Here is a 144179-nt window from a genome sequence, read left to right as displayed (position 1 = left end):
GGAATCCAATTCAAGCCATAGGATCTAGCTGTATGTTGACATGGAGGGATATCTCTCTGTCCCTCTGAGACCTACTTTTCAAGGACAGGAGAGATATATTTGTAGGCCAGAAATACATGCATGCCACACTCTAACAGCTCTCCACATTGCCAATACAGTAGTGGGTTGCACTGTGGCTCACTTGCTTGTTCTCTGCATAATTTGGGCAAATTGCCAACCATTAGGACCAGAGATGTTCCCAAGCAGTGATAAACTACTTAAGCTCTATTTGCATCTCAAAGTGAGAAAGTAAATAAAGGTAATTAAAGTAGGAAAAATAACTGTATCTGGCATATCACCAGATTCCATACTTAGAAATTTCTGTGCTAACCACTTAACCACTTCGTCTGATTTCCTAAATAAACAAATATGCCACAAGAACTTTATAAAGCAAGCCACTTATTTTAAAGACTAACAATGATGGTTTAAATGTTATAGCCCTATAAGTGGATAATTTCATGCTCTTAAAAAATGAGGGATGGGGGTGGTGTTAATAGATTTCTATTCTAATTAATCAAACATTTATGAACCATATTAGCTGTCTTTCCTTCAAAACTCCTTCCTCATTCAGAAGCTTGATGGCTATAATCATATATATAGCTGTGTAACCAAAGCAAACTAAGAGTTTTAATATAAGCTATATTTTGTATGCTATAAATTGCTCTTGTACTGCCTTTTGAAACACTTTCATTTCTTATTAGTCTTCTCAAGTTATGTCTACCTGAAAGACATTAGTCTTTCCAATGATACTACGTTGTATGTAATTCTACCTCACTTTTCACTGGGTAACTCCTTCAACACACTTATTATCCAGTGTTTTTATTCTCACATAACATAGCCAGGTGTGATTCTGTAACATACCTATAAGAATTAATGTTTATTTGGCTATCTTTCAGTCTCCCTTTAGCTTCCCAGTTTTCCATCAGTCAAGCCCTCATATTCGTTCTTGTAAATGTGATCTACACACTTTATCGCAAAACATACAGCCTACATTCACCAGTCTTACAAGACACAACTGTTTACTATTTAAACACATGAGATAAAATTTATTTCCATTTTCTCATCTTTCTTCCACTAATCCAATAGTTTACCTAAGACAAGTACCATCAAAACCAGAAGGAATGGCTTAAGACTGAAAGAAATAAACAGAAAATCTTTGTTTATTAGTATAGATCCCATACTTACTTTTTTGGAATATTTGACAGTCCCTTTTACTGATCTTATAAAAATAGTTGTTATGATTATTCTAAGTTAAAAAATGCTAGGTCACTAAAGGCAGTTTTAGATTAACTGAACTGTTGATTCCTTTGTTAAATATGTATTCATAAATTGAAATGTTTCATAAAAGTTTTGTATTGATATACTTCTCCCTGGATACCACAATAATTATTTTTTCTTACTCCAGCATGAAGCACACAGTTACCTTCAAATGACAGAGTTGCACAGGTAGCCTGTGAACTGCAGAATGATTCAGGATATGAAACATGGAGCAACTCCTGCCAACTCTTGCTCATGTTGATACCCTTATACAGGAGCCTTGCTGACGACAATGTGATTCATGATACACTTCAGCATTAGCGATGTCAGAAGGACTGATCTGAAGACATTTCTGAGGCAGCAGCTGGTGCTTTTGTTTGTCCTAGTGACAGCTTTTCTAAGTCCTTTTCAGCTCTAGTTGTGCTCTTGTGGTCTTTCTTGATGTTGAGATAGCAGTGACAGTGAGGTGAGAGTCCCTGTGTGTTGACCTCTACAGCAGTGATCTCAGTACTGGTATCTGTGGTGGTGGCAGGAGCCTCAGAGCTGATGACTTCCCTACCAATTTCACACCTGGGACAACAGAAGCTTCCTTACGTTGCTTGTCATGAGGATTGGAGGCCAGTTACCTAGAGGCTGAAGGAGTTCAGAGCCTGAATCTGCTCCTGGGCAGGGGATCTACCTACCCCATGCCTAAACTGCAAGTCCATGGCTGTGCACAGCAGGAGCTGTCTGATGGTTACCTGTTCCTTCAAATCCCAGCAGCTCTTATCCTGCCTGGTGTTTAGGCATTGTTCCAGAAAGGCAGAGGTACCCCGCCAATCCCAAATGGTGCCCCAGCAGTTCCAGTTATGTGTTTTGGAGCATATTAACTACAGATTTGTTCTGTTTATTGCAGTGCATGATGTGCCTAAGAGCATGAGGATAGAGGTAATAGTCTGTCCTATGCTTCAGAGGAGTCTTTGGCTCGCTGGGTTCCAGCATTGAGCTAGAGGGTGTGATGCCCTCATGAGCCAGGATGCAGAGAGCTTTGGCAGTGGCACTGCCTAGCAGAGAGAGTGCTTTAGAAAGTATGTCCATCAAACAGCTGTAAGGTTTAGCTTCCACTCTGGGGTCCCAGCTGCCATAACCCCAGGTCCTACCATCCATCAACTGATCTCCAGAGAGGACACTCTCCAGGGGGAAGGAAGGGCCATACTGCCTAACATCTGGAGATTTAGCATCTGTAGCATCTAAAGATACCTGACATCTAGTTGTTGTTTGCATCCTTCTAGACCTGAGAGAGATACAAACAACTGTACTGTGTTTTCCTGGTTCGAGTACCAGGCCCACCAGAGGGCTATACATCAGTCGACATGCTGCTGAGAAAACTCTTTCCTCTGGGAACAACTAGGTGCACAAAGGAGTAGAGATGACTCAGGATGGTGCCTGGAGTGCCAGGGTTCTCCACTTTCAGAGGTTTAGACTGGACAGAAACATATAAACCTGCTTTCTTGGGCCAAGAAAGAGAAAGAAGGTTAGTTTTAATTTTGCTAGCATGCTTGAAGGTAGACTCCCCAGTGTGCTTTCCCCATGCTGTGTGCTCATGTAGGGTAGTGTGAGGTGTGAGGTGTGCAGGCAAGAAAAGAGCAAAGAGGGCTGCTGAGCTTCCCATCAAGGAAATGAGGAATTTGTGCTGCATGCCTTGACAGTCTGTGTTTGTGTGTGTGTATGTGTGCATGTTAATGCAGAGCTACCAGGACAAGTCTTGGCTGTAGGTATATTTTTTCATTAACGTATCTTTTAAAAAGGAGAAAGGCAGGAGAGACAGGGCTGCCTGGTGTCTGTCCCAGGGAAAGAGACAACCCTTTCAGTGAAGAATGTTTCCTAATATCCAATGTAAACCTCCTCTGGTGCAACTTGAGGGCATTTTATTTTGTTCTATCGCTTGTTACTTGGAAAAAGAGACCGACATCCACCTCACTACAGCCTTCTTTCAGGTAGCTGTAGAGAGCAATAAGGTCTCCTCTGAGCCTCATCTCCTTTAGATTAAACAACCCCAGTTCCCTCAGCCACTGCTGATAAGACTCAGACCTTCATCATCTTAATTGTCCTTCTTTGATGCACTCCAGCACCTTGATGCCTTTCTTGTAGTGAGGAACCCAAACTGGAGGTGAAAGTCCGGCCCTGACCTGTGCCTGTAAATGCTACAAATCTAAGGAAAGGTGACTGCCCCGTGTGGACACATGTTGTGCAACTTCCATCAGGCAGTTCAGTGTCTGTGCTGTTTGCCAGCTCCTCATCTCCCCTGCTTTTCTCTTTCCGCGTTGCACTGTATACACTGTGCTTTGTCTGCACAGCTCTTCCACCTTTGCTGTGCTAAAAGTGCAGTCCCACAGAGCTGGTGGTGTGTGATGTGCCTGATGCGAAGCGTTCCACTGAGCCAGTCCTCTCGGTGAAGTGGTGTGCTGCAGAGCACAATGTGCTGCAGCAAATTCCTTGCTGGGGACAGAGATACTTCTCCGTCTTCTCTCTTATAGAAAGTGTTTGAGAAGGCAAACTCACTGAGACAGTGGCAGTACTGTTCAAAGTGTCTGATATTCCATGGGAACTAATGAGCACAGATCAGTTTTCCAAAGTCTTTTTGGAGAAGGGCATAGTTTCAGTTGTGAGGAAGGGAGCGTGCTGCAAGGATGCATGTCAGGATATGGTACCAAAGGTTTTGGTGCAAGAATGTGTCCTATATAAGAGATCCTATGGCAGATGCCTTTAAGCTAAATTGTTGGGCATTTATTTGGTGACTGTGAAGTGGGGAGAATAGATGTCTTTAAAGGTGAACTGCCTATAAATACAGACAGTCAGAAAAATGCTAAGGACTTTTATTTGAAACCTAATCAAGCATTAAAAGGTGGCTTATCAGTAGCCAGTAAGTTATTTACATTTTGCAGAATACATTCTTATGTCAAGTGATTCATTCAATGACCAGCTGGTTCAGGCAACAGAAAATAACTTCAGTTTCAATGCATTTATAGTTCAAGAATTTAACCAAAAGTAGTGTAAGAGAACAGAAAGAATATATTTCTTACTAAGCTGCTTTACTTTCCTTCTGGAGTGATCACGTAACAAAGACACATTGGTCATTTTCTTATAAAAATCAGTTGTCAAGGGACCTAATGTTTGTAAGTGAAGGAATTTTAGTCAAGTAGGGCTAAAGATTATAAGAAACTCTTATGAGTCTCTGAAAACCAAGATTGCTTTAAAACTCTTTTATACGTTGGGGGTCTTTGGCCCTCTTTCAACCAAAATTACAACCTGTAAGCTTTCAACACATCTTCTAGACACTGATGAAATATTAAAAAGGAAATAATTAGTCTTTTATATGAGTTGCAATTTATTCTTAGTGTGTCCTCACGTGGTTAAAGATTTCTAATAATCTACTAAAGTCAACAAATTGGAAGAGCACTTGCAGTTTCTAGAAGCTCAGTTCATAAGTCTTTAAGCACTATTACTGAAAAGATTTTGGTCTATTTCAGCTGTATATCATAATTATGTCATAAATATACCACTACGTAAAGCATAAAATTAAATCATTTATATAATGTCACCATTTAAGTATATCAGTATGTTTAAAATTCTAGCATACATGGAACTGCTCCTACTTTATCAATGATACTTCTAATTTTTGTTTGTCTTTTTTCTGACAAAAGTTTATATAAGCACTATAAATAAATAAAACCTAAAAATAATATATAAATTAAGGAAGCTGAACTTTAAGTGCTATTATTCAGTAAAGGGCTTTTCAGTGACATTTTGTCAATGTAAATGTGTTAGATATTATTGCTTCCATTGATCTGCCTGGGAGCTTTTTAGAACCAAACTGAAAATATTATAATACCTTTACAGCCACAGTTTAGTGAAAAATCCAGCTGTTCATTAACATTAAATTAATCTGTCTTCAGATATCTAAATATCGTGAGTACTGAGATGTTTCTGAACTATTCTGTACTTCTTTCTTTCATCAAGAATTATTTTAATTATTTAATATATGAATAGATATTTGTAATATTATTGAATAGGGAAGTGTACAACTATGTAAGGATAAAATATACAACTAGTTTACTCTGCCATTAAATATTTAAAGTAACCATCATAATATGCATAGTATATATTTCTTCCATGCTTGATACAAATTTGCCTTTATTTCCATTAGTGGTAAGCTAGCAGTCAAAGGCAATTTTTCTTATACTTTGCTTAACCATAAGTTGACAGATAATTTTTAGTTCTCTGAAAGATCTGGTCAGAAGCTCTCATGCAATTCTAAATTGTCTTGGCTGGCTAAAGCTGTTGCTCTGTTTAATGCATCTTTACTTCATTTTAGTGTTTTACTACAAAGTGATCATCATGGACAGCACACAGTTAGGAAGACTGTAACTAGTAAATATATAGGAGTTAAAGAAAATAACAAAAGCACAATGATTTTAAACACTACTCTTTTTTTGATTATTTGTTTTTACCTGGCAGTGACATCGGTTTCTGACTGAAATTAATACTGTTTTTCCATTCCCTGTACAACAGAAGAGAACTTTGATAACTATATAGTGTTTGTTCAATTAAAGTAACAAAGACTGGTACTTTTAATAATGCTTTTATTTAATAATGGATCAGTATTTGTCGACTCATTTTTTTTTTCTACTCCCAGCCATAGTGAAGCATTGCCAGTGATCATAGTGATCATAGTGTTAGTGGAACTGAAAAAAAACATAAAAGTTCCTGTCATTCACCATTATTAACTTTAAATCTTCTCCTTTTTCTCCTTTCACTCTTCCTTCACTCTGCCATTCTTTTCTGTATGTAAAGATGTTTGGGAGAGTCAAAATTTGTTAGATGCCATATTAATTCATTGGATACATGTAGCCTTTCATTACTGTTACTCAGTCTGTTCTTTAGCCCTTTTTACAGTATGAATATGGTCTTATAATACATCTCATTTGCTATTTAATAAATGATAATTGCAACTGTATAGTAGTTGTAGATTTCTACTTGACACAGTTCTATTTTGAAACAGTTTCAAATTTGGGGAAAGCATTACGTACATGAAGGGAGTGAGAAGAAAAAAACTCTTATTGTACCAACTTGTTTCTACATGGCTTCATTGGCCATGTAGACCTTTTCCCAGCACAGCTTCTCATGGTGTGAGTCAATTATTTGAATAGCTGTTCACCTAGCTCTAATAATTGAATTTGAGCCAAAAAATATTTGAAATTTGTATTAAGCTTATGAAAAGGTTGTCCTTTGGAAGTGTTTAGGGGTTGAGATTGTGGATTTGGGTTTGCAGGGTTTTATGCTTTCCAACACCCCCAACACTCACATCCTGCTTCCCAGGAAATAACCTTATTGCCACTTCTGACATTTACCCAAATTAGCACTGGAATAACTTTGTCAGTCTGCAGGAAGCAATCACTTCTCCTGCACCAATAACTGAGAAAGTGCATTTTATTCCAGAAACCTAGCTGCATTCTTCTGAATGATAGATATACCAGCCTGTTTATATTTCTGCTGAAGCTAAGAAAAAAAGTGGCTTGATTTGGACACATACATGAAAACTTTCTTTACTATTTGAACACAGTATGCAGTAACAATAATTAGAAATTCATCTTTCCAAATGAGTACTACAGGTGACTGAAAAGACCAAATAGCATTTGACAGACACTGACCATTTAGGAAGAAAGTTGCCTTTCTGTAATATAAAAACAGACAAAGGCTCTGTAAAACTTTAGAGTACCAAAGAGTAACATACAACAGGAAAAAAAAAAGAGGCAATGCAGACAGGTATTAAAAAAGGTCTTTGGGTAAAAATGAAAGATACAGCTAAGGTTATTAAAAACTCCAAGTTTAGCTTATAATGTCTTACTAAATTCTAGTGGTAAGTCTTTCACATGTTTGCATTAGCACGCATGTATTGATTCACAGACAAGAAAAGTATATTACTTAAAATTATGTTATGGGACATTTTTGAAGTACAGAAAAATTAGAGTTTATGTTAAATTAGTTCTTTAAAGCATTCAGGTAAGGCTTTAAATGCTACAGCCCATATCGCAGACATGAAAACACCTCTATTGCTGTGAAAAATAATCAAAGCTTAAAACAGCTGCCAAATTTAAAGAAATGTATCTTTCTAATATATGTATTATATAATGCATATTTTTTAATTTTTTATTTCTTTATTTTCCTGGACTTAGATTCATATATTTCAGTAGGCAAATTAAATTTAACACCTGTAGGAATTATAAATGTCTATAACCTGTAGGCTAATAAATTTCTATAACAATTATCCTTGTTCTCTCTGGAAAATTTCCCCCTGTTTTTGGCTAGAAACTGCCTTTGCTAAAAGAGATTAGTATATGTACAAATAGCCCCTTCCATCTCTGCAGGCCCTCCTTAAATCCTTAGGAAACCCTGGAGGTTCACACCGGGCAACAAGAACAGTGACTGCATAGTACAAAGATGGGCTGCTTGGCACAGTGTCCCTCACATCTAGCAGAGCTTTGCTCTAGAGATGGTATAGGTTAACGAATGGGCTTCAGAGCAGCTGCCAGCATTTATTTCTAGCAGACGACTAAAGGAGATGTGTGCCACGTGAAAGGCTTTTGCTAGGTTTCAAGGTATTAAAGGATAAGCACTGGAAGAATGTGGCACAGGAACAGGCTTGCCTGTCATCCATGATAACTACTAGAAAAAGAAAAATCTCCTCGATTATTGTTATAAGGATTATAAAGAACATTGATGTGAACTCCCTTCCAGTACAGTTCTAGAATAACATCAGAATCTGTCCATCATAAAACACTGCCCTTAGTACAAAGAAATCTTGAGACTATTTTATGGATAGGCAGCATATGAAAATGTAAGCCATTTGAAAAAATAATTTAAGAATGATTTCCAGGTACAATTCTGACTCACTTTTTTCAGTAGTTTATACACATCAAAGAAGCAATCAGCAATTACTTTGATCTGTAGCTAGTGAGAAATTAAGAAACTGCATTCATTATCTTCTTTTGCTTTGTTTATTAATATGGAAAAGGAAACTGGGAAAAATAGAAAAAAGAAAAAAAAAAAGCAGACTTAAACTGAAGAACAATTCCTGAGATGACAGAAAAAGGTGATTTCAGTGGACCTGTGGCAGTTTACACAAACGAAAGATCTTTCTCTCAGCCTTCTCAAAAATAAAGTGAGACAGTATAATTGTGGGGAATTCACTCTTTGGTCAGCTTGAGTTGTGTTCTTCTTCTTTTATCACAAGAAGAAATTAATCAGTAAGAAGTCACTTACTTCTTAGACATGTGCCAGGAGCTATAATTGTTATCCTGGGTGGGTATTATTCTCATATTTTGGAAGCCATGTAATATGTAAGTGTTAGACATCAGTCCTAAGTTATTTTAATTATTTTTCTGTGACTGGATTTAGGCTGCTGCACCTTTATTTTTTTTTTCCTAGCTTCTTTTTCTTCTTTTTTTTTTTTTTCTTTTTTTCTCATATGCACATGCATAGTCTCATGATAAACTGCTGGGGATGAGGCTATTACTAGTTGACACTGTAAGAATCTGTTCCTCTCTCAAATTCTTAGCTCTGGGATGATTCTCATAGCTTTGATTGCCAAAAGCCTGATGATGCATCTAATTTAGGCAAGAGTTCTGCATTTCCAAATTATGCTGATTTTTTCTCTCCTGCTGGCAGTTTGACATGTTCTCTTTTGTATTATTACCATTATTATGATGATGATAATTATTATCATCATTATCAATATTATTATCATTATCATCATCATATATATCTTAAAAGCTCTCTTTTTATAATCATGTTAAAGTTCCCATGGTCTAAACAAATATGCTATTGACCATAGTTTATGTCTACAATAGTAAAATAATTTATCATTTCAGCAATTTTCTTTGATATTTGTAAGGTTTCCTATCCTGTCTACTCATTATTCATTTTGTTCTGAAGACCAAAGGGTACTTCAGTATGCGAATGAATCACAGAAGCAATCTATCTGTCTACTCAAATTTTGTATTTAGCAGGTAATATCATTAAGGATTTTATGGCAAAGGACAGGCTGGATCATTTCTGTGAGTACTGCATCCCTATGCTGAGTTCATGCCAACACAGGAAAGTTATAAAGCTGTAATTTTTGGTGATACTATCATTTCCCATTTCAGCATAGGAAAAAAAAAAGTTATTTCATTTTACCAGCATAATTATAGTGGTATTAATGAGTAGGAAACAATAACAGGTACAATTTTCCCAGATTAAGAGGTTAACAGTTTGTCAAAGATTCTGGGCCCTTTCCACAGCTATAGAAAGACCCGTTGGCTCCTGAACCAAATCCTAATGTCCTTCCCTTCCCTTCCCTTCCCTTCCCTTCCCTTCCCTTCCCTTCCCTTCCCTTCCCTTCCCTTCCCTTCCCTTCCCTTCCCTTCCCTTCCCTTCCCTTCCCTTCCCTTCCCTTCCCTTCCCTTCCCTTCCCTTCCCTGCCCTGCCCTGCCCTGCCCTGCCCTTCCTTCCCCTCCCCTGTGTTATTTTCCACTTTGCAGTTATTACAGCATTTATCTCTAAAGTTGGTAGAACAGCTTCTAGAACACAAAGAAATATGCTCTCATATTCTTAATGTGCCACTTATTGTAGCACTCTCCTCTTTCTATAGCTGTTAAATAATGCTTTGAGATTTAGGGTCATCTGACTTACTTTTGATGAAAACATTACTGATTTGTTGGAGGTTCACAGTCAGATTTTCAGCTGGCCTTATTCATTTAAATAAGGCATCTAATTTAAAAGACTACTTTTCCTAAGATTTTACTGTAGTCATTGGAAAGAGATAGCACATGTCAGACTGTGATTTACCTTCCTTCTGCCTTCTCCTTCCTACTGCTTGTTTCTTCCTGATGTGACTTTTGAACTACTTTTGAGGATGTGATATGAGGATGTAGTTTTACTTGAACATTGGTAATACTGAGTATTATTAGATTATAAAATATAGATGACCATGTTATTTGTGTTTCAATTGTATTATAGCTAATAATGTATCTTTCTCACTGGACTAAACTGTTAGTAATTACCACAATCACTCTTAATAAAGTTGATGAGATTTGAAAAGCATATTTTTATTTCTTGTCTTTCAGTTTCTGTCTTGGACCTGCGAATGGTAAGGCATTTGGCTAGGAGAGTTTTCATGTGTCTTATGAACTGTTGTGAGATGACTTTGCAATGAAGCTTTCAGTTCCTGCATCTGGTGGCACAAATGAAATGTTGTAAGTGCTTTTATTGATTTTCTTAATTTTCATATTTAATTTTTGTATTTAATGTTAGGTAACATAATCATAGTTTTAGCTCTCTGCTAATGTCAGAGACTACAGCCTGAGACTTTCAGATTAAACACTTGGGAAAGAAAAATCCGCTAGAAGGGCAGTGCAGCACTGGAACAGGCTACCCAGAAAGGTTGTGGAATGCCCTGGGTGATTTTCAAACCTTGGCTAAACAAAGCCACAGCTGGGCATAGCATGGACCTACATGAACACCACAGACATCCCTCCTAACCAGCGCTTCTATCACACCATGATAATGCTGTGGCTCAGTGAAACAGAACAGGTGAAAACAGTCACTGCCTTCACAAGGGCTGCTTATCAGGATAAGCATCCTGGACAATTACAACCTTTAGACTTCTTGATTTCCAGGAACTGCTCCATATCACACTAACATACTGTGCTAAAAATAGATGATGAGAAAGCTGATCAGTCCTTATACATAGGTGATAGAGAGAGGTATAACACAAACCTCAGTCTCTATTTTCATGTGTTAGTTTGGTCTGATATGGAGTTGCACCATTGCTTGCTCTGGGCTGTCTGCAAATCACATAGCTGAGTCCCTGTGACCTGAGTCAAACACACAGCTTAGGCGGGACAAATGAGGAACTTAGTCTAAGGATTGTCCACGCAGCCTCTGAATCTCATATATCACTATATTGCCATCAAAGTGTGATTCATGGTCAGCCTTATATAACTGGCATGTGCTAATGGACTTATTATGAATATACCTGTATTTTTTTCTATGTAAATTCATTGTTTCCTCTTTGCCATGGGCAAATGTGTTATTCCTGCTATACCTCAGCATTACTGACAGAGTAACTACAGAGCACAGCACAATACTTCTGTTCTTATATTTTCACATATTGCTAATGCAAGCAGACTTACCAACAAAACTATTCAAAATGTATGGTCTCCTCAAGTGTATTTACCCTAGTAAATGCTCCTTGATGCATTATTAAGATTCATCAGTGAACATAGGAAAAGAATAATTTCCTTTTTATATTCTTTCTAATGCTGATAAATCAAAAATGGTGATAGGTTAAACCTGAAATAATAGTCACATCCTACAGGAAACTGCAGCAAAGGAAATGTATGTTACTTTATGGAATTACTGTATAAAATGAAGTCCTTAGGTAGAGATTAAAAAAACTCCTACAAATAGCATTCATCAGATTTTTCTCTTAATGGGAATGCTGTCATACCTGTATGCTAATGCTATTTCTGCTGTTTAGATAAAACACTGTGTGCAGGGATCAGAGGTTTAGGTAACAGTGAGCAAACTCAGTACTTTGCTGTGACATCTCTATTGTAGTTTGCATTTTACCTCCTTTTTGATACAGATAAATTCTATTACTGTGCCCTACCTGCTTAAATGAAAAATACATTTTTCTTCAAGTTTGGGAAGATCAGTGAGGGCCATAAAATATTAAAAATGAAAGCCTGGGAAAATACATGTGTCTGTGACTATAGGTATATCTCGCTGCAGAGCTTTCTCAGTCTAACCCATTTCTTTTGTGTGATCTCCATCACAAATTATATACTGTAAAATAATTAGGTCTGTTCAGATTGAAATACATGTGTTTTTTCAGACCAGATAAAGGGCCAGAATTTTTTACTTAATGATCCAAGTTTACTTAATACCTTTATAAATTTTGCAGCACAGTTTTGTTTTTCAAAAGCAGAGCAGTTTGCCAATATTGCCTTTTCTTCTTCCTGCTATCACACTACTCTGCAGAATGCTGTTCCTTACATGGAGCTAGAAAAATGGAGAAACAAAACTATAGTTTCATTTGTAATCTTGTGCCACGACAGGGAAAAGAGACTTAACCAGCTAGTTGCCATGGTGGTTACAATGTGTGCGACAGGAGAAAATGTTAAAAGACTTCTAGTTGTTGACTAGTCCCTGTTATTTGGGGATTGAGGGGGAATGGGAAGTGATCATGCCCTCTTCCTTTCCAATTTTGTAGGTTTTTTTAATCCCATGGGTTTGGCACTCCTTATATTAAACTAAATTGTATCAAAACTTCTGTCCCAAAGGCTGGAGGACTGAGTGAACCTTTTCTTCGGTTGAGTGATATTTCTTTTAACTTCCTTGTTGCACTACCTCATACTTCTTGATTTATGTCTTCATTATTTAGCTGCTGTTAACATGGGTTAGTTAAATAGAAGCAACTCTTAGGCTAAAGAGGCAGACTTTGTTTTCAAATGAATGTTAACCTCTGCAGGGTAAATTTTAATGAATTATCCAGCTAGCAACATGCATGAGAATAGGTATCATGACTCTGCAATTAAGAATAAAAGGAATTGCGTAAGAACAGGTGATGCTAAAAGTCCATGAAGGACAATAAGCTGTCTCTATTAGTAGTCTGTGACAATGTGGATTTTTGCATCCTTGATAAATTAATTGTATAGCCCTAGGAATATTGTGCATTTTTCCCTACTATTTGAATCATGCTGCTTGCCATGCATTTGTTATTTCCATGATATTTGTTTATACTGTGATGGGATTTTCAACCTGCTTAAAATAAAAATCAGAGAAAATGGCTTTGCTTGTCCAGACCCCTTAAAAATTACACTAAGTCTCTAAAGACAGGAGTCATCTCACTTAACTTTAATCTTGCAAAAATGGATAAGTGTACACAGTTTGCCTATTCAGAGTACCTTTCTTAAACAGTTATCTTAGCATGGATTTAATTATTTTATGAGTACCTATGTAAGTAGCTTAGATTACATGACTAATGCTTAGGTAACTAAACCATAGTATGAACTCTTTCCTAACAGTTGAAACCATTGCTGTTTCTGTTAACATTACTGTCAGCCAGCTTCAGGGTACTGCCTTCATGGCTCAAAGCGTGGGAGGTAGTGACGCAAGAGTTAATTCTTGTTTTTATACCTTGTCCAGACCTGATACTACATTGGTATTAACTCCAGTCCATCTTCCTAATTATCCTATAAAAATATTTCCTGTCAAAACTCCATGTTAAGTTTATACTTCCACCAGAAATGGAGACTTGAATCTCATGATATTCCAGTCCCAGGCTCCCTCAAATTAATTATCCAATATTGTCTCACTTCTGTCCATTTCTATAGCTCCTTGGAAATGAGCAATTTGACAATCCTTCAGTCCCTGAGGGATGCCTAGGAAGTTTCACAGTTGATGCAGTTTCTGGGCTCTGCACACATTTTTCTTTCTGTCAGCAGCTTCCCACGTGTGCTGATGCTGGTTCACTGGGAGCATTTCTGAGTCAGAGGGCACGAGGAGTTTCTGGTGGGACATAAGCAGGACAGTCCAGTGCTTTACTGAAAATCCCATTCTTGTGGAACATTTTTAACATTTTACTTCCCATTCTGATGAGAACACTTTTCTCAAAATGTTGGAAAAGAAACCTAAGTTTCCAAGAGGCTTGATACTTTGTAAAAGACACCATAAGATTCCTCTTGAGGTGACCAAAAATCCTATTGCACAGCACAGTTCTGTCCTGTGCCCAGTGTGCTTCACAGATCAGAACTAAGGTGGCAGTGGCGGATGAGAACACTAGCCCATGGTGTCTAATTGGTCTCATCCCTACCAATCTCTCTTTTTTTTACCTCATTTTTAATCTATTAAAAAATAGGAGCTTTTTTTTTACTCCAGAGTAAAATGAAATACCAAGTTATATGTTTCACAAACGTAAGAAAAATCAAGCAGTTTACTATGCCATGTTGGCTTTTTGCATAGTATTAAATGAAATCACACATTGCTCAGACTTCCTAATTACCATATGCTGCGTGGAGGAAGTCTTTCAGTAATTAACTTTTCAATTAATCAAAGTATATTTTCTGCTTCTCTCCATCTTCAACCTATTTTACACTTTTCCTTCATTTTTTATCTTCTGCTTTGTGCTCTAGATCTTGCCTTTGAAATAATAAGACCAAGTCCTTGATTCACAGCTATCAAAATTTTGAGCTACACTGTAAGATGACATACAGAGCAGGGTAAATCTTATTTTAATTCTAATAATTCTGAATTAAAATATCACTTTTAGTATAATAGAAGAATAACTCTCATGACCCATTTTTCTTGGCTAAAATCATAAAGATGATCTACTTTTCATTCAATCTCAAAGGCTATTCATTTTAGAAATGTAGAAATCTTTTTGTAAAGAGGGACATAATTATTCCTTATATATACAATAGAACTTCATCAAACTGAAACTGAGCTCACCTATCACCTGCAGATTTTCTCTTCATTTGCCACAGTGTTCCCAATTCTTGATCTGCATTTTGTAGATCGTGGGGTTTTGTTATTGTATTCTATCAAAATACGGAGCTATTTATAAACAAAGTACAGTACAAGTGGGAGGCTTACAAGCCAATATGTGCAAATATGAAAGAATTGATGACTTTATTAAGTTTTCTAAGCATGCTGAATAGATAGGTCAGGTGAAAAACCTCAGAAATAATTGCCTATTTCATAATGTAATAAAAAAGTGGAAACTGTTCGATAGATGTAGTTTTCTGGAGCAAAAAACAGTCTAGATTTTTTTTTGTCTTGCATCCACTTAAGCAGACATGATAATGTATTTCAACTCGACTACATGGCAGAGACTAAATGTTAAACAGTCAGCCTAAATGGTCTGCTAGTTGACCTGATGTTTTATTAATATTTCTGCTGAATTAATTAATCGCTACCTTGTGTATATATCTTTGCATATTTTTTCTTACACTCATACATACACTTAGAAAAGCCTACAAATGAGCTTCTAAAGAGAGCATGCCATTGGGAAACAACATTGACCTACTTCTGAGGGTCACAGTATTTTGGGAACAAAGTTACCCATTTGGTTACACTTTTAGAATTACAAAAGAAATAATGAATTTACTTGCAGCAATGATAGGTTGAAAATGTAATGCTGAAAAAGCACAGAGCAGGAAGATTCTAACAAGAAAAAAAGCCTCATCTTGCAATATTTACAAAAAAATTTCTCAAACCTATTTTTTCCAATCCTATTTCCAAATTCTATTTTCTAACTTTAACATTGTCTTCAGGACTGATAGGAATTATATGAAGATTACTGTAAGTGTTCATACAAATCCACTTTTTATATATATTTACTTCAGTTAGACTTATACTTTCCCACATTGTTTCATATGAATATTCTTTTGACTAAATTTAACAGAACCAGCACTATGCAAAATATGAATTTTAGAATTCAAAGTTCAGCAAGAAATGTTTAGATACCTATCAACTAAACAAAGAAACTTTTTATGACATCTGAGAATTTATAACAAACATAATAAAAATGGTAAGTATTCCCAGGGAACAATTTTAATTGAGTCAAAGGCTGGAAATAAAAATCTTTACAAATATTTTAGAATACCTGGATTCATAATTTATTTTGTCTCTTCTACAAAAAAAATAAAATATCTAAAACCAGGTTAAATGTATTAGATAAGGTATTCATTGCAAACTATTTTCATAGCAATAGTTAGGAAGAAATTAATTTTTTGGTTCTACACCTGCTTAAAATTTGAACTGTTTTGACATGAATCAACCTCTTTCTTCCAATTAGTTTACACCTTTCCTTTGGATATTTATATTCAGCAGTATAAAATGTTAAAATATAAGCTGATAATAAGCAAAACCATAGGTGTCCCATATTTTAATTTCACAGACTGCTGTTGTGGGTTTACTTAGCAGAGAATTGTGAATTCAACTGGTGTTATATCCAAGTATAGCTGAATAGCTTGTTGCTGCCCCAATTAAAACACGTTGTCAGCAAACTTCATGAACGTGAATTTTAACCATACTGGTTTTGGTGGAATATTGCAGGATAATTGGCTTTTTTTCATATTTTTTTGAAAAAAATAGCAACAGTAGCTAACATAGTTTTAGTATAGTAGGCTATCTGGAAAAGTATTATCATAGACTTACAGAATCATAGAATGGTTTGGGTTGGAAAGGACCTTAAAGATCATCTAGTTCCACCCCCCCTGCCATATAGCATATAGCTATTGTCTGACTGCTTTTCTGCATTAGGAAAAGATCTTTCACAAATCAACATTATGATTGTATTCAAATTAATGAGAATATCACTGCTAACAGACAGCAAAAGGGCTGTAGTGCTGCCTGTTTGAAAGAAGCTTGTAATAACATCCCTGATAATGTATTTACATCAGTAATGCACTGATCTCCAAACAATAGCTATGAAATCATGAGAATCAAAGGAACAGATGCAAAGAGATTAATTTTTTATGTCAACAGAGGCAATGATTTCATCTATTAATTTCATTATGCCACACAATAAACAAGTAAAGAATAATGCAATAAAGATGATGGAAAATTTATGTGCAACAATGATATATAATGCATTCAAGTATGACTTTGCTGGTACAGAATAAATATTAAAAAAAAAGAAAGAACAGAAAAATTTGAAAGTAAAGAATATTTTAAAACCACTAAAGAGGAATTAGTATCATAAAGAAACTTACTTAAGTGAACTACTAAAGCTTTAAACAGATCTTTAACATCTGCAGAAGGGAACATCTGCCAGAGCAGACATACAGGGCCAGAGGAATGTAATCACTGTGATAAAATCTATTATCCTAATAATACAAAATATATTACTCTACACAATTTAATAAGACAATATTGTATGGTTTGATCTTAATTCACAAAGCCTAAAAAATACATTTACAGGTGAATGTAATCTTGGCAATCAAGTTGTTTCTTTATAAGATTCGCTTGTGGAAAACTATAGTCCTCTCTATTTTGCACCTTTGGTATGACCTGATAATCTCCCTTCTTAGCTTAACTAATGTTAAGTTGACACAGGTTGCCTCTAACTGTCATTCATTACTAAGCTACTACTCAACTTTTTATTTTATTCTATTCTGTTTCTAATAGTTGATACATCCTGTTTCATAACTCCCTAATTGAAATTAGTGGTAGGTTTGCATTCAAGCAGAATGTTTCTTCGTAGTTTGCATGTTAATGAAGACTTTTCAAATGCTGTGTCTGAACAAGTTTGAGAGAGGTTTTCTGGTTATCCTTCCTAGCTGCCCACATACAGCAGACATTGTTTTGGAAGGAAGGTAACTTTGATCTTTTTCTGCGAGCAGTTGAGCATATCTTATGTGTAAGAAGGGCCTACATGAAAGTTGAGGTGGTGGAGGGAGAGGCAGACACAGATAGCAGGGACCCCACAGCACTAATGAAGAGCAAATGTGTTCACTGGTCTTGGAGGTGATTAGGGAGATTTTTTTCCTGGAGAACCAAAGTGATTGTATAGTCTGTTGCAAGCAGGAAACTACTAAATGTTGCTAAGAAATTTCACAGACACAGAAGGTCTGGGAGTTTGTTATCTGAGTCTTTTATTTCTATTCTGTCTTGTTTTGACCTGCTTCTTGTCTAAAAATGTAACTGGTTTCAATTTCTGTTCTGATAAACCTAGCTGTAGGTGTTCAGAAACACCTTGGATGCTCTGGTATGAGCAGGTCTTGCAGTTACATCCAAGCAGGTTATGAAGAAGGTGGGTGCTATCCTAGATAGCTGTACTACTGTCATTGTAAACACTTGCTGAAGATAGCAGTGAGGGGTGCTTTTTTAATTTAGCATAAGGAATATCACTACACTAATTCTTTCAAAACACCTTCAAACATGAGCTTGGAAACTTAAATTTGTCATTTTATTAGTCACCAAAAGTCATGGTCATAATGGTGATAGTGAAATTATGATACATTACCTACCTTTTGCTAATTAATGTACTCTACATGTGGTAATTACTTATCTATTAACCCTAGAGAACATAAGTAAAACATTAGTCTTACTACAGTTACTGGCTCTCAAACTAGTTGATTAGCATGAGTTAAATACAGATTCCGAACCATATATAGTTAAAGTTTACTATTTGTTTCAGTCGCTTAGACTCACTTTCATGTTCAGTAGCATGGCTTTTTGATTGTGAGCAGATTCAGCAAAAGACATTTTTATGGTTTCCTTACTTTTCCTTAGACCTTCATATTTGCAACAACATTTAGAGTACTTCCTTCTCCTTCATTGTACTCCAGTTCTTAAAATCTCATTTTGCAGGTTAAAGTTTATGTTAGTCAACCATTAGTATCCAGGAAAGGTGCTATTAGATGGAAAGTAATTTTTCTAAGAAATGTTGAATATGTGTTATATTTAATGAATATGGAAGATATTCTTCCATATAGATTTTGTGGATAGAAAAAAATGAAATACATTTCTCATATCTAGTCCTTTTAAGTACTATATGATCCCTCTAATATCTTATACAGCTCTATATGTTTGTCCTAGTTTCAGCTGGAATAGACTTAATTTTCTTCCTAGTAGCTAGTACAGTGCTGTGGTTTTGATATAGTATGAGAAAAATGTTGATAACACACTGATGTAGTTGTTGCTAAGTAGCGCTTACTCTAAATCAAGGCATTTCCAAGTTCCCCATGCTCTGCCAGTGAGCAGGTGCACAGGAAGCCAGCTGGGAGCAGACCCAGAACAGCTGACCCAAACTAACCCAAGGGATATTCCATACCATAGAATATCATGCTCAATATATAAACTGGGGGGAGTTGGCTAGGAAAGGCCAATCACTGCTTGGGGACTGGCTGAGCATTAGTCAGCAGGTGATGAGCAATTGTATTGTCCATCATTTGGTTTTTTCCTTGGGGTTTATTTGTCTCTCTCTGCCTCCTCTTCATTACAATTATTAATGTTGTTGTTATATTATTATGATTTCATTTCTATTATTAAACTGTTCTTAACCCACATGTTTTACAGTTCTCCCCATCCCACTGGGGCAGGGCCAGGGAGAGGAAGGGAGCGAACAGCTCTGTGGTACTTAGTTGCTGTCTGGGATTAAACCACGACAATGGTCCATGATACCTCCACAGTTATATACAACTCTATAGTTTTAGATATGATCATCCTGAGTAGAATATGTAAAATTTATTAGACATAATTGTATGTGTATACAAGTATGCATTACGTTTATCCTATGAGCATTGTCTTTGAATCATTTTTCCTTTGGTTTGCATAGCTCCTTTGCTGAAAGTTCCTTTAAACAGTCACAACTAGACAATCTGGGTTTATATGGTTTGGTTTTTTTCTGTTTGAAAATCACAGATTCTAAGAAGCAATATTTTCCTTCCTGACATACTAGCTAAAACATGCTGAGATATATTTATATCCATAACCAATTACACATTCATTCTACTGCTTAACTAGGCAATAGAAATGCACAACAGCATTTAAAGAATAACTTATCATGCTGAATTCAATCATATATTAGCAAGGAGTCTCGCTATTGTGCTTGTTGATACATGTTCTGTACTTGGACTCTCTCCCACTAGGAAATAAAAATTGAGAGTGTGGAAACAGGCATTGGATCAAAACAAAATGGAAGGATCTAACTGTTTAAAAAATTTACATATTTGTACTTCTTTATAAGTCATTGCACACTGTAACCCAATATAGAAACACAAACTACATTTTCATGTAGTTTAACAGAAACAAGAAGCAATAAAAAAGCACTATGTACTACTGAGCTACAGAACCTGAAATATTCATGGGGAAAAAAAAAAACCAAACCACAAATACTAAAATGCAGATAATGTATAGCCTTCGGTTTATTTCTAATCATCTTTGTTTCTGTAGATATGCTAATGAAAAGTAACTAGGCTGTTTACTGCACACAAACTTGCTAGATTGTACTGCCTTTAGATAACAAACTGACTATTCAAGTAGCACTTTGGAATAATGTATTAACATAGTCAAAAGGAATCCCAGGAAGATGTCATTTCACCTATTGATGTTACAAGGTTATATCATATTGGTGTTACAGGGTTTGCACAATCAGAGGTCAAAAGGACATTGAAAGCCTAGGCTGATATCTAACTGCAGTCTAGAAAGTGACACAGGAAACAGTGTGGGAATCTCAATGGTCTTTGGAGTTCAAACATTCAACAGTGTAAAAATAGTGGAAAAATCTAAAGTAACCTAAACCCAAATCTAAAAAAAGCTACACAAATGCTGAGCAACAATTAGGTACTATGTCATACTGAGAGCTGATGGTACATAAAACTATAGCTGTGTTCTGGCTTTTGTTTTCATGCTCTAGAAGTCACCAGGAAGAGCAGGAAGCAATTGCAGCATTTTCCTTGTCATCTCACAGCTCTTCTTGAAATGTCTCTCTACAAAATTTCATGGTAAAAATTTTTTTTTAAAAAAAAACAACCACAAACATACAGAAATTTTGTCAGCAAAGATTTCTGAGAAAGTTCTAGTACATAATACAAGCCCCTCTCACTATCATATCTACTTCAATCAAATAGTGACAACTAACAAAGCCAGAATTTTGTGGCTTTTCCCCACTTGCTTGTTCTCTACATTAAAGATTAATATAAAATTAACAGCTGTAAACATTGAATGGAAGAAGCCCAATTATCTGCCGGATTTTCCAGTTGCAGGCAATTCAGCCATTTCCCTCTAATTTACTGCAGTTATACGTGTGAATCACATATTTCTAATACACAAATCTGTGAGTCACAGTGTGCTTGCTTGGCTGCATTTGCAGATATGGTTAGTCCCACTTCCCTCATCCACACACACAAGAGCTACACATAAAATTTGATTGTTAATTATTTACAGTTCAAAAATATCAACCATCAACAATACTGTGAGTATTTTCTTTTCCAAGGAGATTGTGTCTGTGTTTGATGGTGTGTCCATGGCCTCTAGAGATCCAATTAAAAAGTGTATTCTCACACAGCTTGCTTCTAAGTAAGCTTTCAGCCATGCATTAGTAGTGCTTCCTCTGAAATTCTACAGACATCATGGCTTAGACCACCACCTCTTACCACGCTGAGTCGCGACCAACCCAAGCACAGCTTTTGGAAGCCTGATCCTATTGTGTGCCAACATGTGCATTACCTCCTGCAATTATTGAGTGACTAGTTTGTGCACTGGAATACTGACACATTTCTGCTTAGCTGGGTTTTGCTCACATATGGATTTTAACATTTATTTGTTGTTGTTTGTAGCTTTTTTGTGGTTGTTGGTTTTGAGGGGTTTTTGTCGTTTGGGTTTTTTTCCCACACTGCTTTTTGCCACAGTTAGATTTTCAGGTAGGTTTTTGATACTAGAAATTTTTGAGAACATTTTAGGGAATACAATCGACTATACTGTCTTCTAATAGAATTTTGGGTGCAGTAGCAGACTGGTGTTTATTCCAGCTGCCTTTAACTAACTAAAAGTTAGGGACAAGGCTTAACTAGTTACGTAGGTTATTTCTATATTCAGTAAATAAAGGGGAAGATGCTTCAAAGGAGCATTCATTTCCCTTTTAAAACTGTTATCAAGGCGATTTAAATGAGTCACCTTTGGGAACTGTTAGTCAGTATGCATAGAGAGCCTAAATCAGCTAGTTTAGCTAAAACAACTAAAGTCAAGTGACATAAACCTAAAAATTTGTTATTCTATACAGAGAGAAGATAATATGTCCTGGAAGAGAAAATGACAAGTTTAAACTAACATAACACGTCAAAGGACGAGGATTCATCTCATTCTAAATGCAGGGTGTGCTCTGAACTGTGCTTTCTGGTAAAGAAGCAAGTTATGTTGGCCAGTAGTAATGGAAGGTTTAAAACCCTCTTAATACCACATTTTTACCTGCCTGAACACCACTACACCTCTACAAGGAAAAGAAATTAAACAGCTGCACTGGTTTAATTATTCCTTTTCCGAGTGGCAAATACACAGAGGATGATACAGAATTACTGTCACAGAATCATTTTGCAGTTTTCAAAAGAATTAGAGTTCATCAGAACATGGCTCATGTTTCTATTGCAGAAAGAGTGCTGATGTCCCTGGCACATTCACTGAATCTTTCCTGATTTAGGAGCTAAAGACACTTATCAGGAGAATTTGTCAGCAGTTTGAAATCCTAGCAGCAAACAATTCAAGCTCTTGTGTTTTAGTGATGAGAATGGTAAGTTCAGCATCCAGAATTACATTAGAAGAACCTTTGGAAAAACCCTTCTAAAATTGTACTAATTTTTGTATGTATCTTTTCTCCCAGAATAACATAAGAAAAAGAGCACAGATTTCCCATATTTTTCTAGGCTGTTACTCTTAGCACCATAAGGAATTGTTGGTGAATTGGTAACTGTAATGTAGACATAGCTTATAGGTTTTTAGCTTAATACCTAAATTATTTTTTTAAAAAACCCAAATAAAAAAAACAACCCATAATTCTTTCTGAAATACTTTATGACCTTAATATTATTATTCTCTGCCGCTTGCAATTAATATACAGTAGTTCCCATAAAATGCCTTACTGATGTAGCAAAAAAATTTGGTTTACATTCTACACATGAAATGGATGTTAACTGTTATGAAACTGTGATCCTAAATGAGATATATGGAAGTCAGCTGAAGTCTCAGTGGCTGTCAAGTAAATCCCAGAACCCACAGCTGGAAAAATAATAGAATACAAACCATGGAATATTTCAAGTAAAATGACAACTTGTCATTGCTGCTGGAAACCTTTTGGTTCACATCCTCAACAGTTTTCTTATTGCTGACTACCAGATTTTGTATGATACTTAAGATGTATGATTAAAATTTAAATCAGAAACTGAAACCTACTGCACAGGTGTGGGGTGTTTTCATTATATCACACTTCAAAAAAATAGTTGTAATGTTCTGTGCCACTTGTTTTGACAATCTGGAGGTCTGAAAATGACATCTGTCTACTCTGACATATATCCACAGCAAGGTAACTAGTACAGTACCTAAAATTTATCAGTTTCTTAGTGTAATAATATTAATTTTTTGCAAATGCTCTATTCACTGACATCATAACTTTTCATTAGAAAAAGATTACCATAAAAGCATTGTTCAACTCTCTCCCCAGTCTGGCTGCATTAGACAAAGCATTGCCAGCAGGTCAAGGGTGGTGATCCTTCCCTACTCAGCATGGGTGAGGCCACACATAGAGTGCTGTATTCGGTTCTGTCCTCCCCGGTACAAGAGACGTGGGCATGTTGGAGAGAGTCCCGTGAAGGGCCACAAGGATCATGAAGGGCCTGAAGCATCTCTCATATGAGGAAAGGCTGTTCAGCCTGGAGAAGAGAAGGCTCAAGGGGAATCTTATCAGTATATATAAGATTATACCTGAAGGGAGGGTGCAAACAAGACAGAGCCAAGCTCTTTTCAGCAGTGCTCAGTGACAGGAGCAGACAGAGGCAATGGGCACAAACTGAAACACGGGAAGTTCCATCTGAACATCAGGCAACACTTTTCCTGTGAGGGTGACAGAGCACTGGCACAGGCTGCCCAGAGCGGTTGTGGATCTCCTTCCTTGGATATACTCAAAAGCCATTTGGAACAAACTGTTAGGTTTACATGGCAGGGGGCGAGGGGGCTGTGCTGCAGGGGCAGCTTCTGTAAGAAGACACCAGGAGCTGCCCCAGTGTCAGATGGAGACAGTTCCAGCCAGCTCCAAGACAGACCCACCACAGGCCAAGCTAAACCAGTCAGCAATGTTGGTAGTGCCTCTGTGATAACATATTTAAGAACTGGTAAAAAATGCCCTGCAACAGCAGCTGAAAGGGGTGAGAATATGTGAGAGAAACAACTCTGCAGACACCAATGTTAGTGAAGAAGGAGGGGGAGGAGGTGGTCCAGGCACCTCTTGGAGATTCTCCTGCAGCCCATAGTGAAGACCATGGTGACACTGTTGTCCCTCTGCAGCTCATGGAGGCCCACGGTGAAGCAGATATCCACCCTACAGCCCATGAAGGACCGCATGCTGGAGCAGGTGGATGTGCCTTGAAGGAGGCTGTGACCTCATGGACAGCTCATGCTGGAGTACACTCCTGGCAGGAACTGGGTGACCTGTGAAGAAAAGCCCATGCTGGAGCAGGTTGTCTGACAGGAAAAATAAGCATTTCACCTTACTCCTTGTTATTATAATATTTTATTTAATAAGATTGATAGGGGTTTTCTTTTTATTATTTTGGATTGGAATTTTTTGGTGTAAATAAAGATTCGTTTGACCTCTTTAGAATTTCATGGATTGCATATAACATGTTCAAATCCAAAGAATATTTGGTCATATTTTCACTCACTACTGTGTATACTGTCCGGAAAAAAATGAAATAGGCTGATTAAATACCTTCAATGATATTCCATGAAGGTAAATACTCATCTGAACCTCAATAGTCCAGGAAAACCATAAAGCTACCCCATAATTTTTGGACATGGTGGATAGCACAATTCATTTGTTCTTTCCTGGGATTTCATGCATCTTGGGAGTACTACGGATGCCAAGTTCCTCCTTTGTTGTACAAGGAACTCAGATCTACTGAAAATGAGTTCACAAGGGCCTCAATTTTCTTTGCAGTTTGTTATGGTTTTGTTTGGGGTTTTTTTTTTTCCTTTATTGGGTAGACTCCAACCCATTAAATAAAAAAAAAAAAAAAAAAAAAAAAAAGTCTTTTTTTCTGCAAAGGCTCAAACTTACCAGTGGCCTTAACTGGTGCTTCTGTAAGATAATGCTTCACTTCGTCTCCTTGCTGTCATAGAGATTCACTCAAGAAATCAATAAATAAAACAATTTTCCTGCAGTTATATTCTACATTTTGGGTTTGCTTTTTGCACATTTACTCCTTTGACATAAATGCAACTTTGCAAAGATGCAGCAGTACTAACAAAGAGGTGCATTTGCTTAGATCCAAATTGCTAAGCAAGTGTGCAAGTAAAGAAAATAAGCATTTCTGAATTAATTTTATTTCTATTCAGTAGCAATTTTTCTTTAGTTTGGCTTAGAATTTTGTAGCTCCAGAAATCCAAGAAATAATGTTAATTCCTCCTTTTTCTACATGTTTTTTTGCATGTATTTACCATACTGGTTGTTAAGTTTTGAATTCTCCAGAAACTGGAAGTCTATGGCACATTCTTTTTTCATCTGTCTGGTGAAGTCATTATAGGTCCTATAGATATGGTTGCCAAGTATTGAAGTAGATCATTTTCATGTCACCTCAGTTTAGCTATGTAAAAGCTGAAGTTCTTGCTCTTGCACGCTCCCATTAGTGGGAATAGCTGAATTCATCTTTCTGGTTTTAAATGCTTAGGTATGTTGCCTTTTGGAAGTTTTTATACCTACCTGTTGACCTCAGAAAATTATTAGAATCTAGTCTAAATAGGAATCTGACACTGAGAAGGGTGGAATGAAGTCAGACAGTTCTCACTTTTGAAGGCCAGTAAGATCTTAACAAACTTTATAAAACTATTTTGACCAGCTAACATACACATACACCTTGAGTGTTTGTACCGTGTTTGCGACAGAGTTTAATTATTTAGATTTAGGTCAGGAAGACGACACCAGATATCTATATCTGTACCTCTAATAAAAATAAAACCAGTCCTTAAAATGCCATGTACCTTTGATGGTATCTAAGAAAATCAGTGCTCACACTAATGCACTGTTTAAGCATTTTTTCTTTTGAGTTAGCCGGCATCCAGCATTAACAATAGTATGAACTATCCAAAGTTTATTCTAGAAGGTAGCAAGAATGAACCCAAAAATTCCTTAACTCCAAGTAAAGACATGTAAACTGGCATTTAAACCTCCGTGGGAATGAACCACCTCCACTACAAAAAAACCCACAAAACTTTAAGTCAAACATCACCATACGGTGGAAAATAGAGGCACACATAGGGCTGGAGTACCCAATGACTTACCCCAGCGTAACACCTTGAAGCTTCTTCTGGAAAAATAAGATGAGATTCAAGATTGTGGTAAAAAATGTCAACTTTCCAAGATGGTGAATACCAAGGGCTACACAAAACGTACCATATTACTTTGAGGAGTTAAAAGAATTAGGGTGAATGATGTATACAATAGCTGTTTTACCTTTAGGCTGAAGCGTCTCTCTGTATCTTTGACTCACCCACAGTACCTGGCAAGATCAGAATCTTAGTTCAGTTGCTGTATTGCTATGAAACAGCTCTCTGCCTTCCTGTCCTGCCATACAGAAAATTTATTCCACCTAAAATCAGATGCTTCTTTTGAATGCATTGAATGAACTGAATTTCTTATCTTGCCAGGTACTGTGGGTGAGTCAAAGATACAGAGAGACCATAGATTACTTCCCCCATTAAAACAACTTGAGGGCATGAGTCCACTGTGGCTGTTAAGTCCTTTAATGGGCATCTCTTTGAAGTTTCAAATATCCTGCAGTAAAGCGATTAGAATCCTACTGCGGGGGCATGCAGGTGATAGTCTGTCCTCTGTGTGTTGTACTGTGATGAATCTATTGAGCGGAAACTCTAGCAGCAGCAAAACAGTCTTCTGAATAGAACCAGGGCGAAGCAGTGGAGGCCAATACCTGGAGTCAGAGAACTGGCTTGTGAGATGCATAAAGGGAACTTCTTGGTACAGACTATCAAACTGAAGTTTTTTTCATGGAGGATAGCTTGCCGCAGCCTACTGCAGGCAAGATCTGCCAGCCATGGGGTCCTGGGTGGGGATGATCTAGGATCTGGCTTTGTGTTATTGTCAGAATTAGGACATTTTTGTGCCCAGGAAAGGTGTAGGTCCATGCTGTAGGTCCACATTTTGGAGCTAGAGATAGTGGATTATAGTTTATGTAGTTTCCCTAAAAAGGCAGAAAAAGAGACAAAGGAATTACTAAGGGAAAATGTGAATGGAATTCTTCCCTTTTGGTAGATGTATCTGAGGCAGCCATCTCAGGCTGGTTTTGTAGCCAATGAAGAGAAATGGGCATTTTTAGGGCATGATTCATCTGATATATTTTAGACACTGACTTTTTAGTGAGATGAATCACGGTGTACAAATACTTACTTTTCTGCATTGGCTTTAAGTGGAGCTTAAGCGTAACTAGCTCAGACATTCACATCGTAGGTCTCTCTGTTTGGTCAAGTGAATGTCATTCTAAGAAGACAATGAAAAATAACTCCAATGAGCTCTCAAACAATGGGGCATACATACAATAAACATATGTCCCAAAACTCAGTATCGGAGGAGTGGACTGAAAGTGACACCTCAGGAACTAGGACTTCATGTATCAGTCAATGAAGTTGTTATGTGCTCCTCTGTTGTTGTCATTCCTGGGAGCCTTGTATGAAAAGTTTCCACCTCTCTTGTCAGTAAGGGTCACTAAATCTATAATTTTTCAGAAAGTCATAGGATACTGGAGATTTTAGGAGCAATTATAGTAGTGTTTTGTATCATTGCCAACTTAGACTTCTAGTTTTCCGGAGTGGTCTATAATGTAACTGGTGGCAAGAATCCTCTACAAAAGGTGATTCAGAATAACATTGCAAGGTAGGTGCTCTAAAGGGATCAGTTGGAGCAAAGTGCTATGCATGGCATCACATACAACTCACCATAGAGCTCATTTCTGGATTTCAGAAACTATTTGAAAATAGGAGAGTTAGTGTACCTACAAAGGGGCAAAGCTAAGAATGGATATAAAATGGAAAACAAAATCAAATTATTTTCTAACCTGCCATAGAGATTTTATATCTATTACTTGCATTTTTACTTTATTTAAGATATTGTGGATATTTTGGTTGATTCTTTTCTCAGTAAAAATTGTTCACTTTATTCCTAGTATACAGGACCAACTAAAAGTGTAAACTAGCAATTGGTCTTGTTTGAACTTTACTTGCAAAGAAATGTAAAATTTTAGTGAGGAGCTCTTTTACTGTACTTCTTTTTCCCAAAACTCTTAAATTCTCTTTCCTCCCCAAACTGTACTATAGTTAATAGCACTGTAAAACTGAGAAAAACAGATGATGAAAGTCTACATTCAGATTTATCAAACTTATTCTTTACCATATTGAGGAAATTTCCTTCCTGCCCGTGTATTGTATTCAACTGAAATAAGTTTTACTATATCTTTATGACATTGATGTGATTTAAGACACAAAAAAATGAAAGTAGTCTGTCATTAATCTGAAGCAATATTTTACAGTTTCCTAGAGGAAAAGTGGGTTGGAAGTTTACCTTAAAACACTCAAAGTAAATCATCAAAGATATTTTTTAATTCATTCCCTGATACCAAGCTTTGTTTATTTAACTATTTCTTTGGAAAAAAACAGAAAATTCAAAAAGATTTTTTTTTGCCATTAGAAACTTTGATATCTAATGGTATTTTATTGCCATGGCTTAAGTTTATTTATAATAACTGACATACAGAATAATGGAAAAGGTCATTTAAGCCTTTATCGATTATCATGTTTGTCATATGCTAAGGATAAGAAGGTCTATTTACCACACCTGACAGGATGGCCATATCATCCAGACATTTTGTTGATGTTTTTTCTTTAGGATTTATTGGGGGGGGGGGGGGGAAGGTAGGGGGGGAAGTGTTTTGCTTAGGTTACAAAACTGTCTCTGGCAAAACCTGAGTGATGCCATCAAACATAATGGTAGTAAACAGATAAACTGAAGCTTTAAGAAGAATTGGACAGGCATCTCCTAAAAAAAATTGGAAACTAATCTGCTACAAGACAGAGGTAGCAATCCCTACTCCTTTCCTACTATTCCTTTGAATAATGGTGCACCAGTTTAATGAAATGACGCTCCAGCCGCTCACTGGGTAGCAGCAATTTCCACAGGTAGATGCATGCAGAAGTATGCAGGCTTTGGAGAGGTGTTCCCTATCCAAATTGAACTAGTTTTACTTGACAGGTCACAGAGATATATAGGGTAGCATGGCCCTGCTCCCTGAAAGCAGCTTTAGATAAGTCCGGGTGCTCACAGAGATCCCATGCTACTCACCTTCACAGATCTGAAATGCCTTTAACTCAACATGCAGCTATTCACCCGAGGTCTCTTTCCACTCTGCCTAGAGCCACTTTTATGAAGTCTAAAGGAAATCTGATGATTAAGGTTGAAATCATCATCATGGCAATTGAAAGCTACTGGTGTACCTGGGCTGCTTCCTTTCTGTGAAGCATTTATTTAAAGATCTCCAGTCTAGCATTAACTTAGAACGCAGAAGCAGTAATGATACTTGCGACAGCAGCTATTAAAGCCTCCCACTACAGATCCTGCTTGGGTTGCGTGACCTAACTGCATTGCAGTGCAAGATAACGTGTAGCAGATTTTATGGTAACTCTAAAGCTACCTCCATTAGTTATATAATCGACATCAATTAATGTCATAGATCAAGGCTAGACTAGCCCATAAATAGTAAAATCCACTGAACTGCAAAAAGAACTTTCATTCTCTCTAGGGGTGGATGCAGAACAAGATGAGAGCTTATGGGTAAAGATCAAGGGGCAGGCCAACATGGCTGACAGTGTTGTGGGTGTTTATTACAGGCCTGATCAGAAAGAGGAAGACAACGAGGCCTCCTACAGACAGTTGGAGGTAGCCTTATGATCACAGGCCCTGGTTCTCACAGGGGGACTTCAACCACCCTGATACCTGCTGGAAAGATGACACAGCTAGACACACACAGTCCAGGAGGTTCCTGCAGAGCATTGATGATAACTTTTTGACACAGGTGGTGGAGAAGCAAATGAGGCAAGGTGTGCTCCTGGACCTTGTGCTCACAAAGGACTAGTTGGGGATGTGAAGCCTGAAGATTAACAAAAGCAAATGTAAGGTCCTGCATCTAGGGAAGAATAATCCTGTGAACCTGTACCGTGAATGGCTAGGGGTTGACCAGCTGGAAGGCAACTCTGGGGAGAAGGACCTGTGTGTTTTGGTGGACACCAAGCTGACCATGAGCCAGCAGTGTGCCCTGGTGGCCAAGGAGGCCAATGGGGTCCTGAGGTGCATTAGGAGGAGTGTGGCCAGCAGGTCGAGGGAGGTTGTACTCCCCCTCTGCTCTGCCCTTGTGAGGCCTCATCTGGAGTCTTGTGTCCAGTGCTGGGCTCCCCAGTTCAAGGGTGATGGGGAACTAATGCAGAGGGTCCAGCAGAGGGCTACAATGATGATGAAGGGACTGGAGGATCTCCCTTATGAGGAAAGGCTGAGAGACCTGGGCCTGTTTAGCCTGGAGAAGACTGAGAGGGGATCTTATCAATGACTACAAATATCTTAAGGGCGAGTGTCAAGGAGATGGGGCCAGGGGATGGGGCCAGGCTCTTTTCAGTGGTGCCCAGCAACAGGACAAAGGGCAATGGGCACAAACTGCACCACAAGAAGCTCCTTCTGAATATGAGGAAGAACTTCTTTACTTGGAGGGTGACAGAGCACTGGGACAGGCTGCCCAGAGAGGTTGTGGAGTTTCCTTCTCTGGAGACGTTCCACACACACCTGGATGCAATCCTGTGCAACGTGCTGCAGGTGAACCTGCTCTAGCAGGGGCTGGACTAGATGATCTCCAGAGGTCCCTTCCAACCCTGAGTGTTCTGTGATTCTGTGATTCTTTCTTGTCAAAAAACAAATAAATGCAATCAAGGCTACCAGTATGTGAATCCATTAATATGAGATTCAGAAATATTAGTTGAGTTTCTGCCAGCAAATCTGGCTTCAGAATCAGAGCTGAATATAACAAATTTTGGATGTATCTTGTCCACACTGTATTGCTTCTACTGAAAAGAAATTATCATAGCACTGTGTTTTGTGTCTGACAATATATAAAGTTCACCACAAAAAAAAAAACAAAAAAAACAAAAAAAAAAAAAACCAAAAAACACCAAACAGCATCAAATGTAGCATCTTATAAAGAATTGGTTTGGGTTTTTTTAATAGATGCTTATTCATCAAAACTTACTAAAGTTTGTTGTGTTTTGGGTTTGTTTTTTTTTGAGAATAAGCCAATTGTTGGTCCCACACCCCCATACATAGTTTTCTAAGCCTATAGAATGAGTTATTTTATTGATCAGGAAACTGCTGAACTGCTGAGTGCTCAGTGGCAAGTCTTAATGAAACACTTATCTTAGAAAAAGATTAGTAATTTGGCCAGTGAAAACCAATTTTCTCACATTTAATCTCCTAATCTATTTTACATTATTTCCCAGGGGTACCATGAACTTCACAGATGTACATGGCTTTGTGCGAATAATCAATCATATGACAGAATCTCATGAGTTTGAGTTGCTCTATAACAGTTAGCCACCTTTCTAAATGGACTTTTTCCTTTTCTGAGATAGTTTAACCTAGTCTAACTAGAAGGTAAAGGACCCAGCAATGCCTTTTGTAAAAAAAAAAACAAACAAACAAAAAAAAAAAACCCAACCGAAAACCAGAAAAAAGTTATTTGGAAGTAATCCAATAGAAATCCACTGCTTTTTGATCTTGGCAGATACTCCAAATGCACATTATTATGTAAACTTTGTGAAACCATATGTAAGGATGCCATGTTATAACACCTTTCAATACCTGACATAGGTCCATTACATACTACACAGAGTATCCCTCCAGAAGTGCGTATTTATCACAAAAAATGTTACTCATTCCTCATGATATGAAACCTGTCAGGGTTGTGGACCTCTGGTAATGCCACCAGACAAGCCACGAACACTGTGAAGTGAGAAGAGGATGGAGAAGGATTATCACAGTTCAGTGACCACCATCACCTTTTGGGTTAAGATTACATCGAACAACCGGCCTACATTGGTCACACACATATGCAAGTGCAGGGAGGCTCTCTTTTTTTTTTTTTTTTTTTTCCCCCTCCACATCAGGATTACAAATGACTGAATGATTGCAGATGACACAAAACTGGAAGGAGTGGCTGATATGCCACAGCATTGTGCTGTAATCCAAAGGGACTTCAACAGGCTGGAGAAAACATCTGACAGAAACCTCATGAATGTCAACAAGGGGAAGTCAAAGTCATGCAACAATAACAACCCCATGAAACAATATTTACTGGGGGCCACCCAACCTGAAAGCAGTTTAGCAGAAAAGGACCTTGTGATCATGGTGGACATGAAGTTGAAGAAAAGTCAGCAATGTGCCCTTGCAACAAAGAAGGCTGTGTGAAAACGGGAGAAGTTTGGCAAGGAAGATTGTAAACACGCTCAAGTGACTTGCAGCTAGGGTGTTGAAAAACACATATATCATACTAATTGTTGTTTAGCCTTGTGTATTTGACAAGCAGAACATCTGTGTTTAGATAACATAGGCCTGTGACAGAGACATCTTATCAGACGTGCTTGAGATTCATGCACTGATGTGGGAAAGATCAAAGCACAATGGTAAACTACAGCTGTGTAAATCCCTGATAGACAGGTGAAAAGAGCTGGTTTGGTGATCCTCTAACAGACTGAGCTCCATGGTGCCTGTGTCCCTTCTTGTGTGCCTCTGCCCAGGTGGTACTTTAGGATCCTCCAGCTGGCAAGGTAACCAAGATAAATCTACTCTTTGCATTTCATCCATGGCTTTGTGGTTGTTCTTGCATCATGCCTATTCCAGGTCACACAAATGCAAATGAGATGCTGGGCTCCATTAGACAAAGCCCAGGTCAAGGGTGGTGATCCTTCCCTACTCAGCATGGGTGAGGCCACACATAGAGTGCTGTATTCAGTTCTGTCCTCCCCGGTACAAGAGACGTGGGCATGTTGGAGAGAGTCCCGTGAAGGGCCACAAGAATCATGAAGGGCCTGAAGCATCTCTCATATGAGGAAAGGCTGAGAGAGATGGGGCTGTTCAGCCTGGAGAAGAGAAGGCTCAAGGGGAATCGTATCAGTATATATAAGATTATACCTGAAGGGAGGGTGCAAACAAGACAGAGCCAAGCTCTTTTCAGCAGTGCTCAGTGACAGGAGCAGACAGAGGCAATGGGCACAAACTGAAACACGGGAAGTTCCATCTGAACATCAGGCAACACTTTTCCTGTGAGGGTGACAGAGCACTGGCACAGGCTGCCCAGAGCGGTTGTGGATCTCCTTCCTTGGATATACTCAAAAGCCATCGGGAAACAGTCCTGGGCAGCTGGGTCCAGTTGACTCTGCTTGAACAGCAGGGTTGGACCCGATGACTTCCAGAGGTCCCTTTCAACCTCAACCATTCTGTGATTCTGCAGTTCTGTGAAAAGATTACTCACCTTTCTGTTAGATGAGGCTACAGGACATGCTGTAGAGAAAACCATGACCAGATTTAGCCAGTGTCAGATGAACTTTGTCCATTAAGCCTAATTGGCTGCAGTCAAACATTTACTACAGTTTGTTTTTTCACCACAAAAATAAGTTTGTCTACATCTCCGTGCAATTCCATTACAACAGTGATGTTCAGGGTACTTGATGATGGCAAAGGACAAGCTCTTAGCTATAAACTTCTGGTAAGAGACTGTGGGACCTTGAGGCAAAAGTTAGCTCACTGAATAAGTTTTGCTGAAAGTTTAGCTCATATAGTTTGTGCTTTGTCTGAAGGGACTGAGATCTGTAGGGGTGTCTTCAGATCAGAATGTCCCTCTATTTTATTCAGTTTGGTGCCTAATAGACTCAAGGAATTTGGTTTGCCTGACAGCATGTAGTATGTGGTAGTCCCTGTACTCACATCCTATAGACATGTACTGTATGATAATTGACCATAAAAGTTTTAGCTTCCTGTTAAATCTATCAGTGCTTGTATCCATGTCTTCCTTTCATTTATTGATGAGTCAATGGATAAAATCTACTAAATATCTATTTAACTCAGTCTTTATCCTCATCTTCCTAGAAATTCTTTCCTCTGAACAGTGCCCAGTGCTGTTTTCAATGCTCAAAGATTTCTGCCTGTAGTTCTGATGCAGCCTAAACCCCCCACTCCTGTATCTCTAAAAGCTTCTAATCTCACATTCTCTGAATGTTACAGTGAGCTGTCTCTTCCCTCTTTGCATCCATGCTGTTTTATTTTCCCCTCTTCTTTCTATCTGTGGAGCAGAACTTCAGGACTATTTCAAATTTCTTTGTCATTTTTTTCTTGCCTTCCAGGCTTTTTCCACATGCCATTAACTCATTGTCTATATCATTTTTCTAAACCCCATCTTTTACACTACAACTTACTTGATAAAATATATCCAGTGGTATACACAGCCATCCATCCAGTGATGGATTAGATAGTGCTTCACTGTCTAAGTCAATACATCTTCACACTTCTTAGTCATCTCTTCCCCTTGATTAGACTTGACTCCTCCATGCCAGAAGAAAGCCATTACATTTTGCTCAGAGCACTACGGCCAAAGTAAGTTTTGTGGCCCCATTTTTATGTCACTCTGAAGCTGTCAGACAGGAAAGACACTTCATCCTCCAATACCCCCATCAGATTTAAGCTCTTTACTTTTCTGTATTGTTTGGTAACTTGCCTCAGCTAAAGCATCTGTTTCCTCCTAAATTCTCATGCCTGTTCCCAAACTGTTGGGGTCTGCATATATCTGTATGCTACGTCAATGTTTAAAACAATCTCTCACTTCCTGTGGATCAAGGACCAATATGCCTTTCAAATCCTGTTTTAAAATCCACTAATTTTGCTCATCCTTTTCTCAATGTTAATTTTGAGTAATCTGCCTACTTATATCCCTCTTTTTTAATCTCCTGTACCTAGAATATAAATTCCAGAAGACATGATAATCTTTAAACCATTTGTTTTGAGCATGTGGAGCTACACAATGGTAAGCTGTCCAAAAAATGTACTTATGGCCAGTTTAAAACCTGAGCTCTACCCTCTAGATTTGTTAGCCTCATTCTGAGTCAAACCTTCCTTTCCCTCAGACCAGTTTTCACTTCCCTGCTGCCAGTGACAGCAAACATCCTGCCTGTCAGCCTTAAACATTTTATATGTTCTTTCAGGCTTTCAGTAAGACAGACAGTGAATCTTGCTGGGAGTCTATCTGAACCCCATGGAATAGCCTATCCGTTATAATTCTCCAGTTCATTACCAACCAAAGCTCAAACGTATATCACAACCTAGGGTTTGTTTTTTTCATCTTGTATAAGAAGAACATGGTACCTACAAAATCTAGTAATAACCATGTAAAACATTTCCTTTTCTTTTTTCTTTTTTTCTCCTTTTTTTTTTTTTTTTTTCTTGAAAGTGTTTCCTTTGCCACTTTGTAAAGAGGGCTGACCACAATCCTTGAGGCATCATGTGCAGCCTTCCAAAAAGAAAAGCTGAAAAACAAACTGGACAAGCATTAAGAACTGCAAGTAAAGCAATTCATTTACACAATGGTGGAATGGTATGTCACAAGGCTGAGGAATTAAGTACTTGCTTCTAAGTGTCTTAGTGAAATCAGGGACTGCAATAAAGTTCACAAGGGGCTTAATAATCCAGTCATGGGTTTTCGTGTGTTATCTATGGATTTTGTTCATATAATAAATGTGGTAATGGATCTGCTCTACTGTACCCCCTGGAATACAGACTCTGCAGTAACAGGTAAAGCTACATGCCTGATTTGGAAATATTATAGTATAAAAGTAACGCAGTTGCCACTTCTAACAGCCATCAGTTCCTCTGCAAATAAGCAACTTCTCTTGAGCTGCTGAGGCACAGCACTCAAACAGACTAAACTATAATACAAAAATGACCTTGTTGCTCCATCTCTGTGCATCTGTATATACAAGCAGACTCACTGTATTGGTTAGATAAGGCTAAGTCATTAACTTAAGTTGGCATACTTAAGGGTAAAGGAACACAACAGAGCCTTTTTGTGTGTCTGTTTGAGGAGGAAAGAGATCAGGAAAGTAAACAACAATCTCTGAAAGCAGGACAAAGCACAAATCCCTAGTATTGTCAGAAAGTGATGAAGAATTAGAGTGGATTGAATATGAAATGGTTTACCACAGTAAGTGTGCACATATGTGGTCTGGAGAGATTATTGCAGGGCTGGCAAAAAAAAAATCTCTTCTTCTGACAAGAGGAAAACAAGAAAAAAAACTTGCTTTGTCTCATTTTTTTTTTTTCCTTTTGGGAACAGCTATATTGACATCAAAGTTGAAATATGTTTAAAAAATTTAACAGCTTTAGATTTAAATATTTTAACTTCATTTTTTTGGTTTTAATGACTTGGCTTATTGAGAACAGACTCTTACAGGAAAGACACTTGGGATTTGTTTTTTAAAACAATTTGTAAAATCCTTCTGTGTTGAAAATTCTGCAAGAGAAAACATCACAGTATCATGTGAAAATCAGTCTTGGCCTTTACACAGCTTTCACACCTTTGCAGATCCTATAAAGAACAGCTTCTTCACTCTGTAAAGGTATGTCATTGCATATTTTTTTTAGCTCACTGTCTTTTCATTGCTGTATCATTTTAGAAAGTCAAAAGAATTATAGTTTCATATTACTATGTAAAACTGCACATGTGTATGTAATAGGAACACACACGTGCATAGGGATCTGGGGTCTCAAGAGTTCTCTCTGAAGAGACTGAGGAAAAAAATACATCTCATTTATAAAGGAAGATCCATAATTCATGCGTGTTTATTAATTCTTACATTTAACTGCTTATTTCCAGATTTATGAAACAAATTGCATTTATACCATCCTGATAGCTACTTAATTGCCCGTGAATAAGGAAGGCATAAAATCTTGAAGCTAAGCTGTGACTTCAGAATTGAATTATGAATGGCAGGCTTTCTTTCAATAGCGAAGTCTTAGTTTTGAGTAATGGGAAATATTTTGCTCAAATGATCTTAAAGAATATCAGGGGTCTCACTGTGGGAAGTTCTGAGCCTATTTTTCAAAAGGTGACCAACATCATCTGCAAGAAAGGTAAAATTTACCTTCTTTTCCTTCCAAAATTCACTTGCATGGTGTTCTGCAATGCAATGTTACAGTTTGGAAACGGAGCCGCAGGAAGCAGCAGTTCTAGGAAGATGTAGGGAACTCTGTATGCATATATGTATCGGCCTGTGCTCGGTTTTAGCTAAAGGCTTACAGTATAATTACGTTAAATACCACCTTCAGACAAGCTGGTTGGAGGGAGTAGGTTTGGGAGCAGGTTGGCGGTGGCAAGTGCGCGTCCGCAGCGCCACCTGGTGCTCGCGTGCGCTAGTGCCGCCTCCGCGGCGCGGGGTCCGTGACGGGGGCACCCGGGCTGGGCAGTCCTGCCTGTCCATGCCCTCACTTGATACGAACCTACCAACAGGTCTTATGAACAAAGAAACCCCACTGGAATGGTGTTTTGCTTTAAACTGTGTCACGGACGCTATTTGTAAAACAGGAATGTTGTCAGTAACTCCGTGTGAAACCAACGCAAGAACCGCGCCTTCCTCCGCGAGGTGGCCGTACCGGGCTCTTCTCTTTCTGTACATCAGCTTCAGCAGTGACAGTCCTACGTGCCTCCAGTGTCACCTGCCTAATTCCCTCAACTGTTATTCCTAACCCCACATAGTAACGATCTAATGGAAGCTGCAATGGGGAAAAACTAATATCATAAGACCAGCAAATATAGCTGTAAATCCTCTTCCTCACCCTTAAGGACTTCAGTCAGGCTGCTCAGAGCAAAGATGAGGGAATGGTGTAATACCACGGTCCCATCAGCAAATATGGCACATACAGTCATCCTGTGACTGAAAAAAATATTTATTTATTCACAAGTTTTCCAAAGAAAAAATTCAATATGCGCAACTGTCGTGCACCCCTACAGCTGAAGCTGCCAGTGGCTGCAAGCACTGTGACCCAGACTGCTTGGATTTGCAACAGTCAGGCTAGTTCGTGCTGTTATCTGAGAAGTGTCAGTATTTAATCCAGCTAGTAATCCTCTGATACGTTTTTTTAAAAGAGTGTATTGCTTTGAAAATCAGTAGATACTGGGAGAAAAACAGGGGAAAATAAAGGGGTGGGGTAGGGGTGGGGGTAGGGAAGCAAAAAACCACCCAGATAAAACGAAACCCAAACTCTGTGTGTAACATACTCTTTGCTAAAACAGGGGCAATCCTTCATTTCCACAACAGCCTGCTGGAATTCATGGACACACAGCAACCACTGTGCTGTCCCAGGCTGGGGGACAAGAGTTTGGAAATTCATGGCCCTGACAACTCTTTCCTGATGTTTGTTTTCATCAGATATTAAGAAAAAGGAAATTATGCTGTAACTTTAAAAATAGCTACACTGGGCTTTTTCAGCTTAAGCATAATCAGCCCACTGCACTTCTGCCCACCCTCAAATAAATAGGGACAGAAATATATATTATTATTATTATTATTATTATTATTATTATTATTATTATTATCAATTCTTTTTCTTTTCTTTGTATGGCATGAGTTTTTTCTTATTCTCAACACAGTGATTTTAAAATCATTCTGTACGCAACCGGTGTCCATTTACTGTAGTTCATCTTGAATCTATACAGACAAAACCTTGCAGTTTTTAACGCAAATAAAAAAAATTTTTGTGTTACTAATACCTGATGTATTTACCTCCCTGTTCTCTAGAGACTAATGGGCTCATATTTTGTACTGTTAGATATATTTAATCAGTTTGGTAAAGCAAATATAGATTGAATTTTGGACTTGGAAGGATTTTTGTTATTAGGCCAGAAAATTTTCTATATGGCATGACAAATTTTATACAGAAATCCTAATCTGGCCTATTTTGTATCAGTTTAGATGTTCATAACTTTCAAAACTGAAGGTATTTAAATACACGGTTTAACCCCTGCACATGCAGTGCTCTTTATTACTTCATATAGGTTAGCTTTAAACTCTCCATTTGTACATGACTTCTATATATTAAATTTGAAAGAAAAATCAGACATTGTTATAGACAATAGCCAAAATACATTTATACTTTAACAAGTGAGAACATAAATAACAAGCTTATAATCTACTTTTTAGTTAAGAATACCTCATAGCATGGGCATCTTATCTGGACTCTGTTTCTGTAGTTTGTGGTCAGATCTTATTGAAACACTTGTAGTCCTGCACAGGTCAATGCTTATGATTTGGTAGCCAAGAACAACATTCATCTTGTTTTAAACAGCAAGATGACTAAACTGGGTATGTAACATTCTGATGTGACTAGACAGTCCTCTTTCTTGATCCTGAATTGAACTACTGAGTGGCTCTCTGATCTTCTATGCTACCCTTCTTCATCTGATTCATCTAACTGGGGCAGTAAGGGCTTCCCAATACACTGCTTAGACATGTCTGGTCTAAGGTAGATCTCCACCTTTCTTCTTCTGGAGAAAATGACACATCCAGTGAGAGATTTTCTATCCTAGCACACACAGAGGTCTAAGGCTAAGGGATGTAGCACAGTCTTGCTACTGCCTTCTCACTGCAGGGAAGGTACCTCATTTGTGCATTGCAGTTCTGGTAATCCAGAACTCTCCTACTGGCAACAATACTGAGTCATGCAATAGCATCTTCCTTTCCTGTTGGCCTGAGCTGCCTTTGGAAGGAAACACAGGTAAACAGAGAAACAACACACAACATCATCTCTTGTCATTGTTGGGATCTGACAATTATACATGGGAAACTGAACTGCTGATGCACTCCTGCCACAGTGACATCACAATTCCAGCCTAAAATGGGTAGGACAAAGTGTGCTTTTTTCTGTACTGACAAAAACAAACAAACAAACAAACAAAAACCCCAACAACAAAAAAGCAGCTTAAATTATTGTGAAAATTGTTATTAAACTTGAAGATGAAAATGATTAAATGGAATTAATTCCACCTTAAATGTTATAGTCTATGCGTGTTTGAAGGGATTTGATACATCTGAAGGTAAGATGGTATACTATTATGTTTATCAGATGGGCAGTTCTTGTAATGCTGTGGTTTTCTTTCATAGGTGACACTACTATATGCCTTTCTTCATATGAGACACAGCTTGAAATATTTTGATAAAATGAGATGCTTGCGGAAACGATCAGCAGTGTCATTCTTAGGAGTCCTTGTCATTTGCTTGCTGTTCATGAACTTGTACATTGAAGATGGTTATGTTTTGGTAAGTGTCTTAGATGGAAGACATGATCCTGGAACAACAGAACAGGACACCCCCCTAGTTCAGCAGTAAAGTTCATAATTCCTGCAATTTTCCCTAAGTGTACCATTAACAGTATCCTCAAAACGTGTCCTTAATGATGAAGCCATCTTATTAATACATACTGCACACAGGAATAAAAGGACCCTAACAGTCCTTGTCACAGAATTAAATATGTCACTGTTCATTTGAAGTACGGGAGATAACGAATGTAGCAAAACATGGAGATGACTTCATCAGGTGTATTTGTTTGAGTCAAAACACCCCCTGTATTTTCCATACTTCTGGATTTCCCTCAATGTTAATGTTGAAAATTGCCTACATCTGAATACTCACATGAGCTAGGAGCTCCTTTTTCAGTTCACACTGCAAATCTCACCTGTGCATACCATACTAAGCAGTATTATAGAAATACAATTACAGAAGAGAACGTACACTAATTTCACGCATTTTAAGCTCCTTGCACAAACAATTTCTTTTCAGTGCTTTAATTTTGTGGTTTTCTCACTTTCTGTACCGCAGATTTGAGTGGTGGGTTCATTGCTACAGCGTTAACAATTAGACATAAATGATATCTAGTGTAAGTTTATGATTGTGAAAAAGATTTATGGAGAGGTTTGTGCTAGGGATTTCAACAAGCGAGCTACCGACAAGGTAACATAACTGTACAGTTTATATGTGAGCTGTGGGTGTCCCAATGCTGAATGTCAAGTAAGCCCTGAAGACTTATTAATCAGAAGTTGGACTGGGCCCAGGAAAAGAACATGGTAGCTTAATAACTGGAGCTTGCAAATAGTAAAATGATTAAAATGAATTTATAATAACATTGTGATATGATTACACTGTCCTCTTTCTTGATCTTGAACTACTGTGTGGCTATCTGATTCTCTGTGCCACCCTTTGTCTGATCCATCGAATGTGGACAGTGACAGTATGGGCTTTCCAATACTCTGAAAGGTGAAGTCTGGTCTCAGATCTGAAAAGAAACATCATAGTATGAAAAAAAGTGCAATACACAAACAGTAAAATCCTTACATTAATTTATGAGAACCATAGATAACTTGCTAGTGATTGTAATATAAAATAGTTTACTTATTACTTGTAACAATATAGTAAATATTTACAATATTATTAAGACTATGCTAGTACTTTTTAAACTGTGGAAAAGATAACCCATGTTTCTAGCGTGTTACTTCATTACAGATATATTGATTACTCTAACAGTACTTGCACTAAGGTTTTTCACCATGTTTTATTTATTCATCATTTCTTGGTTGCGATCAGATTTTACCTGCCTTATTGTGGGCTTTTTTTCCGGTGGTATTTTCCCAGATGATGCTTCTCCACTCACTAATGGCTTCAAAGTCCCCCAAATGTTTCTGAAAGTGCTTTTATTGTCACCACTAATAGTGTTCCTCTTGGTTTGTTTTTGAAATCTTTTCCTGTCCTATTTCCCAGCTCCCCAGCACCATATCTTATTCTTAATTTGCTCTTTCCCCCCCTTTTTTTTAGACATTCACTCTTTCATTGCTTCTCTTCATCACAGTTCTGGCATATTTGCATTCATGTAGCTCCCAGCCAAGTTTCCTGACAGTTCTCCCAGATCCCTTGCTACCTTTATGGTCCATCGGGTGTTTTTCAAATGTGTTAGGCTGTTGACATTTTAGTTTACTTATTTATTTTTATTTTCAACTTTCCTGACCATGTCTGACTGCTCTGTTAACTAGTCTGGTGTGTTTTTTCTGCTGAGGTAAAAGATGAGCAGTTTCAATGGTGCTGAGGAGAGATACACTTGTGAATAGCTTTCAAGGACAGCAGGCTAACCAGTTCCCCTCAGGGAATGGGAACCTGAAAGTCCTCAGAGCCCCAGAGGCCCTCTTGACTTTCTATTTGTAACAAGTCTCCTGCAGGCAACTGGCCCTGAATTTCTCTTCCCAGTTTCGGGCAGCAGGCTGTGCAAGGGGATGGATGCAGGGCTGTTATCACTTTCACCAAATGTAAGATGAAATGAGTGGCCTTTTTCAGGATGCCAGAATATCAAACTGAAATTCATGGTGGCAAATCTGAAGAGAAACAAGAACTTCTCCTTGTCACTCAGAGACTCTCACATATCTAGACAATCCCTTCACTGTTTTCTGTAGAGCATTTGCTGTGGAAATGGAAAGTAAGGACCTACCTGGGAAAATTGCTTAAGTATGTTTGATAGGGGCTATACAGTGCTGATGCATGTGTGTCAGCTGAGCAGTTTAAGGTGTTTTGAATGCAGCATGTGAACAATGTTGGATCAAATATTTTGAAGACATACTGAATTAATGTAACCGGATATTGCAATATAGACAGTGACTTTTTTATACATATTCTGAGTTGCAAGTGAACTGTAAGTGAAGCATGCCTTCTGCACTATTCTGTGAACACTGATCACTATAACGGGCACTGAGAAAACGATAGTACTAGTGTAGATGACACAGCATCCTTAGCAGAGCAGAGTGTCTCTAGAAAGAATGGAGAACTTCTGGCACCTCATCCCATGGCACTCACAAGAACCTCCCAAGCTCCAGCAAACACTGGAATGTAAGTTAGAGGTTAGCTGACAGAAGAAAGTCAGAACTGTCATTAAAAAATTAAATAAGATGACTAAAGAGAGCTAATCAGGATCTTCAGCTTCACTGGACTTTACATAGTAGTCAGGTATAGAAGAACCAGATGTAATTTTTTTAAAAAAATCCATATTTCAGTTTTGCTTTTCATTCAACAAACGAATGAAACCAACAATATTAATTAAAAAAAAAAAAAAGGATTGTTAGCCACAAAAGGGATTTCAAAAGGGATTTATTAAAGGGGGGAAAATAGAAAAGGAAAATTTTTGTGGCCAGTTTAAATATTTGGCTTGCTAAAATCAAAAAATTTTGTCCTGATATTCTCTAAACATTTCAAAAATTTTTATGTAGAAGAACCTCAGAAGAATGGGTTTCCATTCCAAAACCTTCTTATGAAATAAAGAATTTTGGTACTCCATTCTGGAACCAATGACACATGATGTTTTGACATTAAAGAAAGGCTGGTTTTAAAAAAAGAAAGGTTTTGGACCAGCCTTTTTTTTTTTTTTTTTTTTTTCATTTGACAGTTTTTATGGGATGCATTCTATTCCTAGCCCACTGAGTTACATTTTAATCTGGACTCTGATCAACATAACCCTTGCTCTCGTAACTTACTAGCAAATGCAAAGTAGCATGACAGCACTAGAAAGAAATTACTGGAGAGACGCTGCCAATCAAGAGAGCGTAACAGTGCACGTAGATGCCCATGGATGTCCACCAAAGAACTTTACTAAGCTCAGAAGTGGATCATCTACTACTTCTATGAAAGAAAAATAACAACCTTAAAAATGAGCCTAGCATCGGTTTACAGAAATATTTCGTTGTGCTATAAAATATATCTTTGACACATTTTTGAATATTTATACATTAAATGAGTGCTGTTTCTGTGGTTGTTCTTGTTAGCCGCAATGTTATCACTGCACAATGTTCCCATTTAATGACAGATGAGGAAGTTTTTAGTGCATTAGCATACTGTATATAGCAGAAGAAATGAACTCATTCATACACTGGTCTGTCATCAAACTAGAATCAAGCCATGTAAATTAAATAAGCATTCCTACCTTTAAATTCAGTCTCACGACACTACAATCTGTAAGATATTTCCCCTTTTCTGAAGGGCTAAGGAATAGATTTTCCCTGAGACCAAACTGAGCTTATAGATAGGGCACTGCAGATGAAGCTGCTCCTTCCCTTCTGTGATTTTACTACAGCTAGGGAAGCTTCTTGTAAGAAAAAGACAGGAGAAGGAGGCAGGAAGAGGAGGCATGGTGATAAACTTGCTCTTTTTTCTATACCATCAGACAGTGTTCACCAAATCCAGAGAAAGCTTGCCTGTCTGGATGTTCACATGCATTTCTTCTTATCACAAACCTGAGTCGGAGCTACTCAGAAAAATGGCAAAATGAGCCAGATGCCAGGATCTAGTTTTGTCTGTCTTTTGCAAAAGTTTTGGTGTTTTTTTCAATCACTGAAAACATTTTCCAAAAATCTCCCCCACTTCTTCATCTATGAAAATTATCTCATCTGTTGCTGACTGATGCTTTCTTATCCCTATTTTGAATACCACAGCATTTTTGGAATCATTTAGTTTTTGCAACCTTTTCAGATTTTTTGTCCAAATTTTTTTTTCCTTTTCCTATTACCGTAATCTGAAGGGTTATGGTAGATTTTCTGTAACCAAAAATGTATGATACTCAATAATGTGTTTTTTAAAAAAGTGAGTTGACATCTACATGCTTTCATGAAAGCTGACACTGAGAACTGTTATTCTTGGAAACCTGCCTGTCCATGTTTCCTCTCTAGTTGGCATTCATAAATGTGTTTCTCTCTGTCTCTCTCCCTCTCCTATTCTTTTTTTCTTCTCACTAATAGGAAGGGGACAAGCAATTAATCAGAGAAACAGCCACGCACCAGCTCAACCCAGAGCGCTATGTTCACAATTTTAAAGATTTGTCTAATTTCTCAGGATCTATAAACATTTCCTATCGCTACCTAGCTGGCACGCCTTTGCCAAGGAAAAGTAAGTAACTGCAATCTGAATGTTATGAAATGAGGTAATTTAAAAATTGGTGGAATCCATATAGTCCCTGTAGTGTTTCTAGGCAAGAGGGGCTAAGTTAAGCAGTGACAATCTCAGAGACTTAGTGGGACAGTTCTCTCTCTCTCCACAGGTAGTTCCCGGGCAGCTGCTAGTTCAGCCCTAGAAGTGACTGCCCCACAGCCTGGCAATCTTCTGACCAAATGCCTGACTTGTAGCCATCCTGCAGGCAGCTCCTGGATGGTCTGTGTTGTGAGAACATATTTTTGTGGATCTCCCTCCAGGCCACAGGGAGATGATTTAGAAAGCAGGAACAAGGCACATGCTGGTGGTACTCTGTAACCACCCTCCGAGATCATACTGGCAGCCTCTGTCTGCATAACCAGTAAATCCAGTCTAAGGTATGCTTGGGATCATGTAGATAACACCCTGCAGGTCCCATGTTCTGCCAGTCCAGCAGCTGTGGATGGATGTCCTTGTTCCCTTACTGTAATATTGAGGGAGGTGAATTGTGCTGTTATTGGGATAGTAAAGGAGGATTCTTCTTGCAGCCATGTGTAAATGGTCTATCTAGTTATTCTGACTTCAGGCAGGGTTCAAGACTTTCATCTTGAAGTGAAATATGGCCATACCTAACTTTTAGACAGGTGTCCTTTGGGTTCCAAATCAATCATTTCACAAACATAAACAAGGCTCAGAAGTCTAAGCACAGAAGTTAAATAAAATCGTCTGTGAGTTGTTGATCTTTATAGAAAGCTATAAAGTTTTTTCAAATTAGAGATGAGAAATTTGGGGCTCTGTAGGCAGCATAAATGGCTTCTGGGGGTTGTACTTCACTGTACAACTGCATTTTCAGCAGACTTAAGCCTTGAGGGAAATTCTGAACCACTTTATCAGAGCAGCCTTTTACAAACTACAGTATTTCAAGAAAGTTGGGGTAGGTTCAACTAAAGTAGGCACTGCCAACTATAGTCTTAATTTTTTTAGAAATGGAGTTAGAAAAATGGAAATATATTAGCAAATATCTGAAAAAAATGATTTGGACTGCTGGTAAAAATGCAATGGCAGTGACTCCAAAACAGCAGAGATGAAAATTCTTCCCTTATAATTCATATGCATATCTCTCTAGAAAGATGTAACAGCCATAAAAAATATTTATACAAGCACAGGTATGCAGTAGTAAGTTCTTTTCTACTTTGAAAGAATATCTAAATTACATCTTGCAAGAGGGAATTCCCTGTAAAATGCTCAATGAGTCCTGAAAAAGGGTTAGAAGAACTATCAGCATGGAAAAATTGGACAAATTCAGTTAAAAATGAACATGCAGAAAAAATTAGCCATACATTCATAAAACTATAAAGTTAATTGTAAGTGTAACTAGTGCAGAGTGCTTAAAATGATGAAAGTTTGGCAATTAATCTATAGCTCACATTTTTGTGCTGCATTTCATAGTTCCTTGCTTTAAAAATATTGTGTGAATCATATCTCATAATCCCCTTTCTTTCAGCAGATTTTACAGCCTTGTCATTGTCTATGTGGTTTCCGCTGCCAGGCATATATGATTTGGCTTTTGTCTACTACATGCCATTCCTTGCAGTTAACAAGTGAATATTTAATGCAACAGTGTCCATATATGTATTTGCTCACCATATGATTCTTTCATGAAAAGGCAATAAATGCCCTTCGATGCATGTAGCTTAAATGCACATACCAAATTTTGCATCTTCACCATTCAAAAGGTTTATGTAATACAATCACAGCTCTGGAGGACAGCTTGGTGGCAAAATGGTTTCCAATATCAGATACTCAGGTTTTGTTTGAATTGTCTTTTGTACAGGGTATCTTACAATTGGGCTATCCTCTGTGAAACGGAAAAAGGGAAACTACTTGCTTGAGACCATCAAGTCCATATTTGAGCAGTCAAGTTATGAGGAACTCAAAGAAATTGCAGTGGTAGTGCAGCTGGCAGATTTTGACTCAGCCTGGTGTGAAGGGATGGTCCAGGATATTTCACAGAAATTTGCACATCATATAATTGCGGGCAGATTAATGGTTATCCACGTCCCTGAGGAGTATTATCCTGTACTGGATGGCCTCAAGAGGAATTACAATGACCCAGAGGACCGTGTGAAGTTTCGATCCAAGCAAAATGTAGATTATGCTTTCCTTCTTAACTTTTGTGCCAATCTTTCTGACTATTATGTGATGCTGGAAGATGATGTTCGTTGCTCAAAGAATTTTTTGACTGCTGTTAAGAAAGTAATTACCTCACGAGAAGGATCCTACTGGGTGACTTTGGAGTTCTCCAAACTGGGATATATTGGAAAGCTTTACCATTCCCATGACCTCCCACGTCTGGCCCATTTTTTGTTGATGTTCTACCAAGAAATGCCTTGTGACTGGCTGCTCATCCACTTTCGTGGGCTGTTAGCTCAAAAGGAGGTGATACGTTTTAAGCCGTCTCTGTTCCAGCACATGGGATACTACTCATCTTACAAAGGAGCTGAAAACAAGCTAAAGGATGATGATTTTGAAGAGGAATCATTTGATATTCCTGACAACCCACCTGCAAACTTGCACACCAACATGAATGTATTTGAAAACTATGAGGCAAGCAAGGCTTACAGCAGCATTGACGAGTACTTCTGGGGCAAAGCTCCTTCTACTGGAGACTTCTATGGAATTGTATTTGAAAAACCCATTAAAATCAGTAAAATTAAAGTTGTCACTGGAACTGAAGACCGGCAAAATGACATTTTGCATCATGGTGCCCTGGAAGTAGGAGAAAAGATTGCAGGGAGTAAAAAAGGGAGACAATGTACTACCTACTTGAGACTAGGGGAATTCAAAAATGGGAATTTTGAAATAACAGATGTAGAGCACAAAGTTCTGTTTGATATTAACTGCATGAGAATACTTGTTACCAAAAGTCAAAAAGAATGGCTGATCATTAGGAGCATTAGTGTCTGGACTTCTCAAACACCAAATCAATAAAGCAAAGCCACGTAAGAATGTACAGAGTACGTACAATCTGCTGGGTCCCATCTGGTGCCATTCCCCAGAAAAAAAAAAAAAAAAAAAAAAAAAAAGACATTTCCAACTCTTCACTAGAGACACAGAAAAACTGGGGAAATCACAAAACAATCAAAGCAATTTATTTTTTACTAGTTTGGCCAGGCAATATACAAACACTTATTTGTTGAAAATTCTGAATTTTCTAAGAAATGAAAAGTTCTCAAGCCACTCTACAGATCTTGAACCCCATTTTTATCATTTCTCTGTAAGAAAGATCTTCTTAACTAAACAGACAAAACATCCTATAATTACCAAAAGATATAAAGCTATGACCAATATTTTGTGAAAAGAAATTGGATTGTACTTTACGCACATAAAAATTTAAAATGCTGTGTTAGTATGCATTTGTACAATAGTTGATGATGTGTTTCTTTTAAAGGCAGTTGTGACAAGGAAATCTGTTCTGAAACTGGCAGTTTCATTCTGAGCACTGTAAGAAAATAGTGTGGCTAATCATTGCAGCTTCTGTTCAAAAAAGGAATGTATGTAAAAATTATAAATCTGACATGACAACTATGTAAAAAATAGATAATTGCATCACTTACTCTGTCTCAACAAATATCCTTTGTTCTTTTTCCTGTTTTTTTTCACCTAAACAAGCACTACTTGAATTCTATATTACTTAGGGGACTAATTTACACTCCTTATTTGAACAAAATGCCTCACAGTAAGCAAGCATTCTGCTTGAGTACAGATGTCGCTATCAAACCCAAGCACCTCAAAAGCAGCACTGTTCTCTTAGGCATCTTAACAGATCGCAGCTTCAACATTTTCTGCTCCTTCACAATATACAGAACTCCCTGTGAGAAATTTGCACATAGCTGAATACTATACTGTTGCAGCACAAACTACTAGGCTGCAACAAGGCTTCACCAGTGGTCAGATTCTACCGTCTGTGCTGTATCACCTTCCTCCAGAGGTCAGACCACACCACTCCTCCCCTATCTAACCCCTTCTCCTACAATCCTCAGGGCTATTTAACCACTTAACAGGGACAGCTACAGCTGCACATCGTCCATATCAATCAACCCACTGCCTCTGAGGCAAGGCCACAGCTGCATACCATCAATGCCAATCAAACCACTGCCTTCATTCCTCTACACTATACCATGCTTTCTAAGGACTGTTGTACCTTCCATATTTACCTGTCCAGTTCATGTATGATACAAATGTAAAGTGTACTAAGCTGATCAATTGGAGGTGAATGCAACCATCAGTCTTTTCTGGATGATCTCTAGCCAATAGAGCACAGGCGTAATTAAGAATCCTGATTCAATGAAAAAAAAATGTTTCTAAAATAATGTTTCTAAATTAGTTTTTATTTTTTCTTCGGTTTTCTAATCATGTTAGTTTTGTAGACACTTTCCCACTGCCTCTGGTTATTCCCTGTGAGCTTATTTTGCCTGGGTGTAGCCAGCAGAAAAGTTCCCTCAGTCCTCATGACTTTGGTGTCAGCTCCTGGGCTTTTAGTGTATCACACTGGGAGGCTGTATGGCTATATCATAGAATCATTTAGGTTGGAAAAGACCTTTGAGATCTCAAGTCCAATCGTTGACCCAGGACTGCCAAGACCACCACTAAACCGTGTCCCTAAACACTGCATTCATGAGTTCTTTAAACACCTCTGTGGATGGAGACTGTACCACCTCCCTGGGCAGCTTGTTCCTATGCTTGGCCACCCTTTCAGTGAAGAAGGTTTTCCCAATATCCAATCTAAACCTCCTTTGGTGCAATTTGAGGCCACTTCCTCTTGTCCTATCGCTAGTGGTCTGGGAGAAGAGACCTGCCCCCACCTGGCTACAACCTCCTTTCAGGCAGCTGTAGAGAGCAATAAGGTGTGTCCGTCCGTGTGTCCCGTGTCGTCCCCCGTCCCTGTGTCGCCCCCCCCCCCCCCCCCCCCCCCCCCCAAGCCTCCTCCAGTCCAGAATAAACAACCCCAGTTCTTGCTGCTCCTCATAACAGTTGTGCTCCAGTGCTCCAGACCCTTCACCAGCGTCATTGCCCTTCTCTGGACACGCTCCAGCACCTCTGCATCCCTATTGAAGTGAGGGGCCCAAAACTGAACAAAGTATTTGAGGTGCAGCTTCACCAGTGCCCAGCAGAAGGGGACAACCACTTCCCTTGTCCAGACATTTGAATCAGCAGAATCTGAGGGGTTTTCCTCTAAGTAATTGTCCAGACTCTCTCAGCAGACACACAAAGAAATCCATGAGTATCAAGTGTGACACAGATGAACACTGTATTGTCAATCTCATGAATACTGTGATTACCACCTAATTGCTTGTAAGGGTTTTAGTTAAACCTGGAAGGCAAGGATTAAATTTAAGGAATGCCTGAACTGACCAAGAGTGAAATAACTACTGTACTCAGCACATCCAAACTTAACATGGCTATTTCAGAAGTGTAAATTGTTTAAAACTACACAAAACAGCAATGCAATTGCTTTTCCTGGTTCATAAATCCTGATAAATTCAGGTCCAGATTTGGCAAATCCCCCAGTACAGAGGTAAACTACATTTTAAAACAAATCTTCTGATACATGCTTCTACACAATTCAGAAAATCATCCTCTTCTCAAAGGAAGTATTTGTTTCCTTGTTCTTTAATAAATACCTAAATCTCTGTTCTTCATATACATATCTTCAGTAAAATAGATTAAAAGCGGCATATATGTTCAGTCTGAAAACTAAAATAATACCATTTTAAAAAATGAAAAATATGTGCTAATCTCAAATGTTTATAAATATTTATGAAGGGCTTGCTTTTTAACAGTGATCTTCCATGATTATCAAATAATTAGCTGATAATTAGTCAATAGACAACATCAATTTTTTCATTTTTTTTAATGAACTGTCAATCTAGTATTTTTCCTTTCCTTGATCATTAACTGCTACCACCAAAGCAAACATAACTAGGTTAACCAAGAACATTACCTTTACTTTTATTCAGAAATGTGGTATGTCCAAACCAATCTTCTAAATTAGAGTGGAAAATATAGTCAATCCCAAGGTTTAAACTGTTCTTGTAATCAAAACCATACACAATGTGAATGGCTACTACAAATTAAATGCTTTCAACATAAGCCTGAAGCAATTCAAATGGCATTTTTTAATTAGGAGCTGATCAAAAATGCTTTCCTTTTTAAAATAACAGTAGTAATGCGTCTCATCTTTGATACCATGGCTTAGCAGTGAGAACTCTCATCTGGCTGTTACCAGTCTGACAGGGTCAAACCCACAAATGCCAAGTCAATGACCTCAATGGAAACTTTGCTTGGGTGTGGGTAGTGGTATGTGCTGGGAATGAGAGGCATGCACCACTCTTGCTGTTGAATTTGTGTTGGTTTGGCAAAAATAAACAACAATGCATTTATTCCAGTAGAGGCAAGAACAATGTGTTTTGAGTGAGTGTTTTGAACACTCAGTGCATATGTCCTAGCTCCTCCTTCACAGAATGCATATTTTATCCAACTAATTCACATGAAAAAGTTGCCAAATTTGGTGGGGGAAAAAAACAAACAGAAAATCAATGATAACTGGTTTTCAGACAGATGTGCTAAGAAAAGTGATTGCCTTCTGAAAGGGAAATATTTAATCAGACGTATATGTTTAGTAATACTTCTCAAAGGCTGAATTTTCTGTTTTTCACTGATGAAGCAAAAGATTAGCAGAGTCACAAAACTCTGTTTGTGGGTGTATACAGTTGGTTCTGTTGGTGTGTATTTCTTGGGTTCATTTGTGAATTGAACATCAATGTTTTCATACTGAAGTACTTATATTGAAAATATTACACTGTGGTCTGCACACTGATGGATCTATTCTTCACTAACATACATGTATTGTTCCTATTGGCACTGTCTGGGAATCCTCATTGTATAATGTCCGTGGGTGTTTTTTCTTTTCTTAACTAAAAGCCAGTTTGTCTTCTATCTTTCTTCACACAGTGCAATCCCTCTGACACAGGGAATTCTTGCGAAGCAAAATACTACTCACTGTGAATTAAAATAACTGAGTCCTTAGTTTAGTGCAGAATACACACACCCAGAAGACAGCAATTTTCAAGCAAAAGAGTTTTAGAATATTTACTGTATGTACTATGGTAAAGGTGATTCACTAAGGTGCTATATAAATGTGTTATTTTTAGATCAATGTTCTAAAATGATGCTCTGTTTACTCTTTGCTCAGTATTCTCTTGTGTTAGACACCAATGTTTTTGCTTTTATAAAAGGAATCTGAGAACTTGTTCATTACTGAATTATTAAAAGTCAAATAAAACTGCAAACTATGACACCTTAGAAAATATTTCATCCTGGAAAACAAAGGGGGAAAAAACCAAACATGGTTAACCATCGTAAAAACTGCAGATGCAGTCAGCTTTCATTGTGAGGCATTTCAGAGATTCTGATGGAAATAATAGATCTTACTACTCTCATGTTACATTTGCAGTTCTGTTAGGCTACATTTCAGTAAGTATTAAATTATGACTAGTAATGCAGATCATGTATCATGAGCTCAAGCAGTAACGTATCCTCAAATGGTACAGTATAATCTTTTGCAAAACACAAGCAGAAAATACAGATGTATTAGAATGAAAACAAACTAAGTGATTTTGATGTCATATTCTATATACAAAGACAAATGAATTGAAATGTCTCCATCACTCCATCAGCTTTTCAGATAAAGTAGAAATAGGGGCTTAATCCTTGCTCTTCTCTCCTTGGTTCTTAGAGAAGAAAACTACAAAATTTCTACTCCCTTCAGTGGAAGCAGGATTGAGCTATATATCATAAAAACCTGAAAGTGTTGATTTTGTAAAATAATTATTTTTTTATATAAACAAATACTTGTCTTATCCTTTCCATCTTAGTTTTAGCCATCCTGGAAGGCTGGAATTTAAATAGTCTCCAAGCAGATGTGTTTTGGTATCTCTGGATGGCTTTTTCCAAGTACTTGCCTCTTTTTCTAGTTTTGTCACAGCAAATACATTCTGTGTCACCTAGGCATTCATGCCCTTTAGTAGCACAGTCGGGCATGTTGACTACGGCTAGATTGCTGCTTCTGTTGCGAATGGAGAGGAAGAGGAGCACCTTCACAGCTATGAGTCATCTCAGCATCTCCACTATGGTGGTAGGCTATGCAAGTGGTTTGGCCTGAACATTCATTTCCTAGATAATTAGAGATACAGGAGATCTGTTTCTTTTGCATGATTACATATAATACATATAAATCTATATAAAAGCATATGATACACATGAACTTTTACAGATAATTTCCTAGCAGCAGCACCACTCTTTACAGCAGGGATGTTCAGTATCTTCTTCATACATACTGTCCTGCAACTGCAATGAAAATAATTTGGTCACCTTTAAAATAAGGAATGGAATATTCACCTTGACTCTAAAGCATTATTTATTCTATCTTAGTTCAATAAGAATAAAGAAAGATTTTCAATAACATTTCCATAATAGTAGTTTGTTGTTTAAATGGCATACAATTGAATTGGCATCTGGACAGATACTATGCTATTTTTCAACCACATTCCTAGATGTTTTTCAACTGTCATACTGCTTACCCGGTATTCTCAAATAAAACTCCACATTGTCCTGACAGTTCTAAAAAGGCTCTTAAAACTCCATGTAGAACTTGAAAGTACTTTAAGTAGAGTTATATTGCTAATTAAACCTTTTGCCAGACATTTGCGGAACTTATGCAAGAGTTTCACATCTAATAAGAAAAGCTGAACATCAAAAGCTGATGTTCATTTCCTCCATCCAGCTGGTTAAATAGCTGTCTTCCCTTTTTCTTGCTGTTTATTCATTAACATCAGTTTTGCTTTTGCCAGTTCAGGAAAACCTGCCTGGCAGCCATGGAAATCTGAGGCTGTGAATTCTCAGAGGTGCTGTGATTGTAACTTCATGAAATGTTCCCATTTCTTAACATACACATACCACTGTTTTGAAAACCAGTACAAGCGGTGTTCAGTTTCTTGGGCTCTCCCTTGGTGTTACTAGAGTGGATTTTCATCCTAGATAACTGCATCAAGCAAAGGCATTAAAACAGACATTGCCAGGTAAAAAAACCTGCCATGCAAAAGACCTAATTTTAATTTTTAAAACCAGGTTCAAAGGTTTCTTTGTGAGCAGGCTTCATCTATCCTGCACAATTTAAGTAGAAAAGATGAAAATACCATGATCAAAAGAACAGGTTAAATAAATGTTATGTGCATATGTTTCTGCAGGATGATTGCACTTAAAATAACATCATTTAAGGGTGGCTGTTTGTCAGAGTAACATCATTGTATTAACACTTTACAGCAAAAGAGAGCCCATGATGGCCCCTAAAATGGCTCCTTTTTTTGCTGTTTCAATAAAAATAATACATTCAGCATTCAGGAGCATTGCCTAGGGCATGCACACTGATGAGGCACAGAAAGAACAATATTGGCTGTCTGTCCAGCCCGCTGTACTGCAGCACTGGAATGCTTATGTCTACAAGAACGGGGGTGGAAATGCAACAAGGAGCGGTTACTATCCTTGCTACAGTACCTGTAATATTTTTCAAAATAAATGTAAGATATGAAAAAACCCTTTGGCTTAATGCCCTTCTCTTTAACCACAGTACTATTCAGTTTTCTTTTAACTGTAGATACCACATTTTCATTTACTTAACTTGGGCCAAAAGTGCATGTAACCCTAGAGGAAAAGCATACTTTAAAGGAAATTTGACAATGAATTATTGTATACTTTGCTTTCCCAAATGTATGTTCACCTGGTTCTCATAAGCTGGATTTAGAGTTCCTGCTCAAACTGAAGTCTAGAGCTGCAATTGAAAATGTTCTGGCATTTTTTTTCCTTAGTATACCTTGCACCACTAAGGGCAGCAATCTTAATGCATAAATTAAACCCTTACACCAACATTTACTGCTACTGAAAGTCCCTCAAAGACTTTGCAGCATCTTTGTGCAAACCTACTTTCATCGGTATTTTAAATATTCTGACAGAGTGGGGACCTGGTGCACCAGCGGCTTTGCTCCACACTGCCTTCTGCTTCTGCCCCACCAGGTATTAGTGGCTGGTGGGAGGTGGTTACACAGAGCCTTCAGCTGGCCCTTAAATCAGACTTTTTTTCTTTTTTTTCCCACATTTCCTTCCCAACAGAAAACAATCCTTCTAGCCATTATTTGTAGAGCTATCACGTTTTAGTGCAGCAAGTTTTCAAATAGCAAAGTAATAAAAATATTAACAAAAGGAAAAAAAAAAAGAAAAAAATATTTTAGCTCTAACCTTTCCCAAATTAGTTACTAACAATAGGTCAGATCCAGTAACAAATTAGGAGACGTTTCTCTTTTTTTTCCATTAGAATTAGCTTTCTTTTTTGCTTTTTATTTCACATTTGTTAGTTGTAGTGGCAACTAAAACTGAAAAACAACAGCAAACCTTTCCCACCCTTACTTCCCAGTTTGCATATATTTAGAATTTTTTAATATTTACCCACATGGAAACATCTACCATCTGGTGAGCATACTTTGGTCAGATGCTCTGCTCCCAGTAGTCAGGACATCTTGGAAAAATTCCTAGTTCTTAAAAAAGAAAACAGATCTTTGTCTGTGCCAGGATAGTTTGTGGACCAGATGCTTATCTGAATTACTTTGGTGCAAATAACTACTTCCACTACTAGTTGAAAAACAAAAGCTAAACCTATTTTTTTCCCCCTCTTTATTTTATTTTCTTCAGTTTAATGCTGTAGTTAAATAGACCAAGATGACTAAAATAGCCTCAGAATCCTTTTAAGGGGAACAGGATCTTTACTTTAAATCAGAGTAAGAAATCAGAGACTTAAATTCCCTTCCTTCTCAGAAAAGCAAGTGCTAAAAGAGATTTCCCAAGAATTTGAATCTTTGCATCTCAGGAACCTGGAATAGAACCTCCTTCCTCCTTCCTCATCTTGGTATGCACTATGGAAAAGCACCTTTCTTCAAACAATCTTTACTCCAAAGAATAACAATCATATTTTCATAAATGGGATGTGCATCTACTAGGACTCTCGTGAGAGCTTTTCCTGCTTGTCTCACACGTCTAAAATGCTGCGTTCAGTAGCTTAACTACTTTCATTGCACTTGTGTTCATAGACCCAGTTTTCAGGTTGTGGTCTTTAATGACATAAAATTTCACAATCAGGAATTATTTCTGTTCTCCCTGTTTGCTTCACTTCACTAAAGTTTTCAGACAAAAATGTGAGACACAAAGAAACAATTAGGAAAAATGTTTATAGCCTTCAGCAGAATTGTTCGTTTTTTATCCCTTTTGTTGGAAAACAGATCTTTTCTCCCATATGGCCCCTCAGAACAGTTTTTGGCACTCAGACTGCTATTTGCAACATATTCCTAAGTGCTAATGCACCTTTTTTCTCCCCTCAGCTGCTTCTTTTAGTTTTCTGTTATGTCTAAGCAATCACTGTCTGTTATGAACCTGAGGTGTTTTTTTTCAGGGTTTTTCCCCCCCCTTTTTTGGCTGTACTGGAATCCAGATGAGGACATGCTAACAGCTCCTCTTTGGAGGTGGTTGTTTTTTTGTTGTTGGGGTGTTTTTTTTGTCAGAATGGGAATTATTTGTAAGGAACAATTCATCTGGTAAATTGACATTGTGTTTTCTTTTTTCCTACTACAAAAGAAAGGATGCAGAAAGAAGTGAGGCTAAACTACCAGAGCAAAAACTGAAGGACATTTTTCCTTTGGAATGTCCTGCCATGCTTTGTCAGTGAGCATGTAGGGTGGCACATTGGATTATGTCTGAACAGGCAAAGCAGAGAAATAACTTTTAACTTAAACTATTCCTTGAGCCTGAAGGTAGCAGTTCCACAGCTGCTAAGAGGAATCAAATGTAAGAGGAGGACAGTCACTAACAGAGAAAAGGATAACTCAGATGTTTCTAGTGCTCCAAAAATATTCTGTACTTTAAAATATTTCAAACTTAATCCAAAACCCACTGAAATTAAAAGGAGTGTATGCTTTCATTTCAACAGGTCTTTGATCACACCCTAATTTGGGAATTCTCTCTAATAATTAAACTAGTCTTAGTGCTGGCATTTTGAGACAACAGCCATGAAAACAAAGCACTGTTGTTATTGATGTTTTTTTAAGAAATTCTATTCAGAGTTATGTAAAATTTAATTAAAATCAGTTACCACCATTTCCCCTAAGCTGAAAATATGGTTTTGTGGTCCTGCCCCACTTCTGTTCCTGTCTTTCCACCACCTCCCTGCACTGTCCTCATACAAGTACCCAGTGAGTCAGATGATAGTGAATCAAAGAAAGGAATCAAATACGGATTATAACCAAGCAAGAAATAAAAAATGTACTGCCAGTTCAGTTACCATTCAGTTACCATTTGGCTATATCTGCATTTGTGCTGGCATAGCTGAGGGATTAGAGCTAATATGAAATAAGATAGTGTGTAGTTACTGACTAAGCAGTTGTCTCTAGCCCCTGAGATATTTATAATCCCTTTCCTTTAGTGTTTGTGTTACACATATAATAATGTCCTTATTGTTTCATATCTAAAGACATAAAAATGATAAATCAAGAGAGAAAAAGAAAAATGTGTTAATCCAAGTACATGAAATAAAGCAGATAAATACTGTGAGTTACCAAGAGCATACATTAAAACTATATTACAGCCATGAGCTGGGCCCAGGTCTCCATGTCTTCTCATTTTTCAGCTGCAAGTATTTTGTTTAGATTTTTCATCTTCTTTGGACTTTTATGATTTTACATAAAATGTAATCTTGTGACCATAAGAAAATCTCCCCCAAAATAGTCATCACCTATTAGGTTATGTATTTTATAAAGCAATTCCTGTAAATAAATTCTCTTCAAATCCCTTCACATCTCCTGCTACATTTTTTCTAACTACTGCTGTAGACAAGCATCATCCACACTGTAAAATCATACTGATTTAAGAACTTCAGCTTGACATGCATAAATTAGGACCTGTTTGAATACCTGGTATGGATTTTAAGTCTCCGTAGCCAAAGAGGGGAATGCTGTTGCTAGCAGACTAGTAAAGACAGCTGAGTATAAACCAGGAGCTTTATGAATGGGTTAAAAAAATTAAAATCAGAAAACCTAAAAATCACCTTCTGGTTGTATTTAAAAAAAATCTCCCAATTAGACTTTATAAGTCTATCGATTAGTTCCAAATTCATAAGTAGATTCGTATTTAAATACATATTAAAGGCATAAACATAAAAAATGTGCATGACGTTATTGATAATTGTCAATACAGTGTTTGAGGTTGCAGAGAATAGGTATAGCACTGTAGGACCTTGGAGTTGTCCTAGTTTCTGTTTAAATGTCTACTTTCATGTATCCCACACTTCCCACCACTGTGTGAAGTTTCCTGCTCCACCCAAGATACTCAAGAGTGTGAGCAGAAGACGATTGTGGAGGCAAACTTTGTTGCCAGTAAACAAGCTTCATAGTGAGAGAATGCGAAGTCATGGCAGTGTGGAAGGAATGTTGTGGGAAAACACAGAGATGATTGGGGTTCTTTGGCATAGTTGTAAACCTAAGGGTAGAAAACAGAGGACTAATTAAATTAAGTCTTGTACAATTTTCTAATGTAATTTCCACAATAATTTTATTTTTTTAAGATTGAAAAGGACATTTGGAATTCCATAGTTCTGTAAAATAACTCCAATTTTCTGTTTGCAAGATTAACAGGAGTGTTTGCCTTTAAAAATAATAGTATCAGAAAAATTTACGGGATGCAGAGAGATTGTAAGGCTGGAATGGATAAAACTATATCAATCCTTTCCATTTCATAGAGGGCTGGACACAAAAGTTATGACCTTTAGCAAAGCAATTTAAAAAAAATGACAAGGGTGGGAAAAAAGCTTCTAGTGCAGCCAGGCCCATTGGGAGGCAAGCAGAGACTGAGAGATCTCAGAAAGCCATAGCATAGATCAGTATCAGATGGATTCAGGAAGGCAGGAGAGAACGGAGAAAATAGAGATTAAGAGTATGAGCTGATAAAATTTACACTCCCATGAAGAATTTTCTCTGAGCTGTCATATAAAGAAGCTAATTATTCAGGCAAAATGATATTTCCTTTTTTTTTTCAGTTTAATTTTTTTAGATTTCTTTTTATAGTGCTAGAATAGAAAATAGTGAATTCTAATGGGACCTATGAAATTAAGTTTGGATACACCAAATCTCTCATAGTATTACATGCAGCTTTTCAGTGTAAAGACTGTGTTCTGAGTTATGTGCATCTTAAAAGACCTAAAGCTGAGTTTGGCTCAGAAGATACTTCCAAATGAACCCTGTCTATATGGGTGTGATCAGTTTATGCAATTTATTTGATTATACAGTCTCGGGTTTTTTTTAATTAAGAAATTTTTTTAATGTCTGTTCCGGGTTACTCACAATACCTCACATTGGCAATTCTGCTTGTTTTAAATTAAAAATTAAGAAAATCAAAGAAAAGGAAAAGAAAAATAGCCTAACCTTTCAGAATCTTCAAATTAATTTAACCTTGATTCTGGTCAATAAATGGGAAAAGTTTGTAATTGTTCTTGGACAGAATTCATCCTCATAAATATTGATGTTCAGTGCCATTTTAGACTTTATTTGGTATCAGAGACAGCTGAAATCCAGGGTTGATCAATAGGGTATGGGAACTTAGGTAATAAACAGCCTTCAGAAGTGTCAGCTGGTGGCCAAGTATTACTGTTATCCTTCACGATAAAAAAACACAATAAAACTCAGCATTAAAGCAACCTAAGGCTGAGGCATCTGGTTTAAGATAGCCAGTGTAGCAGATTCTATAGTCATCAGAGAGCTGCTGTCTCCAGAAAGCTGTTCATTGCATCCTAGGTTAAGTGGCAAGGAGAGTTGGCAGCCTCTCAGGGTACTTCTCTCACAAGAGGCTGTGATCAGACTTGGATGACTAGCTTAGCCATGACTTCGAGTGTTGAGTGGACTGACTGAATGACACATATGCTATGATTTTGTCTGTTAGTTCAATTTCCCACACACACCTCCACCCAAAAGAGTACTCAAACTGGTGCTTCAAACTGAAGCTGCTTTTCTCTATACTTTTTCTGAAAAACAAAAAGAGCAATACTTACTTCCAGTTGCTGTTTTACTAATTTCATCACTGTACAAAAACTTGAGGATTGGTGTGAAAGACTGTCCACTCTACTGTAACATCTTATGCTTGGCATTTATTTTACAGACACTAATATTTTGCCCTAATCATTTCAACGTGTGTTTCTGCAAGGAACACTACATTGACTAATTAATGTTCTATATTATTAAACTCACTTTTCTTAATAACTTACTTCTATGTTCTAAGAATTGTCTAAAATATTAAAGAAGCTTGTCTGAGTTAAAAAAGAAAAAAAAAAAAAAAGAAAAAATGGTTGTACTGGTCTCACAAATTAAGTATAAAGCTTTTAAACATCTTTTAGTTCCATTGAGTTAAGCATATTCACCAGTAGTAAAATCTGTGAGTCAGAGGTGTATGTATTTAGTGTGAATATCAAGCTGCTGAATGCATAAAAGCTTGATTCCGAGATGGTTAAAGCTTCCTACCGCAGAAGACTAGAGTGTCTAATCCCAACAACAGGAGCTTGTCAATAACAGCACCCGACGCGTTGCCGTCCCACAGCTCACACACCGCTGCCTTGCCCAGACCCTCTGAGCCTCCCCCAGCGCTCCTCACAGGGCGTGTGCTGCAGTCTGCAGCGGCTCACAGGGAGGGAAAATATTCACCATTTTGGGCTAGTGTTCAGCTTTCGAATTTTTGTTGGTTCCTTCCCCCCCTTTGTTATTTGGAACACGGATACCACCTACTGGCCATACGGTTTTTTGCAAAATTCTCTGAAAAATAGCCTCTTCTGCTCAGTGGTACTTACTCCTTTCCTATTGATTAAAACAACCTAATTTTGTACCTTTCCTGTCATTTCATACCATTGTGGGCATGTGGATTTGAACAATGATATTTTTTCTTTACATATATAATATGTAAAGACCAAAGAATTGAGACATATTGTGCAGGAGGCCAGCTGTTCTTGCTTCAGCATATAGCTTTATTAATACAAGTATGCATTCATATATGAATTAACAGCTTGAGTTCTCCACTATTGGACAGGAATGGTGTCCAGAATTATAATCTTTCCTAACAGAAATGTGAAAGAGTGCTTTTGCCTCTCTCTGATTTAAGGACAAAGGGAACAACAAAGTCTTCCTATTTGTGATTTTCAGCTCAGATGTCTGACCCCTTCCTCACACTTTCTGTCTCTGCAGCAGCAGTAGGGCATGCCCAGACTCTTCAGCCTTCATTTCCCACTTCGTGTAGGAGTAGCAAGGGTCCACAGAGGGACTGTGAAGTCCGGTAATGCCAGGAGGAGCGTGATCCAGGTTGTGTTAGGAGAAACTCAGCAGTCGCTCTTCTCTTTCCTCACCCAGCACAATCATACCACCCACTCCTTAAACATCTACATGAAATACTGCTGATCCTTTCCAGCCTCATTTCTAAGGCCAAATATCTGAAATTTCCCATTTACATGTCTTTTTCCTGCTCATCCGGTAAAACCAAGCCTCACAGATGCCACATGTATCTTCATGCCCAAAGGCCCAGCCTCCCTTCCTTGCCACAAGCCTACTGATGCCATTTTCCTGGACTCACACCAACCTCCCTCTGCTGATTCTTTCTAGCTCATGTCCTCCATTGCCCCCCAGATTGCTTCCGTTTCTCACAGAATTGAATTTACCTGTGCAGAAAATCTGGAATCGGCTCTGTTTTGAGCCTAAAACATTTCATACAGTAAATATGGAGAGAAATTAATTAAAGGGAAAAAAAATCAAGAGGTATTTTAAATGGCATTTTAAAGGTATTTTACAGAGAAAAATTACTGGATACTATGGGTGATATTTAATCTGGTGGAGAAAATCATAATAAACAAAGAGTTACAAATTAACACTTGACAAATTCTAACTGGCACTGTTGATTTCTAGTTTTCATCAGTTAGGACAATTAGTCTTTGGAAAAGATGATCAAAGATAGGAGTGAGACTATTTGTCTTTCTGAAGTCTTCAACTGGAAAATTAGCTTTACCTTTGATTAAACTCTTGTCTCCCTTGTAGAGGAAAGCAGAATTGGTGTTTCATTCTTTGCATATTTCTTACAATTCTCTGAACTTTATTGACTGATAGAAAATGTGTGAGCACCAATTTAGTGGTCTGGACTGCAAACCTCAGACCTTTCCTACTACAAGTCTAAAAAGCAAATAATATATTAAGAAGTTTAACACAGACAGGAAAATAAAATCAGCTTTTGTACACTGCTACTGAAATATATCATGTAGAACCTCTTTTTCTAAACACAAGGTTTGGTTCAGGCTACCATACTTGCAAACAGATTGGACAAAGCTCAAAGGACCTATGGTATTGTCTTCAGAAAATCAGAAAGATTGGGTATTCAGACAAGGCAATAGGTAGTTAAAGGATGTGACATTAATTAGTAAAATAAGTTTTTGTAACCTTTACTCAAGTCATATAACCAACTAGAAAATCCAGAATTTGGGGTGGAGTGGTGGTGTTTGTAGGGTTTTTTTTTCAATAAAATTGGTAGATTTGCTAGGTGTGTTTACTAATTTTGTCACCTTAAGCAGGGGAAAACTAAACCTTTGGCAAAAGCCAGGATAAATAAAATCACCTTCTTGGCAGTGAAAAAGGAGACTGCAGAATGATCCTGCACTTCCTTCAGGCAAAGAACAGAGTGGAAGATTCTGTAATTTTTCTCAAATAAATTTTTATTTAACCAGAGCAATATTCCATGCCGTTTAGCATCATAGTCAGCAATTAAAGGGGAAAAGGGAGGTTTTAACCCTCTCGTGCTCAGGAATTGGTTGGGCATTGGTCTACCCATGGAAGGTGGCGAGTGATTGTCTTTGCATCACTCATTTTGTTTTCTCTTCTTCCACTTATCCTTCACTTATTGAACTTTTTCTTATCAATACTTTGACCCTAAGGTTTTCTTGTTTTTACTTGTCCTTTCCTCTTCCCCCATGCCAGTGCAGGGAGGAATGAGCGAACAGTTCTGTGGTGCTTAGCTGCCTATAAGAATTAAACCACAACTCATGCAAAGAACTGAAAAAGTCATACAATAATTTAAAAAGTATTGTGGGTTGTACAAGAATCTCATTTAGCAAGAAAGCAGTTTTCTGAAGAAGCAATCAGCCGCCCAGTGGTGTAACAGAAATTTAGGTAATGGAGCAATGTAATATAACCATGTCACATTAGTTTTAAAAAGAAAACAGGACTCATTAAAAAAGCAGACTATTTGTCCAAAAAAAAGCCCTTAAAAGCAGATAACAATGGTGCCAGTTTTCATTATTTGAAAGGTTAACATAATTATAGGTTGCAAAAAAAAAAATTAAAGCCACCCTGCTTACAAATATCCAAGAAGTATTCATGTTACAAGACAATTAACTTGTGAAACTCATTGCCATGTGATGAAAAGGAATGAACCGTTGCTTACAAAATGGGCAATATTAGGTATAACAAAGCCATTCAATATTATTACAAGTATGACAGACATATTCCTTGCTTTCATAAATATGTGTGGCATTAAAATGGTACAAATTTCTGAGTCATTTTAGCTGCACATTCCACTGAATGTAGGTTTCACATTTTCTCTTCAGCAATATAGATTAAACCAGATCCTCTATTCCCAGTGGAATTGGTTCCTCTGTCCCACATGCCTAGGTGCACTATGAAAATGATACCTACTTTATATAGTAGAATCAAAATATTTTGAAGTATCTTGTATCAGCATGTGCAATATTCTGTTTTGTCTTGCAGAGCAGATATATTAAACAATTCTGGTGTGCATTTAGCTTTAGGAACATCCTTAAGCCCCTTAAAAGTAAATCCTTTAAAATTAAATAACTGAAGGAAATAAGATTAATAAAGCAGTGTCGAAACTACATGTTTTAAAGTCATTTGGTACACTAAAGCCTCAGGGGCTCATTGAAATCAATCAGTACTAGGAAACCAAGGCTTCCCAATTAGCAAGACAGGCTAACTGCTCAAAAGCGTTGTCTTTCTCTGTACTTCCACCAGATGGTGGTATACTACAAAAAAACACTCGTGAATACTTTTTCCACTCTAACTAAAAAGCAAGAGAAATTCTTCATTACTAAAGTAACTTTCCTTCTGGTCTGTTCATCACCTTTTCAGATGTCAGCTTTCTTTTCAACAGATTGAAAATGCGAGATATTCAGTTATTTTTTAAATAAAATATTTTAATGCATTTTTAGCAGTGATTCCTGACTACATTGGTTTTGTCTCTTTCTTCTTAGCTGAGTTTACTAGTTGTATTTTGCTCTCTGTCTCACCTGTAATACTGGTGTACCTTTCTGGTGGCTTATGCGTAAGGTCCAGGGCACTCCAAAGTAAGTACTTAAAAAGTATTTAGATATCATGATATAACTCCTGAATATTCTGAATGCTTTGACATCAGCCTAAGATTTACCTTGGCTTAAAGATGTGTCTTGGATTCAACACAGGAAAAATCCCACTGATTCTGAAAAAAATACCCCAGCTAACAGGTGAACGTGTGCATAAAGCCACATCAGCATCCCCAGCACCTTCTAGAACTTCAGTAACTCAGTAGAAACAGTGAATTTTGAAGCTCTTACAGGGTATGGACTTTTCTTGCAAGAGCCATGGATATTAGTGGCAGGGGGTGGTGTGATTCATGATATTTCAGGATTTATTCTAGGTAATTAATACTCTTATGCTTCATCTCCAAGTATTGTCGTTTTGAATTAGAATCTGTGTACGTTGACATTTAAGTGCTTACAAGTAAAAAAATATATTAAGTGTTCCTATTTCAAACCTTCGTATTCTCATCTGAGAACACAGTGATTTTTCTTCTATTGGGAAACTGTTATTTCATCATCTGAACTGAATAGAAGCTGTATGTTGCTGGTTTTAACAAAACAAAAACTTAAAAGGCAAAAATTAATGCTGTTGTCTATGCTTTATTCACTGTGTCTCTCCAGGCACCGTCTTGTTATGCATTCACAAGTAAAAGGGTCCAACTTGCTAATCCTTAGTTCCAAAGGCTGAGCTTGGGGCCCCTGGGAATACAATGCTTAACACAAGTCCTGACACTCCACTCTAAGCTATATGGATGTGAAAAGCAGTCTTCAAGCCTGAAACAGCACTGTTTTCTAATTATCCTCTGTTCATGTGCAAGTTAAAGTCTCAAAAGCTAAATGCAATTAAAACAGACATTCTACCCTTTGGTTCCAAACATGAAGCAGCCCAAACTCCTACCTCTGTCATTTGTACTCCTCTGAATTAATCTTTGCTATGTTGACTGCCACCTCCTCATCTACCTGCTCATGGGTAACACGGACCATCGCCAGACCCCTGATCATGAACAGCAGCAGCTCATCATCTGACCTCTTACTCTGGGTTACAAATTGACTAGCATGACATGGGTACGAGCTGAACAGGCAGCACCATCTACAAAAGCTTCTTGTATTGCCAGTAATCTCCTCAGGTCCACAGTAGGAATGGATCTACCTCACCCAAAAAAAAGAAGATGAAAGGAAAATGCATGGTTTTGTCTGTTAGAAGTGTTCTCCATGGGCTGGGAAATTGATGGAGCACAAGAGTCATGGTAACTTTTGTAATTTACTCATAGCTATATTTATACCTGAAAATGGGTCTGAAACATTGTTAGTGCAGGGAATTTGATCAAAACCCTATCGATGACTTTCAAGTGGCAGTTTATGGTCTACACACTGCCTCAGTTTATAGGTGCTCAGCTTGAAATAGTCTTTAAAAAGAAAAAAGGCAGCATGCAGAAAGTACCATTTTCTAAAGAGCAATCTTGATTAACATGGTACAAATCAGTCATGCAGAGCTATTAGCAACTTTAGAAAAATTGATTCCTTTCTTTACAACAGGCCAAATAGTGTATGGGTGCAATTATAAGGTCTGAGACACTGTGTTGCTTACTCAGTTGCTGTAAAAAAAGGAATAGAACATTATCCTTACAGTCTCTCTCTTCTTTCCTTCTTGCCTTCTCTTTCTGCCCAGAATATTCACCAACTCATTACTGTCTCCCTTTTTGTTGAAGAATTAAGAGAGAGTACACAGCTGGTAACAACATATTCCAAAATACTGGCATACAGATGCAAATTTTGTAGCTTCAGTCTCCAGTTCCAAAATTAAATCAAATCCTGAACTTTTTATTGATAATGTATAAAATCTGATTTTAAAATCGACAGTAATCACAAACACATTTGAAAGGAAAATTATGATTGGCAACCCCAAATTTCAATAACACATTTTTTGCAAGTAAGAGAATTAGAAATCTAAAATTGATTTCTCTTAGACTCATGATTCATTTAGGAACAATGGATAATCTGTAAAAGGAAAAGGAAGGCAATATTCATGCCACTGATAGCAAAGTTAAAGAAGGGCAAGCAGTTTGTACAGATAGATCACTCAAAGTACACAAACCAGCACATTCACAAATACTTATTGAATCGAATATATTGCAAATATTGCAATATATGCACTATTCTGTCACATACTGTGTCAGCTTCCCTTTCAGAGAAAGTTTTCAAGCTTTTCTGTCATTTTCTTCAATGACAAAAATTTCCAAACTGATATATACAAATAAGTTGTTCTTAATCTCTCTGGGGCCATAGCAGTTTCACAAAACTTTAAGTGTTTTTCCCACACTGCAACTTTTTTCCAACACTTCCTTATGTAAGTTGTCTTTGAGGCTTTCTTTAGCTGCAGATACATAACACACTCATAGCCACATGCTAACATTTTCTTTCAGCTCTGAGAATCTAATCTTTAATTCAATAAATATAAACTTACTGCTAAAATTCTATCTTATGTCCATTTTATCTGAAAAGTTATTTCTCTTACTAATTTGGAAATTGAAATTACCAAATATTTCATAAACCTTTGATAGTTCTCTCAAACATTCGCTTTATTCATATCTCACATGACACTGGAAAAATACTTAGTGTGAGACCAAACACCAGGACCAGTAAGATGATGACTACTTCAAACCTTGCTTTACTCTTTCTCACCTTTGTTTCAGGGAACTAGTTCTTTTGCCGGCTCATATTTTTCATCCAATGATGATCATTGTGTAGAGGGAACTTCCATGACCCTGTATAGGCTCAAACCAAGATTCACCTCACATCTTTGTAACACTGGAAGATGGAAGATGCCGTGTCTAGTCCGAGGTAGATTGTTTACAGATAGATAACTACTGATGCAGGATTTCTCCCCTAAAGCACCTCTGTCTTCATGAGGCATGAAGGAATTCTGCATAATTAGCTTAGACCTCGATATCTGACTTTCAGATGGTTACAGCTACACGAGATAAATTCCACACCAAAAGTCTCTACTTGCCAGCCTAAAATTGTGAAGGATTGAACTCTGTGACCTGGGTGGTGTCTTCTACTCTTACTGCCTCCTGTGTTACTTCACATCAAATTTCATGCACTTTCAACTCTGTAGTAACTCTACTTTTACAATCCATTCAGCATTCAGGATGCTTTGAAGGGATTACATAGGAAACTCTGTAGTACTGATCTGTAATTTAGAATGGGCCAAGTTTCTAGAGACCAGTTAAAAAAAAAAAAAAAAGTAAGTGCAGTAGGATACCTGTGCATCAGTTACTGTTCTCAGAAAACAAGATTAGACTCTGGCTTGTGTAGTTCCACCTTCTGCTGCTGACTGTGTGCTACATGAATGGGCCAACTGAAATACTCGTTCTCACATGTTTGATTTCTGCAGTCCCAGGAGGACAAGTAAAAGCCTGCTGTTTCTTATTCTTGGAAGAGGACAGACATAAGCTTGTTGTACTCAGTGTCAGAAAGGAAGCAATTTTAAAGGATGGCAACAACTTTTTGGAGAAGTTTACATTATGGTATGGTATGGTATGGTATGGTATGGTATGGTATGGTATGGTATGGTATGGTAAGTGGGGAGCAACACGATATCTATCTCTGCCCCTTTTCTTCATTTAGCTTTGATAGCAAGTATTTGTTCCATTTTTAGTTTGTCACTTATGCTATTTTATCCAATCATCATTTCCAGCTTCCATCAGGCTGCCCTCCTATCACCTTTGTAATACCTGAGGTTTTTTCGTATGTCTACTCCTGTCTTAGAAGACGGAGGCTTCTCTGTCAACCACATCTTTTGCTCTTCTCCCACTCCGAATCATGTGTTCAGTTCAAGTCTGGTGTGACCATACAGGACACAGAATTGATTTTGTGAATGTTGGAAGGTGACCATCAGGAGCTGGTCATCCACACTACCCAGCTGTGCAGCTCACACCTACACTAGATGAGACCAGCCATAGGTCATCATTTTGGCCAGCTCTGCTAACGCACAGCAAAAATTATGAAACTATTGGTACTTTTTTATACACAAAACAAGCACAGACATTCATTTTTTGGTGAGAAAAATCAACATCCCCATGAAGATCTTCTTGTGATGAGATACATCTTGACAGATATGGCAGAAGACATTATGCACAGTGTCTTCATATACAACTGTGTGCTTATGTACCTATATATTAGCAAAAGAAATATTGTCCATTTATTTGACCTTTCCCCTGTTTCCCCAAACCCTTTCAACTGGTCATACAAAACTGTACTGGTTTAGTAAGCTTTAGCTTTCTGTATTATCAGCCTCAATGAATATCTATAACAGTGACTCTGAGCAATCCTTTCTCATTCATACCTGTTGCCAACCACATTTTCTTGGTAAAAGTTTAGCTAAGGAAGATGAGTCAGGGAGACTTTCAGTATCCTCCAAGGGACAGATGCACTTCTAGCAGAAAAGCACTGAAATGCTTAAGTGAACAAGAAATCAGGTTTACAAGCACCAGGCTTCAGATATTTTAACACTCACTCTATCTAAATAAAGACTTGACTTTTCACAGTAAATGTCAGCTCCTTCTTTCACATTAAGACATTCCTTGGAAAGTGGTGCAAATAGTACATCATGTTTCTTCACACACTACTGAAAGCTGTTAATAAAGTATCAAAAATGTTTTAGCACAGCATATCTTCTTTTCCTTCTGCCTTGTTGAATGCTCAGAAAAGATCTTATTTATAATCTATATCCATCCAGGTCACAGAAACATGGATTTCCGGACCAGGTCAGAGAACCACACGTCGAAGCAGGCTGTCTGATTTGCCACAATTACACTAGATACATGAAGAAAATCTAATTTTTTCGAAGACCGGTTCCAGATTACTTTCTTTAAGAGAATATAAATCTCTGGAGTTTCTCTCTAAACTTTTATCTGTGAAGCTTATCTGAAAAAAGCTACAGTTCCCAATGCTATTCCTTGATCTTACACTGAAGAAGATTCACAGACATTCAGATGTTTCTCATAGTTTTTTTATCTCCCAAGGGACATGAGAACACAGGGTTCACAAATGTAGGCTTACAGATGTTTTTTGTATGAAGTCTAATATTAACAGTCCTGGATCATTTCAGTTGCTGGATACAGTGAGTGGGTTCTCAGAGATATTTTACTGTTCTTTTTCTGTGTCATTAACATTCAATGGAAACCTGGTTTAGAGTGCTGGCCATGCATAAATCATCCAAGTCTGAACCCTGAAGACTTGCACATTTTGTTAAAGTGAAGGAACTGGGATTTTCTGCAGCCACCTACCCTTATGTGATCTTACTTGATCCTTCCAATTATAAGAGCATTCCATCTGAACCAGAGCAACAAACCAAAGCCCTGTAAGCAAAATAGAATGGACTAAGAATGGAAATACAGAGGAAAAAAAAAAGAACAAAACAACCAGAGAAAAAAGCATTATGAAAAATTAAATTTATTAATTTCAAGTTAACTTAGTCTATGGGCAGCAACACTTCAGTCAAGCTTTTATTACCTGGGCATAGTTTGTATTAGAACAGTGCATGGATCTCTTCACTGTCCTAAAAAACAGAAAAGTATTTAAAAAAGATATTCCTTAGACTGTTCAAAGAGTAATTTCCTTACTTTACTTTAGTAATAAGTACTTAAGTAGAAAGAAGAAAGTGGGAAACAGATCACATTTAAACCCTCTAAAGAAAGGTGAATTTTCCCTGAAGCATAATCTTCTCTATGCTAGTATTAGTGTCAGATGTTCGTGTCAGACGTTCATGTTAAGATACTAGGTTTACGTATTTCTAGCATTCAATCTTATTACCGTGGAAAAAACATAAAACCCTAGGTGTTGCCACATGCAGTCATAAGCAATAATGAAGCCTATAGAAAATTACTTTCTGTTTTCTTAGTTCAAAGTGCTTTTGTGGAATAGGAAATTACTTTCAAGTCTTTCTGTCTGTCTTGCTCCTTTTTGGGGTGTAAAGGATGCAAAGAGATGACTAGCTGAGTGTTTTTCTGAAAAGGAATGCTTTTTTGTTACACTTCCTAAAGATTATTAGAGCTTGAATGATACAGAGGATTGAGTCAGGCTTCTGGGTAAGCTCCACGCCAACATTCAAAGCAATAGATGTGAATTCTGAAGCTGTAGATACTGGCCTAAACAATATATACTTCTTATACTACTATGATACAAAGAAAAAATAACAGATCTATATTTAAGAGCTAGTGGAAAGAAAACTAGCATGTATAATTACAGACTAATACAATTTTAGTAGAATTTCAGGTTTTCAATGTAAAATTTAATTGGATTCATGTAAAATGGGATAAAATTCAGTTCATATGTGACTATTTTTCTCCAATAACTTTTTTTAACACATGGTAAATGTACTGTATCTTATATAACTATTTTTAGTTCACTAATATGTGATTCAGCCATATTAGGGAACTTGCTAAGTTTACCAAAGTAAACAAAGGCACGAGAATTTGAATTAAGACAAGGAACTAGTGCTATGGTGGATAACAATGAGCAGATCAGAGATGAAAAATATCAAGGGACAGTAATAATTAAATTCCTAAAGATTCACTGGTTTTTTAATACTTTCCTAAATTGTATAAATGGTTTCAGCAGAATGAAAAAAAAAAAACAACAAAACCAACAAAACCAAACAGGGAAAAGAATATAGAGAAGATAAGCAGTGTATGGTTTATCAATGTATACACACCTACAAATGCAAGTTTCTCATAAACTTTCAAGAATGAAAGGAGCTTCTGCTTTATCACAAGGCCTTCTCCTTGGAGCTAAGTCTTCTGTCCTTTTTCATAGCCTTAAAATGTCTTTCTTGCCTCCTGCATGGATTCCACAATGTCTCCTAATTCCAAAACCAGTGTGAGAAAATAGTGCTAATTTGCTTGAGACAGAGATTTCAAACCACAAGCCTTCTCAAACCTGGGCAGATTGGTATTGATAACCCCAAACTATTAACAGCAACCTGTGTTTCTGCCCTGCTTAGCACTGATATTCCTGCCTCTACACAGTTTACTGAACAGTTGAACTGACTGATTTGTGTCATTTCTGACCCTTGCCACCCACCCTCTCCTTTTTCTGATCAGCTTGCTTTTGTTGTTCCTGTTTCCGCTTAAAAACTCTATTTGAAACCTCTCAGTGTCAAGCTGTTTTTCTTGATTCAAGGGAAGTGTCGGGAAGGGAGGCCAGATGGTTGCCCTTACTATCCTCTGCTAGGAACGCCTCTTGGTTTCAGAATATCCTGTATCTTCTAGTTCATACAGCCTATGTACTCTTTAGTCCTCAAGTAACACTAACCTAGCAAGACTCAACCCAGTACTAGATTCCTTTTGCTTCTTTCTCCCTGACTTTTGCCTCCCTTTCTCTCTCCCTTCCTCCAAACACCTGTTCGTTGGCTGGATCCAGACAGAAGGAATACCCAGTTAACATCTCATGAAGTCCCTTATCTGTCTGTATTTGGTTTCCCATTTTCTTATTCCCTTACAGCCCCTTTCATTTCAACTCTAACACAGAAATCTTTAAAACCACAAAGGTAAAGTCGAGGTGCGTGATTTTTATTAAAAAAAAAAAAAAAAAAGGAATAAATTATAGCATTCATAACTCCCTCATTCTCCACAGACAACGTCTTGAATAGTAACTCTTAACTCCACTGTAATGAAAAAACTGCCTTCAGTAAATTGAAACTTTTGAGGAGAATGGAAATATTCACCAAGGATTTCAGCTTCAAAAGCAGCTGCAATCTTAGTACTTCAGTGCCTTCTGCATACTAAAGACAATCATTTAGAAATTTGTGTCATTATTGTCTATTTCTGCAGTAAACAGCAAAAGTACCATGGTACCATAGTATTCTGCAGTTACATATCCTGGTAAGTTATACTTTATTTGCTGTAAAATTCAGAAAAAAATTGAATAAACTCTTCATTCGTGGGTACATACACATATACCTTTGATCTATGTAGCATTATCTCAACTCCTTTTTTAACAGAACAAAAGGCATGTTGTCTTTTCCAAACAGCTCTTTATTTAAAAGATCATTAAATAATATACCGAAACACAACAACTGCAGTATATGGATTATACAAGTACTCTAAGGATTTTGTAGTACACAAATATAACAAAGATATTGCATTCATGCAAGAATTATTCAGTAAAGTATTTCTAAGACCTTCTATATACCTGCTGTAAAATATGAAATCCTGGGGGCGGTGTGTGTGTGTGTGTGTGGAAATTTTTTGAGGCGGAAGAGGATTGTTTAAACATAGGGATTATTCATTGAATCAGCTAAATTGGTTTTGCATCCGAATAAAAGGCTTTACAATATTAGGTTCCAGGAACAGTTGTCTTCAAATATGTACAAACAATATGGTTTTGAAAAAAATTTTGGATGAACAACACCATTTATTCCAGACAAAATGATTCCTAAGTCATATTTCTCTGTGACAACTTTTTTTAATACAATAATGCACAATATAACACATAATAATTATTTTTATTATTATTTTTATTGATTTTTTTTGTGTACACATTTATTTTAGACCTTGAGTTAAATATGGGGGGGATCTTTAATTCTAAAATATTGGATTACAAAAATCTTTTATATATCTCTTGGATTTTTAAATAATGAATCAGAAAAAGCTGCAATAATGATATCAAGATTGTCTTTTAGGATGTTTCCAGTTTATCCTCAAGATTAGATTCACTAATGTACAAACCCAGCAGCTTTTCATTCACATACTGTTAACATTTCGCTGAGCATCTTTGACACTACAACTGGAGAGAGGTCCTCAGGCTGCTGGTAGTCATTTGTGAAAGCAATGTCTCACCTATCTGAGAAACCCCTTATGTACACGTAGAAGAAACACAACCTGCAAGGTTCCTACAACTGAACTTCAAGACTAAAATAGAAAATTATTCCAGACTAATACTGTACTTAAACTTTTGAGACAAAACAGGTTTGTCCCACTGGGAGCTCAAACAGATAAATGCTTTTCTTTGGTAATTCACGTCCAGTTATGTATAGTCCCATCTTCTCCTTCTGTTTGAGGGTATGTGAGGAGTCTCCTGAGAGAACAGCTGTACACTCTCATCTCTGTAGAATAAGCAAGCCTTAGCTGGGCAACTAACAGCTCCTGAAGGCTTTATGTTTCTTAATTACTGACACCTCTCCAAAAGTTCTGGGTGTCTCCCATGCCATTTCCCTGTATTGCCACCTCAAAGGACTCATCTGGCCAGCCAAAGCTTGCCTGCTAATGAGGTACCACAAAGACCTTTCTAGTCCACTGTCTGATTGTTGGGTCTCTCAGAGCCATCCAAGTATCCTGGATCTGAGAGATTTTGAAAGCTGATCATCAGCGTTGTGCTTTTGTGTGTGTCTTAGTGTGAGACCTGCTGGATTCAAGAGATTAGAAGAGAATGCCCATTTTCAGTAGCAATGAATAAAAACAAATATGTTTTCGCTCTTCTTGTTGACAAAGCTTAAACATATGATTCAGAAGCTCCCTGGCAGTCCAGTGAATGGAGGGAAATAAAAATCATTTGATGTCTATTTATTACATTATTTAGATCTCAGGGCTAGTTAGTTAGTTAGTTATCAATCTATTTATTTATTTATCGCAGGGTTTTGCAGCCTCATTCATTACTTTTGAATGCTTGAATTTGGTAGCAATGAAAATCTTGTTCCTCAGGTTCCTTGTGAAGATCAGCCCCTCCCTCCACTTACTTTGCTTCCTGGACAGCAAGATAGAACTTCTGACTATCGTTTTGTCACATAAGTCAGTATACTTATTTTGCAGGTTCTCTGTAACTCTTCTTTTATGACTCGCTTCCATCAATCCAATATTGTGGATGTGGAGAACATCAATGATCAGTCTGGAAACGGGGAATTTCAGAAGAACCTGCTCTTCTTTCTACCCGCCTACACTCAAGTATTATAGTGGTGACTTGCTTCTTCAATTTGATACTGCATAGTGCAAACTAATAACTGATCTTCAGGCAAACGAATAAATATCAAGATCAAATGATCATGTCTCCATTGTGTGTTAGTTAAGTGGAGGATATGAGGCATAGCCACAATCATACATCACAAAATTAAACCTCTTTTTAACAGCAAACTCCACATTTCATCCACTCTGTTCAAACCACAGCCATTAAACTCTTACCTAAAACATAGAACAAAGTTTAGATTTACAATAGAAAAGACAGAAAACATCAGATCATATAATGTACCACAAGCAAGACTCAATAAAGCTGAAGACTTATTTTGTGACCACGTTTAACCTTGGGAACAGAAACTATTATTTTATGTTTCTTTCAAAGAAAGTAACAAATATATGCTTCAGAAATGATAAAATTATTCATTTCTTAATATTTTACTTTTCTTGTATAGGCTATTTTTAAGTCTATGCAGGGAAACAATTAAAAATATTTAAGAACAAACTAAATTTCAGTTACATTTAATTCTATATTAGAAATAACTGAGAGGTTTCTGCAACTGCTCTGTATGACAATATCCAATAGTTTAGGAGTATGAGAAGTAATTAAGTATAAGGTTTCTAAATAATTATTCATCTATGAACTCTGTAAAAACATCAGCAATGGAATATGTAGGAAAAACGTGCTGCTCTGCAGGGAGAGACAGCAAATCTCTTAGTAATTGCCTTTATAAAACAAAATTATCAGTATCAAGAGGCAGCTCTTTAAGCCAAGGTAGCAATCTGAGTAATGGTCTTCAAAACGACTTTTTTAAACATAAGGCAATTATGACTTGCAGAAAAAAAGAACAAAACCAAAAAGCTGTCTGAATGCACAAATCTTTACATACTGTGAGGGTTTAAACTTCGTTCAGCACCCATTGCTGCTGCAAATACAGATTTGATTTTGCAGGCAATGCACAGCTAGGACCAAGGCAGGTACCCTGAGGATCCCACTGTAAGAATGTGCAAAACAGAGACAAGTATGCATAAGCCTGCTTTTTTTTTTTTTTCTTTTTTCTGCCACCATCCAAAAAGGAGGGCTAAAGAAAGGCTGCAGTTCCACAGCAGTGAGGTCATCAAGAGGTAGCAACAGCTAGAAACGAGAGATTTCAAGAAAATAACGGTCCCCCAGACATCAAAATATCCCTTAACACTTCACTATATCTGGCTTTATGGCATGGTTTAAGTGTGTTTTCTATCACTTTAATGCTGCTACGTTTGCTTTCACCAATGACCAATAAGCTGAAGTGCCAGCATTGGCTTTTGCATCTTTACTGACCACATTACAATTATGGATGTTGTTTCCTCATCTAGGTAGGATTGTCTCTCACTCTGGATGACAGTCCTCTGGCAGCTCCCTGAACGCCTCCATTAGAGGTGAGGGAACAATTGAGTAAGTTACCTCCTGCTATACTTTAACCTCTGTCTCCTCCAGTGACACACAGTAGCTGATCATGTGTGGATTCACATCGCACTGAAAGGAAATGGGCTATTTTAAGCTGTTTTCAGCCAGTCAGTCTGGCTAACCTGTTAACTCTGCCCTGCAAGGAACAAGTACACAGTCATAGGGTAGGTCTCACTTGAGTATGGAGCACTAGATGAGGGTGGAACAGTTCATCATCATCATTTGAGGTCCTCTGACATCATCCTGAATATCTCAATCACATCCAAAATGAAACATGGATGGGTGTTTCTGTTTTGAAAATTTTAATGTCCTCTATCAGATAACAGCCACATTTCCTTACCCTACATGTTTTTAAACTCTTTATACTCTTAAACTTAACACAAGAGAAAAATATGACAACCTGTTTCTTTTTATCTTAATCTTCTGTGTTCCCCATGAAATAGTGATCTGAAGTTTCTTTTCTTTTTTCCTCATATATCACCAGCAGTGAATTTTGGAACAAACTCTGTTCTGCTTTGTTATTTCAGACCAACATGTAATTTAGAATTTGAAGAGTCCATAATAGGACCAGGGAGTTTGTAGGTTTGTTGGAAAGAGGAGTGTTTCTTAGCCACTTGAGAGCATACTGTGTCTCTAGTCTAATTCTATGACAGTTTCATAAAAAAATAAAGGCTATGAGTCTACTAGAACCTTATTTAAGCAAAGCCCTTAAGCGCATTAAGTGTTTAAAACACTGAGACCAAATATACTTAAGTGCTTTTCTGTATTCAAGTCTTATGATTATTACAGTAATTAGTGTATGCTCAGTTATATCTTGCAAGTGCATGCATTTAGTGGCTTTTGAGTAAATAAACTGTTTAATACCATTTGCAGTGAGAAAAGGAAATATAATTAGCTTTAATATAATGAAAATACATTTTACTGTAAAAAAAACCCCTGTCCCTCCCCACGTAACAAATCTGGTATGACCGTTGGTATAGTTATTTTTTTTCCTGTGCATAACCCTGTATATTTTTAATAATAATTGACAGAAAATCTGACATGTGAGTGCATTTGGGAATTCTCTGAGTGGGTTTGGGGTTTTTTTGACTTGCAAGTGGTTGGAACAGCATTGCTTTGAGTAAATATCTCAAACAGAAAACAAGTAGGTTTTCAAAAGCAGTGTCTGTCCCATTTTTTTGCCTCCTGGTCTAACATCCAGGCTTCATGGGTCTTGGACTACCCCTCTGACTGTTGTTGTGACCCTCAGCTCTTTCAGACTGTCTTCCTCTAGATTGGAACCCAGGATCTTTGAGATCCCAAGTCTCATGTACACATCACAGACAGAGCTAGAAAATGTCTAAGTTTCAGGTGGCATTTGACTCTTCATTGCTTGAAAACAATTTTTTCCATGTTGGGAGCTTCCCTTTACATCAGCTTCCAAGTCTGTCTTTACCCCTGAAAACTGCCTGTTGTAATTAAGAATTTGTAGAGGGAGGGAAAGGAAATGCCTTTTAATTTTTAAGTTGAAGATGTTCTAATTCCTCTTTCAAATATTTCTCCCAAGTTTCTCGTATAACTGGGTTAGTATTTTCACTTCAAGAATGACAGCACAAGAGCCTGAATCAGCTTTTATTTTTTGTCTTTATTTTTTTTTTCCTGAGCATTCATAGATTAGGTAAACACTGTAAATTCTTTTACTGATTTAATAAACTGTTTTCCTTATTTAGTCGGTGATACACAAGACTCTGAAGCACATCTGGGTTTGCTCTCACTAGCATATCTTGTTAAGTCTCATTTATGCATTGTTTTATTAAATTATGACTCTTCAGTGGCAAAGTAGGGTGTCAAGAACTTAACATTCATTTACAAGCAGGCTATTTAAAATATGAATTTTGAAACGCCATTTAATAGTTAGCTGGTAGTATTTCCCCTCCTTCCTTTCTTAGATCAAATCCCTAATAAATTAAACTGGCCAATACATAAAACACTGTGGCAGTCCTGACTAGTGTATTATACAAAAATTTGCAACCATATACATGTTTGAAGTGTTGCATTAAGAAATTGTAAGATTCTCAATAGGGTTTATAGACAATATCAATTTACTTGGTGTATGTTGGTGTGCTTTATAAAATAGGAAAAGACTACAATATTGTTGGAAATATGTTGAAATCTCAGTTTGGTACAATACATCATGCTTAAAAACTAGATTTATTTGCAAATGTATTGGTCCAATTAATCTCAAGTAGGAAAAAATCACAATCAAGAAACAGCAATTGAAAAAAGACACAGTTATGTTATCATCTTGATGATTTTCCATAGTATATTTTCACACAAGTATGATTTTAGATTTAAATAAGATAACCATAATGCACAGTTACCTATAAACTAAATACACATTGTTTTCTTCTGCTTCATCAGTAATATGAACTTCTCTTGAGTATGTATGGTCTTCTAGCTTTGTTCACATGTAGCTGTCGTTTCAGAATATAGGGATTTTTTCTTTTTATTATTTCCTTGTCTTGGCTTGAGTTCTCTAGATCAAAAGCATCTTGCAGAAGTAACTGTAGGATGCAAGAAGAGACACAATATTATCAGCTTTTTTTGGTAATGAAGATTATAAATTCCTAGAAAGTTTTATAAAACTTTAACATCTGCCACCAAGAAGAACCTTTACCATAATAGTTGCAGGGTTAAAAAAAACACAAAAAAGGAAGGTTAAAAAAAAAAAAGAAGCCTGAAACTCAAGACACAAAACTAAGATCAGGCTAAAGATGAGCTGAATCCTATGGAAGTGTTGTTTAAATTCCACTGAAACAAATGAGGACATTGGTTTTGACTAGAGAGAAAGGCTGGTATGTTCTCCTGGAAGTAAAGCTCAAATTGACTGAAAACTTCCTAATGATTGACACTCTGTAATCACTCATTTAGATTAAACACCTCCTAAAACACCCACTGCTTGCTGGTTTCAGCTTTTAAGCAATATTTTTATCTGCAACTTCCTACAGCTAAAAAATTTAAATGTGTAACAAATAAATAAAAAATTAAATAGAGCAGAAGAAAGCCAAAATTTTGTCAATCAAAATTTCTTATATAACTGTGTTTTGAGTTTTCCTTGAAGTTTTTAAAGTGTTTTGTTCAGATTTCTTCTTGGTTTATATGTTAAGATTTCATCCAGTCTCTCACAATGTCCTTCCATGGTCAAGTACAGTCTTAATGTCTGGATGAAAGGCATTAAACTGAAAACATTTTTATACTCACCTCAGTATTTTCCTAAGTAATCAAAATCTGTTACTCAGTTAATTACTTAATAAATGAGTGCTCATCTAAATTCTATTGAAATGAATGGAAAGACTCTCATGGTTTCAACAGACTTTGGAGTCAATCCTGGATGAATAAGATCACAAGAACTTCTTTCATTACATAAATTATTTCAGACCTTCTTCAATCCTTTTCCCTCTGGCTTTATTCTTTATTCTTTTACTGCATCTTATAAACCTCTGCACTGCATAAGCGTATTCCTAAGCTAAGAGAGGGATTTTTTTTTTTTTTTTAATTTCTCATGAAGTACTGTTAGGAGTGAAGAGTCCAAATCACCACAAGAGGTGACGCAATTGCAAAGCAAAGAACTGTGATTAAGTTATATGGGCTATTGCATATAGTCAGTTCTATGGTAGCTCCTTTTCAGCAATAAATGTACTGATGAAGAGAGTTCTCAGAAAACTCCGGTTCTCAAAGATGTTGCAACCTTTTGTAAAGACTATCCCAGCTAATATGAAGGACTGAGAATAAGCCTGCAAGTTCAGAGCTGTGATTCGGCAAACAAAAGAGGATCAAGATTCAGCCAGACTGTCCATGAACCTGCGATAGCAGTTGTTGTTTGTTGGAAAGTGGGTAGTGACACCAAGATCTTTTTTCACTACACAAAACAGCTTTTATTGTAATATATAACACAAGTGGATTGTGCCCAGTGTGCCTCTGTGTGATCACTGCACTGAGACAAATATCATAAATGGACTATAAACAATCGTTATTTAAGAACAGCAATCCTCATACAATTATAATGTCAACTTCCAGGGCCCTCTTTAGGTGTGGGGAAGTGAAAAGCAAGTGAAAGCCCTTGCTACCGGTTTCGTAGAAATGGCAAGAAGCCCACAGTACCTGGCAAAATTACATGTACACATGGGCATGTGTCCATGCATTTTGAACCTGGTTTGCCTTATGGCCTTATAAGGGTTTTCAGAAACTGTCTACATTTAGTTATGCCTTAATAAATCTGCAGTAACTTCACATCTGTTAAGCAGATATTAATTTTGTGTTCTGGCATAGAGTTTATGTTCATGTGTTTGGTTCCTTGGAATGTCTACAAAAAGTGGAGAAAGTATGTAGTTAAGAAGAGTTCTCATTTATCCATGAGTCGTTACAAAAACCACTCAGCCCATCAGAAGGTACATTAATTCACAGCTCTCTCAATAAGAGACATATTAGAGGTGTTAGAGAATATAAAAAAGGGAAGGAAAGCCCAGACAATGTGAAGGGGGTCAAATGCATATGGATTTTAAAGCACCACTACAGTCTGAGAGTTTACTAGCAGTTGAAATATGTATTTGTGACTGGTTTACCTCCCAATGCTGAAAGGCTCGGCTGTGGCAAACTTTTTGGAGTTGATACACTGTCAGCATTGCTTCCAAGTTGAAGCCATCCAGAGCAGCAGGAAACTGTCTTCCTGAAACAAGATCATCTTCATCTACCTCTACTGTTTCCCCCACTTGGTTGTTTATGTTGTTGACAAGATTGCAGACATTTAGCAGGGTCATTTTCCAGTAAGGAAGTTTTGCTCTGTTAATCTAAAAATACAAATACCCACTATTTAATATGTTGCAACTTTGGGGTTTTTTTAGTAATAATGTATGACATTCAAACATTTTGGTAGGAACAAGTTTGTGTGTTTGAAGTACTTTGCATCTGCTCAACTTTTAGACAATAATTAGAGAGTGCTGAAATTAGGACAACTCATTCATTAAACACACCGAGTATGCTTCCCCACAGCCTTACCCCCCCGGTAGATACACACAATGAAAAACTAAACTGCTACCAAACCAGAATGGTAGCATTTCATAGTCATTCTGCACAGGTGCAAACAAAAACACAGAAGGAAATTAATATAATATAAGTTCACAGGTGTAAATCAGGACAATGAGTCAAACCCACTAGATAAATTCACAGTACTGGAATCCAAGGTGGATGCCTGTGGTTAACTAGATGCTCCTCCCTAGTTCAGAACAAATACCAGTCATTTCAAAATTCCCTGAGAAAAGGAACAGAGTTCCTGCTTCAGGGCAAGCTGTCTGATGAGGCTGGGTCTGAAGTTATGGAATCTGTAAACCCCAGGACTTCTGGATGCTGGAGAGTCATGAGCCTAGGAGATATGAATCAGAAGTCTAAGGGCTTAGATGAAGATGGAGCAAAGATAAAACGAAGCTGTGTAAAAAACATATTCCTGGTTTGGTAACTGGACTGAAAAACTCAGACCAACTGTATTTCAGTGGCTTATAATGGACTTGTTCAGAGATGTTACAGAAATAGAGAAATTTCACCATGGTCTGTCTCAAATTTTGCTTCCTTCAGTATCTTGCATTATTTAGGAGCTATTTGACTTTTAAATCCTTTTCAAGAATGTTGAGAAATATAGTTTTTACTTTTCTACTGGTACTGTTTTTTCCAAGCAGTTGTGGTAGTAGTCTTCTTTAGTTTTGATTATTGATAGAAAAAAGTAAGTGAAAAACCTAATTCCTACTTCATTCAGTGCTTTTCACGTCTTTGCTGCTTTCTTGGTTCTCCCACCATTAATGATTTCTTTCAAATTGTGTTCCTTTTAGTAGTGAGTATAGAAATCAGTTTCCTTAAACCAGAACTGGTGACACAACAATCTCCAATCAAAAGCCAAACAGCAAATTCCTGTTTATTACTGGCAAGGGCTTCCTTTCTATGCACATTAGGATTACACTTCACCTGTGAACTGAAATGTAGTTGCTTCTTTTCCTGGATGTATGAAGTTAAATATAGGTAATACATTAACACAGACATTGCCTTTTACATAGTGACAGCATTATTTAAGAGTGTGGATGCAGTGCTTGCTTAGCTGAACATTAGGTAGTCACATACTGTTGTTTCTTTAAAGCACCTTCCTAACAAAGGGGCATTGTGTGCAAGATTTATGCATAACCACAACACTTTACTATTTTTTGAGGAAAAATAAAGAAAATGGAGAGCAGTGAGGAAAACAAGAAAAGCCAGCATCACTATTAGCATTAGAAAATATTCCCTTTTGGCCCTAATCATTACTCCAATATACATCTGATATATGCATACCTTTCAAAATTAGAATAATTTAGCCCTTTAATAAAACCACCACGTGTTCTCAGATTCCCCACAGGGCTCAGGGAGGGGAAAAAAAATAGTATTTGGTTTTGAGGCCAAGAATACAAATCTCAGTTTTATTCAGAAGCTTGAAATTGGTTCTGCATTGTTTACTTGGAGCTCATCTGTTGTCCCATCTAGGTGCCCTAATTAGTCTCTCAAATTATTTGAAAAGATGTGAAAGATTCAAAACAAAAATCAACCTCTTTGCAGAACATCTAATTTAATTAACAGAAGTTAAACTAGCAAAAAGAGCAAGTGTCCACTGTGATTTCAAAATTTTCTTTGGTCTGTTTTAAAGTATTAGTGAAATACAAAAATATGGAGCTTTCCATGACAAACGAGGAGGCTTTTCCAGTGCACTTCTCTCTCCTGGGCATACAAAAGAAATGTGAGCTAACACTACAATAGCTAAATTGCAATTAAGTATAAAATCTAGGGGAAGTGCTACATGAGCAAGTGAGAGTTCTATGTTAAAAAAACCCAAAAATATTCCAGTGGATGGGAACAGAATAGAAAAGGAAAGGACAGGGAAATTTGTTATGTCTTCCTGCGTAATTTATAGAATCTTTTTGATCTAAAGTTACTCCTTTATGCTAGCCCAATCCATGTCTATATTTAAAGGAACTTTCCTCTGTATATTAGTAAAATACTTCAATAGCAGACTTCAGTAGGTGAAATTGGGTTTATCTGCTACTTAAGAGGGGGGGGGGGAGGGGGGGCCGGAAATTTTGCCATGCTTTCTGCAAGCATAATTAGTTTGTTAAGGGAGTCTAATTCCATTAATATCACATATATACCACCAGAAAGTATTTTCAATTGGGTACACCTGCTTCGAAATTACACTACTGCCAGCTCACAGAATGAGACTATAAAGCATCAAGAACTTCAGTCAAAAGTGAAGTAATTTTTTTTAACTGAACATGCAGCTCTCCAGGTCATGTCCAGTCACTAAACAGAGCAGTCCTGTTACTTTTCTGCTCTACTTCACTATTACAGCAAACATTATAATCAAACAGCTTTGGCTTATGGGTTATGGGAAATCTCTGAAGTAGTTATCCTAAACAAACACATGAAAAAAAGAGTTTAAGATGACCTTAACCCAAATGTTCAGGTGCATTTCTAATGTGTGATATGTTTTCCACACAGGTCTAAGCAATTATCAGCTACGGTTGCTCAAGACATGTTTTGGAAAACACCTACACAAGAGATCAAGGACTGCCAAGATGGAAATATTTTTTTTTTTAAATCAACTTGAAAAATATCTGGAAATTATCTGAAGAAACAAGAGAGACTGCAGTCTGAATCAGAATTCAGAAGTTGTAAGTGCTGAAGTGACTATGATGTATGCATTTCCATTGTTGAACATGCTTCTGAAATAAGACTTAGATATATGGTTCCCCACACCTCATATATCTTGAAAGAGAATTTTAAATCATCTAACAAACTGAAATGAGGTTGAGAATATTTCCTTCTTTGACAACAGGCTTGTCCTGTGAAAGATTAAAGAGAATCCCAGTTTATATTGCATATGATATCTTCTTTCCATTTTTGGTTGAATGTATGATACCCCTGATAATCTGTTTAAGATAATTCTTATGTTATAATGCATACCTCACAAATGCTATTATTTTTTTAGAAAAAGTTCAGTTCTTTGCTTTTAATATTCTTGTCTTTCTCCAGTGAAAGTAGATGGAAAACAAATGTATAGCCAAGTAAAACCTAAGGTAATGCAGGATCTCTATGGTTCACTTTCAAAACAGTAGTTGAATTTTGCTCAGAATGTAACTACAGAAATAATAAAAATACTCTCTGTCTTTAAGCAGATATGGCATTGAGTTCTGTTGCAGTGGAAGTTCTTCCATGGTGTATACTAATGTAATGTAAATGTAATGAATTTTTATGTCATGACTGAGTCAGGAAGTCAGTAATTCCTAGGCAGCTGTAACCTTGTCTGCTTCTGACAAGGAGGCTAAATTGTCTGGGCACATAGTGTCAGCAATTGGCATCCTAGAACAATAAAAAGCTGGAAGGTACAAGACTTCAGAAAACTGATGTGAGTGAGGATCCCCAAAGGTGGAGTACATTCCAGTGGTGATATATTCTTCAAGGAAAGACTTTTTTTAACACTTTTTTTTTTTCTTTAACTAACACGTATTAAACTTGAGTTCAGGATAGTCTTCATGCAAGTGGGTTTCAGGCAAGCATGTAGGAAGCTGGGAACAGAGCTATCTAGTTGATACAAAAGAAAGACAGCAGATAACTGATGGCATTTGGTGACATTGAAGGTTGTGTTGTCTTACCAGACCTTCTAAATGGCTCTTTGGATTTCATCTTAGAGAAAAGACAAATAAAGCATTTTAGGGACTTGTTTGATGCCTGTATCTTCTTTGAGATGTAACAGCAGGGAAGGGCCATAAACTGTATTAAATGTTGGAGAGAGGTTTTAATAAGTGCAGACATACTTTAAAGATGGAGAGTGATTCAGCATATAGGTGACTTTAAAGAGCAGTTTGAAAAGGGCCAGTAGGCACCAGACAGTAGTCTGTGAAGTCAATAGCATATGGTCATCCTTTCCATAATATTGAATAGACTACTGAATGTTGTAAAAGGTATGTGCTTAAACCCTAGTTGTAGTTTTGATACTATTCTTGCAAGTGCCTACTTAGGAAGATTTTTTTCTGTCAAATACTAGAACCACAAGTGATAATCCACTTTGCTGCATTTTTAGATCTGAGCTTTCATAAATATTTTTTTGCGTATTTCTTTTTCTTTTTTTCCCCCATCTTAACGCTATTTAAATTGTCTGGATTTCTCGTGCTTCTTATTACCAGGTCAGTGTCAAAGAGGGTTAATGCAATTTAACAGTAATTGCCCTTAACTGGAAGCAGATCTCAGGCACAACAGAAGACAGTTATTACACATATCATCCTCAAATTTGTCTCTCACACCAGAACCATACTTCTGTTTTAATGAGTGTTAAAAGCTAGCAGAGGACAACAGAAAAAAAAAAAAAAAAAAAAGTCATTTCAGTAATGAATGGAATAATGGTGTGCCTCTTGTAGAAGCATTTATGAACACTTTTTAGTGGTTCCACCATGCCTTACTTTGATGTCAAGAGACAATATATATTGAACTAATGAATTTTAGATGGTGATTTAAGGCAGTATAATGTTACATGCCATAAGGAAACTGAATAGCAAGCTACATGATCTAAAAGAACAAATAAGGGTATTACGGCCAGCATCATTACATTATCAACTGGTGCACTATATTTGTGCATTTTTAGTTACCTGAGATTGTGCTCTGTGCCAAGGGAGGAAAAGAAGGAAATTAGGTTGACAGTTCCACTAAAGTCAGTAGCAGAAATACCAATAGCTGCAGGGCTTCCTCCCAGGGCATACGGTGCTTTACCACACAGAGAAAGAACTATTTTTGTCAGCCTCCTACATTTAAATTTGTCTCAGGAAAAGAATATCTATTAAATCTTTCTGTACCTTAGAGAAGCAAGTAGCAAACAGGTTTATTTGGCATCTAAGGTAATTACCGTGCCAGTAAAGAACATGGGAACCAAAGAACTGCCAGACCAGATCAAAACAACGTATTTTCTGGCCTCATTTCTTATTCTTATTCTATTAAAAGGATCCTGTGAAAAAGCTCACATGTAAGTAAATACAGTAAATACAGAAGTGTTCCAGACAGATTTTGTCCTTCAACTAGTCATTGGCTTATTAAATTCTTTTTTGGGGGAAATTTTTCATTTCTCGTTTTGTTTTCCATTGAATTTCAGCACCAGTTGAACTTCATTACAACAAAGAATTAAAACATTCAACTTTAAGCCCATGACACTTGTTTCAGGGTTTGTTCTTTTATATGTTGGTGAAGAAATATTAGACATATATATTTCTTGGATCGTTCATGGAAAATAAGCGTGTTGAGAAAGCGTTTGCCTATCAACTTATTCAACACATATGTGCAACACTTGCTGCTTCACCTTGTCAATATGAGATTGGAACTGGATTTTTGTCTATTTGTATTACATAACATGTACATTGCTCACAGTCTGGCAACTTGTCAAGGAAGTGTCATTTATCAGATTAATATTTTCATGGTCATGTCCCCATGCTCCTGTACTGACACTACGATTAAATTCCTAAACGAAAATCAGCATATGTATTTTCAGGTTTTGCTTTATGACTTTAAGTTCATAAGCACATAGAAAAAGTTCTGCATAAAAATAACACTTACAGGTTTGACTCAAAAGGTTAATTTAGCTTTCATCAGGCATAATCCTATTGGAAACACATTTCCTTATATAAATTTTACATCTCTGCACATAACACAGTTTTGACAGTTTAATGGAAGTACCAGTGTTACGAGTGAGGAGCACTTTCAGTGTGCCACATCAACACCTTCAAATTTCCTTTGAACTGAAAAAAATCTTGCACCAAAGTAATGTCTAGCACTGAACTTTTTGGTCTAGACCATAGGTTATTACTTTGTGCAAAGACTTCTGAGTTTCTAATGAGAATTCATTTGCTCCCTACCTGTCAGCTAAAAGAGGAAAAATAATTACCTTTGATGTGTACATATTGGTCAATAAATCTGCTTCTAATGCTTTCATTTCCTCTTCTGAATCTGTGAACAAACCAGAAACATCTGTTTTTTATTTCATCAGAAATCATGGACATTTCAATTCAGCATAAAGAATTTTGAAATGTGAACTAATTTTGAAAAATAAACAAAACCCAAACTACTCAGACAAAAACACAGCAAAATAATCTAGGACTGTGAAGAGTCTTCAGGTAACAGCAACATTATGCTGAAATAGAAACACACCACATTTTTAAAGCATGATCAAGTTTACCAAAGTGAATGAAATGATTCATTGATCTCCATCCTCTGGTAGACAGGCCCACTAATCTACAGCCCTCCCAATAAACAAACCTGCTGCAATGTTCTTCATTCAAATTCAGTATGATTTTCATAATCTCTATTTGTCACCTCTGATTACTTTGGAAAAAGGTTTTGGATATTTATTTTCAAGGAATATTTACTTAAGCAGCAGCTAAGTATTAAGGTGCATGCCAGTTATGATTACTTTACAAGATTTAGTCTTAATTATTTTTGGCTAAATTAAAAATATTTTTACTGATATGAGGGAACCGAGCTTGAACTGTTTGTGATACAAGCTCTTGACAATGCATACATGAAAAGGAAGCATTCTGACTGAAAGTTCTTAGGATTTTCCTTACTAATTTAATTGACCTTTGATAGCTCAGCAGACTTGCAAAGCCTGTGATTTGGCGCATGGGGTAAAAATACCTGTAAAAAGAGGAAACAGCCACAAATGTTTCTGCTTTGTGCTGAACAGAATCTCAAGGAAGATCTGGTGTATTGAAAAAGTAGCAGCAATCACAGCTCAAGGGTAACATACATACAGAAATTGGTTAAGTCTTCAGGCAAAACAGAGTTCCACATGGCTTTTAGCTTTTCTGGAATACCACCAGTCTGAAGCCAAACAATACGCTTAACCCAAAATTTATTCCACATTCATGTAAGTCATCTCTCACATCTCACTTCCATTAAAATAATCAATGCTGTTGGCATGTAACACCCTGCCACAGAATCTGTGGATAGATTCCGCCTATGCCTTCATTTCAGGGATCATCACCACGTATCACTGCTTTTCACAGAACATGAGACTGTCAGGGATCATTTATAAAAATATGTGCTAATCTGTCATAGATTTCTGCTAGCACAGGAAGCCAACCATTATAACGCTCTTAAAAATCAATCATGTTCAGTCTTAATAACAAGATCTCACCACCACCACCACTGTGTTTCTTCTTGGGGAATTCTTCCAAACTATCAATGGTTATTCACCTTCATCTGATTTCAGGCTTAATTTATTTCCAATTACAGATTTATTAATGGTTTGTATCCTTCACTATAAATTATACCTTTCTTTTTGTAATATTTACCCAACTCGTATCTTTGAGAGCAACCACAGCCCTTCCCAGCTTAGATTTTTAGGGTGTGATTACATGGTGATTAGCAAACAATGCAGGATCACTGTGCCTTTTGGACATAAACCAGTCCCCTGGAAATCCCATAAATACTTCACTGAAAGGCTATGCCCAGAGCTATTAGACTCTCATCTATTCTCCTCTCTTGTAATAGCCTTGTATTCCCCAAGTCATCAGAGTGGCCCTCCTCTGTGCCTGATGTGATCTCAAGACAGCACAGCACAGTACAGTTCGGATCAGAAGCCTCTGTACTTAACTATCTTAATGCTTACCATTAGCTACAGGAAGTAGCTGTCCTACACATTTTTTATTTTCTTTGTCTTTCATGGCTGAAAAACTTTAGTATCTCATAAAAAAATGAGGTCAGATAATCTGACCAAGTCTTTTATCTCCTCAGACATTTCCAACAGCTGTGCTTCTGTTAAAAGGAGCTTTTAATAGGAAATTCTATTTCCTAAGCTATCACATCTAGTACTGTTGCACTGCTTCTCATTTCTATTACGCAAGTCAGCAAAACCTTCTCTGTTATGCTGATCTTCCTCTGTATTGATGTTCCTGTTCACCTCTGCATTACCAGCACACTACATTCATTCATTCATTCTTACTTTTTGCACTGATGTTGTTACTGAAAATATTAAGACTGGTTTGTAGATCAGTATTACAGCAAGTCACTAGCAACTAATCTCCAACCTAATGACTTCCAGCCCTTTCAGCACTACTGGCTGTCAGTGTTACCTAATCTCTTAACCATTTTACTGTTAGCCAAAGTTCTGCTGGCAGCAAAACATCACCTCAGCTGAATTTCTACAAGTGATAGCAGCAGCTGCTGTGAATGGGTGAGCAGCACACATGACACATGGACTGACAGGCAGAGGCCAATTGTATGAGGATCAAGGAGAATGCCAGGTCCTGCACTTGGGTCACAATGACCCCACACAATGCTACAGGCTTGGGGAAGCTGCCTGGTGGACAAGGACCTGGGGGTGCTGGCTGACAGCCGGCTGAACATGAGCCAGCAGCGTGCCCAGGTGGCCAAGAAGGCCAACAGCATCCTGGCTTGTATCCAAGACAGCGTGGCCAGCAGGACCAGGGGAGAAATTGTCCCCCTGTACTCAGCATTGGTGAGGCCACACCTTGAATACTGTGTTCAGTTTTGGGCCCCTCACTTAGAAGACAGACATGGAGGTGCTGGAGCATGTCCAGGGAATGGCACTGAAGCTGGTGAAGGGTCTGGAGCACAAGTCTTATGAGGAGTGGCTGAGGGAACTGGGATTGTTTAGCCTGGAGAGGAGGAGGCTCGGGGGGTGGGGGGTGGGGGGGGTGGGGGTGGGCTTATTGCTCTCTACAACTACCTGAAAGTTGGTTGTAGTGAGGTGGGGGTAGGTCTCTTCTCCCAGATAACTAGTGACAGAACAAAAGGAAATGGCCTCAAGCTATGCCAGGGGAGGTTTACATTCAGTATTAGGAAAAAATCATCACTGAAAGGGTGGTCAAGCATAGGAACAAGCTGTCCAGGGAGGTGGTGGAATCACCATCCTTGGAAGTATTTAAAAACCATGTAGATGCGGTGCTTAGGGACATGGTTTAGTGATGGACTTGTCAGTCCTGGGTTAATGCTTGGACTTTATGATCTCAAAGGTATTTTCCAACCTAAATGATTTTATGATTCTAAGATTCCATGACAGCATCATGATTTCTGGTGTCCTGGGTCATACCAGCTGAGGACAATGAAAGGACTTGTGTCTGGTTAGCACCTGGTTTTTATATTCTATAAAGAATGGAAGATAGCTTCCACACCACGGAGGTTGGAAGACAGCTGCACATGTGAAGATCGGTAGGTATTAAGGAACTTTTGATTGAGAAGTCTGGAGAACATTATTTAGGAGGTTCATCAAGATTCCTTGAGTGAGGAATAAAGCAGGGTGAGGAGGAGAAGGGAGCACATCCAGGTAACTCAGAAATGAAAGAGACGGATGAAGAATAAAAGCATAAAAAGAGCAGATGCTCAGAAAGCAATGTATATAAAGTCTGGTTATACATTATTGTTCAAATGAGAGGGAAATTCACACAGTTTGATGTCCTCTTGATTCACTTCTTATTGAAAAGAAATATAGCTTCTATTCATATATGCACATTCTACAAGAACAGTTACATTCTACAGGTACACACTTTCCCCTGAGGGCAAACATTTTCAGAAGAAAATTAAAATGAATGATCATCTTCCTCATGACCTAACTGTTCATGTAAGTTAAAACTGATTTGGCCCTTCCACACAGGCTTCTCCATGTCATTTCTCACTTAAATATAATTTCAGATTTTCAAACAAATAAACCATCATGTCAGTTGCACATACAATTTTGTTTGTGGTTTTTTTATGAGCCTATTCTAATTTCCACTGAGGTTTTTTTACTTTAGTGAGCTGTCATTCAGACTCTACGAACAGCTGAATTTGAAACTGCCTCACCAAAAATACTAGTCATGTATTTGCTTAAAAAGCTTCAAATATATGGGGAGACAATAACAGATGTTCAGCCTTGTCACTAAGATCACCACTTCTTTATAATAATATATAGAATGATTATATTCAAATGGTGATAAAATGCAGGTATTATGTGTGTTACATTTCTCTTCTGCAGTGAAACACAAGTAGGAAACTTTCATCTAAAGTGAGAATTAGCAATTCTGAGTCCTCCTGAATACTTAAGTTGAAAAATGAAGCTACTCGAAAATTTACTCCTTTTGTGGAGTTCAAAATTAAAGCGATTTGCAAGTTAATTAAGATTGCATTTTGAAGCCTATTCTGCCTCATGTTTCTGTGTGTACACTGGTTTAATCACCATCATACCTATCTTTGGTCATAAACATAGGGCATAAATGACACACACTTAGCTGTGTCGCTTTCCAAAGGATCAGGCATTGTACTTTAATATATGGTTCTTGGGGTTTTAGGTTTCTAAAGCAACTGCTCTTGGAGTAGAAATGCATTTACATTAACCATCGAATCGTGTGATCTGCACCTGATTCAGCATTTTCTTGCCACAATTTCAGATCGGTTGCTAGCATTTTTTTCCCCAGAATACTAAAATTTTATTTCTGTTACTAAAAGTGGCTAAAAAAAGTGGCCACAAAAAGTGGCTGAACTGCACATCAATTCATGCGGATTTGGATTATGGCAGCTATTCACATGAGTTCCAGAAATGACAATTTCTATCACAGTTTGGAAATGCACGGTATTCAACAGATCACACAGGAGGCAGCATAATCAAACATGGTCTACACCGATGTACATTGCCAGTAACTATTCTGCACGCACGGCCGCGGTGCGGGCGCTGAGGCGGGCACGGTGTGCACAGACGGAGGAAGTTACGGGAGCGGGACAGGACACGGTGCTGGCCAGAGCCCGTTGGCGGGCCAGCTCCGTGGCGCCTACCGGCTACAGCAGAGCCGCGGCAGCCCGAGGCGACCTCACCTCCTTCCTTCCAGCCCCCCTCAAGGGTCCGGGCGCGGCTCGGCGCCTGCCAGCCACAGGCACCTCGGGGAGCGGCGGCGGCGGGCGGTGCGGAGCCCGGCGCTGCGGGGCGCCGGCGGGAGCTTACCTGAGCAGAGGCTGCAGGAGGCCAAGGCCAGCAGCACCACGCACACCAGCTGGGCTCTCATCCTTGCCGCGCCGCCCTCTAGAAAGTAAAGTCCATAAATCCTGGGGAGAGACGGAGAGAGAGAGAGAGAGAGAGAGAGAGAGAGACCCCGCCGCTCCGCGCCCTCAGCACGCGCGCTGGCGGGCGGCTGCACTAGACGGGGGACCCGGACCCTTCCCCAACTATATAAGCCACGGGGTGATGTCACGGCGGTGCCGCCATCGCCTCCTGATGAAGCTCCCTCCCTCTCCCCCCCCCCCCCCAGGCTCCGGCTGCCCCCTCCCCACCGCTCCGCGCCCGCCAGCGCTGACGCCACTCGCCGCCTGACGCATGCGGAGCCCCGCGGGTCGCGCAGCGAACCCCCGCACCCACCGCCGCGGGGCGCGGGCGGAACGGGCTTCTCCCGAATGGGAACTATCCTCTGAGCTGGAAAAGCTCCGACATATATTTTTTTATTTTATTATTATTATTAAAGAAAAACAAAGTTACCGCAGTTGCTCAGACCGCTGCCGCGCGCTCTGAGCTGCGTCAGGGGCGGGAAACGGCCCCGCCTAAGGCCGCGCGCAGCGCTGCGGTCCTGGCGCGGGCGCCGTCCGATGCGCTTAGTGTGTCATCTGTTCTACCTGTCCCTACAGCGAGGGGGAAAACGGGGAGAGACCCGCACACCGGTCACGGGCAGGGGTGTGACACCGGACAGGGACAGGGGTGTCAAACCGGGGCTGGGCAGGGGGGTCTGGCATCGTGCATGGGCAGGGGTGGTTACATCGGGCACGGGTAGCGGGGCGCGGAGAGGGGAAAGGCTGTGGGAGAGATGGAGAAAGATAACGGGAAAGAAGTCAGTTGTGAGGGATTTTTGATAGATGCGCAAAAGATTGTGATACCCGACTCGGCGAGACTCGCTGTTACTTCTGCGGAGCGCTTGCCGTGAGGCATCAGCTACGGGTGCGAGAGAGTGCGCGCTTTTAAGGGGCGCTGCTCCTAACATGTACTTTTCCCGGTTGCTTTTCACAATAGACATCTTTCCTCCACGACCAGCAAAGGACAGGCTCCCTGAGCAGCATCCAGAGCTCCAGACCCAGTAAAGTACGCAGGGCACCCGAAGCGGGAGGTGGCGCGGCGCGGGCGCGGAGCCAGCGCGGACTGGTCGGGGCGGAGGGGGGGGGGGGGGGGCGTCTCTTCATCGCACCCCCTGCCCTCCCTGCGTGCACGGGGACCGGTGTCCGTGCCGGGCTCTCCTGCCTTCTAGTTCTCAGCTCCTGAGCTGTAAAAACCGCGGAAATTATCCCAAATGGAGGGGAGAGCAGGGTAATCTTTAACGTATGAGTATATAAATGTCAGCCTCCACCGCGCTACTGCTTTTACTGTGATTTTTTTCTCAGATACAGGCAAATGCTCCATCTGTTGAATGCAGATACTACACTGCGGAACATTTCGATCTCTGTGAATACATTTAGGGACAGATACACATGCCACAGAGAGCAGGAACACACTCCGTGAATGGTGGGTGCTGCTGGCGGAGATGTTCTCTTCGCTGCAGAAAGTTTCCTTTAAAATGCAAAGAGGAGTGAAGGGTGCTGCTTGCCTCCCGTACCCTCTGTGCCTAGCTGTGCGACTGAATAGGTGCCGCAGACACAAAAAACACGCAGAATTTTCAAAATCCTACCACAAGGAACACCTGGTGAGAAAACTTTAGTGAACTGAATGCCTTCTTCCCTGAATCAACTTTAGCAGCACAACAAAATCTGGGTTTGAATGTTGTTTTGGTTTATTAATACATGCAGAAATAAGGTGTGTGATTCTGCTGGTATTAGCTATTTTAAGATCACGGATTTTTGCATACAGTTGGAAATACATCTTTCTGTCCTACTGAGAGAATTTTAAAACAAACAAGCAAGCAAGCAAATAAAACCCCCAAAACGTGTTCATTCATCACACTGTATGGGCTGTTGCTGGTCTGCCAGAAATTTTCAGCTATTGCTCATCTATCTGCCTTAGCACAGAGGTTAGATTAGAAGGCCACTCACACTCCCCTCTAGTCCTATTTTCTATTATTTCCATGATGTAGCAAGACCAATCTGCAGCTGATTTTGCTCTGTGGGTGTTCTGCAGTTCAGAAAGCTCTATGGATGAGAATCGTATTTCATAGATATTTTCTAGTGCCTGCTCTCCGTCACAGGTTTCTTCAATAGTGTAATTGCTCATATTCTTACGTAACTGGAATTTATAGGAATGAAGTTTGGTTTTTTCTTGGGAAGAGAGTAATCGACATTTTTCCTGCCATTAAAATCTGTGATCACCTAATTGTTGCCCCCCCCCCCTTTTTTTTTTTTTTTAATGCTGAAATACTAATTAGTAGTGATTTCAAGAGGATTAATGTATGGGATGTATGGCCATAATCCTTTTTGTCATTGCTCCATTTTCACCTCTTCTTTTTCTTTTCTACCTCCCTCGCCCCCACCTCACCCTCCCCCACCCCACCCCCAAAAATGGCAAGGCAGAAACTTCAGTGTTAAAAATCTTCTTTGTTTTCTTATCACGTTGAATGTTCTTGACATATTATCTTCAAGTCCCCTGGATCAGGCACAACTGATTTTGGAGAATTAATGTTTTTTTCTCAGCAGAACTGAACTGTGTTCTGTTTCTCAGATGCTCCTTTACTTACACTTTCTACCTCTTTCCTACATCTGTAGGTTCTATTGCTCCATTAAGAATTGCATACTAGAATTTTAACCCTTTCAACTATTAATTCCCTAAATCACCTTGACTTCCTCAAGTCATCTTCATACCACATTTCTCCTAGTGAGAAATGTGCTCTAGAGAACCTTCTACAAGAAAACCCCTCTATTCACAGATCTGTCCCTCTTTTTCTCTTCTGCTTTCTTTTTAAATATTCTTCAGCCAAATAAAACATTTAGAACTATTCATCAGTGCCACTCAGCTTCAGAAACTCAGTTTAGCTTTACTTTCCCTCAACCTACGATTTAAAGATCCTGTCCAGGCCAATAAATCATCTCCATTTGCAAGTGTGAGGCATCTGTAGATCATGAAACAACAAGCAAATGTCAAATTCATGAAAGAACATATACAGGAGCCTCTATTTACTTTGTCAGTGGAACATAAAACTACCATCATAACATATGGATGGCACCAAACACAGAAGCTGTAATCACCAAACAGAAGGAGAAGCCATTCTGCTAATGATCCTGCAGTAGAAGGTACTGGAGACTATAATAAGGAACCCTGGAGGTTCCAGCTAGCAGTCTTCTGCCTAGGGAACAGAAATAAACACAGTGAGAATGAAGGCAATTCAAGCTGTTCAATTGTGTCATTAAATGTATTACTGTCTGAGAATTTTTCGTGGATTTTTAGATTTTTTTATGTTTTTTAGCCAAACCTTGTGGTAGTTACAGAAGTATGGAAACTAGAAGAGGAATGATTCTGGAGGTGGTCAGCAAGATCAAATTTCATACAGCAAACTGGCTCCAGATGCTCACTCACGATCTCAAATTTGAATTTAGTTGTGGTAGTTAAGCTGCTTTGCCCCTACAACAGTCAGGTTATCAGTAGTTTAGGTTAATATGCTGGGCAGAAAACTGGTGACTCCAATTAATTCCATGTTACGTCAAGGGACAACAAGTCAAACATAGCAGCAGGACAGACAGGGAAGGGTACTCAAAGCACATGTAAAGCATAAAGCATAGTCAGACACTGCAGCTGAATTTCTCAGACATTGTGAGTTCTCAGCTTCTCTTTCTCTGAGCTTAAAATAGGTCTAGGGCTTTTATTCTGTTTAGTCAGGACAGTGATGCTCAAAAAATGATGGCGTATTCGACTGCTGAAAATCCCAGAGATCACCTTGCTGCAGATGATACCAGAAAAAAATTCAAAATTAAAAAGGAGATGGTGCTTAACACACTGGATCATTCTTAAGTAAGACATTAAGCAACCTCTCTACTTTAAACCCAGTCTCCTTTAGCCATTCTGTGACTTGAATTTTTAGACTTGTGAGATTGTGCATTTTAAGGAAAACTTGAGGAGTCAGCTGAAAAATATTCAATATTGCTGTAGAAAAATCCCAAACATATAAGCAACCACATTGTTGCTTATCTTAATATGCAGCAAATCTATGCCACATTTTATAAGGAGCTGCAAATCAGCAGAACCCTATATCTTAATATGCAGCAAATCTATGCCAATTTTATAAGGAGCTGCAAATCAGCAGAAATTTCTTGGACATTTATGTTTTAAAGTTCCAGAGTCTGAAATTGAAAGTGGCATTCAGTGTAACCTCTACACAAGGTCTACCTGCAGGCAGAGCTTTTCTTCTAGATGCTTTGACATTTCAAACAGCAACATCTCAGTACCCCAGTAGATCATGATTCTCAAATCACAGAAAATTTTAAAGTATCATCTTAGAAGAATGAAGTATCATCTCTTCTCTTGACTTCATTTTTTTCCCCATTAAAGCACAGCCATTACATTTTCAGGACTCTGACATTCTCTAATCCTTCTCATGAAAAAACACTCTGTGTTTCCAGTGCTATAAAGCAAATACAACATGTATGCGTCTACACACCTACAGCTAAAACCACCAAATATGTGAGCCTTTTGGTGGTATGTATATGTTACTGTTTTGAAATTGTTTAGGAAAAGTAATTTTCAATAAAAAAGACCATAAGAAGATAATCTTCCCTCCTACTCCTAATTTCTATGTCTTTTTTTTTTCTTTTTCTTTTTTTTTTTTCTTTTACTGGAATCCACCTATGTGAGAAAGCAAACAGTGCAGTTAGAAGTGCCACCACAGTGTGTCATGGGAGTTATGCTTTGGGCACCTCCTCCTTACTTTCACCTCTCAGCAATGCATTCCCAGGCCAGACTGCATCGTTCTGATTACATATTTTCCCCAAATACTTAAGTTAATCAATTTTACATTTCTCTCCAGTGGGCTATGAATATATTTAAGAGTCAGGATATAATATATACAATGGACATGGGTGAAAAGCCTGATATAACTTTGTGGAAGATTGCATATTCATGTAATCCACTGTTCATCAGAATGATCACACTTTGAAATACTGTGTTAAACAGATGAAATAGTTACAAGATGCAAAATTACTGTTTTAATAGTGTTACTGTTGGACTAACCAGATACCAATGATTATCCACAATTTCTGAAAGAGCAAAATTAAATTGATCTGAATTCAAAGGGTGACTCTCTTTTCCCCATGATATTCATGTTTTGTCTGCAATTCTTCAGTTTTCCCTGGAACATGGTAACTGAAGGCATGCAGTGTGCACTGTTGTATTGCACTGTTTTAATCATGTCACGTACGTAGGAATTGGACTCTGCACTTTGAAACTCTTTAAATCATTCTATTTTGTCTTTCCTGCCACCTTCACAAGTTTCTTAAATAATTTTGCTGTTTCCTTATACCCAAGAGACAATTTAAGTTTAAGTAGTTATTTAGAATCACACAGGCATGAAGAGATTTTTAGTTAAAAATACTGAGGAGTATTTCCTCTGTGCACAGTGGAGAGGCAACATGTTATTATTACTGTAAATCAGTGAGATTATGCTGAGTTCTTTATCTTGGTCAGATATGGGCTTTTTTCCAGGAGTCCTTAAGAGGTTTCCTAAAAAGCTGCAACCTCTTATTTTTTCTTTTTTTTTTTTTTTCCTTTTTTTATTTTAGTAAAAGTGAGCCTCAAGAATCATGAACAGTCTTCCACAGTTCTACTGCAACATAAGAAAAGCCTAAGAATCACTTCCTTATTTTATAGAAGTGTTTCCCTTACTCAATTTGTTAGTTATTTTTCCTTCTTTAGAAAATTTTATCAAGCAGGGCAGAAGCACTACTTTAAATTTATTCTTCATATACAAGGTACTTGGTTTAACCATTTATGAGTAGACCATTTGAAAAAAACATTTTTAAATCTGATTGGTTTTGATTTAGGAGTAATCCTCAGAAGCAAAATACGAATTCAAAGAGCTGTGGTTTCAGTGCTGTGCCAGCATGCATATTCCAAGTATACACCCCTTCTGTAACTTCCACCCTTTTTACCTATGAGGGATGGAAAGCATCTATGTAATTTGCACATCTGTGAACTGAAATTTGCATGCATAGCATTAAGAAATTCCTTGGAGATTGAAAAGCAGACATCCCAATAAAGACAAACAAAGTAGTAATAAGAATACATGTTACAACAGCAAACACAGGCAACCAATCATTTACAACATAAGCAAAAACATAACTGACAAAAAAAGCAAGCAACCTTTCTGAAAAATAAAATAAGGCTTTGCATCTGAAGAATATTTTGCATTTGCATAACACCTTTCAATTTCAGCACATTACAAACATTGATTAACTATAGCTATGTCTAAACTAGAATACAGCTCATAAATACACACTGCTCAGGGGGGAAAAAAAAGTGTTTGTCATCTGTGGCAGCCTGTATCAGCCTTGTTTTTACTGGTAAGGCTTATCACAGGGAACGCTGAAGAGCTGTGATCTTTACTTTTATCCCTTATCAAAACCATCCAGAGCAGTGCATCCTCCTGGACAGGTCTCATGACAGTAGTTCCACATCTGTGATCGCCATCCATATCATAACGGCATCAAATTTTGGTTTACTCACTCCTCTCCCTCTCTCCCCCCTCTTCCTCCTGACAGAAATACGCTAGACTGGCAAGAAAACAGTTGTGCTGTCGTAACTGCAGGTAAACTAGGGGATCCAGTAAGCACAGCATGCTCACACCCCAGATTAACATGCTGATGTCAGCCATGCCTTGTGCTGTAGACATGATCTCAGCTTCAAACCACCCCCCTGGTGCATTGATTTGTGCTACTGGAGCCATGTTTAATTGAGACCCAGAGGGGACTGTTTTCTAATCACTCGATGATGTAGCCCCAATCCTGCAAACACTTCCATACATGCCTAATTTTAAGAACATGACTAGCATGACTCAAATGCTAAAACTTAAGCTTGTCTGTATCTGTAAATTTCATGTACCCACACTGAGGAACATGAACTGTTGATTTAAACAGTGAGGCCTGGATTGCAACTCTTGATTTTGGTGAGATACCTATGGAATACTTTGGGCAGCGACTGAAAATATGTTAGCAGTTGAAGATTACAAGTAGGTTTGAAGAGCATTACATTTACCTGGTGGTGCTCTGTAACATTTTACATTACTGATTTAGGTAAAACTGAAACCTTTTAAAATCAGGAATAAATATTTAAAGCAAAGAGACAAACTTCAATTTCTTCCTCCTTTGCTTCTTGTTGTCCCCAGTCTCTCCTGGATAAACAAGTGCTCCAGCTTGGTAACGAGTGAGACAGTTTGATACTCATTGTTAGGGCTAGCAAGTAAAGGATAGCTTTGCATAGATGTAGTTGCAATAGCCTCACTCCATAGGGCCATATCTTTATAAGCAAGGTAAAGCATTGAAAGTGAATCTCTCTGCCCCTGTTTCAATGAATATCACTAAAGGGAAAAGGGTTTTTTACACAGGCTGTTGTGCTAACAGCCACCTGAAGTCTTAATGCAGAATAATAATATTATAGCATCCCTATGGAGCTAAGGGGTGTTAAAAGGTGTGAAGGAGTTTGAAAATCTAGCAGGTGTGGCACGTTATCTGTGGCAGGCTTGCACAAATACAGCATAGGTAGCTCCTACTCCCTATAGTCTAAAGCAGGGGTCCTCAAACTTTTTAACCAGGGGGCCGGCGGGTGGAGGAAGTGGCAGGCAGTCATCTGCGGCTGCTTGATTTCCCCCCCAACCCCCGGCGGGGCGGGTGTATGTGTGTCTGTAAATACCGGGGGCCAGATCGAGGACCCTGGGGGGCTGTATCTGGCCCGCGGGCTGTAGTTTGAGGACCCCTGGTCTAAAGCCACAGAGAAAAAGAATGTGCCTTAGGGACCACTGCCTCAGAGAAAAAGGATGTGCCTCAGGGACCACTGCCTCAGTTAAAGTGGCAGATGCATTTGATTAATCCTCTTTATGGGTTTTCGGATACTCAGCTAGAGAACACAGGACAACATTGACCACTTCACTACTCTCCAAAGTTTCTCAGAAACAGAGATAAGGAGTTGGCTATTATTTCACATTTGTTTCTAAAAGGTAGTTCAGATGTAATGCTGACTTCAGATAGCCTGTGCTGGGTGATCCTGTACATTTGTCACTACAGAGGAGGTAAGAGAATAGGACACTTCTCTGCCAGGCGTGACAACCATTGCAGCTCCCCGCTGCCACCACACACTGCTGCTAGATGTCATTCATATTTGCAGTGCTGAACCTGCACTTTTGCATATATAATTCAATGGCAGCACTTTCCTGCCAGATCATATCATTTGTGGTTATGTAGCTGATAGTGTAGGTGTCCCAGTCATATATTTAGGTGCCCAACCAACTAGAATTTATTTGAGTAAGGCCTTCAAATCGTTACACAGGCCTGCACAGTCATAGTCACAGTCAGGGACTGACCACCTCCCCCATAATGCTACAACTTCTAGCACAAGGGAGCTAGGCTTGAATAGGAAAAGTATCCATACATATTAAAAGCAGTGGGAGTTAATTGTCTAAACAACTTTTTGGATTTGGACTGAGGTAATGCGAAGTCACAAGCCTCTATACCTTTTTATTAGGTAACTGTATTTCCTTCATACTGCTTCAGGAATGAAGATACTAGCAGCCAGCAGGGTAGGGAAGAAACCAGTGGAATGCATTCCTTTTATGCTGTAGCGTTTAGCTTCCTGGGCCTTGTGCAATTTTTATGCTGAAATAAGTTAGGTGGGGAAAAAAATATACTTGACCAAGAGGCACAAGAGTTTCTGAAGAGCAATCATTTACAAAGAAGTAAGCCTCCATTGTGAGGAATTATACACCAGTTAACATCTTCAGGTCAAGATGTGCATCTTGACATATGTATCTCTGCTATGTAAACTGTCTCATCCTGCTGCTTCTTTTGGGTCTGTCAGATGCACGCATATACCCCACATGGCTTTTAGCCCTTTGAAAATCTTCCTGATATTAACTGGTATGGAATGCCATCTCTGGCATCTCTGACAGAAACATTCAAGCATGTAAAATGCTCCTAAAACTTTCATTAGAAACCTATGTTCCTTATTGGAACTAAGCTAAATCTGTGAGAGAGCAAATGTGTCTTAGATTTCTGAAGGACTTAAGAGAGTTTTGATTGTACTATTATTTTTTAAATAGACAAAGACACTAGACAATACAATATAAAATATTCTGCCCCATCTGGAGAGTAAGCTCAATACAGGGGTTTTTTTTATGGGTTTTGGTTTGTTGTTGGTTTTTTTCATTTCTGTCTTAAATTGGTCCTATTTGAATTGCTTGATTCTGAAGTTAACACCAGGTTTATTCTTAAGTTAATGTTCTGTGCAATAAATCTGCTTTCCAGCTGGGATGAAAGTAAGAAATTCTTTTGGTTATGAATTACCGAACAGTCCCAAGAGGTTTAAAGGAGACAAACCACTTGTGATTCGCTGACCCAGAGATCAGTCTTTCCTAACACATTTGCAGTTGTTCGTTTGTGTAAGAAGGCCTTGATCAGGCAAAACTCCCACTGGCTTCTATGCAAAAGCTTCAAAACCACACAGAAATGTGAATTTAATTGTCTCCAGGTATTACATCATATGCAGATTCCTACCTTGCTGATTTTTCTTTTTTTTTTTAAATAAGAAATGGAGTGAGAGAAAGATTTAGAAGCTGCTTCAGCCCAGAATTTTCATATGTTGTGTATTAGAAGATTTGTTATTCTTCACGATGCCCTAATTTCCTTTAAAAGTAATTCATGAACTGGCAGTGTGCCAGTGTAATATTATGAAACAGCAGCTTTCTGCCACTGTGGAATTATCTGTGATACTTTCCATGTTCCCCTAGATGACATGAGATGGGGGTAGCGGGGTGTAAACATTTGTTTCTGTCCTTTGTTAAAACAGACTGCAGGGATGGAGTTATTCTGCCATTTAGGTAGGGTTTGAATATTTTCCATGCATGGCTGAAATCTAGCAAGGGAAGAGGGCTTGTATCTTAATGTATGTCTGGCCCACATGTGAGCCAACATCTGGAGAAGATATCTCTCTCTGTGCAGGAAGACGAGAACAGGCACGCTGGAAGTGTACATCAGGAAAACAATATCAAGGCTTTTGGTGTAAAGTTGAAAAGTGATAGGCTTAATGGGTGCAGGTACTGACAGGATCTCAGGGACTGGCATTAAAGCACTTGCAAACTGCCTCCGTAATGACTGGAGTAGTGCACACCTCCAGGGGGCATTTGTCTCAGATGTTTGTCTCTAAAAGATGTTCTCATTCAGCAGATAAGAGCACACTGGGAGGCTTGTTTCTTTCTGAAAATTATTTTCAGTGGCAAAAGTCAGTTCTTCTAAATACTGTAAAATCTACTTAAATTACCTAAAAATGAGTTCCGCTTTTGAAATATTAAACAATGACCCAAAATTAAATAATGAAACAATTGATCCAACTCAGTTGAGCAAGAGGCTTCTAAAATACAGCCACAAGAAAAATAAAATATTACCCCTGTATATATGTGTATTTGAGGAATCAAACCTGGCCGTGAGCATGTCAATGGTGATCTTTAATTCCAGTGAGAATGTATCACCCTGTTAGGAAGCAATTTTCAATACAAGATTCAAAAAAAGAGGTAAGATCTATGCCTAGGCCATGAACACTCCTTACCTCTGAGGCTGTCTGGTGGAAGCATGGTCCTTGTCCTTCTTAAAGCTTCGGTGATCAAAATTTAAGTAGGAATAGAAGGAACAATAATGTTATTCTCCAGTTCGTGGTTTGAAACCATTTATTCACCTACTGTGTGAACCAAGATCTTGTGAGAGTCCTAACTAAATATAAAACTCAGAAAACCATGAAATATGAAATGAATGGGACAGAAATTAGCATTGCAGACCAAAAGGCATACAATTAATATTCCTTTTATTAACCACATATTGGAGTGCGAAGCATATCATGATTAATGGAGGTTTAAAGTTGAGGACTGTTCTGAGAATATTTCCATAGATTCTTCCTGTATTCCTTTGCTTTCTGTGTGTTTAAAAGTCTTCCAAACATTGAAAATAATACCATCAATTGCTTTTCTACAAATCCTGTGCTCATTTTTTCTCATTTAGTGCTTCAAGGACTGTCATTGCTTACCCTTGTATGTAGGCAGCATAAGAATAAGCAACTTTTCTCAGAACATGGAAGTAGGTTATAGTACATTACGCAGATTTAGCAGATATCTTTTGAAAGAAAAAAATGCTATCTAGAAGAAGTTTTATTAAAGATATTTAGAACCCTGTATTTGTGTCAGAAAAGTATTTTTGTCGTATTTTCAAATAAGGAAAATTATTTTCTTTGTGTCTCCTCAATTTCTAAATCCTTCCAGTAATAGTAAATCTCTGTGGTGTACCTGGTGTGTTTCCAAGGTGCCTTTCACAACAGATGCAGTTTGAGCTAGGGTTCCTGGAGCTGTGCTCAGATCAGGTTTAGGTTTTGCGATAAATCCCCTACACCAAGTATCGTTGATCCAGGCATGGCAGCTTGGTACACAGCAGTTCACCTTAACTATTCTCTTTGACTGATTTGGATGCCACAATAGCATGCTGCAAAAACTGTTGTGAAAACTAATAATATACGTTTCATAAGAGAATTAAAAAAAAAAAAAAAGTGAAGGGTATTAGATTTATTTAACCCTGTCTGCTGTTTCCATGATTACTGTGCAAATCTGTAGGAGCTGAGAATTTAGTTCACGTCTCTTAACACATTTTAATCAAAATTGCAGAGTGAAGAAAAATGATCTCTTAGACAGCTGGAGAAAGGTAAGAAGGAGAGGAGTCATTGTCATGTTACATCCAATCATTAACAGAATAGCTGCTCTGCTAGATCACACCAAATGCCTTGCTGGCATCATATCCTGTCCCTGACAGTGGGCACTAGAGAATGTTTAGGGAAGAGTGTAAAAGCAAGACAAGTATGATGTAGTCTTTTTACTCACAGCATCAGCTAATCAGCAGTTCAAGGATTTTCAGAGCTGAAAGCTTATTTGGACCATTATATTTAATAGACCCTGCAACAGAAGGATATGCTTTCATAAAACTCAATGCTCACTTAATTTTCTTCAGCCTCTTTATTGCAGATTAAGTACCTAGCTGACAAACCTTTACACCCTTACAGAAAGAGTGGGCGCACACAAAGGGGGAAAGTGTTGGAAATGGAGAAAATGGTAAATTCAGTCACAGGGCATTTTCTCAGTACCTAATGAAAGCACGGAGAGAAAGAGATTTGGGGCTGGATGAAGAATGTGCTGACTGGGACAGTCATGTGCAGGCAAACAACTTGACTCTGTATCTGGGGAGTTGCTCCTTGCCTTAGCAACACTTAGGAGTACTTGGGATCTGTAGAAAATAAAAAATAAAACCTGCTTTCAGATGGACAAGCTGCCTGTTTTGTCTGCTGCTACATTAAAGCACTGGAAACTCCATACATGGAAGCCCTCTACAGAGGTCACAGCAGCTGAGCTGGTGGTACATCTGGACCCAATCTATAAGTCAAAAGTAACCTGTGAGGTTTACTGTACTTAAGGCTATGCCAGTAGTCAGTGGGCTGTAGGGGAAGGAAAGGAAAAGGAGGAAAGGTTTGAGAAACAGCTGGACTGAGGTGATAAATACCCAAGAAATCCAGTGATTTTTCTGTGACCTATATTGGCCACATGTTTTTGCCTAATCTCTTTTTTTTAATTCTTTTGTGCTTTTGTTCTCCCTGACTCTTGCAGTCAGAGGGCAATTCTGTCATTTACTTACAATTAAAATCTTTTTGTGTGTGTTTATTTTAACTTTGCTGTCTGGCTATCTCTTTCATCAGGCCCTTGTACTTATACAGTGAAAAACAACTGCTCCCTATTTATTTTGTCCATGATACAGATTATTATAGACTTCAATAATAATGAGATATTCACCTTTCTTCAGATTCAAGTCTTATCTCTCTACTTGATTTCTCCTCACATATTAAGCTATTCTGTATATTAAAACTCTTTTGCTGCCATTTGCTCCCCCCACGCCCCACCCCCCTTTTCAGATGGGGTACCTGGGGTACTCAAAATGTAGTTTCAGAATGAAAGTTTACAGTGTCATAATGAGTTTTTCCACTTCATTCTGTATTCCTTCCTTATTAATTGTCAACTCTCTTTTTTTGTTTGTTTGGTTTGGGGTTTGGTTTTACCCGTACAGAACATTGACCTAAGGCTTTGTGTGAACTGCCCCAAGTAAATTACATTTCTGAGATGTGACAGTAAATTTAAAGGTTTGTTTAGATTTTCTTCTCAGTGTATTACTCTGCACGCATGAACATGACCTTCACCTGCCAGTTTATCATCAGCCACCAGTCTTCTGACTCCCTTCTGCGAATCTTGTCTAGTGAGTAAATTGAGTAGCACAAACCCATAGCTTCTCTGAAGATGGATCACCCAGTTTCCCACCTTTTAACCAGTTATAATCCCAGCACTGACCTTTCCCTCTTACTCTGTTGGACCATGTAGTTAGTGTCTTGTATTCATATACTCAGATGTACTTAAAGTAGACACAAATATTTATGATGGTTTAAAATGAGGCAGCCAAGGTACCAGAGGCACCTATGCACAGTAATCTAGAGCAAGGAACGGGCAATTTATTCTGTTCCTAAGGCAGCTTTTGCCGCCTCCATTGAGCTGCTCACTGCTGCAGCCAGAATGAAGTTACACAACATGGCTGAGCCAATCCAGCTGCTCAGGGCTGCTCAGACAAGACATCTTCCTCCCACATCTCTCTGCCCACATTCTTGGCCACATCTCTCTGCCCACATTCTTGGCCACAGTGGTCCTGTTTCTCTCCTCACATGCCAGTCCTGTCAATTGTCTGACACCTCAATAAGCCAATTTATCTAGTTAGCCCAACTAAACTCTCTTTATTCACTTTCCTGTGTCAAGTCCATTTTCCATCCATTTAAAAAGTTGAATGGTGTGAGCACTAAGTCTGTTGACAGCCAGACCTGACACAAGGAAAGGGTCAGGGGTCTGTGGCTGGTGGGAGAGGAATGAGACCTCCCCACTTTTAAGGACAGCATGCCATTAGATTAGATGAAGTAATTTCATAAAAACTCACTCTTAGAACAGGTTTCACCGAGCTGCTGAGCCATACTACCACACAGCGAAAGGAGGAGGTCTTGCTCCCTCCTGCTATTTCCAAGTCCTCCTTTCACTTTGCTTCCTCTCTTTTGTTCTCTTAGTCCTCCTTATAGTTCAGCTCCTCCCTTGCATCAGCTCTGGAAGTCACACTGTCTGACTGATCTTGTCTGATCCAGAGGTAAGCCAACTTACCTCACCAGTGAGCCCAAAACAGAAGGAACAAACTTTTGTTGCTGGCTTGGAACTTGAACGAGTTATGTCAGCTTACCAGGAGATCAGATGAGATCCCAGAGACTGTGTAAGATAGGCACTGGAACCAAGTGTTGGGTAAGAGATAAGCAAAGAAAGGACAGAGCGGTAGCACACCTGCTCCTTCTTGCATGTAAGAAATTAATTTGAAACTGTACCCATGGATTCATATGGTTAAAGCTGGGTTTGAAAGCTGGGTTAAAGCTGGGTTTAAAGCACTGCTGTGCTGCAGTATTTCTGCCAAAGAGATATATACAACGTTCAGTGTGAGCTGCTTTGGAAGATGGCAGATGAAACATTTCCGTTTATTAACCTTGAGCTGCTTTCTGATCAAGCACCCAAGAATTGCATCCAGATTTATTGTTTAGTAAGTTTACCCAGGTGGCAGGTGATACTCTAGTATTTATAATTCCCTTTCTTTCCTTAAATACCAGAGTGAATTGCTGACATGTCTTTCTGATGATTGCAAGTTCAGTACATATGTATTCTAAGGATGTATTTTATGGATGTCTTTTCAGAAAATGAGTCCTGCAAACTGAACTATCTGTCATTCATTAATTAATTCTCCTAGGGGTAAGATACTGTTGGAAAACTATTTGGCTGAGCTTAACAGCTCACAGTGAAAAAATGCAATGTTACCAGCTATTCACCTTTTAGATTTTTGCATGAAGAAAGCATGATTAGAAGGTGATCATACTCAAGACTTGAGTAGTGGTTGCTTTTTATGTCTACATGGCATGCTGGGAAGTGCCAGGGCCCTCGTCTGGAATGTTGGCCCAATATTCCTGGAAGATCAGAGCTGGAGTTTAAAGAAAACTAAAGACGTGTACATACAGATACAGATAGTTTGAGGCACTTTGGAAGTTTAAGGGCAAGCTAACAGAATTGTTGTGTCAACACTGCCTACAAAATTAACCTGTCCTTCTGAAATGTTTTGCTACTATTTGTACTCTATTCAGAGACTATTTATGTGCTGAGGAATGGAAAACCATGCCCCTTCTCTTACTGAGAGAAATATCCATGTATTTTTATGGTTTTGTGTATGTATTTGTATAAACTCACTAAGTCTTTTTACCCCCTATGATACTTTGGTTTGGGTTCTACAGATTAATTGAATACCAAGTGAAACAGCATGTATTCAGTTCTTTATGGTGTTTTTAGAAAAGAGCAATGTTCCTCATTCTTAAGATTCTCCCCTTTATTACTTTGTAAGACTTCATCATACACCCACTTCACTTACTTTCTTCCTGGTTTTGGTTAGCCCAATTGTAAAAGTGCATAGACTGAAAGCCTTCTTTTCCCCCTCAGCTGTGGGGAAAATGTCTTCTTATTATGCTGGAGTCTATCCTACAATTCTTTGCATAGCTACATGAATGTAACAAACATTTTGGTTTACTTGCATTGAGGGACAGAGTTCCCACATTACATATATTTGGTTGAAAACTACTTTGCATTTGCTAGTAGAAGAGGAACAATTTACATGGTATTTTAATATTTGAATAAATTTAAACTGAGATGACTATTCAGAAGTCATAAAACAGCTACAAATATTGTTGAGTTCCCATTTATTTTCATAATGAAGAGAAAAGTGAATATTACTCTGTAGATAAAGCTATTTCATTTTACCTATGCCAATAAAAAGTTATTTAAATATTAATTACTCTCTAGCAAACTCTTCACTGATTTGATTTTTATGCCAAATACATCTTGAACATCGGTTAGGGACTGAAAAATTTTCCTGGTCCTTTGGATATAAGAAAATCCCCTCTTCATGGCATATATAACCTGATACAAAGCAAAAGGAAATACTTTTATGGACTTATGTGTTTGGGCTTATGTTCATAATGCCAAAATCAGGTTACTTAAAATCTACCCTGGCAGCAGGATAAGAAATCTGAAAGTTCTTTTGTTTCAGCTTCCCTATTTTTTTGTTATTTGGATGATTACCCAAACAAGGCTTTGAAGAGGCTCTGGTCCCTCGCTTTGTAGTTACAGCTCAGAGAATTTAGAGGCGTGGGACTGAACTGAAAATATGTGGGGTATTCCCAGAGTTGCCAGTAATAGGTAACCCATGGAATGGGCCTTTGCTTTGTTTTCTTCAGGCTTCTGTGACTACCTTGACTAAGGGAGGAAAGGGGAATTGTAGAAAAAGAAAAAGTCTTTTTTTCAGATAAGCCCTTATTCTGGTAGGCTCCTATTTAATCATATTCCCCCCCACCCCCACCCCCACCCCCTGGTTAATAGAACAATTCCCTATTGTGCTGCACCTTTGGGCAGCCACATAAAGAATTTGCCCTGTAATATGTGAGAACCAAGAAAAAAAAAAGGAAAAAAAGGAGTGATTTACATCTAATATGTACCTGTTAAATTAACTGCAGAAAGTAGAGAGCTAGGATGGGCTAGGGCTGTGCTGGGGACTTCTCACCTGCCTGCTGGCCCAGGGACCTTCACCCACCAGCATCAGCCTTGGGGTACAATGGGTGCATTTTCACCCTACTCCTGATTGGAGGAAGGGGGGGGGGGGCAGGAGAGGGCGGGAGTTTTCCCTTCTGAAGCTTTACTCCAAATGTCTCGTTCTCAGGGGATTCCAGCGAACAGGAACTGTAGTGTGAGTTCATTTCCCTTCTGGTGCAGCCAGCTTAAAATAATAACAAAAAGGTCCTGCGATGTAGCATTAGGAACAGAGACTTTCGTGTTGCTGCCTCAGTTGTGCTCTGCTAGGCCACGCTTAAGAGGTTTTCGGAGGTGCTTTTAGTCTGCGAAGGCTTTCATGCAAATAGGTTATTTACTTAAAAATCCAGGGAGGGCAAAGGGGCCACAGGGGTCTGACTTTTTTCCCTTCATCTTCCCATTACTCGTCCAACACCTTGTAAAGAGGTACTGAAAAGGCAGGTTTATATGTACTGAGAACTGGTGTGGCAACTGTTGCTTGCCCTTCATTAACGCGAGTGTTCAGCTGAACGGCTTGACCTGAGGTGGCTGGAGACTCCCCGGGAAAGTTTCCAGTCCTTCTGTTTTGTGTTTTTACAGAGTTCCCCACTGGAGAAAACCCCTTTCTTGCCTATTCGATGGCTGGTGCCCTGAGGGTGACAAGCCTGAAAGTTTAGCAAGTTCTGTGCATAACTTCACATCACAGGAGCAAGTGCGTATTCCGCCCCCCCCCACCCCCCTTCTTTTTCCTGCTCCTAAACGCCTCCTTCAAGTTTGCAGCTGGGCAGGACTCCAAAGGTGCAGCAGCAGCAACAACCCGGAGTTCAAAGTTAGCAGTAAATTGCACAACTTCCAGCTCATCGCTACGCTCAGTGACTATTAACAAGCTGGAAGGCTCTCAGGGAAAAAAATAGGGGAGAAGGGAACACCCTCGAATTGTTTGGGGATCGCTGATGTTATGCTTCTGCCGCTGGGATCATGGCTCCCTTTGGAAGGAATTTATTAAAAACCCGGCATAAAAACAGGTAAAGTGCGTGGGTACGTGGAGGAAAAGGGAGGGCGGTATGGGATGGATTTCTTTTATACTTTGATTGTTGTTCTGGGGGGAGGATGCGTTGCCCCGGTCCTTGCCGCTCCCTGCAGCTGCACCGCGGCGCTCACCTGCGGGCGGGCGCCGGGCGGGGGGCAGCGGGCGGCGTGTGCGGAGGAAGGGGCGCTCCCCCCTGCCCCGGGCCTGTCTCGCCCCTCTTCGCTCTGTCTCCTTTGACTCTCGGGCAGTATTTTCAGTAAGGAGAAAGGTAGCTCTTCCCGACTTCAAAACTGCCCCGTCTAAACCAAGGCGGACGCTGGAAGCCCCCCGTGTTAACAAGGTGAGGCTCGGCCGGGGCTGGAAGGGAGGGCTGGCGGCCCCGGCGTGGGGGTCCTGCCTGCGGCCGCAGGGGCTGGCGGCCGGGGCAGCCTGGAGCCCCTCACCCGTGCTGGGAAGAAGCTCCCCGAGTCTCTCACGGCCGGGCCGGGCCGGGCTCCGGGCCCTTCGCCGTCCGCTTTCCCCCCGTTTCCCTGGGAGAGCGAGCCGCAGCCTGCAATCGCTTAGGGCCGACCTGTCCCTGAATTCGTCCGCTGTCTATGAGCCTGGGAGGCAGGAGAGCACGGGTCTTCCAGCGTGGGCAGGGGGCATGCCTGCTTTGGTTAGCCTTTAGTCTGAGCTGGACTTGACTGCCTATGGCTTTGGTGTATTGTTTATTGGGGGGGGGTTGGTGGGTTTTTTCTCTTGTTGGGTTGGGGTTTTTTTGCCTAGAAAACTATTCAGGGTGAGACAGCTGTGGTCCCTGGGCTGGCTCCGGCGAAGTTCCTTCATGGGGACTTTGCCCCTCGTGTTGTGCGTGCTTCCACATGTCGTGCACACCAGCTGTGAAATGAAGAAAAAGAGTTATGTAATCAATTTAAGTGCTAGGATGGCACTCGATTTATAAAGACTATATGTGCTTGGAGTGGAGTAGGTTTGCTTGGCCCCTATGGAATTTACAGTGGCTGAACCCGTCTAGCTAAGACTGAACAGAAACTGGTCACTGAAGTTTTAGCTCAGTGGGAACTGAAAAATCACTTGTAATCTCTTCCCCACTTTGACAGGTGCTCTCCACTGAAATTTAGTTTGTATTTAAGGGTATGCAAGGGAAAACCTTTTCCAGAGGGAATATAACTGGATCCTAAAAAAGTCTTGTAAAAATGTCCTGATTTTTTTCCATGTTTGGCTTTTGTTTTTCATATTCATATAGTGAAAGTTATTCTGGGGCAGCTGTATTTGTTGGGATTGTGTGAAAATACTAACTTAGCTTGTTACGTGGAATAGAAATCAAAAAGACTGTAACAGTCACAGTTCAAAAATAGAATACTATTTTAGAATTATTAATACTGTAGGTTACTGATTAAACAGTGTATTTTGCTAATGTGTCTGGAAATAGGAAAACTTTTATGTATTTTCCATGTGGCCATTTTATGTTTAGAAGATCTGGAAAGTTGGACATGAACTTTTACAAGGACCTGCTTTTACCAAAGCTGTAAATTTATTAGTATTAAACCAGAAATTTTGTTACTGCCATCAATTACCTGAACAGTGTTAAGTCACAAAGCACAGTTCCACCCTGTTCAGCAGTGAAACTGTTTCTCTTTTAGGACTTTTAAAATATCTTCATACTAATTGCATGAATCTCACTTGTTTGCTGATGTGACATTATATTCCTCAGGAAAAGAAAGTCATAATCTAAAGCTTTAAATAGGTAATACAAATTAACATACCAAAGGAACCATTACTGTGAACATCTAGCACTTTCTTCTCGGTTCACCCTCCTCCCCCCTCCCCCCTGAAAAAAATAAATTAATGCCTTTAATGGCAGAGAGGTGTTGTGGTAGTAAGAAGGGGCTGAAAGTCTTGTGACTACAGAAAAAGGGGGGGGGGGGTGGGGGTGGCAGTGTCAAGAACAAAGCAAACTACCAAATTCTTAAGATGTGTCATTATCTCAAGTATTTAAATTTCTGTGTATTTAACATCAGCTTTTGATACTGAATTTTGAGAATGAAACTTTGCTTATGCAGTTAGTAAAAAGGGTCTTGTATGATTGAAGAGCTATGGAATAACTTTTTTTTTCTTTATAATTGTATCTTTGTGAACTTGTTTGAAACTTTGAAAAGGAAGTTAGCTTAAAATCCTTGACACTGTTTAAAGCAGAAGTTGGGGAGTTGGAATTTGTGGCTCATTACTTTGTCTTGGTCTGCCTACCTGTAAAGAGGGACCAAAAAGGGACATACATATATGTATATCTTTAATCTGCTGCTTTGTTTATTAGATCTAGTGCTTGTACATCTTTTTGAGAAACTCGAGGTTTTTGCTTTTTTGAAGAAAGATTTTAATGACCATTTGCTACATGCATATATAATTCTTGAGAGTTATCAGATAAGCAAATGAGGAATAAAATCTGTGCTTACAGGAGGAGGGTTTAAAGCTAAGTCAAGGCAGCAAAGGTAGTTGGAAGAAGAGCCAGAAGCAGAATGAAGACTTTACAGTCACTTGCTCAGGTAACAAGATGACACCTCTGTAATTAGTGCTTGTCTTGCAGCATTGCCCAGAGGTCCCAGATCAGGGCCCTGTTTCACAGTAGACTCTTCACATCCAGATCATAAAATGTCAGTCTCTACCCCTAAGACCTCAGAGTTTAAACAAAGAGGTTGGTCTGACTGTGTCTGTGTGTGTGAGGCATTTGAGCAGGAGGCAGGGGTACTTGCTCTGATGCCCCAAGCCTTTAGAAAAACTGAGATTAAATGTCAGGCAGACAAAACCTGTGCTGAACTGCTTCTAGTATTTGAGAGATCTTCAGGTAGTATTACTCTCCTGGGCTGCTGAAATCTCGCTCATGCAGAGGGACAGCACAAGGCCTAGGTAACCATTAGATCACCATAAGGCCTGGTTTGGTTCCAGAAGAGCAGCTACTAGGAATGTGGCCCCAACATATTTTTCTTGGCCAGAAAGAGAAGAGTGAGATCTTGTTATCTTTTTCAAGAGTTATGAGGAGGTTTTGTACTGTTCTTTGACCTCGTGTGACAACCAGAAATAATCATAGTCCCCAGAACGTGTATGTGCTTGTCAGTGTGTCCCCTGGAGAGCAACACATGCAAGAGGTAGCGAGGCCATGCCGCACCCGCCTGCAAATCCCAGTGTGGTCAGCAGGGACGGGCTGTACCTCTGAGGCAGTGAAGGAAAAAGGACAGTTTCCTGCAGGACTAAGCCTCCATAACATGGATAAACTGAAAGGGATTTCTTTTTATACACATCTCTTAAAGGTGCTATTTGGAAGTGTGAGGAAAGCTCAGCTTGCATCACACTTTGGAAGTGCAGTGATGTGAGGAAATGCTCAGCCAAAGACGGAGTAAGGGGAAGGGCACAGACTTCTCTGCAGTTAAGGTGTAGTACTGATCTAGCACATTGTGCTGCACAGGGGCAGAAGAGCTCCTCATCCAAATACGAAAATAAATACAAAGCATATATACTTGTAGTGTTTACATACCAGGGTTTCACTTTGTATATGATTTCCTGGTTGCTAAGTAGAACAGAAATTTATGCCCCATTGATTTTCTGTAAGATCAGGACCTCTCTGCTCTTGGGTGCTAGATTTGGTCACTTCTGAGAATGGGTCTTGGTTCACTTAAACACTTCAAACGTTACCCATCATCACAAGGATATCTGGATCTATCATTGTCTTATCTGCCCAGTGATGTCATGCGAAGAAAGCTAACTCCACTGCTATTTCTTCCACTGATGCCACTTCCTTGGGTTTTTCACATAAACCTTACCCAAACTTGTTGAAGCTCTATTGTTTAGCGCAAGTTGTAGCTGGGGAAGTAGCAAACTGAAAGAAAGAGGGTATAGATAATCTGCCTTCTTCACACAGTTCCTCTTGATGCTGTAGGGCTGTCCTGTTTAGGCACAAATAGCTTGAGAAATGTTTTTTGCCAGTGTAATTCATGCTGGCCCTACGTTTACCACAACCCTTAGTATTCTCTGTTGACATACAACACATCTGAACCTGGAGTACTGTTTGATGATGAAACAGTTGTGTTACAAATCTGTTGTTATTTAAATGTATTTTTTTTTTTTGATTTTCCTTTCCAGTTTTTGACAGCTTTTACTGTCAATGTTTTAGTGCCATAGCAGTTAGCATAATGTTTCTATATGGGAGGTAAAGGTTTACTTTGCCTGCTCTTTATGTCCGCCTCTCTTTAATCGGCTCATCTCTGGTTCAGAGGTAGAAGGACAGACCATATATATCCATTCATACGTACGGATATAGAGGGAGTTCTTCCCATGCTGACAGTCAGAGGCCCCTCCCCAGTGAAAGAAACATTCAATTATTCTCTCAGGTTTTATATTACAGTAGAGAGTAATGAATTAGATTAGAGACTTCATCTATCTGATACTGACCTTGCATTACCATGTTCCCTCCCTTCCTCCCCTCCTTCAGTAGTTTCTCATCACACCTGGTTAGCACAGTGATTCGAGTATTAGCTTGAACATCTCTGCTGCTGTACAGTTGAGTACGCTGCTGTACATTTTAAGCCTTGGTGAGGCAAAACTGAAAATGCTCAGCATTTAGGTTTGGACTGGAAAAGCTCTTGGAGATCAGCTGCTTATCTGAATGAACTGTGTATGACCCACACTGTCAGTTTCATGGGATCATGTGAGATGTCTAATACTTGTCGTCTTGGATGAGCATACTCGGAGAAAAGTCTATTTGAAGCTATAAAGGTGCTTTTTGATTCAGGACTACCAGGCATTTGGTATGTATGTTGGAGGGGGTAGATAAAACCTTGTTTAGAATCAGTGGTGCTATCTGTGTTAAATTTTTAGGTTGAAAAGATGGTGCTTGTTTGGTAATGGTGGAACCCATTCTTCTCTATGTTTTTAATTTTCCTTGAGTGGGAGATGTATTTATGAACTATCAAAGGAGTTTTTACTTTTTGAGCCAGAGTTCATGCATTACAATTTATTTTCTGGTCTTGCTTCTCAGCTTTGTCTCAGGGGTCAAAATGGTTGCATACCTTTTATAATAATCTTTGTACATATTTGTTCACTTTCAGGAAGAGCTTGTCATCTACCAAAACACAAACCTTATTTCTAAGGAGTTAATTATCTACTATTCCAGGAGGGTGGACAGCAATTTCATTCCAAAGGAGTAAATAAAACGAGTAATAGATGCATGTAATACTACACCATCTAAGGAAAGAGTATTACTTAGGTTAAGCTGAAGCTAATCTGAAACACTAATATGATGTAGAACCAGGCTGAGAAGATGCATTTCAAAGAAACACAATGGTGTTACAGAGGAAAATTCTTGCTGGTCAGTGAGGATTTTCTATTTTACTGATGAAAAATTAGTATTTTACCTGCAGGCAAAAGGCTCAGATGTGTTGCTGAATGTGTATTGATTTCAGCAGAGAGATGTAAGTTTTTGGAGATAGGGATTTTTAAAATTCTAATAACTTCTATTAAAGTTGGTGACAATCACAGAGTAGTACCTCTTGATTGACCTACACTCAGAAAATCTTAATTTTTTGTTTTGTTTGTTTTATATGATGAATAATGACAATTTAAAAGTATGGTCTTAAACATTATTATTTGCAAGCATTAAATCACACATGCTGTACAAGCCTTAATTAGTTCATCCAACTTCTATATTTAGTATGTAGATAAATCCTTATTAATGGCCACTGAGAGGATGATGCAAGATAAAGTTTTTCTTTAAGACCACACGCAAAGTGAAGCTTAGAATGGAATGTTGGACATGTTGGAACCCAGTTGTGTGCATAGGTAACAGCTATTATTGTCGCTTCTATTGTTTCTCTTATGTGTTACGATACTCCTAAGATGGTGACTTTCTGTCTTCTGCAGTGTTACCATGCTAGCAATTCACCAAGTATCACACAGGACACAACAGATAAGAGTCAGATGGTTTCAGGATGAAGAGTGACCAACCAAATGGAATTAGAGGGGAAAATAGATGACTAAATTCATTTGTGTAACAAAGGCCAGAACCATCCTCTACAGAACACAGGTACTAAACAAATACAGTTCAGTGTAATTTCAGGTAGGTAAGTTATTGTATTACAGATGAATGTCATGCAGAGTTGTCTGAAAATTTCCATCAGATCAGTTTGCATCTGGTCTTTTTAAAAATCAAGTATTAAATACCTGTGTCCTCATTAGAAAAAAAATTACTTAGAACTGAGTGCAGTACAGGTTTTATGAAAATTCTGGTGGTGGCATTTTATCTTCCAGGGCTGTAAATTTTCCATGGACCTGCAAAACTCTTGCAATAAAAATCAGAAATTTTCATAAATCATTTATCATGCTTATGTGTTACAGATAAATATAAAAGTCAGGAGATGATTAGTGATTTTGGAAGTTGCATTTTTTTTGGAACCTTATCCAGAAGAAAACTTTTTTGAGCACCTTTCAGGAACTTGCCTCAAGTAGGCACCAGTTAGACCCACTAGTCGCCTTTTCCTGTCTCAACCTATCTAGAAACGCACTTAAGGTGCACGTGTTTTAATAGTGGTAATGATACCAACTCGTTTGTGACCTCAGACAACTGATAAGCATAGTTAGTTTTCCTTAGCTGTAATTTGGGTGATAATATTTACACGCCTCAGGAAAATAAGTAGGGCATGACTAGACAGTGTAAAATCTGTAGAACTGCAGAGTGTGAAAGCCAGTTAGTAGGAAAGGTATGAATAAAATCTGGGAGTTCCTTGTTTCTAATCTTTGTACAGTCCACTAGAGCTGGCTGCTGTGCAGACAAATGAGAATACACTGGATTGTTTAGGTTTGATTTCACATGATTCGCTGTGGAATTTTAAATGGTCTAAAATTTTTCATAATGTTAAAAATGGCTTGTGAGGAGGCTTGCAATGTCACAGAGAGGGAAATATATTAAAAAATGCCATGTGTATCTTAACAGATTTTGAAGTGGTTTTGTGAGGTCAACATAAGGAAAGAAAGTTAATTTTTAAAGCTAAAAATCAGAAAGGAAGATTTTCACTGGTAATGATAATAAAATTGTCATGTAATTATATTTTTAATTCTATGAAACCTAAGTCCTGATATAATGCAGGAGGAATGAAAGACACTAAACTTTGAAGAAAATTTCTAGTGCAAGTTTAGCACACCTATCAAATGCACTTTATTTAAAGATGTGTTTTGCTCACCCAACTTTTCCCTATTTCACTCCTGTCTGCCTGAGTATGTGTTTGCCTCTGTCAATGGGAATAATTTAATTTGTAGTTTAGGTGATTGCTAGACATATATTTTTTGAGCATTAGCATTAGAGGAAACCAGGCTACCAAATTATTTCTTATGTTGTAATCTTGAAGGTGATGTAAACCTCTTTTTTCCTGGGTTGGGGTTGTTTTTTGGGTGTTTGGTTTTTTTTTTTTGTTTTTTTTTTTTTTTTTTTAATTTGGGTTGGTTTGGGTTTTTTTCACATTCGTCAGTCAGCTGCATAGTAATGCTAGAAGGAAAACATATTTATACAGAGGGTAGGTATTTGTTATAAACGAAATACCTAACCATAATATGTCTATTTTGACTGTCAAAACTGCCAGTCTGATTAATTATCTATCTTTATTTTCCAACCCTAGCTGTTCTCATTCATTAATGTAAAGAATTCCAAATTATGAATTTCTCACCATAATGGAAGATATAATCAGCTCTCTTGAAAAACAATATATTTATTTTGTCCTCCTTTTAATAATACAAAACTAACAAAGCTTAAAATAAATATGCAAAAGCATAACATTCCTGTGTTCAGGGACAAAACCAGGCTTAGAAAAATGTAATAATCTATTAGACCAAGTTGTGTTTTGATCAGGTATAAATATATTTACCTCACTTTAACTTGTAAGGATGCATGACCTTAGTGGAATGATGTAGTTGAGTGAAGACTACTAATTTTTAAGAGAGTCCGCCCTTGGGTCTTGAACCTGCAATTTTCTATGTGTTAATAGATTCCTTCATCCATGTGGAACACCTGACTTTGCTTTCCCCAACCTCCTCCAAATTCAAAAGCATTATTTTTACAGAGAGTAATTTCCACTGTGGAAGCACATTTAAACTACAAAGTTTTTCAGAGCAACAGTTGGGGCACGGTTTTGATGACATAAAGGATGCCTCATTTGTCACAGGAAGTTACCAGATTCTGTTCGCTTATCAAAGAGTGGTTTAGCGATATTTATAAATGGAGGATCATATGCTGATTTTCAGCTGCTTTTTTTTCTGTTGGTTTCATAATTTGTAAATTGGTGTTCTGAACTGTTGTTTCACTTGGGCATTGCCTGTTGACAGGTTCTGATTCCTACTTATCTGTTGGCTTCATAATTTGTAAATTGGTGTTCTGAACTGTTGTTTCACTTGGACATTGCCTGTTGACAGGTTCTGATTCCTACTTATTTAACTTGATTATTGCCTGTATCTCTCAGGGCCACCTTGTTGTCACTATCCCGTTTTACTGAAAAGCTCTGTACAAATACAGTTTTCTAACAAAAAAATTAGGATTGGTATTGACTTTACTGCACTTTCTCAGACTTCTGGTACTTTAAGGTTTAGGTAGAGAACTAATCACATTTTTTTACTCATGAAGGTCACTACGGGTGTCAAAGATCTGAGTTATTTTTGGAACTGCAGAACTTACTTTTACTGAAACTCATACTGTTCATAAGATTCAGGTACATGGTAAAACACAAAAGTCAGGCTTCGTCTTACTCAACTTGAGCCATTGAGTATATATGTATCTAGTCATCTAGGTACTCTTTGTAGTTAATGGATACATCTAAACACTTCCAGAGGGCAATTCATTCAGCCTTAGACAAGCTTTCAGTATGAGACTAGTCACCCTTTTGGAGTTGCCTATCTTATGCCACTGATTACAGAGGAAGGTCAGAAAATTATCTTTGACTGCATATCTACATCTTAAATAGCTTAAAGTGGATGACATGAGCTCCACCCCACTCCCTTTCAAAGGGAAGGTCTTCATGGAGCATGCTCAGACTTTGTGGAGCACCTAATTAACCATCTTGTGCCATTCATTTTGGAAATTAAAAAGGGAATAGTGAATGGAGAGGTGAATTACAGGTGGACAATGTATGATTAAGGGAGAAGCATCCTAATAGCATGGATGTCTTCCCTGCCCCTGCCACAAAATTCCTACCTGATGTTGGGCAACTCACATAAACCACAGTTTACAAAAGTGTTTACTCACTGCGTGTTCCCCATTTGCTAATTCAGTGTCCTGCAATCTGTTTTGCACAAGAGCTAAACAAAGGAAGTTTATGGATGTCCTGCTTTGGACATCTCTCTAGATACCAATTCAGTTAGCCAGAGTGAGAACTTTGAGTGGATAGCTTTGGCCTAAATCTTTTTGACATTTGATTTGTAAAAGGGAGTTCTCTCCCTACAAGAATATGTGGAGATAAATTCAACAGTGCGTCAGCTTGTGATGCAATTAATATCTGGTGACAAAAGACATATAACAAAAGATTAAATTAAAAAATGTGTTTTCTGTAAAAGGTAGTACCATACATAGGAGAGAAGATATAAAATGGGCACGTACTGAGCAAATGTAAGTAATAAGAGCTAGCTAGATTTATGAAGGAGATTTTGGTACTAAATGCCATTGTAGGCACCTAATACAAGCTTTATGAATTCTGATGTTCACAAAAATACGATTAAACCTTTAGGTAGTAACATTTTAATGGGCAGCACTCCTCAGTCACCTATACTCCCATCATGTCTTCCACTGGTCGTGAATACGCTGCAGTTATGTGCCTCCCTTACACATTACCAAAATCAAGAAGGTAACATGAGGTCCCATCTCATAGCCCTGCTCAGAATGTGTGCAACAACACACAAAGGCATCCTGGTGGCCAAACACCCTGTAGGATGCCCACACTAGCGTCTTCAACATAGCGTCCAGAAAGTCCAGTCAAGTTATTCTAAATTGAAATGCTTTCAGTGTTTCCTGTTGAAGCTGTCCCATTTTGTGCTGGCTTGTATGTGTCACAGTAACCCAGAGAAAGACGCGGATTCATGTTGAAGGTGTCAGGCTTTTGGTCGTTGTTCTAATTAATATTGTATTCTTTTAATGCAGTGAACATCTCAATGCAGTCTAACAGTACCCAAGTCCCACACTTCTGTTTGTGTTTCTGACTAATTTAGGTCAGCTCCTGCTGAACTTGCTGGTGTCAGCAAATCCCGTTAGGAACTGAACTTTTCTGTAGCACTTTTTGTAGAAGTTTAGGTGTCCCAAGAGGGAATTATGAATTTCTGCAGTGGGGAAGACCTGGAAATTGTAACACTTGGTGTCTGCAATGCCTCAGTACCTTCTGTGGATCTGGCAAAACTGAGTATGGTCTCCTGTATACATTCAACTGAGGCAGGGGTCCGATGTAATGGAAGGAACTCACCTTGCTGTGGATAAGCTGGAATCAAATCCATTTTCACTGAACTAAGTAGCATGGTAAACTTTAATACCAGTGCTTAAAATTAAGCAGATTTCTTTCAGCTGAAGTATTTGTGCATGGTAGCCATATATTCAGTACATAAATGCATTTATGACAGTTTGTGTTGTATGTGATCATATAATGCATATGTATAGCACATAAGATAGTGTCACATATCTTATAGACCTAACCTGTATCATCTACATCTAACGTACAATAAAACATATTACAACCCCAAATCATTATATATATAAACAATATGTGCAGAACTAGCCATTTCTGTAGATTGCATACATATGCATCTACATATTACAAAACTGCATACATAAAAGAGTTCTTTAAAAGTCAGAAGCAATAAACAGAATGTGAACATGTCACAGAAGAATACTAAATATGTATATTTCTCCAAACATCACAGAATTGTTCTCATGGCAGAAGGAAGAATGCCTTCATTCAGCTGTTGCTGTGGTATTCGTTCAGCTTACAAAGTGCCTTATTAGAAGTAAACTGCCTTTTTATCCTCCCTGAGCTATGAAGTCATCTGCATTGCTCAGATGTTGAAAAGATCCTCACCTGCAAAGACATTTGGATATGTGAAATAAACACTGGATTAATCTGAATGTTGACTCAGTCTGACTTTCTGCGCAGCAAAGACAACCAGCAGTTTGCACTGTCCTTGTGGTGTCATGGCCCTCTTCGGATAATCACTATCCTGCCATGGATGTGTCTTGCAAAACTAGCCCCATTATTTCTTGGGCCTGCCTTGGTCTTTAGCCACAGACACCTGGCCTTGTCTGGCTTCAGCTGTGCCTACTGCAGGTTTTTGGCCCACACTTGGTCTCACAGTCCGTCACAAATCTTTTGCCAGGGGTTACCATCTTTTCAGCTGCATCAAATTTTTGAATTATTTCTTCCTAAACTGTTTAATCACATTCAGGTGGGTTATCTTAGATGGTTTAACAAGGCCTTTATCTTTATGGCCTAATTCATCATGACCTATGTAATCTGGAGGCCAGTCAAGCAGCTCTGTTCCAGTAGGAGGACTGTGGTGGACAACTGACATGGCTACAAGCCTCTTCAGGTGGCCCCAGCTAGAAACTCATTATCTCTGTTGTGGAACAGTTTTTGAGCTTAAGTCATGATCATTCAAATATTTTAGGATTCACATGGCTTTTTATCTGAATCATGGAATGTCTTCCCTCTGCAGTCAGCTTCCTTCATCTTCTCACAGCTAAAAATCATTTGCGTGTGCTGCTGGATGCTATTCTCTGCACATCTCTCTTGCCTACACTTTCTTCTTTACATTAATCCAGTGAATTTTCCATTACTCTTGATCTTTATGATCCAGCATTAACCTTGCTTCCAGACAGCAATTCCTCTCTTCTTGTCTTCACTATCTCTATTGCTGAGCTGGCTAGAATGAGTTTTGCAAGCTTCTGTGCCACCTTTAGCATATCCCTTGCTAGGGCAGAGCACAGTCAGTAAGGTTAACAATTTATTTCATTTGTTCAGTAGCTTCTTTAGAGAGGATGTGGTGATATTTCAGAGACCCTATCAGCCTATGTATGACTAACTACATATTGAAGCATTAATTGATAAGCAATTTTAGAAAATTACTTGAAAGCATAAACTGCACAAATCTCTTGGATTGTGAATGGACACTAAAACACTTCAGGTTTCTTTTAAAAAAATTATGTCAACTCTTCTTGTTAGCATAATTATGTATCTAGTATTCAGTTTAGCTCTTTAGGGTGAAGATTTATGCAAAGTCCACTTAATCATCTCATCTTTTTTTCCTTTCATGTCTTCAGATGCTGTAAGTAATGGAACACATTTGTCACTGAATTATCTTCCAGAAAGTTCAAGAGGGAAATTTGGAGGGGGTGGGTGGGAAGAGAAAAATAACTGATTGTAAATGAGGTCTTGATAGAACACCCTTTAGGTGACATCTTCAATATAATTTAATGAAAGCAAATGAAATGGGGAAGATCATACAGTACAATTTCAAAGTGGGGTGGTTCACTGTCTGCAAAATTTGTTGCAATAAATGCAGAAGAAAATTAAAGCCTGTCCTTCCTTTCTCACTCCTGGCAAACTAAAGAGATACTCAAACTAGGTTTTATGATATACAAAAAAAAACTATTTTGAAAATCATTAGATGTCAAAAAGTTAAGAAAGTAACGTTTGATGAGTTGGCAGAACAGATCTAAAGCCTTGCTGTTGCACAAAGGGCAGTCCTCAGCCCCCTTTCCAGGCTCCTGACCACTCTCTGCCATTTCCTCTGCGCTGGTACTACTCTTACCTGATACATGGAACCCAACTCAGGGAGCACTGGTCAAAGAACAAAAACTGGGTTTCCTCTTTTTTTTTTTTCCTTTCCTTTTTTTTTGGTTTTGTTGTTGTTTGTTTGTTTTTTCTTGTGTTTGTTTTCTGAATTAGCTTGCTACCAATTTATAGAGCTGGAAACCCTTTGGTTAAAGTAGCAGAGCTGGCACAAGCAAGGAGATGGGGATGTCAGGTAGACATCAGATTGCCTAAATTACTTAATGATATTTTAAGTCATACAATCACTAAGCTGTAAGACTAGATTTAGCAGTAAAAATAGTATTTGGGATGATCACTTTTCTAAAGTAGTAGTCTTGTAAATAATTTTGTGTATTTTGGGGATGGCTCTGGGGATGTTAGGGTGTTTAAAAAACAGAAGATAAAAATACTGATTCCTACAATGTTCCTTTTCAGAATCATGAAGTACAGTGCCCAAACTCTGAAAATCACCACAGACTTCAGCTAACACAGCTACAAAAGTAGTTCCAATAGGTAGTCATCAGGAAAAGACTGTAAGGAAAGAAGAGATGCTTTGCTGAGCCTGAGCTCAGCTTGAAGATTGGTGAAAAACTAAGTCCATCTGGACTTTAGTTCGTTTCGTTGTACATGAGGTTAGCATCTGCCTCACACAGTGCCACCAGGAGTAGAGGTGCACTGAACTGTTTGAGCCATGCACGTTGTATAAGGGTTAATAAGAAGGTAACCATCCCAGCTCAGGGAGTATTGGAAAGGTGGAATGAAATCTTATTTCCTTGTCTGTATCTTGTTCTTTTCTTCAACTTACCTAATCATCACTGGTCTACAGGTAGTGTGCTTTGTTCATGTTTTGGCAGTTCAGGCCCAACCTCAGAATGCTTTGTGTGTTTATTTCTTCACGGAGCAAAATATCAACAAACCCAGAGGAGGGAAATAGTATACATTTGCCTTTCAACAAAAGCTGAACTCAATTTCATGGGACAACAAAAACAATCATGCTTTCAGCCCTTGGAATTCCCCTCCTCTCTTTGATCTCAGAAGCTCATAAACAACCAGGGTGCTTCTAAAAGGCAATTATAAAAATTCTAATGGGAGAAGTTAGATAAACCAAATTTCTATTAACTGTAATAGCAGCTCTAGCTTTATCATTTGGAAGCCTGTATTCTGAATGTGACATAAAGTATTCTGCTTCCTCTGTATTATTGCAAGTGTTGAAATTTTAGATGCATTCTGTACATTATTAATAGGAGCCCCATAAAGCTTGTACAGTGTAACCAGTGCTTACATTTGCATAGGCACTTAAATAGACACAGCAACAATACAGAGAATTGTATTTTTGCAGTGTAGCAAAATTCTTGTGGTAGATAAAAAGCAGCATCTTCTATCTGTCAGCTAGCAAGAACTACTCAGTGCCCAAAATCAAGGTGTAACACTTGATGTATTGATATTCCTAAACTTCGCATGTTGCTTTCTAACACTAAGCGATTTGAAATTGCCCATCTTCCAGTTCCCCTCATTATGGTCTAGAGAATTACTGCCACTGAGTATGTCAGTGACTCTTGGTTCTGGAGTTTTCCCTGTATTTTCCATTCCAGTAGCACAGCTGCTTCCTCAGCAGAGGTTGCAATATACACATCAAAACATGTTTTCCCAGTAAAGCAAATTGTTAATGTTATTGTTGCTCATCTTGGAAAATATTTTAGTGGACAGCTTTCCTCTGTTCTCAAACCTTTGCTGTGTCAGGCCAGCCACCACAAATACAGACCTGATACGATGAAGCTGTTACCTTCCATGGCATTTTGTGTACACAGCACGCTTGCTGATGTTACCGCAATTCCAAACATTTTTTTGACTAATATCCACTTACCAACCTTATGACTTTGAATATACAATGGAGAAACGATGATTTGTCTAACAGGAAGGCAGATTTAAAGTGTAGATGTAATTTATAGAGAATGTGTACCCTTAGGGAGAGAGGAATAATTTCAGATGTAAGACAGGAAGAAAAGGGCAGGGGAAGATGCAGTCTTCATCTGAATGGAGACTGCAGCCTTTGCTTTTGCGGGTAGATTAAGTGATTGGGAGCATAATCATGGTATAGGGTAGAGCTAATAAGTGGAGGACTTTGTAGCCTTTTGGTCACCTTTGCTGAAAATCTGCACTTGGGCTTTACAAATGAGATCTTGCAAAACAGTATCGGCCATGGGAGCAATGACACAGTCATGTCATTATTAAATGGGGGGTGCAGTGAGAGTGCAGGGCGGTGTTCAGGAAAATCCGTCATAACTACCACTCTTATCTAGTGAGCATGATGTATAACTCTTCTTACAATGTCTTTTACTTCTTTCTATTAGTGCAATGTTCTGACTTAGTGCAATGTCTTGGCTTATTTTCTACATCGTACAAGCTCTGCTATCCATCTACTTACCAGATGATAGAGTTATTACTCAGTCCTTGTTGCTTCTTCCTGTTGGCTTCTTTTATTTCTATCTGTTTGAAATACTATCAGAGTTTTTTCCTTTTTTTATTTTTCTTAAATATCGGTGCCTGAACAGGCACCTGTGTCCAAGCAGTGCAGTTATGAGAATGAAGTGCATGATTTCCCATGGGATTTTTACTGGTCTGACATTTCAAGTCCGTAAGAGCTCTTCTGTGAATGACTTATTTGTAATAAAATAATTGTCTTAGATAATTATTTTTCAAAAACTGTCATAACTTTCATTTTATTTATTTTATGACAGAACAGTACTATCCCGTTCCGATTCCAATATAGTATAAAATGATTGGATGAACAGAAATCTCAACCATAGGTCATTGCTGAATTATAATGTATGCAATTTTGTACGATATCTAGCTGAGGTGATGGCATTCTTTTGCAGAAGGGATTAAGGAACTAGTTATAGTTTTCAGTGCGCAAAATAATTGATATAGGACATAACTTTCAACAGCTGTTGCTAATTAAAATGTTTCATAAAGGCTTCCTGACAGTATGGGAGTCTGAGTTAAAAATTTATGCCTTTAAAAAATAATTACAAAATGAACATAAACTTATACAAGGAGAAATGTGTTGTATGTAGATAGTTAAAATAACCTTTGTTTAAATTGTTTTCTTGTTTCAGATATCTGAAATATTTCAATTAGAACATCCAAACTGCTGTGTATATGTTTGAAAACTAGGAGTATCTAGATGCCTAATTTTTTTTTACTTTTAATAAATGCTTATGTACATTTTTGTAAAGGAGGAAGACTTATAGAGCAGCATTAAATGGATACAGAAACAGATGGCAGAGAGAAATTAATTTCTTTTGGAAGAATTATTTTGTTTTTGCAAGTTCTATGGTGTTCTTTCCAAGTCCTCCTGCTGCATTGGGACTACTCTGATTATCTATATCAAGGCGTTTTATTGTTATTATAGTCAAAGTACTAATCCTGCCTTGCCATGATGCTTTTCAACTAGACATTGCCCTGACTTTCGTGTGATGCAGAAGGGAAGAAGGACCAAGTTTCTGACATGTCATGTATGGACATTTCTATCTCCTACATAATGGACATTAACTGTGCCTCCATTAATACTGTTTTTGGGACAGGTGAAGGGGAATAGGAATGCAGTTAGTTAATAGGCTGTCTTGAATCCCTAGGGCTTTGGAGTAATTCCAGCTTCATAGGGTGCTTGATAGAGTAGATACTTCCTCATTGCTGCCCTTAGGAAACTCAGAAGCATGTAATCTACTTAGGCAGGAGGCATACTGAGTATAAGATTTGGCCTTTATTGCTTTTTGAATGACTTTACAGAAGGTGACAGAAAGTTGAGAAAAAAGGTGTATTAAATGTGGATAATCTGAATAAACTTAGTATGAACTTTTAATATGATCCATTTTTTTCTGAAAGGTTGAAATACTTCTGACCTTACCTTTCATATGGGCTGTGTAATTTTTTATAGCTTTAATGCTTAAACTTGCTGTCCAAAATCTGTTTGGATCAAATTAAGTTAGTCTCTTCCAAGCAAGGGCTGCAACACATGGCACCAATAACTTTACTTTTTTTGCAAATTTCACAGATAAAAACCCCACAAAGCCAAAATATCTTTTGATATTTTCTTTCAAAATTATCATCCGCTGTCTCATATATGCTTTTATTTTTATAGAGAGAGATATATATAGTAACATGCTGAGGTTTTGAAAAATAAATAATGAAAGCAATATAATATTATCATTTATATATGGAATGTGATGACTAATAAGCTAATTAGCCTTTATACACCTTGACATGTAAAAGTCATTGGTATCCAGAGCTCTCAAATGACATGTAGTGTGTGTCCTGCACTACAAATGCAGGTTGTCTGTATGAAGTAGATATCCCTGTAATATTGACCTCTCCTTATTTCCAGCAAGTAAATAGAATTACAAGCCATCAGATTTCTTTGATAGGTAGTTATAGCCCAGATCTGACACATAGAGATAACAATGTTATTAGCGAGTGCTTAACAAGGCATGTGTTCTCTGGGCTCTTGCACATGGAAGAAACATCTATGGGTGCAGAGCAAAGAGAAGACCATAGCACAAATACAGACTTGCCAGGATCCAAGTGGGCAGATTTACATTCCCCAGCAGCATGCTCAGACACCACCCACCCCCTTGAAAACACTGGATTATTCAATGTTTTTGTGGCAGAAGTCTTATTTTCCTCAGATGTTTTATGCCATTGTGTCACACCTTTTTCAAAAGAGCAAGTGGCTCAGCAACTCGGTATTCTTGGCTGGAAGATAGGTTTCTGCTGTGCAGCGTGGTAGGCAGGAGATGAGGCACAGAAGTCTTGGTGATGGGCTGGGAGTGTACAGCTTGAGAAAGAAGGGAGAGCCTGTTGAGAGACACAAAGAGTGCAGCCCTGCCTGGGTCTGCCTGAAAGTGTTACGTTTCTCAGTGGACTCTGAAAGTGGACTCAGGAAAGCACTGAGATTCCAGATACCAAAGAGCTAGGCAAGGACTCCACTGCAAGAAAGCAGTAGGCAGCAGGAGGGTTGTCTCTTAAAGCCTTTTTTTTCCCCCCATGGTTCTGTCACTTAGCCACTTTCGGTTTCTCCGTTGAAGAAGTGAATTGTTCTGGGTGGTATTGTGACGTAAGGTAGCAGTTTGCGTCTTAGAAGTTCAGAAGCACTTTGATCTTGCTCTGGGGAGGTCATGACAACAGCATACCTACCTGAGAGCTGTGGTCAGCTGAGGATCCCATCATGGCAGCCCATCAATCGTAAGCCACAATTATCTGATTTGCTGTAGATTAGACTGTGTGTTCAAATGCACTATTGAGAGGGTTTATACTGTCAATAGGAGGCTGTTTATAGATTATTGTTCTGTAGCTCTTCTTGCATTGCAAATGACTATCATGTCATATGGCTTTCTGTGTCTTCTGTATGTTGAAAGTACAGCATCAAAAAGAAAAAAATAGATTAAGAGAAGAAAAGATCTCCTCACAAGTACAAAATTTGATTTATTTGCTACACCAAAATGGTCTAAATTAGTTACATCATCTGCTAGCATAACACTAGAAACAACCCTTTGGACATAAAGAATTACTAATTACAGATTATGTGCCACTTGCAGATGCAATAGTGAAAGAAAAAATGGTGACATTATTACACTAAGTAATACGGGAATATTCCAACCCACAAACGTTTTTACTAACAGATATAACTTTATGCCGTCAACAGTAATTTAATTCATATATAATATGTAAAAGCTCTTCCATCTCTGAAAATTAAGGCTATAAAATGTAATTTCTCACAAGAATTGGTGAAAAAAATGACAAAGATATTTCACACAAATGGCTTTCCAGAATGATCTTTTTGATGGCAAATTTATACATTATCAACAGTTGTACATATTTTCAAGAAAAGGATTAATGTATCGCTATGTGTGGTTTTATTTTCACCAGCAGATTTTTTATTCCCTATAATTTATTTTTTCCATATAGATTTATTTATCTGTATAAATTATTTCAGTGACTGGGAGGAGACAACTAATAAAATGTTTGTTCATAAACATAATCTCAAGTTTTAAATACCTTTCCTCACACAAAAACTTTGAGTTGGTTGCTCATGTTGACTTAAAATTGGATCTGTTGTTCATGTTCATTTAAAATTAGTAAAGGCATGTCCTGCTGTGAAATTTCTAGCAATTACCTAGGTATTTTTGAGTTACTCAGTTTCATTTTTCCTTGGGGTGTGTGTGTGTGTGGTGTGGTACATCCAGAAGTACGGCAATGTTGAGAAAATTTTATTTTCCTGTGGATATCTACAAAGAATTTATTACAGTGAAGGGGGAGAAGAATTTTATCTATGTTTTTTTCTCAGCAAAAAACAAATATTCTTTTAGTGTCAACAGCATTTCAGAAACACTGTGTTAAGCTGCTAAAAATGTTATATGTGAGTGATCTAGTCCCAACAGAATATTTACTGGAATTAGTAAGGAAAAATGAACATCTTATAGACATGAAGGTGAAATTCTAAAAAGTGGGTGCATCCCCTTATCTGATTGGTATGATTGTTTGTAAAACTATATATCGAATATTTTAGAACAATGTTAAAATTTTTAGGAAGGCAAAAAAATTATGCATTTGATATGTATGTTTTTGTGCTGGACATCCCTGAAATTTAATGAATATCAAAAGTGCCTTCCAGCATTTAAGCTATCTCATATTTTGACTTTGTGCAACATAAGTACATGTTTTTATTTTGTCTGTACATTGCTGGAATGTATTACCTTTCTTCCCTTAGGCCTGAATGGTAAATTAATGAAGTATATATCTGATGTGCAATAATCAGCTTGTGCTGAGGCAATCAAGACTTTGTGTGAGGTCTATAACATGATTAGAATATATTTTGGGGTCATCATGAAGAGAAGCAAAGAGCAGAAGGCATTAAACTAACAATAAAAACAAACAAACAAAAAAGATTGGAAATGTACTTTTGACCATTCTGAAGTTTAAATTTACATCTGTTCCTGAGCAACAAGTGACTTTGCAAAAAAAGATAGACGTGCATGTTGTTAACATCGAGGCTTTAAAATCATAGATGGATAAATGGAACATTTCAGTGATCAGTTCAAGGAAACAGAATTCAAGCCAGAACTGAAAGCTTTAAAGCCTGTTTACAGCAACAGCAATAAACTTTTGAAAAAAATTAAGAAGTTGCCTAGCTAGTTTTGAAGAAGTTGCTACTGGAAATGTTTTTCAAGGAAGCCAAACATTTAAAGTGGAAAAACACTTTAGCTATTACAAATTCATATTACAAACTTTATAAGTTATTGAAAAATTATAGGTGTTTTGGTTCCTTTAGAAAACTGCAGGATGTGAAAGGCAAGGAACCAGTAAATATGAGAAGCTTGCCTCTTCATTAAAATGACCATCTAAAAGCAGCTCTTGTTGCTGAATATTGACTATTTTACTATTACATCTCAGGGGAAAAAAAATCGCTGCCAATGACCAACATTTATTCAAGACAAGGAGTTACAAACTGCATTACATTTTGCTTAGTACTGAAATGACTTAATGGATTTCCATAGAAATAGTAGTAATAAATTGAACATCAAATGGAATAGTCAGCGTCTAAACTAAGCTGTGAAGTTGTAATGTGTAGGTCCCACAGTTATGTTTATTAAATCTACTGTTGTCTGAGCCATTATTGCTAAATTTCTCTCAGATAATAAATGAGAATCTGACTGGCTTCCTCTTGCCTGTATGTAGCTACCTGAAAATGAGGAGTTTAGTTTAAGGGAGCCACATAGGTCTCCTGTAGTTAATGAAGGAGAGAAATAGCTTAATTTGAGGATTATCCCAATGATCATAAATGGTTTTGGCTGTGGTGGTATTCTCCTTGGAGGTCTACTCTCTCATGACAAAGAGGAACTTTAATGGTGAATTTATAAAGAAATCCTAACTTTCAGATCCCTGAGTGAGATGAATTCCACTTCATATATGCAGAATCTGCTCTCCACTTTCTATGAGGAAAGCACAGGTTAATAAAAGATGTTTCCTAGTATTAGCATCTTCTTGCATCCTGAAAGCAAGTCTTTAATAATTATTATGCTGTGACGGACACACTGAAGTTTCATTTATGTTTGGCACTACCTGAATTAACTATGATTAAAGAATTATACAATAAATTTTACTTAAAAGGTTCATGGTAGGCCACATCAGTTTACCATTTCTTTAGTGGAACATAATAAAGAACACTTTTGATTTTTTGGAAGGTATTAGAATTCCATGGAACTGTAGGATTATAAATGACTTGCTAATTCTTTTTGGTTAAAAAGAAAGATCAAAAATTTAGTGAGGCTACTGAATAAAAATGAACATAGTATAAGTTTTGACAAACACATGGAAAAAATAATGAAAGAATTTGCACTTTACAGTTCTGTTTTAATCCAAGAATTAGTGATGTTCAGAATTTTTTTTTCTTCTCACCTTTTCTGTAAATGTGACAATATAATTATAAGGTGTATGTTACATATGCTATATGTACATACATGTATAAGCTACTTGAGTTCTTCGTGTATCTGCACATGAATACATTATCCATTCATGCAGCCCCACTATTAGTTGTGGACTTCAGTATGTTAAATATGTTATAGATGAAGTAAAGAAGAATCCTTCCCCAAAAAACAACACCCCAAAACACTGGGAGATAAACTGCTAAAAAATTATTGGTAACAGTAATTTAAGAACGTTGGCTTATATCCACATTGTTTGCACAGATCCTGTAGAGATTGCTTTACAATAAACAATCTATTTCCACCAGAAGATTCTTAACTCCTGCTGAAGTCCGTGGGAATTCCATTTAAAAATGGGTATAATAAAAGTATTTATCAGTACACTAATACTATGGGATATTTAGAGTTTTTCAAATTTATGTGGAGATTTACTAATATGACAAAGAGAAACTGTCTTCATAAGAAAGCTTTAAAGGAGCCAGCAGGAAAAGAGACAACAAACTTCTGCTTAACTCATATAATCTGTTCACACTGAAAATATTGACTAGGAGAAAATATGGCAATCAACAAAAAACAAGGAAGAAAAGAAAGTAGGAAGAGTTTCAATGTGCAAACAAATTGTGTAGGGCTCCCAAAAGTGTGGTAAAAGACTGAGATAACACTCACTCTCTAAAATGTATTTATTGATTAAAAAAACCCCACCAAACCCAAAAACTAACCATGAAAGACACACAGAATATACCGCCTTAAAGTCCCAATTTGATATTTCTTATATTTTTATGTCTTTTTTTTCTTTTTTCATGTCAGTACATTTATAAATTGAAATTCAGTGACTGGTAATACACTTTTATTTCTAGGTCAATTATTTATGTATCAGTAGTGAATATGGTTTGAGACACTGCATTTTTTATAATTAATTTTACATAAATTTATGCTTAAGTTATAATGTAACTCTGTATTTTATTTTTTTATTCCTTTTATATCTGTAGTGTAAAAAGAGTTATTTTACAGCCACAGCTAACTTATGTTGCAATTGTCTATTTATGTAAGTTTTATTTAACTATCAATCCGTCAACAGATAAAAATATTTCGATAGCATCATGTGTTCTGTAAACCTAAAACCACTTACAGATAGTGACTTTTAGCATGTGACATACTTAACAGTAATGCTGTTTAATCTCATATCATCTTTCACTCCCTCTCTGCTCATTTAAACTTGAATATTTCTGTTTCTTTGTGCCATTTTGCCATTTTCTATGTCTGTGACATATGCTTTCCTATTTTGAGAAGTAGTCTGTGAAAACATTGTTAATCTTCTGAACACCAGTTTTAAAAAATAATTACTGTAAAAATGATGGTCTGTAAGAGGGAGCTATTGAAGTGGGACAATGATGTCATTACTCAGAGTAATCTACCAAAACACAGATTTTACAGAGGAATGTTCCAAGACCTGGAGCAACGCAGTCGGACAGAGATCTCCTGTGCGATGATACTAATAAACTCACTCTTGTAGGTTTTATTGGTATTCATTTGCAGACTCCTGTCTTTTGAGGATCATTGCCTTCTGGTCAGAGTGGCACCTAGAGCTGAGTCAATCATAGTTCAATTTATTAGATTGCAGTGTGTCTGTAGTGTTGTGTAATAATTCAGAAAAAGAAACAAGTTGGATTGCTTTAATAATCATAGGGTATAACCCTAATTAAGCCAGGTAAAACTCCATTCCTACTACATCTCAAAGGACTAGAAAAGTGCTGCAAATAAGCAGTCCCAGATAGAACCAAATGTCGTTTTGCGCCCTTTGAATATTGTCCAAATTTCATGAAAATTGTCATTTTCATTTTCAAGCTTTCTCTGTCAAACTGGGTTAAATCTCATTCATTCAGTGAAATGGAAGTGATATCGGAAAATCCAAAGAAACACCTTTTTCCTCAGGGATTTTATTGTTTTATCATTTTAGACAAGAGGCCAAATCATCAGGTTTGGGCAAGCGACAAATTATGCATGTGGAGGCTAGAGGATGGGAATATCCTGGGTTTCGCAAGGCCACTCTGCCAATGTAGGCACATGGTGGTCCAGGGCTACTCAGAGGGGGAGAAACTGATGAGTTAACTGTGAACTTCTACATTTGGTCAGATGTATGGCTTTCTAGGCTCCATTGATTGTATTGATTAGACAGCTGCAGTAGCGGCAATGGGTTCTTAGACACCTGAAGTTAGGTATATCAGTGTATAAGAAGGCACTATCTGCTAATGTTGTTACACATTCATTGGAATTCATAAATAAATAATAATTAAAAAAACCCTTTATACATTTTCGGGCATTTCTGTATAATTACAAAGGTTATAAAATGGGGACCTATATAGGTATTCTCTTGCAGTTGGTATTCTCTCACAACTCACTGAAATTAAGGCTGTTTGGTACTTCAGGAAAAGCAACACATTTCTTGAGACTTGTCAGTGAAACATCACAGTAGAAAACAATGGTGTTTATGTTTGTATGGGTACAGGTGTGGCAAAAGAGCTATGGAGTTATCCTGTCATCAAGTTCTTTTAACTTAGATGTTCAGTTGTCTTTTCTCAGCCCATCTATGTGCAGTACATATTTGGAGGCATCGTTCTTCCCTTCAGAAGCCTCGGTGATATTAAGAGCTTACAAAAGTTTGTGCAGTGTCAATGTGATGAGAACAGAAATGCAGAACTAAAAGCTATGTTATCCTAAAACAGTCTGGAAATGTAATGCAGATTGCCAAAATTTATCACTGATTGTTAATAAACACTTAAGTGTACAAAAACTAAATTTGATAAATGACATTTTGTGTGAGATTCTCATCCAGCTGGACTAGTAATAATCTTAAAGCAGTAGCTGAAATAGGTGTGGTTTTCTGTTTCTTCATCCAATGATATTTCTTCATGTAATTTAAAGAAGTATATTGTCTTGTAAAATAATATGGGAATTTTTCAACGTGGTAGTCATGTCGGAATTATTGTTATTATTCATACAGTTTGTGACATTGATATGTAATTTATATTTGGTCTCTTCTTGTTTTCCAGGTCTCCCAACAAGGACATGGCTTCAAATGAAAGAGAGATTGTGGTTTGGGTTTGCCAGGAAGAGAAGATTGTATGTGGCCTGACAAAGCGCACCACTTGTGCAGAAGTCATTCAAGCATTGCTTGAGGAACATCAAGCAACTTTTGGAGACAAAAAGGTCCTTTTTGGAAAACCTAGCGATTACTGCATTGTAGAAAAATGGAGAGGCTCAGAGCGAGTACTTCCTCCCTTGACAAAGATTCTGAGACTTTGGAAGGCCTGGGGGGAAGAGCAGTCTAATTTGCATTTTGTGTTGGTAAAGTCAGATGCTTTCCTCTCATTTCCATTGTGGAAGACAGCTGAAGCTAAGGTAGTACAAAATGTAGAAAAACAGTGGGATCTCAGTCCAGCAAATTACATGAAGATGTTGCCAATAGATAAGCAAAAGAAAATTGTGAGGAAGACTTTCCGGAAACTGGCCAAGCTTAAACAGGACAGTGTTCAGCAAGAGAGAGATAACATGGAGACACTGATTCATCTGATCATTTCTCAAGATCATACCATTCATCAACAAGTCCTTAGAATGAAGGAGCTAGATATGGAAATTGAAAAATGTGAAGCAAAATTCCATCTAGATCGTGTGGCCAATGATGGAGAAAATTATGTACAGGACTCCTATTTAATGATCAATCCAAGTGAGGCTGAGCAGCAAGGGAGTAGGCTAGATGATCAGAAAAACATGCATGACTATTTGAGCAAAAGTGATGGAATTTTACAGGTTGAAGAGAGACTGAAACATCACAAACAATTAATAGAGAAGCTATGTGCTGAAATTGAAAGAGAGGTACACGGTATATGCACAGAAAAAAGTGGAGATGATATTCACACAGAAGGAGCTGCTAATCCTGAACTGGAAAACTCAGATTTGGAAAGTGTAAAATATGAGCTGGAAAAAAGTATGAAAGACGGTCTGAGAATCAACTCATACCTGAGCTGCATTCAGAAAGAACTTACATACAGGGACTCATTGCTTCAAAAGAAGGAAAAAGAATATGAACTTCTTACAGAAGAATTTAATTTACTACATGTTAAAGACAACATCGAAACTAGGCTTCCATCAAATGAAGAACCATCCAAGGGCAGTGGCATGTCCAGTAACAGCATTGCTGTTCCTGACTTTGTTCATAGAGTGACTAATCTGGACATAAATGATACAGACTCTGACACTGGAATCAGCTCTACACACAGTCAGGACTCTGAAATAACTTCAGGGGACATGGTACTGTTGTCAACATAGTTGAAAACAGTCATGCATTTATGAAAAGTTATATTTTGGAGGATATTTATAAGAATTAGTAAACCTTGTTGTCTTTGAAGTTCAGCCCTTCAAGATGTTAAAACTGTGGCACTGCTTTAGCAAAGTAAACAGTGTCTATTTATGTACTTCAAAGTATACTTGTGCTAAAATGCATGGGCAGTCTCATGGGTTAACTGCTAATAGGCGCAAGGTTGTTGACTTAGATAAACCAGGACAGACTGTTTAGACCTTGTAATGTTGATACTCAGTGAAACAGGAGCATTCTGACTGACTTGGACCAAAAGTCTGGAGATTTGATATCCCCTAATCTTTGGGTCCACTTCTGCATCTCTTTAACTTTTTAGGAATGTGAATTAGAGATTAGATGAAACTAGACAGAGTGCTTGATTTTCTGCTCTGTTACATTAGCTTTATTCAGCTGGAGTTTCCCTGCCATGAAGCTGCTGTAAAAGAATATATATTCGAGCATATAATCTGTTAAAAGTAGTTTTTGTGATATTGTAGGACAAAAGAAATGCAATTGCATTTAAACAGTGTATTTAAATTTAGTTTTGAGTTATCAGGATGATATTTTCAGAAATACCCAAGCCCCATTTTAAAAATTATCTTACACACATAGGTTTTTAATTTCCAGTCTCTTTCAGCAGCATTTAACTGCTTCTAAGATCCTTGAAACCCCTACTTATCTGTTGTTACTCTGTAGTTGCCCCAGTGATGCTTAAGTCCACATAGTTCCTGCCAGTGGGCATGTCAGAACTGCCTACATCCTGCTTGTGCTAGACGCTCAAATCCCAAGCTCACACCTAACCCCAGGGGCATTTTCAGCAAGGCTTTCTCCTGCCTATCTCACCAGTCAGATCCAGTGTCAGGCCTCCTCAGATCATGACTACCAAATAAAGCATAACAGAAGGGATGGGCAGGAACCAGACATTTTTGGCTCTGGCTAGATACTGTTTCCCAATAGCCAGGTAGTTACCATTTTAACACAGCAGGTAGGTTGTCAAATCCTACCTCATGCTGTTTTGGAGCAGGGTTATGGACCTGTAAATCCTACCTTCCTCAGTGAGGACTTTGGGGTACAGCTAAAGCAGATCCACTTTATATAGATAATAAAATATTGGGCCCCAGGAAAAAAAAAAAAAGATGGAATGCAAAACATGAGAATTTTACAACTATGTGGTTAAGTCAAATAATTTCACTTAGGATGTATAGCTGGTCTCAGATCCTTCTCCAGCACATTGCTGTGAATCCAAAGTGAAGATGTATACTCAGTTATCGAAAAGGATTTCTAACTGAGCTAGAAACTGTGCTAACAGAGAGTACATGAGTAATTTCTGGATTGCCATGATTATATTTTGCAGATCAATCTGTTTCATGCTTTTGATTAAATGAATTGAACGGAGAAATAGTTACAGTGTTTCTAAACAAAAGTTAGCTCTAGCAAAATTCAAACAGATCCTGGATTTAAAAGCCTACAAAGTAAATGAACAGACAGTACCTAAAAGGTATAAATGTAAAATACTTTCAGATACACTGCTTTCCCTTTCTGTGTTTTTCTTACATGTCTGTCATCCATCTGTTTTCTAAAATGACCAAAGTGCTAGAACTACTGATTAGCACATATTTGATGCAGGGAAAAAAAAAAAAGTTTAAAAAAAGAAGGAAAAAGAAGGAAAAAAAAGAGAAAAAAAAAAAAAAGAAAAAAAGCCTTTTCTAAAAGAGTAATTTTTGTGGTTTTTTTAAAGTTTTTTTTTCTAATCTTGGATATTATAAATAGTTTATTTTCCAGGAAAGTGTGCTAGCTGCCTTAATATATTTTGTGTTGTGTTTTTGTCATACAATGTTATTTTAATACTTCAATAACAATATGTCATATTTAGACTCATCAGCTCTGATGGAAACATAAATATGTATCAAATATCTTATCATCGTAATAATTTATTAACGCAACTCGGCATCTTTTGAACTCTGTGGTGTCACTGACAAGTAGTAAGCTAAGAGCTTCGAACGTTGGGAGTAGGCTAATGTATTCTATGAGTTCTTGTGAATTTAGCTAACAGTTATGTCTAATGAGTTTTTTTTAATATATACTTAGGGGATAAAGTATTCAAACAGAATAAGCTATGCAGGCTAGTACAAGACACATGGGGGAATTAATTTCTACTTATACTCTATCAGATTTCTTTCCCTCATAGGAACTTGTTACTGGTTGTCAGAACTGATCTTTAACCACACTATGTGGTTGATTGTACATCCCCTGCAACATGTAGATCCTTAGAGTATTGCTATGTTTTAAGAAAATAATAAGAAAAATAGGTTGGGAGAGAGTATTTCTTCAAAAATAAAATAATATTAAAAAAACTAGTGTTTCAAAGCTTGTATTTGAAGCTTATACTTTGATATCTCAAACTTGTTTCTTCCAGAATTTAGATGAATGTGCCAGATGACTAAAGACTGTGTGCACTCTTTGCTGTTTATCTGACTCTGCACTTTCTATATGCTTGTTAGACCTGGGTTTAGGATGCTAAAACTATACTTTATGAACCTTTATGCTCCTTACTTAATGATTCTTCCTTTGTCTCAACTATCTATCTTTTTTTTTTTTTTTTTTTTTTTTTTTTAATTCCCATGAGGAAATGCGCAATCAAACACTTGGGCTAATTTCCTGCCATTCTTTGAAGGCAGTTTCCTTTCCATCTTCACATTTTTGTTTTATCTTACAAAATTTTCCATGGACTATGTTATACTTACTGACAAAGAGGAAGATCAAAAAAGTCCTGCATAACAGGAGACAAAAATTCTACCCAGGGAGTGGAAATGTGAAATATTAAAGTGAAATGAAAGGAAAGTCAATCCATTACACTTGTCGGTTACAAAGGGGTTTTTATAGAAAGACACTTTTTGCACAGAGTCATGGAGTGGTTTGGGTTGGAAGAGATCTTAAAGATCATCTAGTTCCAACACCCCTGCCATGGGCAGGGACACCTTCCACTAGACCAGGTTGCTCAGAGCCCCATCCAGCCTGGCCTTGAACACTTCCAGGGATGGGGCATCCACAGCTTCTCTGGACAACCTGTTCCAGTGCCTCACCACTGCCATAGTGAAGAATTTCGTCCCAACATCCAATCAAAATCTACCCTCTTTCAGTTTAAAGCCATTCCCCCCTTGTCCTATCACTACATGCCATGTAAAAAGTCCCTCTCCCGCTTTCTTGTAGGCCCCATTTAGGTACTAGAAAACTGCTATGAGGTGTCCCCAGAGCTTTCTCTTCTCCAGGCTGAACTACCCCAACTCTCTCAGCCTGTCTTCACAGGAGAGGTGCTCCACCCTCTGATCATTTTTGTGGCCCTTCTCTGGACTCGCTCCAACAGGTCCGTGTCCTTCTTATGTTGGGGGCCCCAGAGCTGAACAGAGTACTCCAGGTGGGGTCTCACCAGAGCAGAGTAAAGGGGCAGAACTGCCTCTGTCGACCTGCTGGCCATACTTCTTTTGATGCAGCCCAGGACATGGTTGGCTCTCTGGACTGCAAGTGCACATTGCCAGGTCACGCTAAGCTTCTCATCTGCCAACACCCTCAAGTCTTTCTCCTTGGGCTGCTCTTAATCCATTCTCTGCCCAGCCTGTACTTGTGCTTGGGGTTGCTCTGACCCACATACAGGACTTTGTGCTTCCCCTTGTTTAACCTCATGAAGTTCACACGGGCCCATCTCTCAAGCCTGTCAAGGTCTCTGGACAGCATCACCTCCATCCAGTGTTTCAATCGCACTGCACAGTTTGGTGTCACTGGCAAACTAGTTGAGGGTGCACTTAATCCCACCATCTATGTTGCTGACAAAGATGTTAAACAGCACCAGTCCCAATACTGATGACCCCTGAAGAATGCCACTCATCACTGGTATCTAATGACATCCAGGAGTAGACCGCAACTCCATAAGCGCAACCATCCAGCCAATTCCTCATCCACTGGGCAAATGTGCCTGTACAATTTAGAGACAAGGATATTGTGCAGGACAGTGTCGAATGCATTGTGCAGTTCTAGGTAGATGACATCAGTTGCTCTTTCCTTATCCACCAGTGTCATAACCCCATTGCAGAAGGCCACTAAATCTATCAGGCATGATTTGGCCTTAGTGAAGCCATGTTGGCTGTCACCAGTCACCTCCTTATTTTGCCTGTGCCTTAGCATAGTTTCCATGAGGATCTGCTCCATGATCTTACTGGGCACAGAGGTAAGACTAGCCTAAGTTGCCTGGGTCTTGGTCTTTATTCCCTTTTTAAAAATGAGGTTTATGTTTCCCTTTTTCCTGTCAGTGGGAACATCACTGGACTGCCAGGACTTCTCAAATATGATGGATAGCAGCTTAGCCACTTAATCCACAAGTGCCCTCAAGAACTGCAGATGTATCTCATCAGGTCCCATGAAGTTGTATGCCCCCTGATTCCTTAGATGGTATCAAACTTGATCTTCTCCTATTGTGGGCAGTTCTTCATTCTCCCAGTCACTGCCTTTGCCTTCTGTGGCTTGGGCAGTGTTGCTGGAGCGAAGCACTTGCTGGTGGAGACTGAGACAAAAAAACCTGCTGAGTACCTCAGCCTTCTTCATATCCCAGGTAACCGGGTCTCCCATTTCCTTCCAGAAAGAGCCCACATTTTCCCAGTCTTCTTTTATCACCAATGTACCTATAGAAGCTTTTTGTTGCCCTTGATGTCGCTGGCCAGATTTAATTCTATCAGGGCTTTAGCTTTCCTAACCTGATCCCTGGCTGCTCAGACAATTTCTCTGTATTCCTCCCAGGCTACCTGTCCTTGCTTCCACCCTCTGTAGGCTCCCTTTTTCATTTGAGTTTGTCCAGGAGCAACTTGTTCATCCATGCGTGCCTCCTGGCATTTTTGCCTGACTTCCTTTTTGTTGGGACACATTGCTCCTGAGCTTGGAGGAGGTGATCCTTGAATATTAAATAGCTTCCCTGGGCCCCTTTTCCCTCCAGGGCTTTATCCCATGGCTCTCTGCCAAGCAGATCCCTGAAGAAGCTAGACTTTGCTTTCCTGAAGTCCAGGGTAGTGAGCTTGATGTGCACTCCCCTTGCTGCTCCAAGGATCTTGAACTCCACCATTTCATGGTCACTGCAGCCAAGGCTGCCCTTGAGCTTCATATTCCCCACCAGTCCCTCCTTGCTGGTGAGAACAAGGTCCAGCACAGCACCTCTCCTCATTGGCTCCTCCATCACTTGGAGAAGGAAGTTATCATCAACACATTCCAGGAAACTTATGGACTGTTTAATCCCTGCTGTGTTGTCTGTCCAGCTATCCAGGTGTTTGAAGTCCTCCATGAGAAATAGGGCTTGTGAACATGTGGCTGTTCCTATCTGTCCACAGAGGGCCTCATCCACTCAGTCTTTCTGGTCAGGCAGACTGTAGCAGACTCCCACTATAATGTCACCTGTCCCTGCCCTCCCTTTAATCTTGACCCATAAGCTCTCAGCCAGTGTCTCATTCATCCCCAGACAGAGCTCCATGCTCTCCAGCTGGTTGTTGACATAGAGGGTGACACCCCTCCCTTGTCTCCCCTGCCTGCCCTTCCCAAAGAGCCTGTATCCTTCCATTACAACACTCCAGTCTAGGAGCGATCCCACCATGTCTTCACAATGCCAATCAGATCATAGCCCTGCAGGCATGTGCACATCTCTAACTCTTCTTGTTCATTCCACCATACTACCTGCTTTTGCAGAGAGTCATTTAAGTTGGGCCCCCGATGAAGCTAACTTACTGGTTGGAGTGGCTGGAATTCCTCTGTGCTGCTCTTTAGGTTCTCTCCAGCTAACCTGTGATCCCTCTCCAGCTAACCTGTGATCCCTCTCCAGGCTCTTGGCATGTATTGCTGGCACTGGCATCAAACTGGTAGGAGTGGGATGGACTGAGGTTCCCCACTCCCTGGCAACTTTTGTGTAAAGCCCTCTTCACCAGTGTGGCAAGCCTATGACCAAAGATGCTCTTCCTCTTCTCTGACAGATTGATTCCATCAGCCCCCAGCAGACCAGGCTTCTCAAAGTAAGTCCCATGGTCTAAGTAGCTGAACCCCTGACTGTGGCACCAGTCCTGTAACCACTCGTTGATTTGCTAGATTCAACTGGCCCTTTCAAACCCTCCCTTCATTTGGGAGGACTGGTGAAAAAACTACCTGCACTCCAGAGTCCATTACCACTGCTCCCAGGGCTCTGTAAACCTTCTTGATATTCCTCAAACTGTTCCTGGTTGCATCACTGATGTGCATCTGAAAAAACAGCAGTGGCTAATAGTGGACTGTATGAAGCTTAGTAGTCTCTCAGTTACAACCCTGATATGAGGCCCTGGTAAGCAGCACACCTCTCTAGAGAACACATCAGGTTGGCAAAAGGATGCCTCCACACCTCTGAGAAGACAGTCACCTACCACTATCATTTCACCTTTTCCTAATAGTGCTGGTTGTTCTACATGGAGCACATTGTGCTGCCCTACTGAGCTCCAGCACCTCTCCTGATGTGGTGAGTCTTTCCTCTTCAGTCTGCAGAGCTGTGAAGAGCTTCTGCAAGGGCACCTCAGGCTTTGGGGGAAGTCTCTTGCCATTGCAAACTTCCATTCTGAATTATTGCCCACCCACCCCACACCCCCTTCTGTATGTGCCAGTGGGAGAGGTTTTGGTTGGTTGGCTGTGGGCTGCTACAGACTGTGCTTGGAACCAGCTGTCTCCTTGGTGTCCCTGATGTTACAGAAGCCTTCTCACCATCTCTTGCAGCTCAGCCACATGCTGCAGGACAACCTCCACCAGAGCACAACTTTTGCAGGCAGGTCTGCTGCCTGTCCCTGCCCCAGAATAAAGGTCCAGGCACGTCCTGCAGTCTGAAGTCTGCACTGCAGCCTCTTCCTTCAGCAGCTTTGGGTGGAGGCGTCAGCCACTGCTGGGGTAGATGGTGCAGATCCTCCCGCTGGAGCTGCAGTCTTTGTTCTCAGACAAGTGCCCATCATTCTGCCTTGAGATAGTAGTGCCCTTGACCTGTGCAGGTGGTCACAGAACAGTGCCCTCTCTGTTTGCCTACTCTGTTCACAGTGCTCCGGCTTTTCTTCAGCGTAAGAGGAATATCGTGGTGACTAGGTGCCAGGCTTAGCCTGTATCATGACTGTTTTGGGTTGGGATAGGTTAGTCCCTGATGAGAATCTAGGCAGAGATCTTCAGTGACTGTCATTGGAGCGAACAGTACTGAAACGAGTGGACTTGCCTAATACAAAGTTCTTCGGATCCTACATACTTAAACAGTTTCACATATGTATTTATAACCAATATAACTCCAACAGTTTCCAAGGAACACAGTGTATACCCAGAAATCTCATGTTTCTGCCTGACTTTATTACATACTTTTACAAATTTGATGAAAGCAGATGAGTCAATTTAATTACCTGCTTCAGTTCCTTGATGACTCTTTCAAATATAAAACATAATTATTATTTGGTTATATATAAATTTACAGTATTTACCATCCATTTATGTTCCTAAAAATTACCGTGTAATTACAGAATTATTGCTCCCCCCAAAAAAACCTGAGCAGTCCCCAAGAACTTTATCGCATCAGACTTATAGATTATATATTTGTCTTCAGATTGCATAGTCAGGGATTGTTCTGCTGGTTGTCTTGTGCTCCATACGTACATACATACATACATGTTGCTAACGCAGGGTATTGGATTGTATGATACTGACAGATTGAAATTCACAGACATGAAAGCTTCAACTTGCAGCTTTAGGCTGCTAAGATTAATAGCCTTTACATTTCTCTACATGCCCAGAATCATCACTTGTGAGTTTCTGCATATTTCCAGCTGTGTAGAGACATAAATGGATGCAATGTAACAAATCATTATTACAAAATTATATTGTTTGTATTTCTGATTGCTTAATTGTGTTCATCATTTTGGATGAAAATTTAGAGCAATGCACCTAATTCAGCAAAGTATTGATATATCTAACTTTAAGCAAATAGTAATTTGAATGATTTTGTGTGTGATTGAGTTGGGTTTGTGTGGCAAGGTTTTCTGGGGGACCTACAGGGGTGGTGTGGTGAAAACTTTTAAAATTGATTACTGCTTATGAAAAAGTTTCTGTCTTTAATTAGGAATTGTTTAACTTGGACAGTGAGCTCAGGGAGCTCAAGGGCAACTTTAATGAGCAGGTGGTGTTTGTCCTGAGCCCCCAGAACAAGCCAGATCTGGGCAGGACCATCCAGACAATAAATACTGTGTGCAGCTGTGTCATGGCAGTAACTCCATCATGCTCGGGCATCTGGCCAACGTCCCTGGCGTGTGTGAACCTTACAAACCATGAGATAGCGCACGACTGCACTTAGCATAAACTTAAAAGTTTGCTTACACTAGATATGTAAACTGGTTTTGTTATTCACTGAGTATAAAGGTGGGTAAGCTCTGGGAATGGGATGCACCGTGTAGGAATTT

General features: G+C 38.4%; 3 protein-coding genes across 12 annotated transcripts in view; 2 read left to right on the top strand and 1 right to left on the bottom strand.

The window, feature by feature from the left end:
• Positions 1-50089, top strand: part of MGAT4C (MGAT4 family member C) — a 433108-nt gene extending 383019 nt beyond the window's left edge. For 5 of the 6 annotated variants that reach the window (XM_080394201.1, XM_080394202.1, XM_080394204.1 and 2 more), the window contains 4 exons: positions 10443-10571; positions 40336-40491; positions 44997-45144; positions 47000-50089. In XM_080394201.1, coding sequence (XP_080250327.1) covers positions 40363-40491; positions 44997-45144; positions 47000-48156 — 1434 coding nt within the window. In that variant the 5' untranslated portion in view covers positions 10443-10571; positions 40336-40362 and the 3' untranslated portion in view covers positions 48157-50089. The remainder of the gene's footprint in view (positions 1-10442; positions 10572-40335; positions 40492-44996; positions 45145-46999) is intronic. The other variant, XM_080394206.1, reaches the window with a different exon arrangement.
• Positions 50090-72268: 22179 nt separating this feature from the next.
• NTS (neurotensin) lies at positions 72269-92288 on the bottom strand. The gene is made up of 4 exons (XM_080394213.1): positions 92109-92288; positions 87060-87121; positions 80686-80910; positions 72269-78627 (listed from the first exon to the last, which is right to left on the bottom strand). Exons 1-4 carry the CDS (start codon positions 92167-92169, stop codon positions 78481-78483), a joined length of 495 nt encoding a protein of 164 aa, XP_080250339.1. The 5' UTR covers positions 92170-92288; the 3' UTR covers positions 72269-78480.
• Positions 92289-96389: 4101 nt separating this feature from the next.
• On the top strand, positions 96390-141531 carry RASSF9 (Ras association domain family member 9). 5 transcript variants are annotated; one of them, XM_080394207.1, is made up of 3 exons: positions 96390-109064; positions 109624-110048; positions 134402-141531. In XM_080394207.1, exons 2-3 carry the CDS (start codon positions 110002-110004, stop codon positions 135675-135677), a joined length of 1323 nt encoding a protein of 440 aa, XP_080250333.1. In that variant the 5' UTR covers positions 96390-109064; positions 109624-110001; the 3' UTR covers positions 135678-141531. The 5 variants fall into 5 exon arrangements, with proteins under 5 accessions (XP_080250333.1, XP_080250337.1, XP_080250336.1 ...); XM_080394211.1 differs by having other exon boundaries at positions 96390-110393; XM_080394210.1 differs by having other exon boundaries at positions 96390-112596.
• The last annotated feature ends 2648 nt before the right edge of the window (positions 141532-144179 follow it).

Source organism: Falco punctatus (genome assembly GCF_963210335.1).
Source record: "Falco punctatus genome assembly, chromosome: 6".
Lineage (NCBI taxonomy): Eukaryota > Metazoa > Chordata > Aves > Falconiformes > Falconidae > Falco > Falco punctatus.
This window is presented reverse-complemented; position numbering and strand designations above follow the sequence as displayed.

What these genes read in the sequence shown, in the direction of transcription:
- NTS (XM_080394213.1), bottom strand. Translation starts at nt 92,169, where the DNA reads ATGAGAGCCCAGCTGGTGTGCGTGGTGCTGCTGGCCTTGGCCTCCTGC. An exon ending in CTCCTGCAGCCTCTGCTCAG is followed by an intron (nt 87,122 to 92,108) that starts GTAAGCTCCCGC and finishes GTTTGTTCACAG; the next exon opens with ATTCAGAAGAGGAAATGAAA. An exon ending in CCAATATGTACACATCAAAG is followed by an intron (nt 80,911 to 87,059) that starts GTAATTATTTTT and finishes TTGTATTTTTAG; the next exon opens with ATTAACAGAGCAAAACTTCC.
- RASSF9 (XM_080394207.1), top strand. Translation starts at nt 110,002, where the DNA reads ATGGCTCCCTTTGGAAGGAATTTATTAAAAACCCGGCATAAAAACAG. An exon ending in AAAACCCGGCATAAAAACAG is followed by an intron (nt 110,049 to 134,401) that starts GTAAAGTGCGTG and finishes CTTGTTTTCCAG; the next exon opens with GTCTCCCAACAAGGACATGG.